Source organism: Sceloporus undulatus, chromosome 1 (genome assembly GCF_019175285.1).
Source record: "Sceloporus undulatus isolate JIND9_A2432 ecotype Alabama chromosome 1, SceUnd_v1.1, whole genome shotgun sequence".
Lineage (NCBI taxonomy): Eukaryota > Metazoa > Chordata > Lepidosauria > Squamata > Phrynosomatidae > Sceloporus > Sceloporus undulatus.
In genome coordinates this window covers 19,811,405-19,936,415 of record NC_056522.1, presented here as the reverse complement: position 1 = coordinate 19,936,415, position 125,011 = coordinate 19,811,405, and the positions used below count along the sequence as shown (strand labels likewise).

The 125,011-nt window shown below is 40.7% G+C and overlaps 1 protein-coding gene across 1 annotated transcript; it reads left to right on the top strand.

The window, feature by feature from the left end:
- The first annotated feature begins 25,291 nt into the window (after positions 1 to 25,291).
- On the top strand, positions 25,292 to 97,636 carry LOC121924165 (stonin-1-like). Its single transcript, XM_042455331.1, is given in 12 exon segments — positions 25,292 to 25,352; positions 27,821 to 29,440; positions 29,442 to 29,793; positions 37,141 to 37,343; positions 74,548 to 74,649; positions 76,171 to 76,294; positions 78,269 to 78,357; positions 83,137 to 83,233; positions 87,972 to 88,543; positions 89,571 to 89,855; positions 95,539 to 95,628; positions 97,389 to 97,636. Coding segments are annotated over 11 exon segments (3,591 nt in total). The 5' UTR covers positions 25,292 to 25,352; positions 27,821 to 27,871; the 3' UTR covers positions 97,497 to 97,636.
- Positions 97,637 to 125,011: the final 27,375 nt, after the last annotated feature.

Sequence of the window (125,011 nt, the reverse complement as noted above, 5' to 3'; positions counted from 1 at the left end):
CTTTTTTGAGAATACTGAGGCAAAAAAAGTGTTGAGTAATTCTGCCTTTTCTCTGTCTTCTGTTAGCATTTTGCCATTTTCTGCACGCAGTGGCCCTACTGTTTCCTTCTTCTGTTTGCTGCGGACATACCCCCAAAAAGCTTTTTTGTTGTTGTTCTTTACCTCTCTAGCAAGCCTGAGTTCATTCTGCGCTTTAGCTTTTCTGACTTTATACGTGCTTGCATTTTGTTTGAATTCCTCTTTGGTGATTTCCCTGTTTTCCAACTAGATAAGGATGGGACATCCCAGAACTTGGGTTGCTCCTCCCAGATCACTCATAGTAGGCAGGACAAAGACTGAAGAGGGTCCCTCCCAGCCATATCTATATCAGCAGAGGGGGAGGACCCTCTTAAATCTTTGTCCTGCCTATTAGGATTGATATGAGAGGAGCAACGTCAAGTTCTGAGAGATTCAATCTTTATCTGCAGGAAATGAATTTCTCACAGATAAGATGTAACATTCCTTTTTCTTTGTCATTTGGGCAAGTTGGGGTTGTACAAGTGTTGAACCAGTAACTTGATTTGGAAATGAGCTAGATGTAGGCCAATAAAATGAGGTGAATTTTGAAAAGGTGAAACCAATGTCTGTGTATCAAGTCTGGTGATGTGATATTTGGCCTGTTTGGATAGAGTTGTACTCCCCCTGAAAGAACAGGTTCACAATTTAGATGTGCTTCTAAATTCAGCTTTATCATTAGAAACCCTGGTAATTTGGATGCCTTGTTGATTGCCTTCAAGTTTGCTTCCAGCTTATGGCAGCCGTATAAATATGAGACCTCCCAGGAGTCCTGGTAATCGATTTGGTAACTTTGATGACCTTTTATTGGCTTTGGGCTTGTTTGTCAGCTGTGTGCATTTCTGGATAGGATTAGTTTAGTCCTGGTGATCATGGTAACCTCCTAGTTGAATAACTATATATAGTTGACCTTCCATAGCCATGGATTCTTTATCCACGGATTCAACCATCCACGGATGGTAAATTATTTTTACAATATAAATTACAAAAAGCAAACCTTGATTTTGACATTTTATATAAGGGACACCATTTTACTATGCCATTGTATTTAATGGCACTTGAGCAGCCACAGATTTTGGTATCCATGGGAGTCCTGGAACCAAGCCCCAGTGGATACTAAGTGCCCACTGTAATATATATTGTTCTTGATGTTGCCTATAAACATTTAATCACTAATCTGCAGTGGTGGCTGGTAACCTCTGTGTTAGTGGGGAGTGAATCTGCTCTGGGATTCAGCGTGAACTTTAAAGAAGCTATCCAAATTACTTAAACTTATGGAGTTCAGCATCCGAAATAGCTCAGTAAAAGTTTAGAATAAAACCCAGAACAAATTAACTATCCCATTGCAATGAACTCACAGGGTTCACAGTGTTGGACTGAGATCTGGGAGATCCAGTTTTAAATTCCCACTGAACCATGAAACTTATTGGGAGATTTCAGTCTTAGCCTGGTCTGTCTCAAAAGGTTGTTGGATAAAGTTGGAAGGAGGAGAGCAACATCATGGTCTTTGAGCTTTTGGGAAGAATAGTAGACTATAAATGTAACTAATAGTAAAAAAGGTTTGTGATTCTAGAGACCAGAGTTTGATTCCTCACTTGCCATGAAACCCACGGGGTCACTTTGGGTAAGTTGCATGCTCTCAGCCTCAGGCCTCCTCTGAACAAACTTAGCCAAGAAAATCCCATGATAGGTTCACCTTAGGGTTGCCATAAGTCATACAACAACAGACAAACAACAATATAATTAAAAAAGAGAGCCATGATATAGTTGGAAGAGACCTGAAGGGCCATCCAATCAAATCACCTATCATGCAGGAATAGACAGTCAAAACATCCCCGGCAGATGGCCATCCAGCCTCTATTTAAAACAATAATCTTTGAGAACTCCTGGAGAACAGAAGTGCCAGCAGATTGTAGGAGGACTGAGAGTTCCTGCATGGCAGAGGGGTTGGACTGGATGGCTATTGCGGTCTCTTCCAACTCTGTGATTCCAAAGGAAACTCCACCACTCTCCAAGGCAGCATGTTCTACTGTCAAAACAGCTCCTACTGTCAGGAAGTTCTTTCTAATGCTTGGGTGCAATCTTTTTTCCTGTAGCTTGAATCCATTGTTCCATGTCCTAGTCTCTAGAGAAGCAGAAAACAAGCTTGCTCCTTCTTCCATATGACATCCTTTCAAATACAGTATTTAAACATAGCTATTATGTCAATTCTTAACCTTCTCTTCTCCAGGCTAAACCTCCCCAGCTCCCTAAATCTCTCCTCATAGGGCATGGTTTCCAGACCTTTTGCCATTTTGGTCGCCCTCCTCTGGATGCACTCCAGCTTGTCAACATCCTTTTTGAATTGTTGAAAGTACTTGGTGATTTTTGAGGTGTACCATTTAGGAACTGAGTCACGAGGCTCATTTTATATCTTTACTTCAAGGCCATGGTAAATGTCATCCTTTATTGTCAATTTATGGAAATGAGAGTGGAAGGATAGTGGACACCAACTTGGCTTGAGTCTCCCTGGGATCTGAATTTTCTGACATTCATTCACATATACATTAATGTGCGCTTGACAGTTGTCAGCACAATCCAGTAAGTTGGCTGTTGTTGCAATCTTCAAAGTACTTAAGCTACCATTTAAAAACTGTTTTAGTGCAGTTGAGATCAAAGGCTCTAAGCTTACTGTAACACCCTTTTTTCTCTCCTCCTCCTGCGTCCTCTGCATGAGACAAAATCTTGGCCCTAAATACTTTCCTAATCCATTTATATTAGCACTGCTGATTCTTTTTACTCTGTTCAAAATGATATTGTCAAATCGACCCTGCAACTGCTCAGAAGTTGCATCTCTCCTGTGTTGGCATCCTTTCACTGGCTCCCCCTCCCTTTCTGCATTCAGTATAAGATCCTGCTGTCCACGTTTAAAGCCCTCCATGGACTGGCCCCTCCCTACTTATCAGACCTTCTTTCTCCTCACCTTCCCACTAGGGCCCTCCGTTCTGGTAGTCAAGGTCTGCTGTCTCAGCCCAGGATTTCCTCTGCCCCATCTCGGATTCGCCCCTTTTCATTCGCTGCCCCTCACTCCTCGAACCTTCTTCCCCCACAAGCAAGAGCCATCACTTCTTTAACCAGCTTCAAAATGGAGTTGAAAACCATCCTGTTCAGAAAAGCCTTCCCAGGCATTGCATAATTGTCGCTTGCTATTTGATGTTCTTTTGGTGCCTGTTTATTGAACCATTTCCTGTATTGCTATATACTGTATATGCATTATCCTACTTGAGAGTATGTATTTTCCTTGGAAAATGATTAACCATTCATTATGAAGCCAAGCCCTCCTTCCAGTCCATCTGCCTTGGTCCAGGCCTTGGAGGTAGAGAGGAACTGCTGGACCTCTTACCCTTTCCCTCCACCACTCCCTTCTCCTTCTGTGTCTTGTCTTTTTAGATTGTAAGCCCGAGGGCAGGGAATCATCTAACTAAAAGATTGTATGTACAGCGCGTGTAAATTTTACAGCGCTTCAGAAATAATAATAATAATAATAATAATGTGTGCTATCCTTATCTGAACCAGAGGAGACAAAGAGTCTAAGAATTCCTGTGTTGAGTTTGGAAAGGTATTTGACAATTGGTCTGCTTAGAACTCAGCTTGGAATTGAGGGCAGGAAATTAAAAATAAAGGAACTGGTCATTTTGTAGATAGCTTTGCTCTTTCCATTTTCTTTCCAGTGTTGTGTAGCTGGGGTGGACACTTCCGACGTTATTCAATTGCATTCCGGACTCCCCCCACCCGTGAATTGGAAAAACCGCCAATATTGGGGCCCCATTGATTTCAGTGGCTGCATGCTCCTGTGTGCAACCCTGCACATGGGCACACGCCATTTTGTTTCCTCCCTGCTTGCCATCTGTGAGTAATAAAGTCCACAGATCCCAAGTCTGTGAATGGGGAGGGACAATTGTATTTCTAAATGCTCGAGTGAAGTTTCAACTAGTTACTGCAATGTGAGAAATTTGAGAACAAGCAAAATTTCATTTGGAAGAAGCAGACTTCTGGAGGGGGGGGGGAATGCTGTTTATCCCATCTCTGTAGCTATATGCCTGCTACCTCAGAAGGTGGTAGAATCATTTTTGTTGAAAGTATCTAAACAGGCTAGAAGGCCACCAGCCAGGGATGCTTTAGTCATGGATACCTGCTTTGGCAGGGGTTTGGACTTTATATCCCTTGGGAACTCACCAATTCTAGGGTTACTGTATCTTGGACTGCAGTCAAGAAATCAGAAGAAGATTAGAAATGGGAAGGGCAGCTATGAAAAAACTAGAAAAGATCCTAGAATCAGAGAGAGAATCAGAGAATCCTAGAGTTGAAAGAGACCACAAGGGTAAAGATATACAATTGAGCACTAAAGTTATAATCGGACAAGCCATTGTAATCCCTATCATCAGAGAAGAGAAGGTTAAGAGGTGATATGATAGCCCTGTTTAAATGTTTGAAGGTATGTCATATTGAGGAGGGAGCAAGCTTGTTTTCTGCTGCTCCAGAGAATAGGATACAAAACAATGGATGTGAAAAGGAAAAGAGATTTCACCTAAACATTAGGAGGAACTTCCTGACAGTAAGGGCTGTTTGACAGTGGAACACATTCCCTTTGGAAATGGTGGGGTCTCCTTCCTTGGAGGTCTTTAAACAGAGGCTGGATGGCCATCTGTCAGGGTTGCTTTGACTGAGAGTTCCTGCATGGTAGGGGGTTGTACAAGATGGCCTTTGTGGTCTCTTCCAACTCTATGATTGTATGGTTTTATGATTCTATGTAGACATGTGAAAGCTGGACAGTGAAGAAAGTGGATAAGAAGAAGATAAACTCATTTGAGAAATGTGGTGTTGGAGAAGAGTATTGAGGATACTGTGAACAGCCAAAGGACAAACAAATATCTGCTTGAACAGATCAAGCCTGAAATCTCCCTGAAATCCAAGATGATCAAACTGAGGCTGTTGTACTTTGGCCACATCATGAGAAGGCAATAATTCTAGGAAAGGTGGAGGGAAGGAGAAAGAGAGGAAGACCACATGCTAGATGGATGGACTCTATTAATGAGCTCATGGCATGAGTTTACAGGAACTAAGCAGAGCAGTGGAGGACAGGGAGTCTTGGAGATGTCTCGTCCACAGGATTGCCATGGATCAGGGTTGACTTGAAGACAGTTAACAACAAAAAACAGTGCCAACAGGATTCTGACCATGGGCATAATTTCAGTTATCTGTGGGTCAACCTTATGTAGGCCAAAGGGACCATGCATTTGGAAGAGAGATGTGTGAACAGGCTTTAGAAGGCCTAGTTTTGCAAAAATCCAATACATTAAGATAAAACCTCAAGAGTTGGGTGGAACCTCCAAAACAATGCAATAAATAGTGTCTCTCCAGTTTTGTTTTCTCCCATCCTCTTCCCCATCCCACCCCTGCCATAGGCAGCCAGTTTTCTATGCTATTGACCACATTCAGTCTTCAAAAACAGGGTTTGTTGTTGTGTGCCTTCAAGTCATTTCCAGGATACGGCAATCCCAAGTTGAACCTATCACAGAGTTTTCTTGGCATGATTTGTTCAGAGGGGGTTTGTCTTTGGCTTCTTCTGAAGCTGAGAGAATGTGACTTGTCCGAGGTCCCCCACTGGATTTCAATGGCTGAGTGGGATTCAAACCTTGGTCTCCAGAATCCTAGTCCAACACTCAGACCATTACACATGTTGGTTCTTGCTGTACTATGAGGCACGTAGGAGGTCTACTGAACAGAGTATACTGAGTCATATTTGATCATAATTTGTTGTTGTTATGTGCCTTCAAGTCATTTCTTTCCTTTGGTGACGCTAAGGTGACCCTGTAATGGGGTTTAGATGGCTGAGCTGGGATTGTAACTTTGGTCTCCAGAGTTGTAGTTCAGTGCTCAAACCACGACACAAATTTACCAAATTGTTGTTCCTTTTATGAAGAACTTGCAGAATCTTTATGGGATAACACATGACTTTTGTTGTTTCCTCGATAATCCAGGCAGCTCCATAGAGTCCATTAGGACCACTTTCAGCTGATACTATAGGCAACATTCTGTATTTATTTAAATGTGTAAGAGGGCTGCATTCTTGAATTTCAAGGCATTTTGTAGAGGATGAAAGACTTGTATCTACAGGAAATGTCACTGAAACTCCTAATGACAAGGAAGCAATGCCAATAAGTGGCAATGGAACTACTAGGTCCTTAGTTATAAGGGACACCTTAATTATAAGGAAACCGCTTTTGCCAGATTGAGAAGGCAACTCCTACCCCAATAAAAACAGAAGAAACCAAGAACATTAGTTAAAAAAAAGAAAAGAAAACTTATTTCCACTATTTCTCCATAGTGTCACCCAGACATAATGCACTGGATCCTATGGCATAAAATTAACTGAGCAAAGAAAACCAAGACCAGGAATTGTAATGATCTGATACTGTACTTATTTGTACTTAAAAAACAACAACTTTTATTTCTATTACAGATATTCCTTAATTTATAACATTGTTTCTTCCTTCCCTTCTTCTCGCTGCACAATCTTAGTTAATAAGCCAAATATATATCACTGTCTATCATTGTATAGCTTCATAGTATTAACAGCTGGACTGTATATTATTCTTAACATTCAAAGTACATTTTTTTCCAAAAGAAAATTTGATCAGTTGGTGGATGAAATCCAGAGTCTGGATGAGTAACCTAAGTAAATAAAGGTAGAATTCAGAGACATAATTTTGTTAGTCTGGAATAAAAGTATGCAACGGGATCTGAAAGCACTTTCTATCTGAGTGAAAGAAATTGTAGCATAAACTTTCATAGATCTGCACCAACTAAGGAAGTAAGCAAAGTCTACAAAAGCTATACTACGATTTTTTTTTGTTCAGTTAGTCTCAAAGCTGCTACAGGAGCCCTTTGCATAAGTAATAAAGGGTTTCCAAATTTCTTCAAGTGTATCTTTTTTAATTTCTCCTCATTCTAATCTCATGTTATATGTTAGTTCCTCTGATAGTACTGTAGAGCATACTTGATTCATCCACATTTGTACTTTTGAAAGATCCTCTGTTTCCCGTGATTTCATTATTTCCAGCCTTGTAGCAGTCAACAGCAGTGCTGCAAGAGCTTAATTTGATAATTTTTCATTTTCATTTACAATGGAAATTAACAGTAGTATCCCTCTATGTGTTCTTTGACCTAACATTTTACTTATCCAACTTAATGCTTGTTCTTACTATTATTATTATTATTATTAACCTTTATTTATGAAGCGCTGTAAATTTACACAGCGCTGTACATGCAATCCTTTTAGTTAGACGGTTCCCTGCCCTCAGGCTTACAAGCTAAAAAGACATGACACAGAAGGAGAAGGGAGTGGTGACGGGAAAGGGTAAGAGGTCCAGCAGTTCCTCTCAACCTCCGAGGCCTGGACCAAGGCAGATGGACTGAAGGGAGGGCTTGGCTTCAAAATGGAAGGTTAATCATTATCCAGGGAAAATACATACTCACAAGTAGGATAATACATATACAGTACATAGCAATACAGGAAATGGATCGATAAACAGCCAACAACAGAACATCAGATAGTAAGCGACAATTATGCGATGCCTGGGAAGGCTTCTCTGAATAGGATGGTCTTACATAAACGTCTTCCTCTTAGATAGTTTTTAAGAAATAATTTTGAGTAGTAAATATGTGAACACCTTGTATTAAACATTTTATTCATTGTTCTTAAAAATTAAACTAAAAAATCTATTGTCCATTTTAAAAATATTTTTTCCAGGCATAAAGGCTGGGGGGGGAAATGGGGAAAAATCACAAAGTCTACCAATTTTTTTCCATTCCCTGGGCCTTCCCATACTTTAGCTATACAGCAGGCCCTCGGTATCTGCTGGGGTTTGTTTCAGAATCCCCTGTGGATACCAAAAATCTGTGGATGCTCAAATCCCATTAAGTACAATGGCTTAGTAAAACTGTGCCCCTTGTTTGTTGTTGTGAGCCTTCAAGTCATTTCTGATTTATGGCAACTCTAAGGTGAACCTATCATGGGGTTTTCTTGGCAGGCTTCTTCAAAAAGGGGGCTTGTGATTGCTATTCTCTGAGGCTGAGAGAGTACAGCTTGCCCCAAAATGGCAAAATCAAGGTTTGCTTTATGGGATTTATTGTTTTTAAAAATATTTTCAAGCCATGGGTGATTGAATCTGTGGATACAGATTCTGTGGGTACAGAGGGCTGACTATACCTGTCTTCTCTCCCTGCCCATCCCTTGCAGGACTAATAATGAGTTGGACTGGAAGCATTGACACTTTCTTCAGCATGGCTTCTCAGACCTAATGAGCACAATAACATGGATCCTCTCTTTTGTATCATGTTTAGTTTGTCCCTCAGCTGCTAATTTGGAGAGAGAGACAAAGGACATATATAAATAGAATAATAGCTTTCCAGTACACCTCAGCTGATCAGCCCTTAAATAAACCAATAGGCAGTGAAAAGGAGATATAAGGGAGCCTTTTATTCACTGTGGTTTTGTTCTAGGACCCCATTGCCCCCATGGATACCAAAATCTTGGATATTCAAGTCTCATTATATACAATGGTATAGAAATATGGTGCACCTTATTTAAAATGGCAAAATTAAGGTCTGTTTTTTGGAATATATATATATATATATATATATATATATATATATATATTCTCAAAATGTGGATCGTTGAGTCTGTGGATGCAGAATCTGTAGATACAGAAGACCGACTGTAGTTGTTGATGTCTGCTCTGCAGAAAAGAACGTAGAAAGTAGCAGGAGTTGGCAAGCCACCAGACATTTTGGAGTTCAACTCCCAGAAGCCCTGGAGCAACTTGGCTAATGGTAAGGGTTATGGGAATTTAAGTACCAAACGTGTGTCCATACCAAGAAAGCATAGAGATGATTTTCCTCATCTATATAATGTTTACTCACTAGCAGAGCCCAGTTAGCACAAAGATAATCAGCCATAAATGGTGGGAAAGTGCTTTGAACATGTAATTGAACTGATTATATACTTTTAAAAAGTGCAGTGCATATTTATATACAAAGCAACAAGAGAGGTGGCAATACTGTTTGAAGAAGAGAATGACATGCAAGGGTTTACCCAGAATAGAACTGCACTTTTGCCCCAAAGACATGTACAAATCCATAAGGCTTTAAGTGATTTGGTGCTCCAGCGCTTTAATGTAAACTGGAGAAAGGACAGGAAATGAAACAAGATTAGGTTGTAATGGCAGATTAATGGCCCCGCAGCTTTTAAATTCAGCAGCCCCATTCTCTGCTTGCTTAAGTCTCAGAACAAGAAGTAATTGTTTGAAAGAATCTCTGGGATGGATGGGGGTGGTGGAAGAGAACACCATTATTATCTTGTACCTACGGAAGACTTGACCTTTCAGGGCAGTGATGAATAGCAGTGGGAGGAAAAAAATTAGATTTGTTTCTAAATCTGCACTTCTCTCTGCTTTGTGTGTGCAGAAAAGGCTCGTGGATGGACACGTGTCCTTTTACTAACAATTGCTCTATCCTTTCTGAAAGAAAGATTCCTATGTATGGGTGTGTGCATGGGTGTCATTAAAGAGAAGACTGAAATGTTTGCAAACTGGAAGACAAGCAAAATTATATGATTGGTTCCATTCTCTATGCTAAACATATCCAGCTCCCTAACCTGCTTCTGGAACGCCTGGGGGAGTTAGGTGTCGGGGGCACTGTGCTCCAGTGGCTCCGTTCCTACCTCTTGGGCAGGTTCCAGATGGTAATGCTGGGAGACAGCTGCTCTTCTAAGAGAGAGCTGATATCTGGCATCCCTCAAGGCGCCATTCTGTCTCCCATGATGTTTAACATTTACATGAAGCCACTGGGAGAGTTCATTCGGAGACATGGGCCACGGTGTTATCAGTATGCTGATGACACCCAAATCTATCTATCTATGTCTCTGACTGTTACAGTGACTAAGGATGGCATCTCTCCTCTGGATCTGCCTAGGGTCAGTAATGGTCTGGATGAGGGAAAACAGGCTCAAGCTGAATCCAGAGAAAACAGAGGTACTTGTGATAGGTACCCCAAGTCCAGGGACGGAGATTTGTCAACCAGTCCTGGACGAGGTCACACTTCCCCTAAAGGACAAAGTCTGCAGTTTGGGAGTACTCCTGGATCTGCCTCTACAATTATCATCTCATGTGGATGCAATGGCCAGGAGCGCTTGGTACCAGCTTCAGTTGATACGCCAACTGCATCCCTACCTGGACCAAAAGGACCTTGAAACTGTAGTACTTGCACTGGTAACCTCTTGTTTAGATTTCTGTAACGCACTCTACATGGGGCTACCTCTGTACCAAATTCGGAAGCTTCAATTGGTTCAAAATGCGGCAGCCAGATTGGTCACTGGAACGTCTAGGTCTGACCATATAACACTGGTATTAAAATCTCTTAATTGGCTGCCAATCAGCTTCCGGGAGCAATACAAAGTGCTGGTTATTACCTTTAAAGCCCTTCATGGCTTGGGCCCGAGTTACTTGAGGGAATGCCTCTGCCTACACAATCCACCCCACACTCTCAGAACATCTGGGAAGAATTTATTAGAATATTCGAAGATCAGGTTAATGACAACTTCCCACAGAGCATTCAATGCCGCAGCCACCAAATTGTGGAACAACTTGCCAGAGGAGATCCGTCTTATCACCACCTTAGTTGCCTTTAAGAAGGCACTTAAGACGGATCTCTTCCAGTGGGAATGCCCACCCAATCTCTTATAAAAGAGTCTAAGAAAAATCCCGCTTCTGGTTGTAACTGTACATTTTAGATGATGATTATACTGTATGGAATATAAGTTATGAGTAATAATATTGTTTTATTGTATGTAATTTATACGGTATCGTTTTCATGATGTAATCCCGCCTCGATCCATAGGGAAAGGTGTGAAATATAATTATTATTATTATTATTATTATTATTATTATTATTATTATTATTATTACAGAATTTGGTTTCCAGGTGTTTTACCAACTGGGCCGCCCTCCTTTGGGCCTATTCCAGCTTGTCAGCATCCTTCTTGAATGGTGGTGACTAGACCGCAATTTGAGTCCAAAACACACTGCAGAAATAATCCAGTTTGAGACCACTTTAACTACCTTTGCCCAGTGCTGGGAATCCTGGGAATTGTAGTTTGTTGTGGAACACTGCAGTGTGTTTTGGACCTTATACTGCAGTCCTGTATTCACTAAATGGTGATGGATGGTAATTATTTCTGATTTCAAAATGTCTACAATCTTGAATGTTTTCAGGATTGTGATAAACGATTATATGGATTCAAGGAAATGATATCCTTCCAAGCAGACAGGCATCCTCTACACAGGTGTTGCAGATCACCAAGGGACAGCACAGCCATCTTCTCTTTTTGTACGTTTTTCCTGGTTTTGGTCCTAGACTATCTGTCCATATCACAGGCATATCACATCTGATTAATGTGGCTTTTTTGCCACTCGAATTGCCATGCTTGCGTAATTCCTCACTCCCATAAGGACTGGCCAAATGTTGGTAGCCATTTCTGGTGCACCATCCCAGACTGCAGAGTACGCTTGCACATACTGGAGCGTACAGCATTTGACTCTCCCCTCATTTTAAAAAAAGTTCTCTTTGGAGTTGAATTCCTCAAGTGCTAGAAAAGGTTGAACATTTTGCCTTGATTTGCTAGTTTACTGCAGTGGTACTGAGGGAATATGTTTTGTGTGAACTAAGTCATTGAAGAAATGTTGAGAGATCTTGTAGCACCTTTGAGACTAACTGAAATAAAGAAGTTGGCAGCATGAGCTTTCATAGGCTTCAGTCTACTTCCTCTATATGCATATAGTCCACTATATATGCATCTGAGGAAGTGAAGTCTACGAAAGCTCATGCTGCCAACTTCTTTATTTCAGTTAGTCTCAAAAATATGTTTCAAGATCTCTCTACATACTGATTCTACAGACTAACATGGCTATATCTGTAAATATAGTCAGTGAGGGAAAGTAGTGAATTTGTAACAAATGAAGTACTGTAATGAGGACCATCCACCAAGAAAGATACAGTCATACATTCTGAATATAAATACAGTTATTTTTGTTCTGCAAGTTCAATAAGGAGTAGCCTGGAGTAATTTTACAGTTAGCAACAAATGCATGAGCAAAAGTAGTATCAACAATTATTCATAAAGACACTCCAGTTAGTGAGTGGGATTGTTGTCACATATATATTTGGTGGCAGCAGTCGGATCCTAAAGACCCATTGTGCCGGCACACGAGAGGGTCAGTGGTGTTGTGATGGCAATGACAAACCCCTTTGGAAGAAACTTGCAAAGAAAACCCATGGATGTTCAAGTCCCATTAAATACAATGGCATAGTGAAATGGTGTCCCTTATATAAAATGGCAAAATCAAGGTTTTCTATTTGGAATGTATACTTTTTTGAAATATTATCAAGCCGTGTATGCTTGAATCTGTACATAACAAATCAGTGGATACAGAGGGCCAACTGTACTACCATTCCACCATACTATTGCTACTATGAAGAGAGTTGTTGTTGTCACTTAATTAATTAATCTTCTTGAGACTAAGGGCCACACACCACCAGAACATGAGGCGGACATGTGCAAGGACAACATTTTCCCTCCTTTCCTTGCCCTCGAAATGACGGCTGTTGAAACTTGACTTAAAGGAAAGTCAGCAAACAAATGGGAACTTGCTTGGGAATCACTGCTAAGATTGTGCTGGGGAAAAAAATGGACTGACCAAGTAAAATGCCAAAATTTTATACACACACACACACACAATATATATATATATATATATATATATTTAAAAATAATACTAAATTTAACAAATATTACGAAGAACAAAGAAGATGGGTATATATAATACATAAAGTATAGAAGAAGAAAAATCAACCCAAAACACGGAATAATAATGCATTATCGACACCACTTGAAAGTGCTGTAGCTCAATCCTATGGAAGCCTGGGATTTGTAGTTTTGTGAGGCACCAGCAGTCTTTGGCAGAGAAGGGCGAAGACTGTGTAAAACTACAAATCCCAGGATTCTATAGGATTGGAGCTAAGGCATAAATAAATAAATAAATAAGGCATTATTGACGCCACTTGAAGTGCCCTAGCTCCAGCCCATGGAAACCTGGGATTTGTAGTTTTACAAGGCCTTCCGCCTCCTGGGACGAAACTACAAATCCCAGGGCCATGTAGGACGGAGCCCAATGGCAGTCCAGAGCGGTGTCACACCACGGCATTATCTCTACAGATAAATAATAATAAATAGATAATAGTAAAAATAAGTGATAAATAAAGCCGCTCTCTGAGAGCCTTTGTTACTCCAAATAAATACATTATCCTCAAGAGGGTCTCCTTAAAGTGCCACAGGAGGGTTTGGGATATAATGAAACATGTTGTTATTGTTTTCTTTTATGCATATTTTTAGTGATAGTTTGAAGAAGCGGGATATAAATAAATTTTATTATTTATTATTATTATTATTATTACTAATAGGCCAGAGCCATTCCCAAACTTTGGTCCTCCAACAATTAACATCCAACATGTTGTTGGATTTGCTATAATAGGGCCAACAAGCGGGATGTGTGTGTTTGGTTTTTGTTGTTGTTGTTTGGTCCTTCAGGTTTTTTGGACTTCAGTTCCCAGAAGCCTCAGCCAGTTTGTCCAAATGTCAAGAACTCTGGGAGCTGAAGTCCAACAACAACAAAAAACAATCCAGACTAGTAACGGGTAACGCCCCTCGCGAGGGCGGGGTGGTTAAAAAAAGGTGTTTCCGAGCCTGCGCATGCGCGATCCTGTTGCCGTCGCGCGCTCATTCGGCAGTAAGGAAAAAGGGGGCGGGGCGAGAGGAGGAAGAAGGGGCGGAGAAAGGGGCGGGGTGACAGGATGAGGCGGGGAAAGGGGGCGGGGCGCCATTGAGGATTTTCTTCCAAGTCCGTCAGTCGCCAAGTGAGAGGCGTCCAGGGAAGACCTCTCTTCTTTATCTCTCCTGAGGCGGCTTCGTTCCTTCTCTTCTTGTCTTTTCTTCTCCCATATTTCTCTCTGTCTCTCTCTCAAGTTTGAAGGACCGCCCAAAGCGCTGGTAAGGAGGAGGGGGACGCAAAGTGAAATAAGGCTGCCTGCGTGCATCCACACTGGGGAAATGACCCGGTTTGGCCCCGCTTTAGCTCTTTTTTCTGGCTCAAGGCTATGGAATTCTGGGAGTTGGAGTTTGTTGTGGGGCCCAGAGCCACAGAACTTCACTGGGCAAACTTGGGCAAGGCATGCTCTGTTGTATTGAACCCCTTTCCTGTATTGTTAAGTATTATATATATGTATTATGCTATTATTTCTTAGGTTGTATGCCATGGGCAGGCTTACTCTTATCTGTTTTATTGTTTATTGCAATATAAATAAAGCATCATCATCATCATAAAACTGATGCAGTGCTCAGGTTGAAAGTGTCCCAAGTCAAGGAAAACCCTTCCTTGGTTTCCTTGTAAACTCCTGGAACATTTACCCTGGAATAAATTTGGCAGAACAGAGCGCAACCTACTTCCAAGTAAACAAGGAAAGTTTGCAGCAACGGTTTGTAAAAACAGCCCTTGCTATTGTTCGACTTTTACCTCTGCACTTTGATCACATCGGCTTCGTTTGAACAGAGCATTAAAATGCCCTCAAATTAAAATGTTCGGATTAATCTGTATCACCTTGTATTACTTTATCCTTCTAATCCCGCCTCGATCTTTGGAGAGGTGGGAAATATAAATAAACTATTATTGTTGTTGTTGTTGTTGTTGTTGTAGTAGTGTTGTGTTCAAACGAAGCAGGTGTTTAATGCATGCCTATTAGTGGTTTTAGGGTTGTAATTTTAAATACGTTTTCCGAGTAGTTTCTTGGCAGTTCAGGAAAGGTGCCATAAATATGTAAATACAGGTTGAATCTCCCATATTCCGAAATCTGAAGTATTCCAAAAACCAAAACTTTTTTCCTTGGTGGAAGGGATGTACACAAACCTTCTCCATGGTTGTGTATTCCTGCATGCCAGGGCATTGGACTTACAAGGTCTCTATGAAACATAAAGGACTTTTGTCTTTTGACTTGGGCCCCATCCCCAAGATTTCTCACCGTACATATATCCAAATGCAAGTATTCCAAAATGCAGATAAACCTGAAATCCAAAACACATCTGTTTCCAAGCATTTTGAATGAGGGAGATGCAACCTGAAATAACAGTGTCATGCCTCCAGAGCATCTTTGATGCTCTTGAGACATATATTTAGTTAAGATTATATTAGGTTTTGTATGTATTAGTTTAGAAGGGAAAATACAGATCTATAGCCTTAAGAAAGACAAGGATTGTGGGAAATCCCAGGGTCTTATGCTGTCTCCCTCTAGCTAAGTTTCAGTGTGTAGTGAGGTTTCATCCAAGTCAGACCTGGAGAGAGTATTTTCCTTTGACAAAAAGATAAGTCCACAAAGGAAGAAAGATAGTCCTGAGAAGAAGAAAGACAGAATCCATCAAGAAGAGAGCAAGGTATTTAGGAAGGACTATTGAAAAAGAAGAAATCAGTTTTGTGTTTTTTGTGTTATAACCAGTAAAGCTTTTGGAAACGTAAGAAATTTGTGGACAAGTCTTTTGTTCTGGCTGTGTTCCCGAGAGCCAGAGGCCTTACTACACCCAAAGTCCATAGTATTGCTCTTGGGACAAAACAAACAGCAATGCACCTTTCTTCCAAGGCTGGGACTCAGGATGGCTGACAACGTTAAAAAAACGCCATAGAGTTAAAACCATACAAAGACAATACATTAAAACAGGATTACATTGCTATAATAATTAAAACAAATTCAATGCTAAAATATCAAGATAAAATACTTAAGATACATTAAAACAATATAGTACCCCAGGCCATTCTTTAAAAGCATTCTGTTTTGAATGCCTGTCTGAAGAGGAAGGTTTTTGCCTGTCGGAGGAAGGCCATCCATCAAAGAAGGAGCCATTCTGGTACTTTAAAATGCAATCCTGTCAGCCCTCAGTCCTCTCTTCGCCAAGCTGAATATACCCAACTTCTTCAATCTCTCCTAATATGTTTATTCTCCATACCTCTTATCATGTTCATCTCCCTTCTCTGAACTCACTCCAACTTGTCTATAGCCTTCTTACAACAAGGTGCTCAGAAGTGAATACAGTACTTCAGAGGAGTCCTGACCAGTGCAGAATATAATGGGATGAAATCCGTCAAGTTGCCAACCTTGAGAGCTTCAAGAAAGCTGTCAAGACGGATCTCCTCTGGCAGACCTTCCTGGAAAGAGCCCGGACGTGTAATGCTCCCCCCACAGACATATATAAGTGAAGACTCTGCCCACCGTTATTCTATTATTCACTATTGTTTTTAGATTTTATTGTCTCTAATTTTAATGGATAGAATTGTTTAATCCTTTTTAAAGGGAGGGGGCAGAAATTGCATATATTATATTTTTTAAAGATTGTACGCCGCTTTGATTGTGGTAGCAAAAAGCAAGATATAAATAAGTTTTATTTTATTTATTTATTTCATTTCCTTATTGATATGGTTGGATGCTTGCTCTGTATTATTCTCTTTTTTTAAGCTGGATTTCTTTCTGGATCCATAGCTCTGAAATCAACTAGCGGAAGGACATCTTAACAGAAGAGTCAGTATGTTCAGAAGCAGCAAATACTTTTTGAGATACGTTATACATTAAATTGATTTAGTCTGGTATAGTAGTACCTTATGCAACATATAATCTTTACTTATAGAATAGGGAAAAACCCTCAAAGGTTATTTAGAATAACTTTCTGCCTCAGTCAGGATCCTTCATACACCTGACAGCATGTAAATTTCTCCCCATAGTAGCCTACATATGAGTATGACTTGTCTACAACTGGAGCAAGGGTTAAATACCCTTAGCAAGGGGCACCTATTTGAAACTTTCGGTCAGACATCTATCTGTTATTAACTTGTGCATGTCCTAAAGTGATGATCATCACAATCTTTGATCAAAAGAGGTAGAAGGGAGATTAGAGAAGTTGTTGGAAAAGGGCAAGGAAAATTTCCTGCTTCCATAGGTAATAACAAGTTATCTTACTTTGCAAGCAGAGCTGAGATGAAAGTGCAATGAGCTAATCGTGGTCAGGAGTGTGGACCCAATATGCTTGATCCCCAGTTAATTTAACTTTAGTGCTTAAACTTCTGATCTGTTATATATTTCTGAATTATAGCTTATTAAATGACTGGTTTCATGCAGCTTTATGACTTTCATGTAAGATGGTGCCAAATGGTGAGCCACAGTACAAACAACTCTGTGGCTACATGAGGTCAGTTTTTGACTGGCAGACTGTAGATCTTGGGGCTAAATTCTCAGCTGGCTCAAAGCCCCAGAGCTTGCTGCAGTTGATGGCATTGGAAAGTTTTGCCTGTAAAGTCTCCAAGACAGCTACAGAAAATGCCAAGGAAGGGAGATCTTGGAACTTCTACAACCACTAACACATTTCGAGGATGGTGGAACATATGACTAAGTTGCTCAAGATCTTGTTCCTTTTTCACAAAATGCACAACTTTTGTCCTACTGATTTGGAAAGAACAGAGATTCTCAGATAGGCTTGTTTGTGGTAGTGGCTATGCTGGAAATCGTTGGAATTTTTTTTTTTTTGCCAGAAAGATTCATGGTGGTTAAAACTGAGGGAAGTGACTGTATATCACTGCTTTCTGATCAACATTCCTAACCAGCTTTCCAGTTACCAAGCTTTTAGCCACCTTTATTTGGATCTATGGAAACTAGCAGTGAATATTCTTATTTCCCCTTTTTACTGTTCATGGCAGTTTTCTATTTAGATTGGCTGTATCAATTATACATGCTGCTTGTCAACTAATAATCCATTGCTTTGTATTTTGATTGAAGGAGAAGTCCTGCTCCCCATGCAAGGTAAAGATAGGAACCAAGAAATGTTCAGAGATGAGCTCTTACAGCTTATATCACTATAATGTGCACGGCCATAGAATGTTTATGTTAAAATGCCATTCACTTGTAGGTATTGGCTTATTAATTGATAAATAGGCAATAATTAACTCAGATATTTTATTTTGAATAATTTAGAGCAGGGTGGAGCAGAAGGTAAATCTGGATCTATGGGGGGAGGTTTAACTGGGTTATTGTAGTGGACCAGCAAGGGTTTCTGACACACAGTTGTTCGATAGCAAGAACAAGCTTACATCTTCCTAAGTTAAACTGCTATAGAAATCTTGGTTTAACCAGGAGTGGAAAAGACTGTTAGTTTGGTTCAGATTCTGAAAACAAAACTATACCCTAGGCTCAGATTGTGTTTGTTGGCGCCCTTTTACTTAATTTTAAGTCCCTGTCTTTTGTACCTTGTTCTGGTTGCTGTTCTAGAAAAAGAAAACAAATGATTGAAGTCTGCTCACTCTTGCTTTAAATTTCAGGCAAGCTGACAAGTCAGCTTTCCTCTGCTGTGAAAGCATTTACATTCCTATCATTTTTGGTCCACTAGGATTCCATGAACTTCGTACTGCTAAATAAATTAAAGTCTTTGTGAAAGGCAATCCAAGCTGTCAGGGCCCAAGCATTGTTTTTGGTGTGTGCAAGTGTGTAAATGGGCCCTCCCCAAATAAACACTTTGTTCCTGGGTTCAGATGTCCCTGGTTAGGATAGTCATTCATCCCTCGCATCAGCTATTTCTCCCATTTGTCTGTGCACTAGAAACTGGGGGGGGGGGGGGGGCAAAGGTCTTGCAAGAGCAAGTCACACCTGGAACAACACACACTTCTGTCACAGAATCATAGAGTTGGAAGGGACCTCAAGGGCCATCCAGTCCAACCCCCTGCCATGTAGGAATACACAGTTAAAGCACTCCTGACAGATGGCATCCAGCCTCTGTTTAAAAACCTACAAAGAGGGAGATTCCATCACACACTGAGTCAGCGTGTTCCACTGTCAAACAGCTTTTACTGTCACAATGTTCTTCCTAATGTTGAGGTGGAATCTCTTTTTCTGTAGTTTGTCCTAGTCTCTGGAGCAGCAGAAAATAAGCTTGCTCCCTTCTCAATATGACATCCCTTCAAATATTTGAACAGGGCTATCCCAGCACCTCTTAATCTTCTCTTCTCCAGACTAAACACACCCTGCTCTCTAAGTCACTCTTCATAGGGCATGGTTTCCAGACCTTTCACCATTTTGGTCTCCCACCTCTGGACATGCTTCAGCTTCTCAGTGTCTTTTTTCAATTGTCATAGAACAGGTCCTTTTGTAATGACACAAACACACTCTGGTCAGAATTAATCTTATTCTGCTCTAACACAGCTTCGGATGCACTCCAGCAAACCTCATGAAATCTTGATGGTGGGGAGGGGGTAGATGTATTCTATGGCCACATGTGCCCCCAAAGCAGTTTTTGAGGCTCTCCATACCTGCCTTTTTGGATTGTTGTTGTTGCTACAAATATTGTGGGGAACACAATTTGCCACATCCCCCCCCCACAGACCCAGTTTAGTTCTTATGAAAAAATATCCAGGATGAATGTGACTAAATAGTTCTACACAACATTTATAGTCATCCCCCTGCTTTCTTTTTTCTTTTGCTTACTGTGGTTTTTTCCCTTTGCTGAGATAAAACTTTCTTCTCATCTGAGCAATTAAGACACTTGGGATTCTTTTTTAAAAATAAAAACTTGAAGGAAAACAATATTTGTGAATAATTCTGGAAAAATAATTTGTTAGCCAAGAAGCCAGTGAACTATTGGGCTGTGATTATTGTTGCATAAAACTTTCAGAAATGTTTTTCTGTGTTAGGAGGATTTGTCTGTTTTATAAGTTGTGATGGGAAAGAAAGGCAATTACTCTTCAGTATAAATAGTTGTGGTTAGGAAAGAGGATAAAAATAGTTTGTTTGCCATTGCAGATTGTAGCGAGAAACTGAACTTAAGTAATACTTGGAATGTAAATCAAACTAGCAGGAAATTCCAAGTGAAGGCTGGCATTTTGTCCTCACTTAACACAGGCATATGAACTCCCTACCCTTTCTGGAATAATAACAGGGATCTGAATTCCTCTGAAGTCTTTTTGAGTACTTTGAATGTTTCAGAAGTTTTGTGAAAGTTGCTTGGTAGCAGCTTTGTCTTTAGAGGGAGCTGGGTTCAGTCTACAGTTGTGTGTGTCATCTGTTGACTTATGGCAACCTATGGATTTCATAGGTTTTCTTAGGCAAGGAATATTCAACAGTTGCAACAGGTAGAAGTAGTGAACTGTTGAAGGGTAACGATATGTCTCCAGTGGGCTTCTGATCTGTGCTGTCCGGCTATACTTCTGTCTCTCCCTTTCAAATTGGCAAGATCATAACAAACCAAAACTACAAGAGAACTGGTAGTGCTGTTATTAACAGTCCTCAATTTATAATAGAACTATAGCAGAGTTTACTAAAAGAAAATAAATCACTAGTACAACCCTTCTGACATTGAGTGGAGTTGAGAAGGAATGATTTAACAAAGAAAGAATGGGAGGGAGTATGGAAATAGTGAGGTGATTTCTGGAGGGCTCTGTAACGGAGGACCTTCAGGTACCAATGGCAAATGGATCATGCAAATTGTAGAAAATAAAATTCTAGCAAGAATATTTATTTGTTTCAAAAGAAGGGAACATAAAGAACTATATTTAGGTTAGCCAAAATACTATCCTAATGTTTACCACATCATTGCGTATTCCTACTCAGATCACAGTATGTACTGATAATAGTAATGGTGAGAGGACTGAATAGCTGGCTAAACTGATAATAGGGACCGTGAAGACCCTTTAAGGTGCAGAATTAGGTAAAATAGAATTTGGAATGGAGAACTTTAGAGCATCGTTTTTCTTTAGTTTTTGACTATTGTAGGGAAAATAACAAGTGTACAGAGAGGGAAGAAAAGAGAAAGTAGATAAATATAGGAACCTGCCTTATATTGACCCTGACCATTGATCCATCTAGTGAAGTCTGACTGGCAGTGACTCTACAGGGTTTAAGGGAGGATTCTTTCCTAGTCCTGCCTGGAAGTATCATGGACAGCTGGGAAGAATCCTCTCTAAAACTCAAGAAGGCCTTGTGGTCTTCCAAGCACTAAGACCCTGCTTAGCCCCTAAAATCAAACAATATCAGGTGTGTTCAGGATGGCTTGGTGTTATATAAGTGGTTCCTACTTTGACCACCAGAGCCCACAACAGCTTTATCACTTGACTGCAAGATTTCCCTGTGGTTTGTTGCTGGAGCATTCCTGGATCTTCATGGGATAAGTCCTGGATGAGTGTGCTGTCATCTGAAAATCTTCAGTGTGATCGCCCGTTTATGCCGGGAGTATGCGTTTTACTCTGGCCTTTCCTCCCTGTTTGAAAATCTCCCGAGACTATGTTTTCTACCCTATTTAATGGACATGGTGCTAAGCAGCTCTATATATAGATTTCAAGAATGGAAGCTATGGAAGCTGTATTTTTGCTTCCCAAGCTTTGGCTCTACTTTGCTCTAACAAAACATGATGGTGAAAGAAGTTGCTATTGTAATGCAGGAGCAGCTGGCAAATGTGAAAATAAAACTGTTTGTGGAATTTAAAGCTGCTCATGAAATCAGAATGAATGAAAACTGTTCTATTTAATGAGGTGGCACAGCATGTGTGTAATCTGTTACCCACTAGTTTTAATGCATAGATGTCTGTCTTGACATATATCAGCACATGTGTTGTCCATAATTATCAACATGTGGAACCAGCTCTTCAGAAAGGCTACAGGAAATAGCTTTGTAAGACAGGACAAACTGTCAAGTATATATCAACATTCAGGTCATAACAATCCAACTTCTAGTGTACTTATATAGTCAATGACAGACATTTATTTTCTACTATGTTCAAACAATCCAGTTGTTTTGACAGAATGATTTAACACCTTTAAATATTTTTCAAACTGTGCACTAGGTTCCTAATTATTATTTTTAAATTTTCTCCAGATAAAATGCCACCAAACGACAATTATTATGGAGTTTAAAAATCTGACGAAAATTGAATTTCGTACTTAAAGAAAGTTTATGTTTGGTATCTCTAGAAGATTTAAATATATGTAATTCCATTAGCATGTACGGTCGTACTCTGTTGTATACCTATGAAACTTGAAAGGATAAATGTTCTTTGTTAGAGAAGCAAAATTTCCAGAAATTTTGATGTCATAGGAGATGAAAACATTGGAAAATCAGAAATTTTCAGAAAATTTTAAAAAAATGCAGTGTTTGCATTTTTATAGACTGAAAATCACTGAGTTAACTCAGAAAGATAAAATGTGTAACTTGTAAGATGGTTTGGTATAAAAGTATGACGTTGGTCCATTACAAGTATAGTTCATTCAGAAAATACAGTGGTTACAAATCAAATTTACTTTTTTGAATTGTATTTTTATTTACAAATAGAGTTAGAAGATCCTGAAAAGCAAAATATGCCTGAATGACAAAGGAACTCTTTGTCTTTGCCAGTTTATGAGAATCAAGGGGAAGAAAACCCAGTAAGAACAGAAGAACCCATCAGCAATAGAAAAACAAGGAAAACTATACTGTCTTCTCTAATCCTAGTGTCAATCCCTCATTCTCATTAAAAGAACTGAGAAAAGTAAACCACAAACAGCAATTACAGTGATCTGACACTTTTTGAACTGTGTGATGCAGGGGAACTGGCACCTTCCCTGACAGCACCAGGAACAACTCCCATATTTCTGCCAACTCGCTACAAATGTTTATTTCTTTCCTGGAAACTCATTGCGCACTGGACTTAGACTCTGGAGACCAGGCTTCAAATCCTTACTTGGCCATGAAAATCCACTGGGTTACTTTGGTCAAGTCACACTTTCACAGCCTTAGAAGAAGGCAAAGGAAAACCACCTCTGAACAAATCATGCCAAGAAAACCCCAGGATAGGTTCATGTTAGGGTTGCCATAAATCAGAAATGATTGTAATAAGTATAAGAAATTTGCAGGGGCACAGTGTCTTTTTGGTTTTATTCATCAGTCCATTATCCAGTGACAGTTTCGCTTGCCATATGATAGTTTTACTCACCAGTTATTATTTATACTTGTGAAGTATGTTTTAAATTTTATTTAAAATATTGTTTGTAGTGTTACAATTAATATTGCAGATGGCATCCGCATGGGGTCAGCATATGAAGTCAGTGCACGCTTATGTGCTACATAGAGTATTTCTTTTTAATGAGATCATGATATTTGACATTTAATTATTAACAAACGTCTCATTAGATTAAATTATAGCTTTAAAATTTCATAGTAAGAATTAATTAGAATTTTAAATTAAACATCAACCATTAAATTTTCCATCAATATACAAATAATTTTTAACGGCTTCATAAAATAGCCTAGTTCATTTTCATCCCCATTTGTAGCATTTGGGCCTGAAAAACTTGATGTCTCTTTTGACTCAGTTACTATCATTCGTTATTACTGTCAGTTATTACTTGGTTGTGAACTGCCCATAATAACTTGGATATTGCATCAAAGCAAACGAAGCTCCTGCCACACCAAGAAGACTCCATTTGGTACCCTCTTCTGGCCTTGGAGCTGCTGCTTGTACCAGTTCAACTGCCAAATCCAAACCATAACCTCCAATATTTCACAGATGAAAATTATGGTATATCTGGCCAAGGAATATCAGAGTGTTGTCAAAAGGATAGGGCAAGGCATTAAGCGGGTAAAAGGCATTACTGAGGAAAACATAAACTATTTTAGGCATAGAAATCCCCCTTTAATATTTGTATTGAGTTTAGGAAAACCTGAAATCCTTGCTCTCACCAAATCAATGCAATACTCTGTGTCTGTGTATGAAAGTTCTTGTAAGAGCAGGTCACACCTGGAACTGGCAGGGATGATGGGAATTGTAGCTCTTCACCTCTGGCTCGAACTCACCACCTTGTTACGCACCGGCGCTGACCAGTTTTGGCCAGTGGATAAAGCTTTGCTGTAAAGCAGCAGAGTTACAGAGAATAGGCTGAAGACCCTGACAAACTCTCCAAGCCTTCTCACTCTTGCTTCCACAGAAGTCTTCACCCTTCTTCAGGATTCAGCTGGCTCTTGTATCTTCACCCAAGACACCAGACAACTCAGTAGTCTTATATAAAAGATCTACTTTATTCTACTATATACAGCTCCAAAACTATCCAATACTCCACAACAACTACCCACAAAATACATTGGGATTTATAGCCATTATTATAGTCATTGCAAAATACCACCCACTGTTGTCTGTTTCCACCCAGTGGGCGTGTACAACCATTTTCATTGGTTCTCTTGGTTCATCCCACAATTAATGATTTCATCATTTCTCCTTGACCACTTTAACAATTCTCAGGTGCTTACAATTATCCACTTTGCATTTCTGTCCTTGGCATTTAGGACTTGTTAATTATATTACCTTTTATACCTGTGTGGCTTCTAATTGCTTCTGCTGAGTCACCCTGACTCTCACATACATGTTTTATTTCAGTCACTGTATATCCCATGTTGCTTTTTCCTTAACAGGAACAACACGCACTTCTGTCAGTCATAGAATAATAACGTTGGAAGAGACCCCTAAGGGTCATCCAGTCCAACCTGCTGCCATGCAGGAATACACAATCAAAGCACCCCCTGACAGATAGCCATCCAGCCTCTGTTTAAAGACCTCCAAAGAAGGAGATTCCACCACTCTCCTAGGAAGTGTGTTCCACTGTCCAACAGCTCTTACTGTCAGGAAGTTCCTCCTAATGTTTAGGTGGAATCTCTTTTCCCGTAGCTTGCATCCATTGTTCCGTGTTCTAATCTCTGGAGCAGCTGAAAACAAGCTGAAAACAAGAAGAAGAGCCCTCCTCCCGACCACCATCTTGAGGGGAGAGAAGCAGAGTCATGATGTGTTTGTTATGTATTGTTAATCTGATATTGGAAACCGCTTTGATCGTCCACGGAAAAGTGGTATACTAATAAAGCTTATTATTATTATTATTATTATTATTATTATTATCCTCAATGTGGCATCCCTTCAATTATTTAAACAGGGCTATAATATCACCTCTTAACCGTCTCTTCTCCAGACTAAACATACCCAGCTCCCTAAGTCTCTCCTCATAGGATATGCTTTCCAGACCTTTCATCATTTTGGTCGCCCTCCTTTGGATATGCTCCAGCTTGTCAACATCCTTTCTGAGTTGTGCCCAGAACTGGACACAGTATTCCAGGTGAGGCCTGACCAAAGCAGAATACAGTAGTGCTATTACTTCCCTTGATTTAGACACTATACTTCTGTGTATGCAGCCTAGAATATCCCATTGGCTGCCGCATTACACTGTTGACTGATGTTCAACTTTTGGTCTGAGTTAGTGAAAACTGCATGATTAGCAATGAATATAACGTTATATAGTATATTATTCTAAAATCAAGATGTTTGGACAGTATGCCAAACCTGAATCTAGTGACATTATGTGAGTACATCAATCAATAAAATGACCCACTGATTTCTGTACACATATTTAATTGAATGCTTAGTCACTAACATATTAAAATTGCAGTTGTATGTATGCAAATTATTGGGGATGGCGCAATACAACTCAGGGGACATAGTCATTTAGTCTTTTTTTTAAAGGTAGACACTAAGTATTACCATATGTCTGTTTTCAATCTGACAAGTAAATGATACCTATAATTTTGTTGACCAGCATAGAAATAAACAACCTATGAAGAGATTTGTTTTTGGAAAATTCTGTTCTGCTGGGTTTGTTGTTTTAAATACAAATGCTTGGCAGCTTGCATCCCCCCCCCCTTCGAATTAGTTACAAAAAGAATAATCCAAGAAGCATTTGCTCTGGAATAATCTAACTACAGATGTTGAGACCTCCTTTTTATTAAAACCCTGAAGTCATTTACTAAACAATTTTGTTCCACTCAATATCCCATTCCTTTCTTGCATTGCATTTTGTAAAATATTGTGATGTACATTATTGCCGTTACCTCAACGAATAGAGTCTGTCTTGAATTTTACCTGAACAATTGGATAAACCAAGGAAAAGGTTGTAATTTTGAACATGTTTCTGTTGTTAATTACAAAATTCAAAACGTTTCAGACTTGTCACACAACAGGTAACTGTATTTTATTTAATGTGAATTGTGATGTTCATGTCTGAAAAGCTGCAGATCTTTAATGTTTAATTGTGCCACTTGGCCTAGACAGAAGGAAAGGAAAAATGCTTGTATTTTGTGTCTTTAATAAAAAAAAAATCGTACCAAAGGCAGAAATAACATGGAAATAATAGGGTTAATCTCCCACACCAAAAAAGAGGGCAGTTCAACATGATTCAGTAAATGTTTTATTCAAAACTAACTGTATACACATGTGAGACGAAACAATAAGATCAAGTAACTCTTGCATAAGTAAACAAAACATTTTGGACCTTCTAGAGATCACTTGAATGCTTCTTCCAAAATGCACCCAGGGATGACTCCCCCCATCATCCTCTACTTTCCTGTGATTTCCATCTTTGTTGTCACACATGTGTCATTTTCTAACAGCTAGAGTAGAATCTTTGCTCTTTCCCAATCCAAGCTTTATTTCATTATTTGTTGTAGACATACTGTTGAAATATGACACCAGAAGTCTGTTTTCACCCCTCCATCATCATCTTCCCAGTACTGATTCTGCTAAAAAAAAACCACCCTTTCAACTAGATGGAGGATGAGGAAGAAATGAATGGTGGTGGGAAGGCCTAAGCTTTTGTAAAAGGGAACTTCGCTGTCAGAGATGTTATTAACCAGGGCATGCTTGTAATGTTGTTATAACATTTTTCTGCATGTGTCTTTCTGCTCAGCTTGTTGTTGTTGTTATGTGCTTTCATGATGGTTCTGACTTATGGCACCCCAAAAGTGCTTTTCATGGGGGGGGGGGGGTTGGCATGTTTTGTTCAAAGGAAGTTTGTCATTGCCTTCCCCTGAGGCTGAGAGAGTGTGACTTGCCCAAGATCACCCATTGGTTTTCATGGCCACTACACCACACTGCTCAGTGTATTCAGACTGCTCACACTGCTATCACTAGAGAAATCCATGGCCTGCAGAAGGTGTTAATGGAAAAACACATGATTCAGTGACAAAAAGGACAACTTATATAATCCGAATAATACAAATAAAGAAGACAAATTAGTTTTGTTTGTATGTCTAGTGAAATAACAAGCTTTGATATTGCATCCCTGGTTATCTGTGTCCATCACTGCTTTAAACAGGTAATTCAGGGAAGAGAGAATACTTGTCTTCTCCTTGTTCAAATCCCAGGTAGTGATTTTTAGAAATATCTGTGTATGAAATAGAGGATATTGTTTGTTTTCAAACAGGACTCCCCACTTTTTTGCTGACACTTTGAAAAATTCCTTTTGTTGTCTGTTTTGTGCATTATGTTGCCAGTGGTAGAATCCAGCTGTCTTGATGTTGAGGGAAATTAGGAACTTGTACATGTGTCTATTCTATATGTTTAAACTTGTTTCATGATTATAACTATAGACCCCTGTGAGTGTTCTAACTTGGAAATTGTCTAGTCTCTTCACAGTCACTTTCTTTAGTTGTTTGATGGCTTGAAATTTTTTTAATGTATAGTGTAGACATGTCCTTATAAAGTTGATAGGCTTTTTTCTAACTATTACTTTTCCTTTTATTTTTTAAATAGATGATTTGCAAGTGAAGCTTCTGCTGAGTTTCTCCAGCTAGCTGCCACAAGATGTTTAGCCCAAGTCATGCAAACTGGGTAACTTTTGAAGATGAACCTCTCTTCCAGTCTCCTCAAAAGGCAGGAGGAGGTCATAATGTGTGCAGAACAAATGGCCTTAACCTCCATCTGCCTAAGATGCATGATTCTTCAAGCCAGTCATCTTCATCTAGCAATATTTCTCTTTCGTCTCCTGTAAATGACTATTACTTTATTCCTGGCCCTCCTAGTAACTCTCCACTCTGTACACCCACCAAAGACTACCCTGCAAGCCCTTGCTTTCCAAAATCAGGATCACACCTTCTTTATCCTATTCCAGAGCTGTCATCCAGCATTAATGTCCTTTTAGCTGGTCCACCGTCTCCTATACTGGATGATGTATCTCAAACTGAGCATCACTCAGAGACCTCTGCACCTAAACCAGCAGATGATACAAATGTTATTCAAGACAACTTGAAGAAATTGGAAGATTGCTCAGAGTCTCAAACATTTTTCCAGTATGTTCACAATGACTGTGCTTTTTCTAGCCCATTTTGGACAGAGAATTTACCTGGTGTGTCTTCATTTAACACTGGTATGTTAAATCCCAGAAAGGATTCAGATCTTGAAAAAGACTGTTGCTCTTTGAAAGAAAAAGAAAGTTTGCCTAATCAGAAAAGCCTCAATCAGGGATCCTTCAACTATATTTGTGAAAGGCTTGAGCACTTGCAAACTGGTTCTTCAGCTAATGAAAGGACTTTGACTACAATACCATGCATTTATACTGGAGATGGAATTTCTTCATTCATTCCGCATACCCTCTTCAGCATCCAGAGAAAAGATGGCTGGCCTTTCATGTTGAGGATTCCTGAAAAGAAAAATATGATGTCATCAAGGCAGTGGGGACCTATATATCTTAGGGTTTTACCTGGAGGAATCCTACAAATGTATTACGAAAAGGGACTTGAGAAACCCTTCAAAGAATTCCAGCTGCAGCCATTTTGCAAACTTTCAGAACCAAAACTAGAGAACTGCAGCATCTCTGGGAGAATCCATACCGTGAAGATTGAATATGTGTCATACACAGAGAAAAAGAAGTACCATCCTAAAGCTGAGGTAATTCACGAACTGGAGATAGAACAGATGCTGAAGCTAGGAACTACTGATTACAATGATCTCACAGACTTCATGATGATAGTCGAGGAGGAGTTAATGAAGCTTCCTGCTCCTTCAAAACCAAAGAGACATTATGAAGAACAAAAGATAATCTTGGAGGTAGTAGACAACTTTTGGGGAAGGATCACTAAAGCAGAAGCAAAGCTGGTTGAAAGTTCTGTCATCACTCATATTTATTGCTTGGCTTTTGTCAATGGAAACTTTGAGTGCTTTTTGACACTAAATGACTTGGAGCTTCAAAGAAGAGATGAGGATTATTTTGAGAAGGACACTGAAAAGAAATGGATTGAAATCCTTGACTATCATTTCCATCAATGTGTAAAAAACCAAGAATTTGATCAGTCAAGGATAATTAAATTTACTCCTACAGATGGTTGTAGGCTAGAATTAATGCGTTTCAGGACGAGATATAATGGACCTGACCTTCCCTTTTTTTGTCAAAGCTTTGGTAGTAGTTCAGGGAGCTTATGTTGAACTGCAGGCTTTCATAAACATGTCTTCTTCTGCTCTTGCTTCAGTACATTCACATTGCATGAAACACTGTGAAAGTATTATGGTACACTTCCCTGTTCCGCCACAGTGGATCAAAACTCTTTGGACCATGAACCTCCAAAGGCAGAAGTCCCTGAAAGCAAAAATGAACAGAAGAGCATGTCTTGGCTCCTTAACTGAAATTGAATCTGACTCAGTAATACAGGTTTCCATCGGAACAGCCAAATATGAAAGTGCATATAGAGCCATTGTGTGGAAGATTGACAGACTCCCAGATAAATACACAAGTAAATATTTGAATATTTCTTTGAAATAGTATAACATTGTACTGTACTGGAAGGGGATTGCATTTTCTCATAGAAGCTTAGTAGTACAAAACCAGTAGGTTATAAATAAAAGATTCAGTGATCAGATAAATTAAAAATATATGACACAGTGCCTGTAAATTTGAATATCCTTTGATCTTACTGCATTTAATTGAGAAATGTGTGTCAATGCAACATCAGCCTAACAAATCAGATTTTAGAGATGTCATTAAGCCTGCTTTGCACATTCAATTTCCTTAAGAGGCACCATCATATTTAAAAACATTGATTCTTGCATAAATTACGCTTTTGCTTTTTAAAAATACCCCTCCCCCCCGAACACCCTTCAGTCTACAGATAAGAGATTTTTAATTAATGCCTAAGTATAATATATATTGGTCACAATATTAAAAACAATTTTTCTAGGGCCAACATTATGAAATATTTTGGAAACATACTCTCTTTTCATTTGGGACATCCATATAAATGTGACATTACCTTCCTGTAATAACATGTGCCTCTCAATCCTCAAAAGTACTGTATATACTCGTCTATAAGTCTAAAAATTTATACCCCAAAATTGACTCCAAAATTCCAGGTCAACTTATTTACGGGTCAGTACGGTTAATGTGATAGCAGCTCTTTCAGATTTCCCCATGTGGTGGAAGATAGTTTCTTTTTGTTTTGAGTCAAACAGAAAGAATCCTGAGTCATTAATTGCTGTTAGACAAACGGAGTCCTCTCTTGCCTCTACTGGCCATCACTATCTGGGTGAAGGCTGAAAGGTGAAACAAATGCTGAATCAAAAAAACCTCAATTAGAGTCTCTCTTGATGTGCACACACATACACACACTGAAGGAGCCTCCAAGTTTTACCCTTGATTTATCCATGGGTCATAGCAAAATCCATAATTTTGGCCCTAAAACCTGCCCTTGACTTATACTTGAGGTTGAGTTATAGTCGAGGATATACATGGTACATAAAAGATGTTTAATGTAAGATCATGGAAAAATGTTATGAAATTGTAGGAAGCACTTCTGTTGTTCTTGGAAGTGAAAATGCAGAGAAGGGCTTCTTTAACTCATCTTTTCCACTAATGTGAGGCATGGGGAAACATATCTAACCATATAACAATTCTTCTTTGTTCTTATGTTACATATTTGGATATACAACCCCTCCTGGGGAGTAGAAATTATATTCTGTGAGGATATGCAAACCTGTGCTATGTTTACTTATGCTCCATAATTATGCTTTTGTTAGTCATTGGGAAGGGATAAAGATGTATGTGTGGCAGTTAAAATTGTATACCTTGCTTTGTATTAGGAGCCTTTCATTCAGTAATCTGGGACTAATCTGGTTGCAATGATAAAGCTCAATGTGGACCTAATTAGTGCCTGCCTCTGGCCTAAGAACAGGAACTATAAGAGTAATTTGTTTTATTGAAAAACAAAATTTAGATGGAATATCTGGGTTGTGGTTCAGAACTGAGAAGTGGTTTGGGCTGCAGCATATAGCTGAGACTTTTTCCACCTTAACTACTGGCATAGCATCTGTCTACCAAAAGAGAGCAGCATTGCTATATAGTTAGATAGCTGTGTTGCCAGACTTCCTTGTGGTTCTGGGATTCTGCTAAGTCTGTTGCAGTTGACATGCTAGCTTTGCTCAGAAAAGAATTGTCCTCTAGTACTCTGCTAGTTGGACTAGCTAATATGTGCCAGTACTGGAATATCCTCAGTGACAAGAGAAGGCCTCCAGTTATACTTCTGTTCACTGATGTTTCATTAAAGGTATGTCCAGTGTAGCGGAAGCACTTAAACTTGTTCTCATAGACAAATTTGTGATTACTTTTTTACTTGACTGATGGGGGAAGTTGCATAGTTTAGTAGTTGAACTTGGAGTGAGCATTGTTTGTGGTCCTGTCTAATCTTGTCTGCTTCAGCATACATTTTGTCAAGACCTTAGCAATGGGAAAAAGCCTTCATTTGGTAGTCTCTGTAGCCGATCACAGCATGCTGTCAAGAAACTGACCGTCACATTTTTCATGTAGCAATCAGGGGCAGTTTGGTTACGTGGTGTACATTGTTGTAGCCAAGTATTTCAGCCTATGAAGGAATAAACTTGTCGCAAGCTGATGCTCTGCAGATATTTAAGACTACAACTCCTGTTATCTTTGACTGTTGACTATGCTGGTTATGACTATTAGGTTATGCTGGTTATGCGTCTCAGCATCGACAGGGGTAGTGTGACCCAGTTGGTGCTCTTAGACCTCTCAGCGGCTTTCGATACGATAGATCACGGCATCCTCCTGGACCACTTGGGGGGATTAGGTATCGGAGACACTGCATTGCAGTGGTTCCGGTCCTTCCTCTCAGGCAGGTCCCAGAGGGTGCTGCTCGGGGACAGTAACTCCAGAAAGAGGGAGCTCCTTTGTGGGGTCCCTCAGGGAGCTATTTTTGTCCCCAATGTTATTTAACATCTATATGAAGCCGCTGGGTGAGATCATACGGAGTTATGGTGCTGGGTGTTATCAGTACGCTGACGACACCCAAATCTATTTCTCCATGTCTTGTTTGTCGGCCTCGAATTCTAATGGCATCTCTTCTCTCAATGAATGTCTTTGGGCGGTAATGGGCTGGATGAGGAAAAACAGATTGAAGCTGAATCCAAACAAGATGGAGGTGCTCATGGTAGCGGCCCCGAAACCAAGAATTGGGTTGCATCCACCAGTCCTGGATGGGATCACACTCTCCTCCAGTGACTGTGTTCGCAGTCTGGGGGTGCTCCTTGACTCGTCGCTCCTGATGACAAATCAGGTGAATGCGACGGTCAGGAGCGCCTGTTATCAGCTTCGGCTGATACGCCAGCTGTGCCCTTTTCTGGAAGTAAGGGATCTTGAGACTGTTGTGCACGTGCTGTTAACCTCACGCCTTGATTTCTGTAATGTGCTCTACATGGGGCTACCCTTGTGCCTGGTTCGGAAATTACAGCTGGTTCAAAACATGGCAGCCAGGCTTGTGTCAGGAACATCTAGAAGGGACCACATCACTCCGGTTCTGAGGTCCCTCCACTGGCTGCCTATTGGTTTCTGGGCCCAGTACAAGGTGTTGGTTATTACCTTTAAAGCCCTAAATGGCTTGGGTCCAAGCTATCTCAGAGACCACCTTTTCCCATACAATCCTCCACGCGCCCTCCCGTCCTCTGGGAGGAACTTGTTGCAGCCTCAAAAATCGAGGTTTGTGGCGACCTCCCGGAGGGCTTTTTCTGCTGTCGCCCCCAGGCTCTGGAACGACCTGCCGGACGAGATCCGTCAATATCTTTGGACAGCTTCAAAATGGCTGTCAAGATGGATCTCTTCAGGCAGGCCTTCCCAGGCTAAAATATCCCGGCCTCAGGATCTCCCTCCTCCTCAGTAATTTTTCTTTTTCTTTTCTTTAGAACTGAAGTTGCAGTGGTTTATTGGTTGGTATTATTTTGTTTAATTTATTGTTGTTCTAACTAGTTATTGTGGTTTTAATTTAGATATGCGGTTTAATAACTTTTTAAGGGGGAGGGAATATATTGTTTTTATGCTGTATGTTATTTTAATGTTGTAAACCGCCCAGATTGGTTCGCCACAGGGCAGTATATAAATAAAAATTTATTATTATATTATTATTAATAGTCAAAAACATCTAGAGGTTAGGGAAGGCTTGCAGAAAGAGCTACACAATGTGATACAGTTCCATCCTCGTTTCTGATTAGCGTCCCCATTTTAAAAGAAGATATTCATTGTATTGCTTATATATCTCATTACTTCAAAAGAAAAAAAGATAACAAAATGGCATAAAACTTGAAAAATTATTCTCAGATTAGCTCAAAAGACCCTTATCAAATAAGAACAAGAACATGACTTGTTGAAAATATGACTATTATACTCCTGAAAAGTAACTTCTCATTTGTTATTTCTAAAATGTATTTTTATCATGCACTGATTAAAGAATAGCACCTTGTTGCAGGTGCTTGTTATATTCCAGCTCTGATTTGAAGGGATGTTTTAAAGAATGTTAGGTAGTAGTGCTCATGAATATTTATTTTCTGGGATTTCTTGGTGGTGGTTCTCCATATCAGTTCTTGGAACCCCACTGACTGCCAGAGCAGCTAGAACCATTGTTTAAAGAAATAAATGTGGGATTTGTCTAGCGTTTTCCTATATGCTCACAGATTCTTACTTGTATTATCTTAGTTTTTAATAGATATTTGCATTACCCTGTTCCAAATTAAAGAAGCTAAGACTAAAGAGTGTTTATGAAATGGAACAGTGATTTATATATAATTATATAAAACAGAATTAGGAAGTTGGTAGCACTTGTGTGTTGTGCTTCGCTCCCACCAAACCCAGGCATTGAACAAGCTTTATGAGAGTTTTAGTCCAGCAACAAATGGAGGACCAGAGGTTCTTCACTCCTGATATGAAGTAATAAGAGTTTGGTTGTGTTGTGTTTGTTGTTGTGTGCTTCCAAGTCATTTTCAGCTTAAGATGACCCTAAGGAGAACCTACCATGGTTTAGTTTGTCTTTTGCCAAGTTTTGTTCAGAAGGGGTTTGCCATTGTTGTGTACACAGGGCTATTGTCCAAGTAACTGACTGATCGTGCAACCACTTATAGATTAGCATATATCCTCTACTATAAGTTGACCTCATGTATAAGTGGAGGGCAAGATTGGGTGCCAAAATTATGGATTTTATTATAGCCCATGGATAAGTCAAGGGCAAAAGTTAGGGGCATGTAACAATGGATCTAAAGGATGAAGCAAAGGAAAACAATGCCAGAATTCCAGCAGGCATAACTGTGCTCACACTAAAGGATGAGAGAGTAGAGGTGGCTCCGTACACTTGCTTTTCACCAGGTGATAGTTCCTTTTTTTTTTTTAAGAGTTAAAGTACAGTACTTACTTTGACCCATCGACTCTGAGTCGACTCAGAGTTTTGGAGTCAATTTTTTCCCACCAAACCCATATAAGTAAAGCTTTACGCAGGTAATTTAGGAGGTTATCACATTATCTTTGCTCCCAGCAAAGGAGACATGGGATGTCTCTTTTTTCCCCTCCCAGTGTGGTGATCCCCTACCTTTCTTATACCCAAATATATTGCCCTTCTTGCTCAAAGCCATTGCTTCAGGTCCTAGTCTCTGGAGCAGCAGAAAAAAAAGCTTGCTCCCTCCTCAATATGACATCCCTTCAAATATTTGAACAGGGCTATCATATCACCTCTTAATCTTCTCTTCTCCAGGATAAACATCCCCAGCTCCATGCCCTACGAGGAACGACTTAGGGAGCTGGGGATGTTTAGCCTGGAGAAGAGAAGATTAAGAGGTGATATGATAGCCCTGTTGAAATAATTGAAGGGATGTCATATTGAGGAGGGAGCAAGCTTGTTTTCTGCTGCTCCAGAGACTAGGATCCGAAGCAATGGATGCAAACTGCAGGAAAAGAGATTCCACCTCAACATTAGGAGGAATTTCCTGACAGTAAGGGCTGTTTGACAGTGGAACAAACTCCCTCGGAGTGTAGTGGAGTCTCCTTCCTTGGAGGTCTTCAAGCAGAGGCTGGATGGTCATCTGTCGGGGATGCTTTGATTGTGATTTCCTGCATGGCAGGGGGTTGGACTGGATGGCCCATGTGGTCTCTTCCAACTCTATGATTCTAAGTTTTAATTTCATTCTGGTTTTAGATTTTGGGGGATTCCACAAATACTTGATATAATCCTTAACCCACAGTTTTAAATAAACCCCACCAGATTCAGTTGAATACATGAGTGTCTTCACTGAATCTCTGCAACAAAATATCTTCTTCTTGGTGACTATTGATATCAAATCCTATTTTTGGTTTCAGATTTTCAGACATCCTGGCCAAAATTTATATACATTGGCAAAGAGCTGGGATGAAGGTCCTTCAAATAATTTTCAGTAAAGTTGTTCCTCAGGGCTGCCTTTTATTTATTTGTGTTTATTACACACTAAAGGAGTAATTGCTTTGAAAGCTTTCTTGTTGCTTTTTTGCTAGGTCCCTTCTTGCCATAGAGCAGAATAATAAAATTTGTTTCACAGAATAAATGAGTTTCATATGTTTTAATCATTGTAATGATTACAATTGCTCTCACTTTTAAATGGTATGGCTGTTAGATGCCTGAAAGTCAGTTATATTGATGAAAGGCCAATACACCTGCTTCTCAGCTAACCTTATTTGTAGGCAACAAACTTTTAAAAAACATGGAAAATCAGGAAGGAAGAGGTATGTTGACTATATAAACTCAGTGTTATATGTAAACTGACTAATTGTTGCAAAGTGGAGACAAGGGCCTCTCTATTTATCCCTAGCCTATTTTTTTTAAGCAGTAAGGAAATTAAGGCCCTGTACAGATGGGCCAAAAGCAGCGTGGTGCTGCTGAAACTAGGGTTCGGGAGCATGCAGCAACCACACGCTTCCAAACCCTAGTATGTACAGGTGCCACCATGACTGCGCGGCCCCCGCCCACACATGATGCAAGCACAGTACAGCGTCCATACATTGCTGCGCTTGTGTCACTGATGTGCCACAGTGTGCTAATGGTGCACTTGTGGGGTCGTGTGCGCACTCCTAAAAGAACCCGATTTTTCCAGGTTCTTTTAGGTGCAGAGGGATGTTACGTGGTTTGGCTGTTCCTCAGGAACAGAACGGGGTGGTTACAGACCGCCCTTTGAGGGCTGTCTGTACATCCCCTAATTCTGCAGCAGAATAAAGATACAAACTGATCAGTGCATACTCCACTTAGCTGTATTTCTGAATGTATAGATATGTACTCATTCCGTGGTGTAGTGGTTTGAGTGTTGGACTATGACCCATGGGACAAGGTTTAGAATCACCACTCAGCCATGGAAACTGACTGGGTGACCTTGGGTAAGTCACACTCTCTCAGCCTCAGAGGAAGGCAATGACAAAACTTTTCCGAACAAATCTTGCCAAGAAACCCCTGTGCTAGGTTCACCTTAAGGTAGCCATAAGTTGGGAACAAGTTGAAGGCACAGAACAAGAACAACAACAACAACCTCATTGATTGCTTCCATTTCTGACAAGTAGATCAGTTCTGTGTCAGAGTGAAGGGATTTGGTAGGAATTACTGTTGGAGAAGGAATAGTAAATGTTTTCATGTAGTATACAATTGTATATAGATCAGACATGGACTGCTTTCCTCTCTTACTCTTACTTTCCTTTCTTATGATGATTGTCATTGTTAAATTCAGAGCTCCTGTGAACTGATTGTGTTTGTAAAGCTTACATTTTCTCTCCCCTGCTCCTGCTGTTTCTTCCCCAGGTCCAGATCATCCACACAGTTTGTCTTACAAACTGGAACTTGGGTCAGATCAGGAAATTCCCTCTGATTGGTATCCCTATGCCACAGTACAGTTTGTTGTGCTTGATGCATGCCCCTCTGGAACAGAAGTAAAATCACTGGGCATTGAGAATGATGTGCAGCCTCAAAAACATGTGATCCAGAAAGCATATTATAATTGCCAGGTAATATTATTGTTTTCCTGATTTTTTTTACCTAATGAAGTGTTTCAACCAATCATATTTAACTCATTTCCTTATTTTTTTCTTAATCAAGGCAAATATATGATAAAGAAAACTGGCACATGTGGAGGGTACCAGGCTAGGCAAGGCAAAAGTAGACTGATGCAGTAGAGTATGTAATTTTTTTTCTTGAAAGTAATATGGAATTTGTTGTGTTTTTGAACTACAAGCAGACATGGCTCCTCTTCTGCTATTGTTTCGAAGCAGATAGTTACTGGTTCTGCAGTTCTGGGAACATGACATTGGCATATAAAATAATAAAACTGGCATATAATATAGCAGTAGCAATAGTACTTTACATTTATATACTGCTTCATAATGAACTAATCACACTTTAAGCAGCTTACAATGTGTTAGCCAGTTGCCTCCAACAAGCTATGTGTTCATTTTACTGACCTACGAAAGGATGGAAAGCTGAGCCAACCTGGAGCCCTGCGGGTTCAAACTCACAACGTTCTGGCTGCAGTACTGGCATTTAACCACTGCACCACCAGGTCTCAGTGTAATTTATGCTTAGAATCATAGAATCATAGAATCGTAGAGTTGGAAGAGACCACAAGGGCCATCCAGTCCAACCCCCTGCTATGCAGGAAATCCCAATCAAAGCATCCCTGACAGATGGCCATCCAGCCTCTGTTTGAACCCGGTGGCATCACTCTGCTAGCATAAAGTTTCTACTGGTTTTGGAATCACTGTCTTTTCAGCAGTCAGATCTAGTACTGCATACTGTTTGTGCTTTTGCGGGTCACAGTACTTCATTAGCTTCTCTCAATCTTGGGGACTCTGCTGACTCAGCTATGTCTTTACTGAACTCTACTCTCTCCTCAACTCTTGACAGCTTTGCCCCAGTATCTATGTGCGTGTCTTCCTCTTCTTCTACGACTAGGCCTCAGCCCTGGATCACTCCCACTGTTAGATTTCTCCGGTCCTGCTCCCGAGCAGCCGAACGTCTCTGGAGAAAGTCCAGGGAGTGGGCCGACTTTATCCATTTTAAGTTTGCTCTTTTATCCTTTTCATGCGCCCTGTCGATGGCAAAACAAGACTACTTCAAATCATTGATCTGCGCCAACGAGAGGCGCCCGCAGCGCTTGTTCTCCTGTTTCAACACACTGTTAAAACCCTCTCCTCCCTCCGTCTCTCCATTATTTTCTCCCTCCGACTTCGCCAATTACTTCATTACAAAGATCACTACCATTCGTTCTGAGTTAACTCCTCATGATTTGGCTCCCGCCATTAATCTCCTCACCCCTCCTACTAATAAACTCTCTGTGTTTCCTCCTGTTTCTTTGGAAGAGCTCTCTTTGCTGTTGAACTCATCAAAACCCACCACCTGCTCTCTTGACCCACTTCCTTCTCGTCTTCTAATCTCTATAGCCCCCTCTTTGTTACCCTCCCTCCTCTATATCTTTAATCTCTCTCTCTCTTCGAGTTCCTTCCCCTCAGTCTTCAAACATGCCTTAGTTTCCCCTATCCTGAAAAAACCCTCTCTTGACCCCTCTTCCTTGGCTAGCTATCGTCCAATCTCTCTTCTTCCTTTTCTCTCTAAGGTGTTGGAACAAGTTGTCTATTCATGCTGTCTTGAGTTTCTTGAAACCAACTCCATTCTGGATCCCTTCCAGTCTGGTTTTCGCCCACGGCACTCCACAGAGACGGCCCTTACTAAGGTCTCAAATGATCTTTTGCGGGCCAAGGTGAATGGCCTTTATTCTATCCTTGTCCTACTCGATCTGTCTGCGGCCTTCGACACCGTGGACCACTGTCTTCTAATAGATGTACTCTCTGACCTTGGTTTCTCGGGCCTTGTTCTCGATTGGTTCACATCTTATTTGTCAGGTCGATCTTTTTTCAGTGGTCTCGGGTGGTCAGACCTTGTCTTCTGTCCCCTTATCTGTTGGAGTTCCTCAGGGCTCTGTTTTGGGTCCCCTTCTGTTCTCTTTATACACACTCTCCCTTGGCAAACTTATCAGTTCTTTTGGTTTCTCCTACCATCTGTACGCCGATGATACCCAGCTGTACCTTTCCACCCCTAATCTTTCACCAGAGTTAGAGCAGCAAGTGTCATCCTGTTTAACAGCTGTCTCCCACTGGATGCACCATCGGCGTCTGAAGCTCAATATGTCCAAGACCGAGCTTCTTGTTTTCCCTCCTAAGCCCACCCTTCACTATTCCTTTTCTATCTCCGTCAATAACATCTCGATCCAGCCGGTCCAGGAAGCCCGCAGTCTTGGTTTCATCTTTGACTCCTCTTTGTCATTTATCCCTCAGATCCAGACTACAGCCAAAGTCTGTAGATTTTTTCTCTATAATATCGCCAAAATCCATCCATATCTCTCAGCTTCTACCGCAAAAAACACTGGTCCATGCCCTAGTGGTCTCACGACTAGACTACTGTAACCTCCTCTTGGCAGGGCTTCCCCTCTCTCATCTCCACCCATTAATTTCTGTTCAGCATTCAGCTGCACGCATTATTTCACTCGCTCGCCGTTATGATCATGTCTCCCCTCTGTTGTCTTCCCTTCACTGGCTCCCTTTTCCTTTCCACATCAGGTACAAACTTCTGCTACTCACTTTTAAAGCCCTGCATGGGCTGGCCCCTCTTTATTTAACTGATCTTCTCTCTCCCTACATCCCTACTCGCACTCTCCGCTCTGGTAGCCAAAGTCTCCTCTCTCAACCCAGGATCTTCTCTGCCCCATCCCGGATCCGTCCCTTCTCTCTTGCTGCCCCTCATTCCTGGAACCTTCTTCCTCTGCATGCATGGCTCATCACTTCCCTAACCAGCTTTAAGGCTGAGCTGAAAACCATATTGTTCAGGGAAGCGTTCTCAGGGAATTTGTGATTGTCATCTGGCTGTCTGACAATATTTGATGTGATGTGATTTGTTTGATATTTGATGTTTTTAATCTGTTTTTTCTTTTCTATATGGTAATTTTATCTATTCCTCTTTTAAATGTTATTATCTTAGAATGTACGCCTTGGGCAGGCTTTTATTTACTCCTAATTTTACCGACTTTGTACAGCGCTGTGTATAATTACAGCGCTATAGAAATAAAGTTTAATAATAATAATAATAATAATAATAATTATACTGTAACTAGGCATATCTTGCGCTGGTGGTACAAGTTGTTCTGCTAGATCATGAGAAGAGGAGTGGCCTGGTGGCTGCATGTTTTTCCCAATTCCAGCGGATGCTGTTTTCCCCCATCCCTCCAGCATCTTCCTAGTTTTTCCCAATTCCAGACTGTTTTGGGACCAGAAGATGAAAAACAGAAAATGCTTTTTTGCCTTCCTTTTTTTTTAAAATGGTGTCCCCATGGCTGAGGGCACATGGGAGCCATTTGGGTCAAAGTACAAGCCCTTCAAATTCCCATGGGTGGGCAATGTGGCCTTTCTCTCTGGCAGTTGCCTAACTTGTTCTAGAGTATGAACAAACATTAAGGGAACATCACATCCCTAATGGAACAACAATATCTCAGTACATTTTCTGCTGGTAAGATGTTGGATTCATCCATTCTTTATAATACATTTGGGATGATGGCTAATGGTTTCAGTGGGTGTAATGACAGTCTTCACTAATAACATAACTATTTTTTAATTGCACTCCTTTTGCTTTATTGAAGGTTGAAATTGAGAAGAAATGGATTAGGCTTGATGGAGAAGATCCCAACAAGTGTGGGAGTTGTCAAATGCAGTAAAAGAAAGAAGAGAGAAATAATCTGTTGTGCTTTATGATTGTGAGAAATACATACTGTATATTTGTTACAAACAAGAGAACAGCAGGGCAGTGAATTTCAGCATATACAGCATCCTCCAGTTTGTCAGGTTGAAATATGGTGTGAACAGTTGGGGGTTTGTTCCTTTAATGTTTACCATATTAATTGTGATGTCCACTAAAAGGCTAATATTTTCAGTTTTGGGGGGCTTTCTTTTTGTACCTTCTTGAAAAACATTGCACTATGAAAGGCTTTTAGGAATCACATCAAAATATATTGATTTTGATATTGTCTAGAAGTATAAATTATAGATGACTAATTAAGTTTTTTATGTAATATGTATGTATGTCTATGTAGTTACTTTATATATCCTGTATGTTCCTTCTACTGGCTTTAGTAAAGTATGCAAGCTTCAAATGTCCTTAAAAGGATTGTGTCTCTTGGAAGCATGTTTAACACTTTTAATGGCTCTTGAATAAACTATAGCAGCTTTTGGGTGTTTCTCATGTATTCTTCCCCTATGGAGGAATAGACATGTGGAAAACATTACATTAGAATGTAAAATCTAAATGACTTTTTTAGACCAGTTCAGTTGTCAAGAGGTGTTAGGAATGTAGTCTATTATTTGGCAGATGATTCCTGCAAAATCCACACCAATTCTGAATCCTATTGAACTGTCGATATACTATTGAATCCTATCAGAACTGTCGAATTGTTTATAGAAAGGTTTGTCACAGAGGAACCAGCACATATACCTGAAGTTTTCTTCCTTTGGCTTTCTTTATTGAAAAATTTAGTTTGCCCTCTCCTTTCTGAAAGAATGATCTGCCTGGGAGGAATCTGCAATCTGCCTGGGAGGAATTGCAGAAATTTTTGAGCTCCCCCAAAAGGCAGAGTTTTTGTTTTTGTATTTTCGATGGAACAGAATTCTTTTAAATACTTTGCCAGCTATTACAAATTATTTTGAATTGCCAACAATAGCAGATGTCTGTATAGTTGGGAGCTTGGAATAAAAACAGGTCCTGAATTGTCAGAGAAGCTTGTGAGATCCAGGGAAGTCCAGATGAACGAGGAAAGTGAGATGTTCCTTTATCCTGCCAGCTAAGCAAGACTTTGCTTATGAGGCATTTAGCAGAAGGGAAAGTGTTACTAGAAGTGCTTTGACAATTGCAATCAGCATAAACTTTTGTAATTTGATTTTGAAGCTTATTGATAAAATGAGTTTGTCCAGTTGGGGGAAGTTATCTTCTTCATTTTTTCATCTTGTGGCTTATGCTTATACACTGGAGGCCAAAGAAGTGTCTGTGTATGGTTTAATTTGTATTGATGGCTTTCTGTTTTATAGAAACAGCTCTAGATGTTATCTTTGTTGCATGTAAGTCCTTTGGAATAAAGCTATAATAGCACACTTCATCTCACTTTAATATTTTTATCCCTGCCACAGATATTAAACATGGACCTTAACACTTCAGTTAATTTGCCCCAAAGGGAAAATGATTTATAATAAATTGAGTTTTATTAATCTGGGAAAACATATTTTATATTATAATTCCAGTTCAGCATGTAATGAAAGTGGATATTCACTTTCTAAATTCCCTGTGTAGTTTTGTCCCAACAGTTAATTCTGAAGATGCCTCAGCATCTCTGATCTCATTTTACTAGTAAATTGTCTTGAAATGTCAAAAGAGCCTTTCAGTGATCATAGCTCTGCTGTATACTATTTTCTAAATGAACCTTTTCTTTCTCCTGAAGTGTGGATCAAGGATAGAAGAATGTTGTTTCTTGCCTTAGGTAATATTAGAGTTTAAATATTAACCAATTTGTCTTTCACATTTAGACTGCATCTGATGGCACACAGGCTTTTAATTTCAACAGGATTCTCTTGTGCTCTGGTATGGAAAGCACAATCATTTCTAGATTATTATGCCTTAACAGATATATAGCTTTAAAAAGTACAGTTCAACTTGAAATATGGTGCATTTTTTGGGTGTGTGTGGGTGTGTGTGCATGGGATAGGAAGCAAAAAAAGGATTTAGGCTGCAATGCAGTGTTCCAGACCTCCTCACTGTTATATTGTTGATAACAGAAAAGTGTGTATTTTTTTTTCCTATCCCAAGGATGAAAACCCATGTAATAGCAACAATTATATGGTTTCACTTTATGCTTGAAGATGTATAGGCATGAATATAACTCAGTAAGAGTTACCACCTCAAAAGATTTCTAGATTTAGGCATTCTTCATGACACGTTCCCACATGGTGTAACCTTCATAAAGGCAAAAGTATGCACATCACCCTTTTGAAGTATGATGCAAGTATATTAGATAGTTTTGTTGTTTCAGTTTCTCTGTAGATGTGTGAGCATTTAAAGCAGGCTATCCTGATGGTTATAATCAGATAACTACTCAAAGAACTGTTAAAGGTATGCAATCTGTCCTCCTTAAAGTTTGGTAGCTACCACAACTCATCACTGATCATTGCCCTGTCTTTTTAAATGCTTTAAAACTACAAAAGAATGTTGGCAGCAATGTTCAGATACCAATTGAAGTGTGACTTGATGAGCAGAAGAAAAAAAAATCTTAAAATCCATCCAGCAATTGAACAAATGCCTAAAATTCTTGCAGTGTCAAGAAAGAGCTAAGCCATACATTTGTTTTGGCTCACTGTTCATAGGAAAGCATGAGGCAGTAAGGGAACTGAACTTGGAACTTAGCTGTCATCTCCTTTTGCCCATCCAGCCCCACCACAATCTTTGTTTTGAGATTTTACCTCTTAATGGATATGTTTTAAATTGTTTTTCATTCTAATGATAATGTAATCATATTAACTTTGGTTAATGTTAGCTGATATATATTTTTATCTTTATCAGTTTTAATGTTTGAGCCCTGTGAAAAATAATATCATACTAGGCATGCTATAGTCCAAGCTTTCAAGCCTATCTTTAAGTCCTGAAAAGTTGAAAGTTGAGTTCTCAGGCTGCTATAGTGTGTAACAAATCCCAAACTCTACTTTGGCTGGTGAGTTAGTGTTTTATTTATATTTAATATCATCATTCAGATAGCGTTCCACCTGGCTCTGGACAGTTAAAATACAATAATGAAGGCAGACACTGTGCATAAGTATAATCAACATGGCCCTTGTCTTTTGCCACAGAAGGTACAGTACAAGAAAGAGACGGGCTGGAATGCATCAAGTGCAAAGAAAGAAAATAGGATACCTCCAGGGGCACAATGATGTGTATTATTAAATCTAATATGTTTCTCACTGAATTGTAGGAACATGAGAATCTGTCTTTTACAGAGGCTTTCCATCTAGCTCAATATCCCATTATTGAGCCTTCAAATGTTGTTAGACTATACCTTCTATCTTTTTCAGCATACATGACCAGTTGCCAAAGATTATGAGGGAGTTATCTTAACAGCATTCGGGGATCTGAGTCTGAGAACAGCCAGCGTCTGTTATTACTAATTCTACCTGGAGATGCCAGGTATTGAACCTGAGGTCTTTAGCATGCAAAACACATCTTGCCATGTGTAGCCCTTATTCTTCACCCTAAGGAAAACCACTTTCATTTTAGGAATCTTACACATTGCAACAAGGTTTTGTACTCTGAAACTGGCTGTGCCCTAAATATAAAGTATAAGGAAGAATAAAATCTGAAGCCTATAAAAGATCCTTTTATGCAGTTGTAAGACATTTTCCTTTTTTCATAAGATAGGATACAGCAAATGCAAGGAAAGGGTTCTATATTATATTAAGGTAAGGCATAGTGGAACAATTGGATTATAAGGGATGTCAATAAAAAAATTAGCCCGGAGGAGGATAGTTATTCCTAATTTGTAATTCTTTGACCTCTGTCCCAAATCAAACATGTTCTTCCTGTGACAGTGCAAATGACAGTTGGAATAGGTCACTTCCAATTTTGAAGCTCTTTTTATGAAAGTGAACTGCACCAAAAGAGAGATTAGAGCCTCTGATATTTCATGTTGTACAAAGTAATGATAGGACCAGGGATTTATCATGTGTATAAAAAAGGGAGATGCTCAGAAGTAATGGCTGGATTGGGAGGAGAGGTGAGAGAGAGGACAAGGATCGTGTTTGGTGGTTAGGAATGCAAGGGAGGATACAGTGATCAGCTGCCTTGTAATTCATGTAAACCTGTTTACTACTTTGGTGGTGATACTGGCATTCATTTATTATGTAGTCTTAATCAAAGATTAGTGTGATTTCTTTGCCCTTCAGAATGAAACTACTATGTGATGCTATTCCCATGTACCCATGAGAAGCGTACAAGGAAATGATGAAATCATATCTGAAAATCTGCATGTATTTTCTTCCCAAAGATCTAAAATTTTGACGAGGAATTTCTCTTGCTTGCTGACCTTGTACCAGTGTGGTGAAAGACAGGATGATCATAAGGAAAGGGAACACTATTCATCCATTTATGTACAGTAAATTTAATTAAATGTATTAGCAAGTACTGTAGCTTATTTTTTAGCTATCATGTCTGTATATTTCTAAATGCTGTTGGGTTGGATCATGACTAAAGTCCCATTGATTTTAGTGGGTTTACTCTATGTATGATTAAATCTGGTCATTGTTTGGTATAATCCAAAGATGATAATTGTTGGAAGCGTTAACTCTTCAAGTGTTACTTGGACAGTTTGCGAAATGTCAGTGCTGAAACAGTATATTGCCACCATTACACTCCTTACACTAGTCTCCTTACACTATTTTTAATAGAAGTATATTTTAGTGGATTTAAAGTGTGTAACGCAGTTTGCTACTGAAATCAGTAGTAGGCAGATGTAACTTTGGTACCTGTATGAATTCAAGAGGTTTTTTTAAAAAGTAAATTATGCTTAATATAAGAAATCTTCTGTATAATTGCTAAAAGAAATTAAAGCTTTATCCTTGTAACAGTCTTTTATAGATATTGTTTTGAAACATTAAAATTATATATTTTGAAGAAAAATAATTGCTTTGGTATCCTCCCCCCCATAGGAACCTTGTAGGGGAAAATAACTGTAAATAGTAAAACTTAGCAGCAGCGAAGACCCTATTACTCTGCACATTATACACACATTACAATACCTACTTCTTGCTTTTATATACATTATTGGTATCTTTGCACCAAATGTGTGAAGAGAAACATCTCCCCCCACTCTTCACACAGATTGAGAGAGCACACACTTCATTGCAGAAGTAACATTGATGTGCTCTTAGCTGGCATCTTCTCTCATCCTATTTTTTTTCTCACCCTGTGAAACCTGAATATGAGCTCAACATGGGTAGAAATGGAGGCTGGTCCGTTAGGGCAAGTGGGGCACCACTGCTCAGATTCTGGCTCCCAATAGCCATCCTGTTCCTTCCTACCTCCTCATTTGTCAGTCCATGGGGTGGTAGTGAGACATACGTTTCCCACAGAATTGAATCAAGTATGAAAAGAGACCACAGTATTGTTTGGTACTGTTGGACAGATATTAAGGAATTATTTCCCTCCAAGGAAAAGGACAAACCAGAATTAGTTGGTTTCACCTTCCATTGACCACTCTGTCCTACTAGCCTTGATGGGCACCAGTGATCTCTCTGATATCTGACGTTAACCTTTCCTGACATCACACCACTCCCTCATACTCGGGCAAAAAAGCATTGTGTCCTGTCAAATGTGTTGAGCCACTACACACCGAGACAGTCCCATTTCCTCCATGGAGGCTACAAAGTCCTGAACCACACTTGAGACCATCTCAACCAGTTTGTACAGGGAAGCTGTTCGGAAGCTTGATGGATGATAAATGAACAGCAGTCCTCATTTGCCTCTGGCCCAACACCAGGTACAGACAGTCAAAGCCTGCCCTGTAGTGGAAAGGTTTCCCAGTGAGCAAAATAAAGCTTTTATGAACCACCACAACTCTCCCTGACTCTTTGCCTTAGGATACTGTTCCATAGAGGAATCTCTTTTCCTGTAGCTTGCATCCATTGTTCCGGGTCCTATTCTCTGGAGCAGCAGAAAACAAGCTTGTGCCATCCTCAATATGACACCCCTTCAAATATTTAAACAAGGCTATCATATCACCTCTTAACCTCTTCTCCAGGCCAAACATATCCAGCTCCCTAAGTCTCCTCATAAAGCATGGTTTCCAGACCTTTCACCATTTTGATTCCCCTCTGGACACGCTCCAGCTTCTAGACATCCTTTTTGAATTGTACCAAGAACTGTACACAGATGAAGGCTAATATATGGCAGTCCACAAGGGATGCAGTTGCTGTTGCAGAAAGATCAAACAATTGTCGACTCTTTCCCTCAAGGCTCAGATAAGCCCAGTGATCATCGTTTCATTGTGAATTTCTGTTTGAATACTGTGTACTTAAAAAAAACAACTCAGTTGGCCCTCCTTATCCACAGATTCAGCCAACGAGAGCTTGAAAAATATTCAACCACAAAAGGTTCAAAAAATTCCAAACCTTGATTGTGTCATTTTATATGAGATACAATTTTACTACATTATTGTATACAGTAGTCCTTCAATTCACGGGTTAGGGTTGAAGGACCCCCATGTATGTAGAAAAGCCACACATAAAAAAATCACTATTTTTACCTAAGAGAACACCTCTCAGAACCTCCAGGTCCTCCAGTGCAACTCTGTGGTCAACATCTGTTAGAAGTTGATCATAAAATAATGCTGGAGGACCTACAAATGCCTAGAGTAGTGGTTTCTCTAGGAACCTCTAGGTACTCCAGCACAACTCTATGGTCAGCTTCCAGCATAATTGCACTGGAGGACTTAAGAGATTTCTAGAGAGAACGTAATAAACAAAACAGCAAATAATTAAATCTGCAAAAGTCAAAGCCATAAATGTGGAGGGTCTACTGTATAATGGGATCAAGGGTGTCTCTAAGGGGATGCGGACTGCACCAGGTGACATCCTAAGCAGTGTGTGACACTATTGCTCCCCAAACATCTGCCTTTTGCAGAAACAGGCTGTGGCATTCGCCTGCATCCCTTTAAAATGCTGAAGCCCAGTGGAAGAGATGGTGTGGCAGAAACGAGGCTCAGTGGGAGGAGAAAGGAGAGGCCTCAGGTTTTTAATTTGTTTTAAAAAATTAAGTTAAAAATTTTAATTTTAAATCTTTATTCTTTTAAAATTTCCTTTAAAAACATCACATCACAAATTTTCACTCTAATCAATGAAAGTATATACATGTAAATACATTTAGGCTGTGCATATGATAGTGTAATTTAAAGGAATAATTTTAATTTTGCTTATTATTTATGTCACAACTATTGCCATTACATTCAGTGATCTACGGGAATTAAGATTCATGAGTAACTTTAGTACAAAAAAGTTAGTAAGGATTGTGTATTTTGTGGTAGGGGGCCAATGGGGATGACTCCATGAGTTACTGCACTGAGTTATGCCAAATCTAGTGACACTACTTGAGCATCCTCAGATTTTGGTAACAACAGGGGTCCTGGAACCGAACCCCAGCAGAGGTCCAGCATCTACTGTGGTATAATTTCATTTTAAACTGCCCTGAAAGGTTATTTTATAAGTTCTGATTTTTTTTGAATTGTCTAATGCTGTTTTATTGTTTGTGACCTACCCTAAAATCTTTGGATACGGGGCAGGATCCATTTATTTTCATAAATTGTAAGTAGAAACTCCCATCCTCCACTCCCCATGCAGCACTGGTGATGGGACCTATAGTTCCACCCATCTGGAGGAAACTAGGGGTGTATCCATGCTAGTAGATTATAGTAATTCCATACCACTTTAATTGCTATAGTTCTGTCTCATGGAATCCTGGGTTTTGTAGTTCAGTGAGGTATGTAGAATTCTTTGTCAGGAAGCTCTAGTGCAGATGTTCAGCAGGTCCCTAGCAGAAAATCTAAAGGACCTCACCAAACTACAGGTCCCCAGGATTCTGTCAGATGGAGCCATGGCAGTTAGAGTGGTATCAAAGCGTTATAACTATAGTGTACCCATACCCTAAGGCACATAAACCAACTCACGGCTTCTGGCTTTATGACTCCCGGGAAGCAGACAGATCTGGTGTGAGTCCTTTGGTTGTGGGACAAGAAATTACAAATTAAACTTCCTCCTGTATCTTCACCTTTGGCCCAAACAAGGAACTAGGAACGTCTTCAGCTTTCATGGGAAACTGAAATATTTCTGTTCCCTGAAGCTAGCTTTCCTGGAGTCTGAGTTTATCAAAACCTAATCCACCATTACTCGTTGATGCAGTGATTGCTCAACACTTGCTGTCTGCTGATTGACAAAACTGGCACAATGAATGCCTGTCATTGACATCTGTGATTGCATGATTGCATGTTTTCCTTCAGTCCTATTTAAAGACTATAATCTTTCTGTTCCGGTTTATTGTTGCACAGCACACTGTATGATATTGACAGGCATCAGTATGTAAATTCAGGAGTGCGAGAAGACAAAATCAGCTCCAAGAACTTTCCACCTGCAGAAGCATGTGAGTGTGGGTCTGAGGCACTCCAGATCTGCCTATTACACGGACACAGTGACAATCTTTGTGGTGATTCCAGGTGGTCCAAAGGACTAGCAGAGATCAGTGTGAGCATAAGCAGTGTATGAGATGTGAGAGGCAGTGACCTAAGGCCTGGCCACTGTCATTCATGCCTGACTAGCATCTAGATAGGGTTGCTGTAATGTTACTGTTCAAAGATAAGACTCAGTGATTTCCAACCTGTGCGGGCCGAGCTTGCAGTATTCCAGCTCGCAGAAACCCTGTCAATTCCCAGTCTACAGTCTACAGCTGCCCCTTCATATCTGTGGGGCATTCATTAAAGGCCCCCCCCCCCCATGGATAAGAAAGAATGTAGGACCTGAGGTCCCATTGCCATCTATGGTAGTGCACTGTGTGCACAGCCCTTAGTGCGGCCATGTGCATGCACCTCCATTAAAAACAACAGGGCTTACCGTCCATGCAAGGGCAAATCCATGGATGGCAAGCCCATGGATGACGAGAGCCCATTGTACCACTGGCTATTCAAGGGAAGTAATAGTGCCACTATATTCTGCTCTGGTCAGGCCCCACCTGGAATATTGTGTCCAGTTCTGGGCGCCACAATTAAAAAAGGACATTGAGAAACTGGAGCGTGTCCAAAGGAGGGCGACTAAAATGGTGAAGGGTCTGGAAATCTTGCCCTATGAGGAACGCCTTAGGGAGCTGGGGATGTTTAGCCTGGAGAAAAGAAGGTTAAGAGGTGATATGATAGTTCTGTTTAAATATTTGAAAAGATGTCATATTGAGGAGGGGGCAAGCTTGTTTTCTGCTGCTCCAGAGACTAGGACCCGGAGCAATGGATGCAAGCTGCAGGAAAAGAGAGTCCACCTCAACATTAGGAGGAACTTCCTGACAGTAAGGGCTGTTCAACAGTGGAACACACTCCCTCGGAGTGTAGTGGAGTCTCCCTCCTTGGAGGTCTTCAAACGGAGGCTGGATGGCCATCTGTCGGGGATGCTTTGATTTGGATTTCCTGCATGGCAGGGGGTTGGACTGGATGGCCCTTGTGGTCTCTTCCAACTCTGATTCTATGATTCTATGATTCTATGCTGACTAGGGGTTATGAGAGTTAAAAGTCCTACATCTAAGAACCAAAGTGTGGGAAGTACTGCTCTAGAAGTAGAGTTCAAAGATATAGCTGTGTTAGTCTGTAGAATCAGTACATAGAGAGATCTTGTAGCACCTTTGAGACTAACTGAAAGAAAGAAGCTGGCAGCATGAGCTTTTGTAGACTTAAATCTACTTTCTCAGGAGCATTTGAGGAAATGCATCTGAGGAAGTAGATGTAAGTCTATGAAAGCCCATGCTGCCAATTTCTTTCTTTCAAAGGTGCTACATGATCTCTCTACATACTGATTCTACAGACTAATACAGCTATATCTTTGAACTCTACTAGAGCAGTACTTCTAGAGTTAGTCTCAAAGGTGCTACAAGATCTCTTTACATATTTCTGTAATGTAGTAGGGGTACCTCCCCGCCTTGTTTTCAGTAACAGTAAATCAATGTCCTATATAGCCCAAATGGGATTCTTGTTCCTCTAATAACATCCTTTGCCAGATCTTTGCTCCTCTTAACTGTTTTTATTCTAGAGACATCCTAGGATCTACATTAGGTTGCTTTGTAAAATATCCAGATATTTCAACTAGTTTGGTACACGAACTATATAAACCCACTGGGTGATCTTGGGTAAGTCAAACTCTTATTTGAGAACACTGCACTACACTGTTATAGTACTTTCATTCCACTTTTACTGCTATGGTTACCTCCTGTGGAATCCTGGGATTTGTAATCTAGGGAGGGTAGGGTTGCCATAATTTTCTACTAAAAACAGGGACAAAATTTAGCCCAAAATGTAGGACATTTAAGGTCCTCCATTTTTCTTAAGTGCCCTACATTTTGGGCTATTGTCCTATATGTTGGTCTAAATTTTGTCCTACATTTTGTCCCAGTTTTTAGTAGAGAATTATGGCAACTCTAAGGAAGGGGCACAGCTCTTAGGCCTCACTAAGCTACAAACCCTTGAATGCCACAGGTGGCAGCCATAGCAGTAAAAGTGGACTAATAGCATTAAAACAGGGTGGTGCAGTATTCTCCTTAGTCTCAGAGGAAGGCAGTGGCAAATCTCTGAACCAATCTTGCCAAGAAAACCCATGTTCTAGGGTTTGGCTTACAGTTTCAGTCATTCCGAAATGACATAAAGGGCATAAAACACACACATAGCGGGGGTGGTGGGTGATGGTGGGGACAGTGGGGAAGAGAAAATGAAGGCACTGCTCCCCCAAATCCTGCCCCTTTACATGAAATTTGCTACCAGTCCACAATTTCTAGCATTGCAGAGAGTGAGAAATTGAAAATCGTTCATACCTTATATTTGCTGTGCTCGTATTCTCATTTTGCCCGACCCTTTGCTTTAGATACCTAAACTGTATTTAAAAATTCACAAATAAAGTTTAAAGTTATTGCAATGCTAGACATTTGTGGGAACTCAAAGAAAATTTCATTTGGAGGGCGAAATGTCCGGAATAAACTCTTCCAGAACCAGTCACATAGCCGGAAAACCCCACAGAAAACTTGGGACCATTTTGAATAAAGTGGATAAACCTGCAAAGGCAGTTTTACAGTTGGACATGAAGAAAACAAAAATAACAATCGCAGATGATTCACATAAATGTAAAGTAAATGATCTACTTGATCTGCATCTGAGGAAGTAGACCAAGGTGTGTTACAGACCGCCCAAAATGGGTGGTCTCGCGCCGCTGCCGGTTGCTGCATCCGGGAACTGCAGCAGCCAAACCGCGTGGTTCCCGGGAGCAGCAACAAAGAAGCGCCAAAATGGCGCTTCTTCCTGGGCCCCGGAAGAAGCACCGCAAGGCACGAGGCGTGCACTCGCAGCGCCACTTCCTGTGCGTGACGTCCGGACGCTATGCGTCCGATACATCAACATGGCAGCCCCCATCTATATAGGGCACCACCATTTTGTACGCGCGGAGAAGTCACGCCGCTTCCTAACCCTAGTACGCACTCTGCGCGTACTATATGCCCATCTGTGACGGGCCCAAATCTACAAAAGCTTATGCTACAACTTCTTTCTTTCAGTCTCAAAGTTGCTACAAGATCCCTTTGCATAATGATAGGGAGGTATAACATTTCACACATTCCATACCAGAGCCTTATAATATGGTTTTCTAGGTCACGTCCGATCATTCCCTCCTCCCTGCAGAATCCATTACTTTGCAACAGAGAAGCAGCATCTGTGGTTCCCAGATTCCCGGGTGCTTAGCAAAAATGAAAATCTCCTCTAGAAACATTGGGGGGGAAAGACTGGGTAGTTTGCAAGGTTTTCATTTCAGGCAGATGTTGATAAAATTAGCTTTTGCCAGTATTCCACTTTTCTAAAGCAATACTTGCTTAAAACAGAAGAGGGCATTAGGTATCTATCGTGAACAATTTAAAAAAAAAAGGATTATAGCTCTCAAGAACAGTCTATATTATTTCAGTAAAAACCCAACATGAAATATATACCATCATTAACTATTAGGCAGAGTAAAAAATATTCATATGTTTAAGAGAGCAACTCATTGCTCTCATAATTTATCTAAAGTATCACCATTGTCTAAAGCAGTGGTGGGATTCATGTCACCTTCCAGTTGTTGTCAGATTCCAAGTCCCATCAGCTCTAGCCAACATAACCAGTGCGAGGAATGTTGGGAATTACACTCCCACAATTTCCAGAGGCCTGCATGATACCATCCTTGGTTTAAACCTCCCCTGCCCCACTGGTAAGTTAAACCCATGAATAAGGAAAGGTTGATTAAAGACATTATTTGTTGTTAAATGAGTTAGCACAAGCCAATGAGCAACAGCAAATCACTATAATGACTGGTAAAAGTAATTCTTCTTGTCTGTCTGAGTCACTGACCTACAACCCTCTTGAATGGTGGTGGCATCCCATTTGCTCACTACTTATGACTCTTCCCAGAATCAGTTACTTTAAAGCCTGAGCATCATGCCAATTCAAAAGTTGGTTGTTGTTCTTGCTGCTGCACCAGTTGTTTCTGACTAACGAAGGCTCTATCACTGGGTTGCCTTGTGAGATTTCTTCAGAAGGAGATTGCCATTGCCTTTTGAGGTTGTGAAAATGTCACTTGCCCAAGGTTACCCAATGGGTTTCCATGACCAAGTGGGGATTCAAACCTCAGGGCAGCCGCTAGGGGTCCTGGGGAATGGAAAACTGGCCCCACTTCATTTTATGCTCCTCAAGGTGCAGATTTTTTTGGGGAAAGTTTACTTTTACTAATTCATTTTGTTACTTGTTCAAAAGCCCCTAAAATAATTCATTGCAGTCAACATTACAAAAATGTGTTAGCTACTTGTTATGTTACTCATTGTGTTGTTACTATTTTATCAACCAAGGGACAGGAGGGGATTTAAGACTGATAAAGGGATAACACAGACCTTGAAAAATTCTGCTGCAAATCCCTCTAAAAATATTGTTTAAAATGTTGTCTTTGGACACTTAATGACATCACTGAGGTTGTCTCAGGTTTTGGCCTGGAAACTTTTGAGGATTGGAACAATTCTGAATCAGCAACCCTACAGACCAACCATATTTTATCTAGATTTTTTTGGGCAAAACACTGCTGGTTGCATCTGGGTTAGGAACCCCAGATCTCAGGACCCAAATCCCCTTTGATAGTCCTCAGGGCAAAGGAAGGGAATCTCAGGGCAAGAGTGCGTTTATGTTTCCTTTTTTAGACTTCAGAGTTTTTTATTTTTATTTTTTTTTTAAATAAATTTTATTGATTAAGAAAATACACACATAACATAAAACATACAAAAATCCACAATACCTAATACTACAAAAACTACAAAACATGTAATAAATTAAAAAGTATAAACATGATAATAGTTGACTTCCTTATGCACTGCTTCTCCCCGGTTTTATGTTCTTTCTTATTCACTAAGCTCTTATTTATATATACAGTTAAATTGCCATTAACCTTATCTATTTTCACTACTTTCTAACCCTTTATTACTTCTTAGTTACTTTCTATCTTTCCTCTAATATTTCTATCTATCACTATTCTAAATCTTTAAAGCTTAATTACCTATGTTTCTTATTCTTATTCTGGTTCCCCAAAAGAAAGAGGAGATAATTATAATATATATAAAAACATGAGTAAAGAGAAAAAAGAGAGAGTAGGACAAAGGAGAAAATTACTATCGCTCTTACCTATAATCAGTATTACTCTTATTTATCTAGTACAAAATACATTTACTTTATATCATCCTCTGCATATAATTTCTCCAGCTTTCCCATGTCTCATAAAACTCATCCAAAGACTTATTATTCACTAAATAAGTTAACTTATCCATTTCATATAGGTCTATCATTTTTAACTTCCATTCATCTATCGTAGGATATTCTTTTTTCTTCCAATATTTAGCATAACTCATTCTAGCCGCTATAATAGCATATTGCAATACCTTTTGATTTTTTCTTTTTATCTTCATATTTTCCGTCATATTCAGGAGATACATTTTACTCTTCATCTCTTCTTTAACCCCAAATATTTTCTTTATTTCTGAATGAATATTAGTCCAAAATGTTTTAGCTTTAACACAGTTCCACCACATATGCATATAATTACCTACTTCTTTCCCACATTTCCAACATATATTTTTCGTCTGTTTGAACATTTTTGCCAATTTATACGGGGTTAAGTACCATCTGTACATACTTTTATAAATATTTTCCCTCATTTGAATATTTATTATTTGTCTAATTTTTCTCTTCCAAAGATTCTCCCATTCTTCTAGTTGAATATTTTGATTCATATCAATTGCCCATTTAACCATAAATTCTTTAATTGTCTCATCTTCTAATTCAAAATTCCTGATTAATTGGTATAATCTAGATATTTGTTTTTTTGGCTGTTTTATTATTACCTCTATTTCCCCAATTCCTTCACCAATTCCCATTTCCTTCTTATCTACCCGGAACCTCTCTTTAATTTGTCTATATGCAAACCAATTCACAGATAATCCTTCCTCTACTAATTCTCCCTGTGTTTTCATTGTTATCTCACCGTTTTCTATTTTAGTAATATCCTTATATGTCACCCATCTATCTTTCTTAATTTCTTCTCTTTTAAAAAACGCTTCATTAGATGAGGTCCATAACGGGAGTCTAGGGAACCACCTTTTTTTATATTTTAACCAAATTTTCAACATTACTTTTCTTATCCAATGGTTATTAAAGTTACTATCTTGTTTGCTTTTATTATACCATAGGTATCCATGTAATCCAAATCTCAGATCTATTTTTTCTAAATTGATCTTTCTTCTATTATCCAATTTAATCCAATCCAATATCCATTCCAGTACGCATGCGTAATAATACCATCTCAAATTCATTAATGCTAAGCCTCCTTTATCAATCGAATCATATAATATTTTCATTTTAACCCTCGGTTTTTTATTATTCCAAATAAATTTTGACAGTTCCCTCTCCCAGTTCTTAAAGGGTGTATCGTTACATATAATTGGTAAACTTTGGAAGAGAAAGATCAATCTCGGAAGTACTGACATTTTCAACACTGCCACTTTACCCAGCCAAGATAAATTCAATTTTTCCCATCTCTTAAGATCTACTTTGATATTATTCCAAGTTTTTTCATAATTGTTTCTAAAGAGATCCAAATTTTTCGTTGTAATATTTATACCCAGATATTTAACCATTTTATTAATTTGAAATCCCGATTTCTTTTTAAATTCTGCTATCTCTTCCCTATTCATATTCATTGTCAATACCGCTGTTTTCTCTCTATTGATCTTATAGCCGGCCGTCTTGCCAAATTTTTCTAATATACTTACTAAATTTCCAATACTTTCCAATGGGTTTGCTATTGTTAAGACTAGGTCGTCCGCGTACGCTCTCAGCTTATACTCTTCACCATTTAGTTTATATCCCTTTATCTCCTGATTTTCTCTAATATTATTTAATAGAATTTCAAGAATCAATATAAACAGGAGAGGCGATAGCGGACAACCTTGCCTTACTCCCCTATATACTTTGCATAATTCCGTTCTTTCTCCGTTTATCCAAATTCTCATTTCTTGCTTATTATATATTGTTTCTATCCAATCTTGAAATTTATCTCCGAATTCTAATTTTTTCATTAATTCAAACAAGAATTGCCAATAAACATTATCAAAGGCTTTTTCTGCGTCTAAAAAGATTAATGCCAATTTTTTATCTATCTTTTTTTCATGAATTTCAATTAAGTTTGTCAAATTTCTTATATTATCTTTAATTTTCCTATTTGGCAGAAAGCCGGCTTGATCATCGTTGATCCATGTTTTCAATACTTTCTTTAATCTTGTTGCCAATATTGAAACAAATAATTTATAATCAGTATTCAGTAAAGCTATTGGTCTATAGTTCTTTACCAGAGTTGGATCTTTCTCTTCCTTAGGTATCAGCGTAACATCCGATTGTGTCCAAGTCTGTGGGATATTTCCATTTTGTATTTCAGTCATTACTCGTAAAAGTGGATCTCTTATATGATTCTGACACTTTTTATAATATTCATTCAGAAAGCCATCCGGACCAGGAGATTTCCCAAGTTTACTTTTATTTATTGCCTCAATCAGCTCTGCCATTGTTATTGGTTGGTTCAGTATTTGTCTTTGTTCTTCCGTTAATTTTTTTAATTTTTGGGATTCCAGATAGGATGTAATTTTATTCTTATTCACTATGGGGTCTTTAAACAGATCTTTAAAATATTGGACAAATATTTTTTTTATACTACTTTGGTTTGTATATGATTTCCCCCCTTCCTTTATTACCGTGATTTGTCTTTTGGCTTTTTCTTTTCTAATTTGGTATGCTAATAACTTACCTGTTTTATTAGCTGATTCAAAATGTCTTTGTTTTAGGAATTTCAATTTTTTTTCCATCTCCTCAATTAATAATATTGATATCTGCTTTTGTAAATATTTAATCTCTATTAGTACATTCTTGTTTTTTGGTTGTTTCTTTAAAATTTCTTCTTTTTTCTTTAATTCTCCATTCAATTTATTAAGTTTATCTTCCCTTCTTTTCTTAATTTCGGCTGCCTTTTGAATCAACCAACCTCCAATCACCGCCTTATGGGCATCCCATACCATCTGTATCGAGGTCTCTTTATCCAAATTATCTGCAAAATAATTATCTATGACTATATTTAATTCTTTAATCAGTTCCTCATTCAACAATAAATTTGAGTTTAGTCTCCAATTATATTCCGTTTTCGGTCCAAAATTTAGTTTCAATTGCACTGGGTTATGATCCGACAATATTCTGGGCAAAATCTTAACTTCTTGTATTTTAGAATTTAGATGAGTCGAGATCAAAATCATATCTATCCTGGACCAGGTTTTATGTGGGTTGGAAAAAAAAGTATAATCTCTGCTATTTCCATATTTTGTTCGCCATACATCTTCCACTACTAATAACTCTTTCAAATCAAAAAATTCTCTAGGTAGTTTCCCTTGCTGTTTTCTGTTTTTCTTTTCCGAAAACCTATCTATATTTGGGTTTATTACTCCATTCCAGTCCCCCATTAACATTAACGACTCACAGTCTTGTTGCAGAAGTATACTTTTTAGCTTTTTATAAAAGTTACCTTTATTTTCCAGCGGTCCATATACACCAGCTATCAGTATTTTTTTCCCTTTATTTAATATTTCAATCAATTCAAAATTCCCCTCCTTATCTTTATATATTTCCTTTGCCTCATATTTATCCTTAACATATATCACTACTCCTTTCTTTTTATATTTAGAATTTGCCGAAAACATTTGACCTAATTTCACACATTTTAGATGTTTTTTATCCTTTTCTTTTATTCTTGTTTCTTGTAAACAAACTATATCCAATTTTAATTTTTGTAAATAATGAAAGATTTTCTTCCTTTTTTGGGGTGTGTTCATCCCCTGGACATTCCAGGTTAAACCTTTTAAATATTGTGCCATGTCTAAGAAAATGTATCTCCTGAATCAATCTCCACCAAATAATTTCAAAAAATTGCTTTATTTATTATCTAAATACACAATACACAAGAGTTTTTTATTTAAATGCCTTGGCCTGTGCAGTGGTGGTCAGTATTTAAGGTCTCATGCTTGATGAAATCAGAGGGGCTTCCCCTTATAACATCACCATATCCTGTCCTCTGTGACATCATAAGGGGGACATCCCTTGCTCTCAGGTTTTGGTCCCACAATTTCAGAGTGTGGGAGAGTCCTGAGCTGGCAATCCTAGCGTGGGGCCTTGTGTGAGTCCTACACATTGTGGCTCTTTACAGTGAGAGCCACTGTGGGGCAGTGGTTTGAGTGCTGGATTGCAACTCTGGAAACCAGGATTTGATTCCTAGCTTGGCCATGTAACCTCACTGGGTGACCTTGGGAAAGTCACACACTCTCAGCCTCAGGAGAAGCAATGGCAAACTTCCTCTGAGCAAATTTTGCCATGAATACTCCATGATATGTGCACCTTACGGTCTCCATAAGTTGGAAATGACTTGAAGGCACACAGCACACATTGTATTACATTTTCTAAGTGCACAGAATGATCAGTTTGGAAGGAAATGTTGGTGTCTTTCTTGTTCACCCCAGTTGTCTCCCAAAGCATAGATCCTAATGATTCCCAAGTATTTCAGATGAGTTTCATCTACTGGTGGAAAATACGCATAAATGAACAAGTCAATGTCATCGAATCCAGCATGTCGACAGTGTCATTAAGTAAATCTGGTTGCCATGTGGAATTGCTTTAGGAGAAAATTACCTTTCCTCTTTGTCTCATTTGTGAGGTTTCAGCTTACTATCTTATTATGAATGCTGCTGCCTTGCAGTATGTGAAGGTGTTAGCCTGACTATATAATTATGGGACTGTCAGGAGGTTTGGGTTTCTTTTTTCTTTTCTTTTTTAAAACCTCAATTAAAATCCCTTCTTTTTAAAGGTGGTGTAATTCATCTTAAAATCAACAACTGAACTCAAGTTTTATGCAGGAGATGAGCAGATCGTATTGTGGCAGGCAGATGGTGCTGTGGTACTGACAGTTGCCACAACTAGCGTCACACAACCCCAGTGTGAGAGAAACACTATGGTGAGATGCCAGATGAAGTAATGGTTGCATTCTTTAAAAATAATAATAAAAAAGCTTGATTGCTTCTTGCTAATGAGCCCCGGTAGTGCAGGAGTTTAGTGCAAACATTTCCATTCCTGCTAGAAGTATAACAACAGTCCTGCTGGTACAGATCAAAATGCTGCCTAGTTCACCAGAATCAGAGAATTACAGTCGGAAGGGATACCTAGAGTCATCTAATCCAAACTGCGACTGATGCAGGAAGTCAACTGCTTAAGGAACCCTGACAGATGGTGGACCTTATCACACGTGGGGGGGTTTGCAGCTCAGATCCGCAGTCACTCCTGTTCTAGCAATGCAAAGCGTGATGTTTTTTCACACCAGATCCAGAGTCACTCCTGTCTAGCAATGCAAATTAAGGTTAAAACGTGATGTTTTACCACACCTGGTTGCCTTTCTGTTGCCCTTCCAAATTGAGAGGGAAGCAAAGTACTGTAAGTTCTATTCCAAGCAAGTCACGTGATGCGGATTCAAGCAAAGTGGAGTGAGTGCACATTGTATTACCACACCAGAGGGTTCAACTATTCGAATCGGCACCCTTGTACATGCTCAGTGGCGCTCTGGACGCTGCCCTCCTTCCCTGCCCCCTCCTTAGCTGTCATCCTTCATGGGATGAAGAAGCAGTCAGGGGATGATGGGATAGGTTGCTGGGGGTTTCTGGGGCCAGGAGTGGGATGCAGGAGAAGGCAGAGGATGATGGGATAGCTCGCTGGGGGTCCCTGGGGCCAGGATCGGGATACAGGAGAAGGCAAGGGATGATGGGATAGCTCACTGGGGGTCGCTGGGGCCAGGATCGGGAGGCAGGAGAAGGCAGGGGATGATGGGATAGCTCGCTGGGGGTCTCTGGGGCCAGGATCGGGATGCAGGAGAAGGCAGGAGATGATGGGAATGATGAGATGGGTTGCAGGGTGGCAGAGGGGGCAAGATGGCATGAAGGAGGAGGAGGGGAATGACGGAGCAGGATGCAGGGGGCCAAGGGGGGTGACATCGGAGTCATTTTCCACACCAGACCAATTAGCAGTGCAACTGAAGTGAGCCTGGAAGCGAATTCTGTGAAGTCACCTTTTTTCGGTTTTACCAAAATGAGGGGTCACTTTGGAATCACTGCGGAAGCACCTTGCAAGGAGCTCCCATAGAAAGGAATGGCGTCTGATATCACATTCACGTTACGACGTGAATGTGCATCGTTGGAAGTGCAGTCACGTCGGAACTGAGCCGGAAAATCTCCAAAAAGCTCTGTGTGATTTACTCCGGTGACACAACCTCTGTTTAGAAACCTCCGACAAAGGAGAGTCCACCACCTTTGGCTGGTAATGTCTGGAAGTTTAGTTGCAATCTTCTTCCTTGCAATTTGAATCTACTGACTTGGGTTCTATCTAGGGTTGCCAGTAAGACAGGATTCTTCTTGCTTTCATATTGAGCTACTTTTTTATCAGGAAGGATTACCTAATACCTGATTGCCAGGAATGATAGATCAGGAAGGTCTATCCAGGAGGAATTATGTCACATCTCCCATCCTTCCTCCCCCTCCAAACCCACCTTTAACCCAACATCTCCCCTCCAAAACAGCCATTGATTGGTCCAAACCCTCCAACATTTCACAAATAAAAACCACAACCTGTGCAGCATGGCATGATACGGTGGAAGCCACAGTACAACAGCATTTGGAGAGTTGCACGATCCCCATCCCTGAGCTATGCAGATCAAATTTCTGCTGGCCCTATTTTTGTAGGCTAGCCAATTACACCAGCAACTCCTATCTCCAGGTTATTCAACCTTAGTCAAACTTGTTCATTGACATCTTCAGGACTGTGGATTCAACATCAGCCACACCTGATGCTTCCAATTTATGAAACAATTCCCAATCCTGGTCTGCAGCAATTAATGTGTAATCTTTTCTTTGGAACTAGATGAAGACTTTAAAACAAATGTTCCCAGGCTTTTACCTTTTGTTTTGTAGATTTCTGCACTTTTCAGACCTTTTAAGCCACTGTGAATTTTTAGCTTTCTCCCTTATTTATTTAGTATTGATTGAGTTGGCTTTATATCTCCACTGTTTATTACTTTTTTTTAAAATGGATGAATGCTATCAATTTTTTATGTCTTAGTAGCTGCAGGAACATTTCATGCCCAAGGTGTAAAACAGACATTTTGGGAAGGGCTGGACATCTTTGGAGAGTCCCAGGATCCAGTTGCTGGAATCTCTATGTTGGCTTGGGAAACAGCCTTGCCTAAAATGCTAGTAAGCTGTTGTCACAGTGTAGGTAAAACCAACTGAGGCCTCATCTACATTGCACTTTAAGTGTCATGGCTCAGTGCTATGGTATTCTGGGATTTGTAGTTTTGTGCGCTATTTACCCTTCTCTTTCAGAGAGCTCTGGTGCCACAACAAACTGCAAACCTCAAGATTCTATAGGATGGAGCCTTGAGAGTTAAAGCGGTGTCAAACAGCATTAATTCTGCAGTGCAGATGCAGTCCTAGATAGATCAGTGTTCTACCTTGGTTTTAGGCCATATTTATTTATTTATTTATTTATTTATTTAAAGGTTCCATGCCTGCTAACGTTTTCAGATCAATCCTGGTTGAAACTTGTATAACTTATATGTTCCAACTGCTCAATTTGCCAGGGACAGTCCCAATTAACCTTCTGTCGACCCACTTCTTCATTGCTTTAAAAATAGCCCAGTCTCTCTCTCTTCCTCTCAATTTCCCCCATTGTCCTCAGCTTACTTCAGTTGCTGCAAAGTGAATTCAAAATGCAAAAGTAGTCAATTAATCAGAAGTTGGGAGAGGAGAAGTTAGCATCTTGCCTTTCGCAGTAGGATCAGGCAAAAGCAAACTTTAGCAGCCTCTCCTAGCTTGCATGCACCTCCCTGTTAATACAGTACCTTCTACCATCTTGACTACACTCTGAGGATGTGTGGCCACACAACTGTGAAATGTTGAATATATGATAGCTGCAGCAAGCTCAGTAGTGTATATGTGCGTATTGTAATAGGGAATCTGTTATGAATTTAAAAGACCCTTTTTATATAAAAGACAGGGCAATATAATAGTTTTAAAGTTATTTAATTGTTTTTTAAATTAAACATTTTAATGATGTACTATTTTTAAATTGTATTGCTTTTTAATTTTCTGTTAGCTGCTTTGAGTCCCTATATTGGGAGAAAGGCAGGATATAAAATAATAATAACAACAACAACAATAAGTGCAGGATTGACATCCTTCCCCAAAGGTTTATTGTCATGGTTTGTTGTTTACAAGAAATATTCTTATGGAAAAAAAAACCCAAACACAGAACAATAAAAATAGAGCAGCAGAAAGAAGATAGGGTGACCAGATTTCAAAGGGTAGCCTTGATTCTCAGGGTCTGGACCTTCTTCTCCAGTCCTCAGGGCAAAGGGGAAGAATCTCAGGGCAAGAGCACTGTCTTGCAAGGTATGTGAACATACATTTCCCTCATTTGCTAGACATGGTGTTTTCTGTTTGAATGGCATCCTCTGTGCGACTGTGGTTGATGCTTAGGGTCTCATCCTTAATGGCATCAGCAGGGCAGACTCTTGCAATATCAACAGTGCCTCTCTTCTGCGATATCACAAGGGGTCATCCCTAGGTCTCAGGATCTGAGCCTGAAATTTCAAGGCCTGATAACCCTGACCTGGCAACCTTGAAATAAAGAAGAAAGTGCAATGATGTCTGGCAACTTTCATGTCCATGGGGTGGCAAAACTGCTCTGAACTTTAAATAAGGTACAAGATGGTAAGAACTGTTCAACAGTGGAACACACTCCCTTTGAGTGTGGTAGTCTCAAGGGCCTGAGGGTCGAGGAGGAAGGGTTGGTATCTTGCTATTTAACTCCTGCCAGTATCAAGTTCTATCTTCCCCCCCCCAGCTATCATTTCTCTTCTTTTGAGTTTCATCCTATTAGACTCTTTTCTCCTCTACAGCTCCGGGTTGCAGTTATCTATCGCCCTCCTGGCTCTGCCACCCAGTTCCTCTCAGACTTTGAATCATGGCTGACATTCTTCCTTTCAGATTCAGTCCCCGCTTTGATCCTAGGTGACTTTAATATCCACGTTGACGATTCCAATAACCCTACAACATCTCGCTTTAACTCTCTCCTGGCTTCTTTTGGCCTCCAGCCACATTCCAACTCAACTCCTTCTCTCGGTCACTGTCTTGACCTAGTTCTTGCTGCAAACTGCGCCATTTCTGACTACCTGGCACTTGACTTTCCACTGTCTGACCATCATTTAATCTCCTTTGCTTTTACTTATACTCCTCCTCCTCATCATACTGTTCAACGCCATTTTCGTGATCTTCAATCTGTTGACTCTAACCATCTTGGTGAGACCCTGGATTAATCTCTCTCTTCCCTAAATCTCGGGGATTCTGCTGATTCAGCAATGTCTTTATTTAACTCCACTCTCTCCTTGACTCTTGACCATTTTGCTCCTGTCTCTGTACGCACTTCTTCCTCTAAGACTAGGCCTCAGCCTTGGCTTGCCCCCATCATTAAATTTCTCCGGTCTTGCTCTAGAACGGCTGAACGTCTTTGGAGAAAGTCCAAACAGTGGGCTGATTTTATCCACTTCAAATTTGTTCTTTCGTCCTTCTCATGTGCCCTCTCTATGGCAAAACAAAATTATTACAAATCATTGATCTCCACCAATGAGAGGCATCCACAGCGCTTCTTCTCCACCTTCAACACTTTGCTTAAACCTCCCTCTCCTCCTGTCTCTTCATCATTCTCTCCTAATGACTTTGCTAATTATTTCATCTCTAAGATTACCACTATTCGCTCTGAGATAGTCCCTCCTGATTCTTCTTCTGCTCTTAATCTTCTATTTCCCTCACCTAACAAATTTTCTGTGTTTCCTCCTGCCTCTTTGGATGAACTCTCTACACTTCTGAACTCTTCCAAACCTGCAACCTGCTCTCTTGACCCAATTCCTACTCCTCTTCTAATCTCTATAGCTCCCTCCCTTCTGCCCTCGATTCTCCATATCTTCAATCTCTCTCTCTCTACAGGCTCCTTCCCGTCGGACTTCAAACATGCTCTCATTTCCCCTATTCTGAAAAAACCTTCTCTTGACCCCTCCTCTTTGTCTAGCTATTGTCCGATTTCTCTTCTTCCCTTTCTTCATAAGGTCTTGGAATGGGTTGTTTATTCTCACTCTCTTGAGTTTCTTGAAGCCAACTCCATCCTCGATCCCTTTCAGTCTGGTTTCCGCCCAAGGCATTCTACAGAGACAGTTCTCACTAAGATCTCCGATGACCTTTTACTGGCCAAGGCTAATGGCCTTTACTCTGTTCTCATCCTTCTTGATTTGTCTGCAGCCTTTGACACCGTTGATCACTGTCTCCTAGTTGACATACTCTCTGACCTTGGGTTCTCAGACTCTGTTCTCGACTGGTTTGGATCTTATTTGTCAGGACGATCTTTTGCAGTGGTCACTGGTGGTCAGACTTCATCTCCTGTTCCCTTATCTGTTGGAGTTCCCCAGGGCTCTGTTCTGGGTCCCCTTCTGTTTTCTCTCTACACACTGTCCTTAGGTAAACTCATTAGCTCCTTTGGTTTTTCCTACCATCTGTACGCCGATGACACCCAGTTGTATCTTTCCACCCCTGACCTTTCTCCAAGGCTTGAACAGCAAGTTTCGTCTTGTCTCACAGCTGTCTTGCAGTGGATGCGCCATTGGTGTTTGAAGCTCAACATGTCCAAGACAGAGCTTCTTGTCTTTCCTCCTAAGCCCACCCTTCAACACTCCTTTTCTGTCTCTGTGGACAACACTTCTATTCAACCAGTCCAGCAAGCCCGCAGTCTTGGTTTTATCTTTGATTCCTCTCTGTCGTGTATCCCTCAGATCCAGACCACAGCTAAGGCTTGTAGATTCTTTTTATACAACATTGCCAAAATTCGACCATATCTCTCCACCTCTACTGCCAAGATCCTAGTCCAAGTCTCACAACTTGATTTCTGTAACATCCTCCTGGCTGGGCTTCCTCTTTATCACTTCCGTCCTTTAATCTCTGTCCAGCATTCAGCTGCACACATTATCACTACTGCCCAGCGCTCTGACCATCTCTCTCCTGTCTTGGCATCCCTTCACTGGCTCCCCTTCCCTTTCCATATTCAGTATAAGCTCCTGCTGTCGACATTTAAAGGCCTCCATGGGCTGGCCCCTCCTTACTTATCAGACCTTCTTTCTCCTCACCTTCCCACTCGGGCCCTCCGTTCTGGTAGTCAAGGTCTGCTGTCTCAGCCCAGGATTTCCTCTGCCCCATCCCGGATTCGCCCCTTTTCACTTGCTGCCCCTCACTCCTGGAACCCTTTCCCCCCACAAGCAAGAGCCATCACTTCTTTAACCAGCTTCAAAATGGAGTTGAAAACCATCCTGTTCAGAGAAGCCTTCCCAGGCATTGCATAACTGTCGCTTACTATTTGATGTTCTTTTGGTGCCTGTTTATCGAACCATTTCCTGTATTGCTATGTTCTGTATATGTATTATCCTACTTGAGAGTATGTATTTTCCCTGGAAGAAGATTAACCATCCATTATGAAGCCAAGCCCTCCCTCCAGTCCATCTGCCTTGGTCCAGGCCTCGGAGGTAGAGAGGAACTGCTGGACCTCATCCCCTTTCCCTCCACCACTCCCTTCTCCTTTTGTGTCATGTCTTTTTAGATTGTAAGCCCGAGGGCAGGGAACCGTCTAATTAAAAAGATTGTATGTACAGCGCTGTGTAAATTTACAGTGCTTCATAAATAAAGGTTAATAATAATAATAATAATAATAATAATAGTCTCCTTCTTTGGAGGTTTTTAAACAGAGGCTGGATGGCCATCTGTCACTGTCAGGGATACTTTGACTGTGAGTTCCTGCATGGCAGGGGGGTTGGACTGGATGGCCCTTGTGGGGTCTTCCAACTCTATGATTCTAGGTATCTTCTGATAGATCCAGCACCTTGGATAGCTTACCAGGAGTTGTTTCAGTGCCCCACTGACATAAGACTTCTTAGATACACTGTTGAACCACTCATTTTTAACTTTTGCTGCATCCACACTGCAGAAATAATCTGGTTGGACAGTGCTTTAACTGCCTTGGCTCAATGCTATGGAATTCTGGGAATTGTAGTTTGTTGTGGTCCCAGAGTGGAGAAGAGCCTGGATGGAGAAAATATCCCCTTACTGAAGGAGACCAGCTGAGATTTATTATTGTTGTTATTATATTTATTTGTATCCCATTTTACAGTCTAAAAACACAGTACAATTAAAAACCCACAAAAGGTCCAAAACACACTGCAGAAATAATCCAGTTCGAGACTCATTTATCTGCCCTGGCTCAGTGCTAGGGAATCCTGGGAATGGTAGTTTATTGTGTCACCAGAGCTCTCTGACAGAGAAGATGAAATGTCTGACAAAACTACAGTTCCCAGAATTCCCTAGCATTGAACCAGGGCAGTTAAAGAAGGTCTCAAACTGGATTATTTTTGCAATGTGTTTTTGGCCAAAATGAGAATTAAAAAGGAAATAAACTACTGCATTATTAAAACAGATCATTTGTTTAAAAATAGAATGCAATTAAAACAAAGATAAAAGCACTTAAAACCACTGAAAAACCCCCCAGGATGTATTTTTTAAAAACTTTATGTTTTAAACACCTGTCTGAACAGGAAAGTCTTAGCCTGCCAGTGGAAGATAAGGATGCTGAGGGCAAGAGGAGTTACACTTGCAAAGGCAGAGGTCCATTTGCAATTAATCTTTTATTGTTTTAATGCATTTTTGTATTTTTAATTGTTTCAATATATGCTTGTTTAATTGTACATTTTATTCTTTCAATCAACTTTTGTAGCGTGTTTAACCTATATGGTTTAAAACATTGTTAGCCACCTTGGCAGCTTCCACCCTGCAGAATTAATACAACTTGACATTGTTTTAACTGCCATGGCTCCATGATATGGGATTTTAGGATTTGTTGTTTTGTGAGCTATTTAGCCTTCTCTGTCAGAGAGCTTGGGTGCCATAACAAACTACAAATCCCAGGATTCCATAGTATGGAGCCACGGCAGTTCAAGAAATGTCAAACTTTTCCCTCGGGGAAAAGGCGGAATAATAATAATAATAATAATAATAATAATAATAATAATAAACTACATTAATTTTGTGTGTGGCTGCAGCCTGTGAGTCCCACTATTGGGGAAAAGGCAGGATATAAATGATAAAGATGATAATAATGATGATAATAGCAGTACCCTTTCCTTAGATCAACATTTGGGCAACGAACATCTTTCAGTCCCCTTTCCTTTTAAAATATTATGTCTCCCGTCTTTAAGATTTCATGCCCCTGGAGGTGAGACATATATTTTGCTGGTTTTATTCATATGGTAGTAGTAGTGGACCCTTTACTGGCCCTCCCTCTGGGCCTTTAATACTACCAAGACATGGTTGAATTTTTGCAGGTGATGCTTGGATTGGAACACAGATCCACCTGTGCAGCTCCTGGGTCAGGCTGTGTTAAAAGGGTAGGCACTATAACTGTGTTAAAGGGACAAGAAAAGAAAGCTAGAAAGAAGCCATGCTTTCACTGCCCACCTCAGTTATTGCCTATCCTCCCTACCCACGCTGGTATCCTAAACAAGGCTGTTCTCCCTCTGCATTTATTAGGGAGTAAACCCAGCAAGGTGTAGTGCTTTGAGTGCTGGACTATGACTCTGGAGACCAGGGTTCAAATCTTGGGTCAGCCATGTAAACCCACTGGCTGACCTTGGGCAAGACACACTCTCTCAGCCTCAGGGGAAGGCCATGGCAAATGTCCTCTGAACTCATCTTGACAAGAAAATCCCATGGTAAGGTTTTTAAAAAAACATGATAGAGTCAATTTGGCCTTAGGGTCCAAAATGTCAAAGGTGACTTGACAACAACAACAACAACAAAGGTGAACCTATCCTGGAGTTTTCTTGGCCAATTTGCTCAAAGGAGGTTTGCCATTGCCTTCTTCCCTTGACGCTGAGAGCATGTGACTTGCCCAAGCTCATATATTAAAACAATTTAAAAACCTCAAATGTATTAAAAGCAATTAAAAAAAATACTATTCCCCCCCCCTTTTGGGAAACATTTTTAATGAGACTATAATACAAAACAACCCACATTTCCACATCTGTATCTGCACATAGTACACTAAACACTACCTAGACAGCCATACTACATATAATAACAAACATAATCTAACAGCATATTACAAACATCATACACTGTAACTTTCAACAAAACAAACTTCAACATACAATGCTAAAAGAGTCAATTAAAAATACTCAAATGCATGAAAAGCAATTAAAAAAAATACTATATACCTCCTTTTTTTGGAAACATTTTTATTGAGACTAAATAACATAAAACAACCTGCCACATTTCCACATCTCCATCTGCACATTGCACACTAAACACTCCCTAGACTACATATAATAAGAAACATAACCTAACACCATATAATAAACATCATAGAATATCATATATGATGTTGCACGGTATTTATTATTATATGTAGTATGATACTCTAGGTAGTGTGTAGTGTGCAGTGTGCAGAGATGTAGGTGCGTAAAAGTTGTGGGTTGTTTCATATCATTTATTTATTTCAACAAAACAAACTTCAACATCTAATAATAAAAAAGCAATTAAAAAAATACTCAAATGCATTGAAAGCAATAAAAAATTACTATAAATCCCCCCCTTTTTTTACTATATACCCATTAAAAAACTTCCAGTATTCCTCCCATTGGCTTGCTCTACTGGGGCTGCTGGGAAGTGCAATCCACCTGCATCTCCTTAAGGGCCAGGTGAGAACGAAGGTGATGGAAGCCAAAGAGAGGACCGTTCGGTAATTGCGTGAGAAACCGCCAGGGGGCGTGCGCGAGCAAAGGAGAGAGCAGGCGTTGAGCTCTTCTTCTTCTTCAGTGGCTGAAGCCCTTATGATGGAGGTCGCCTCAGAGTCCAGCCTAGTAGCCACAGGAGAGAAAGAGGGGGAGAGGAGGCAGCGAGAAGCCATGGCTCATGCCAACCCAGTGGTGAGGCTGAAAGGGGAGATCTTGGAGCAGCAGGAGGAAGAGGTTTAAAGCCCAGCTTTTGGGAGGTTATTAAGGGATGCTGGCAAACTTCCCTGGAAGAGAGCTCTTGTAGGGTACCTCCTAAAACAAATGACAGTACTTGCCCATTGAGAAGCCATGCTTTGCCCATAGGGAATCACTGGGGAATACTTACCCAATGATTCCCCAATGTGTACCCCAATGATTCTCTATGGGTATGTATGGTTTCTCTATACTTGAGCAAGTATTACTCTATGATTTCCTATGGAGAAGTATTCCCTTATGTTTCTCTATGAGCAAGTATGGTTCCTCTATGGGCAAGTATTCCTCTATGTTTTCCCTAAGGGCAAGTGTTCCCCTATGATTCCCTATGGGCAAGTATTCCATTATGATTCTCTGTGGGCAAGTATGGTTTCTCTATGGGCAAATATTCCTCTATGTTTGCCTAAGGGCAAGTGTTCCCCTATGATTCCCTATGGGTAAGTATTCCCCAATGATACTCTGTGGGCAAGTATGATTTCTCTGAGTTGATTTTCTTTCTGTTGGCTTTCCATACATGGTGATTGTTCAGTGGTTGAACAATCCTCTGGGAGGTTAGTCCACCAAAAGGAACTTTTCCAAACCTTGCCTCTCTCATATCCTTAGAACAATGTAATTGTTTTTGTGTGCCTTTAAGTTTTTTCTGACCTACAGTGACCCTAAGGTGATCCTATCATGAGGTTTTCTTGGCAAGATTTGTTCAGAGGAGGTTTGCAATTGCCTTCCCCTGAGGCTGAGAGAGTGTAACTTTCCCAAGGTCACCTATTGGTTTTCATGGCTGAGCTGGGAATCAAAACCTGGTCTCCAAGTTGTAGTCCAATGTTCAAACCACTACACCATAGTAGTGGTAGGAGTAATCTAGAGATAAATGTAGTCATTACACCTGGCTGTATGTACTGAGGAGCTGCTCCTGGACTGGGACGTGGGATAGAGGCGGGATATGTACTCTTTAATCGCAACTAAATTGCTGCCGAATTGCTGGCTGCCATCAGCCCATGTCCCAGCCGGGCCCAAGTTGTGCTCCACCAGCACTTTTTAGAAATCGGAAAGCTTTCCAATTTCTAAAAAGTGCTGGCAGAATGCGGCTTGGACCTGAGGTGATGGAGGCTGGCGATTCAGCGGCTATTTAGTTGCGATTAAAGAGTACATATCCTGGGAATAACCAGGTAATAACCAGCAACAAATCACTCACAGGATTTGTTGTTGGTTAATCCTGGGATAAATCCTCTTTAATTGCAACGTCATGTGAAAATATTCACCATGATCTCACCATTTTCCCAGGATAATGGGACTGGAGCGTGGCTTTGGCATGGCTTCCGGACTCTTAGGACACATACATCATTTAAACAGCATACCTCCAAAGTGACCCAAAGCAGCTTTATTTTGGCCTGTCTGTACAGGGCTAAAGTCAGGTTTACCTGCAGGTAATCAGAAACAGACACAATTGGTTGTACTGGCTCAGCAGATGGACTGGTGAGCCACTACAGCAGATGGGATGGGGCATTTAATTTGCCTTGCATTGATACAGGTGGGAGAGGTCTCTACTGACTATGTTGAATTAACGAAATAACATTTGATTAAGACGTGGTGTGAGGTGGGAAAGAGGATTTCTCTCTCTCTCTCTCTGAATTAGTAGGCCACGTGGCCAATTTTATTCTTTTACTAATTTAGATCAACTGTCAAATTGCATAGGCACCTTTTTTAAAACCCATGTGCATCCCAACAAAAGCCAACACTGAGGAACAATACTAAGTTGGAATGTTTAAAAGCTCTTTGCATTTAACATGTTATTTTATTCATTGTTAATAAAAATCCTGTAAGGTGGGACTGGGAGCTACAAGCTGACAGAAAATGGCTTGCATTAGGGCAGCTACTGGTTATAGGGCCCAGACCATGAGGAATTTTTTTGAGGGGCGGGGGACTATACTTTCCAGACCTCCCTTTGCTGACTGTGGGTTTTGTGAGTTCACCATGACCAGATGTCCTCCTTTTCCAGGACACATCCTACATTTGAACTTTCTGTCCAGTAGGAATTTCAAAATGCCCTCAATTTTGGCCAGGACTAAGAAGCACTGATTTGCATTTATATTAATATTTTTACCTTTTATTTGGTAATGTCGTACATTTTTCTTGAATTCCCTAATTTTGCGATGCATTGTCTTCCTTCGCGGTTATGACATCTGTCACCCTGTGTGAGTTGTAGCCCAAAAAGTAACATTTCCTAGCTCTGGCCTGGCTGAATCTGGTGTTTGGCCCTTAAGACTAAGGATGGGCAAACTGCAGCTTTCCAGATACATACTCTCCAACTGTCTGGATTTCGCAGAGATAGTCCCAATTAATCTTCTGCAATCCCAATTTTCCAACTGTTTTTAAAATGTCCCAGTGTTTCTCTCCTCCTCCCACCATTGTCCTCAGTGTACTTCAGTTGGTGCAAACTGAGTTCAAAGTGCAAAACTAGTTTGCACTGAAGCTGCATCTGCACTGCTGATATAATCCAGTTTACCACCACTTTAACTGCTATGGCTCAGTGCTATGGAAATTGTAGTTTTGTGAGGCATTTATCCTTCTTTTTCAGAGAGCTCTGGTGCCACAACAAACTACAGTTCTTACAATTCCATAGCATTGAACCATGGTAGTTAAAATCGTGTCAAACTGAATTATTTCTGTGGTATGGCAAAGGAAGCTGCTGAAGCTTCTCCCAACTGGTCCGTTCTTCCTCATCAATAACATTTACCATCTTGACCACACTCTGTATTTGCTTGGCTATGTGTGATATCTGGAAGGGTATGCAGATGCTGTTATACTTCAATTCCCAACATTCCACACTGTTGGCTATGCTGTGTGGTGCTGATGGGAGTTGCAAACTGACAACATTCCAGATAGCAAATTAGAAAGTGACACTTGAAATGAATTCCACCTCCCCCTTCAAAAACAACAACAACAACAACACCTAAAAAGAAACCGCACAAAGCTCATTCATGCAAGAGGTCATCCTGCTTCAGTCGGCTAGCTTTGTGTGTCTCTCTCATTTAATTTAGTGCCTCCTTTTAATTAGTCAGTGTTTCCAAATATGCAAATAGGCTTTTCTTAAAATTCAGATCTGGAGATTAGCTGGAAAGTTGCCATTATTAGATTGTTTTGTGGACAGCTGATGTCATGGTGAAATTAATTTTCAGTGCAATCTAACTCACAGTCTACTCCGAAGCAAGTTCCAACTGACTGCAATGGGGCTTACTTCTTGGTTAAGTGGGTATAGCACTACAGTGAGTCTTAAGGTCATTCTCTGAAAATATGGCCTAGTTTATGTTAATTTTATATTTTAAAAAACAACATGTGTGCTTAGAAGATTTTGAAGCTTTAAATTTACAAGCATTTTATTCATATATGGACTTGTCACTGAAATGTGAAAGCATGGAAAAGAATGAACTCTATTGAAATGAATGACTTCTGGTGGATGTTGACCATAGGGTCATGCTGAAGGACCTTGCAGTTCCTAGAGAGAACACCTCTAGACATTTCAAGGTCTTCCAGTGTGATTCTATGTTCAACCTCTTCTGGAAGAATACTATGGAATTGCTTGGGTGGGAAGACCTAGAAAATGCCAAGAGAGAGCATACTTTTTTTGGATATAAGTGAAACCGTAGGTATCGGCTCCATGGATATGGGGATTGTACTGCATTTGCAAATCTAGTGACTTGAGGTGTCATCAAGGCTTTGTTGTTGTTGTGCCTTCATGTTGTTTCTGAATTTGGCGACCCTAAGGCGATCCTATCACAGAGTTTTCTTGGAAAGATTTGTGTAGAGGAGGTTTGCTGTTGCTTTGAGGCTGAGAGTGTGACTTGCCCAAGGTTCATTTGGTAGGTTTTCAGGGCTGAGCAAGGATTTGAATCCTGGTCTCCCTGGATTGGTATTCAGTACCCAGGGTTGAACAAGGGTGGTAACTCCAACTGAATTGGGCATTTTGTTTCTACAGTATTGGGAGTGAACTCTGCTTACTTACTTGGAAAGAAAACAACTGAACACAGTGGAACATACTTCTGAGTCATATATAGGATTGTGGTTGAATTTCTTAACTAAATACAGGTTAGGTCTCGCTTATCTGGATTCCAAAATATTCCAAAAACCAAAACTTTTTTCATAGGTGGCTGAGATAGTGATTTGCTTTCTGATGGTTCAGTGTACACAAACTTGGTTTTATGCACAAAGTTACTTAAAATATTGGTTATAAAATTACCTTCAAGGTATATGTGCAAAGTGTGTATGAAACATAAAGTGAATTTTGTGTTTAGACTTGGGTCCCATCTCCAAGATATCTCACTATGTATTGTGACATAAAAATAAATAAATAAATAAATAAATAAATAAATCCGAAATCCAAAACAGTCCTGTTCCCAAGCATTTTGGGTAAGAGACATTCAACCTGTAGTGGAGTTGCTAGGTCTCAGGGCAGAGTTACTGAACTCCATGAGATTCCTAGGACATGCCACCCTTTGCCCAGTATTCTTTCTGTTCCCTCCTGGAATCGCAGCACAAAGAGGCAGCACAATGGTCTTAACTCTTTCTTCTCAATTGATATGTCACACCTATATAGTCCAAATTCTACAAATCGGTTATGGATGATGTGATCGAAGGAGTTCGGGAGGTCTTCATGGAAGAAGGGGTCGATGAACAGGTCCTGAAAGAGCTGAAGCGGGTTTGTTGACTGGCTCTTATTTTTAGAGGTCTTTTCTGCTTCCTCTTTCTCTCAATCTCTCTCTCTTTCTTTGCTCCACTGTCACTATTCTGGAGTTGGTAATTTCTAGAACCATCTTCAGTTGATGATCCGGTATGCTTACTCCACTGCCACTTATTAAAAGGCTCAGTCCTTCATGTAGTCTACTATTCTGTATCACAGAGTGGGGTTTGAGTTGGAAACACTGTAGAAATTATTCTGCCAAAGGAATTCATTACAAAAATCTGAGAAACGATTCTATCAGTGTTGCTGTGTGCCTTCAAGTTGTTTCTGATGTAGCGACCTTAAGGTGAACTGATCAGGGGTTTTCTTGACCAGATTTCTTCAGAGAGGGATTTACCTTTGCCTCCTTCTGAGGTTAAGAGAGTGTGACTTGATTAAGGTCACTCAGTGACTTTTCATAGCTGAGCAGGGATTTGAACCCTGGTTTCCATAGTTGGATTGTAGCACTCAAATCACTACAACACATTGGTTCTCTATTCTATTAATAGCGGGTGAGAAAAATACCCCAATGTATATTTATATTATCTAATTTTGCACAAACATTTTATTCTACATTGTGAATATGTTTCTGTGTCATTGCTCTTCCTTCCTTCCTTCCTTCCTTCCTTCCTTCCTTCCTTTATATCTAAAGTCTCATCTCAACTGTCCACATGGCTCAATTATCCATATGGCTGGCTGAGATAGTGATACTTTTGCTTTCTTAAGGTTCAGTATACACAAACTTTGTTTCATGCACAAAGTGTGTGTGTATAAAATTACCTTCAGGCTATGTGTCTAAGGTGCATATGAAACGTAAATGAATTTAATTTTCAGACTTGGGTCTCATTTCCAAGATTTGCACATACATTATGTATATGCAAATATTCCAAAATCTAACAATCCAAAATCCAATGATAGTCCCAATCTTCCAGAAGGAGATGGTTATTACTACATTGCTGGTGTTTCCCATTTGCCTAAACTGTAGGAAGTCCAGAAGGTATAAGAAATCCTGTTAGTTTCCTACAGATAATGAAAGGATAGAATATTTATAGAGAACATGATCCTTGTGGTTTCTTCATTTTATTTGTGCACAAATATACTGTTAAAGAATAATGGAAGCGAGTAGAATGCTGTACGCAGATAGTGCAGCCACTAGTTCTGCTACAGTTTTCCCTAAAGCACCTATTACAAACCCTTAAGGCTGTCTTCTAGTTATCTGATCTCCTTTTAAAACTATCCTTACCTTTTTGCCTCTGTGTTATTTGTGGAGGACTGTTGTGAAGTCTCTCCATTCATGTATACTTCCTAATAAACTTTAAGACCTTCTCCTTATTCCCTGAATAACAATGACTCTTCTTTCATGGTTGCCCTCCTTACTATTACAGTGACAGCCCATGTTAATGGTATTTAAAACCAGGAAGGTCTGTAAGCTATTGCTGGAAAGTGGATTGGTTTAGAATGAGTACTCATCTTTTTATGTCTTTCATCTTTTTCTTGCAGCGCTGGGAAAGTAAGGTGATGCAGTCGAAGGCGACAGAAGGCTTCTTCCGACACAGTCACATTACACCACAGTTCACTTTGCATCTGCCCCCCAATTTCCACCAAACCTTGCAGACGTCAACAGGTTGATGGCTGGTTTCTCTTGGGGTGGTTGCATTAAGGGGAGGGACCACAGCCCAGAGACAGAGAACATAATTTACTTTCAGAAGCTCACACATTTAGTTCCTGGCATCTCCCAGGAGGAACTTATAGGGATGAAGCATCTTGGCTTTGAGATCTAGGACACGTACTGCCAGGAAAGACAGTGCTAGGCTAAATGGTCAAACATGGATGTGCTATAAAGCAGCTTCCTATGTTTCTCGTGGAACTATGGTGACAAATGCAATACCTGATGTATGATAGGAAGGGAAGAAAATTGCTTTCTTTTATGAATTTTTCAAAACTGGAGCAGTTCTGTCTGTCCTTTTTGTTGTTACTGTGTACCTTCAAGTCATTTCTGACTTATGGCAATACTGTCATGGGATTTTCTTGGCAAGATTTGTTCAGAGGCAATTTGCTATTGTCTTTTCCTGACACCAAGAGAGTGTGATTTGCCCAAGGGCATCCCGTGGGCTTCATGGTCGAACAGGGAATTGAATTCTGGTCTCCAGAGTCGTAGTCCAATACTGAATTCACTACACCATGCTGGTTCTCTGTCCTCTTTGTGTCTCTATAAAATCTTCAGTCCAGGGATGGCACTAGGTTTAAGGCAGGGATGGGCTAAACATGGCTCCCAAGTTTATTTTTGCAGCTTTTGACCACTCCAGACTCTGCCCCTTTTCTATTGCTGCAGCTTTAGCATTGAATTAACTTGTAACAAAGAACAAAAGTTCTGAGTGCGATTTGGGCTCTCTAATTGCTTCTCATGGAAGCCCCAGGGAATAGAGATTCACCTTTGTAAAAGGTTGCAATACTTCCCCTTCTGCACTGCCTAACATTAAAAAACATCATTTTTTCAAAACCAGAAGGAGACTTTCAGCCATTTCTGCTTTGTTTTTGGTTTTTTTGCAATCATTTTTAAGCATTTCATGTGGCCCTTAGAAGGTCCTAAGATCAGAAAATTGCCACACACACCCTGGCTTTTTAGTAACTGAAGTATACATAGGTCATGCTATAGATTCTGTACTGGACTGATAATTTTCAGTGAACAGGAGGTACGGATTTTGGCTTGGGCTAAAATCACCTGTTTGGTCTTGGAAGCTAAGCAGGGTCTGTCCTGGATAGTATATGGATGGAGGACTGCCAACAAATATCAGGTGCTGTAGGCTATATTTCAGAGGAAGGAACTAGCAAAACCATCTTTGAGTATTCCTAAGAAAACCCTATGAATTCACAGGGTCCCCATAAGTCAACAGCCGACTTGAAGGACACACATTCACACACATCTAATAAACTTGTCAGTATCCTCACCTAACCACAGATGGGCAATGAAACCTGAGTAAAATCTAGTATAATTCTGTTGGGTAGACAGAATTGTGCTCATTAATGAGTAATAATGTAGCTAGATTCAGCAATGTTCAAGGAGTGTTTAAAATTTGGTGATTCCCAAATTTTCATTATTTTTTCTCCCTCAGTAAATATGAAGGAAGAATCTCTTCTTCTTACTGTTTTTCTCCCAGGGAACAGCCTTAATTTCCAAAGAAATATGTTCCCTCTGTATATGTTTGAATAAGAAGCTGTGAGCATTTGTGGTTGGTACTTAACGGATAATGGTTAATGACATCACCAAGGGCCATCCCTAAGTCTCAGGTTTTGGTCTGGAAGCCCTAGGTGTGCAAGCTGGACGAAAGATTAAACAAGCTGAAAAGTAAGAAGAGGGGATTCTTCCTTCATATTTACTTAGGGAGCAAAAATAATGAACATTTATCCTTACTTAATGCAACCTGTTATCCTTACTTAGTGCAAAGCACATGCCTGTGATATGAGCCCATCTTGCTTATGGATGTGTGTCTGTGCCAAATTGTATGCACATGTGTACAATAGCAGAATCTATACCCAAGAGAATTTAAAATTCTTAAAAGATTTCCTTTGACCTTCTCTTTGACCAACATCTCTTCAGGTGCTGTGGCTGGTAGAGGAATTCAACAGTTTACTATCTCAACAGCAACGACAACATCATCATCCGCTGTGGAGCCTGCAGCTGAACTGGTGGGTAGCTTTGATCTAATCTTACAATTTTGAGTGTTGTTTAAATGGCCAAAATCTAGATTCTCCCTTGCTATGTAATGTCACCTGTTCAAGAGTCTTCAGCAATTAAAAATACCTTGGCAAAACACTAATTATAATCAAGGAGTCTATATTCATAACAGCAAAACCAATAATTATAGAGATGGCTGGTCAGGTTAGAACATTTGCTTACTGATTTGGAATTTGGAGACCTATTTCATTACCTTGGCTGCAATCCTAGGTACTGTGGCTGAGGTCTACATTGTGGTTGTGTTGTATTAATCTATACTTAACACAGCTCCGTGATCTACCCTTTTGCTGAATACTGACATTGTCCAACTTACTGTATGTGTGTTAATATGCCAGTTTTTTGCCCAGCTGTGTGATAGGGAAAGCACAGTGTCTGTTTTTGCAATCTCAGTGAATCCAGGGGTGCATTGAAAGTATTGTTGAGCAGTTGCTTCAACTAAAGATGTGTATTTGCATGTAAAAAAGTATGTAATGGGATCTTGTAGCACCTCTGAGATTAACTGAATGAAAGAAGAGGAAACATAAGCTTTTGTAGACTTGGGCCTGTTACAGACTGCCAAAATAAAGCTGCTTCGGGTCTCTTTGGAGGTATGCTGGTTTAAAAATGATGCATGCGTCCTAAGAATGCGGAAGCTGCACCAAAGCTGCCCTCCAGTGCTTAGGAATGGAGTGTGGCTTTGGTGCGACCTCTGAACTCTTAGGACCCCATGCATCATTTAAATAGCATACCTCCAAAGAGACCCGAAGCAGCTTTATTTTGGCAGTCTGTAACTGGCCTTGGTCTACTTCTTTTGGTGCAACCAAGGAAGTGGCCCAAATCCATGAAAGTCTACGAAACCTTATGCTACATTTTCTTATTTATTTATTTAAAGTATTTATACCCTGCTCAGTCTCAGGGATGCTACAAGATCTCTTTGCATACTGCTGGTCCAGTATTACACCGCTATGTCTCTGAATTCTACCTGCATGTGAAATGTTTATGGAACTCAGCTTAAACAGTAATGAATTGAATACATCCATTGCTCCGTGGTCACAAAAGTACCATTTTGTTTGTAAGGGAATTTACACCTGTGTACGAGTAGGGACTAGGAAGTGAAATTAATCAAACTCAGGTGTAATCTGCACCACAGAAATAATGCAGTTTGACATTACTTTAACTGCCATGGCTCCATGCTATGGAATTCTGGGATTTGTAGTTTGTTGCGACACCAGAGTTTTCTGACAGGGAAGGTTAAATATCTCACAAAACTACAAATCTCAGTAGCATGGAGCTATGGCAGTTAAAGTGGATATTGAACTGCATTATTTTTTCCAATGCAGATTAAATCTCGGTTGAAATTGCTCTTGTGAAAACCTTTGTGTAAGTAAAAAGTCTTAAATCTCATACGACATGGAGATTTACCTCTCTTATTTCACTTATGTATGAATTTATTTGCTTATGTACTAAGGTTGCAACCCACTAACCTAGGAGCAATCCCCACTGAACTCTGTGGGGTTTATTTCTGACAAGTCCATTTAAGCAGGATGAGCCAACTCCATTATGGACAGGTATTGGGCAGGGCTGATCCCTTACTATGTTCATCCTAAGCATCCTGCCCTGTGCCCTCTTTAGGAGAACCAAGCTATATGTCCCTTTCAGCCTGTTCTGGACCCTGTAAATGGATTCATTCCCCCCCCCCCCCTTTTCAAACTACACTATCAAAGAATGTTTTTAATCAGTCCAATCTGTTTATGTATGTGGGATGGAATGGGTCTTCCTCTTGTCCTTTGCCTAGCGTAGCAATTTCAATGCAGGACAATCCAAGAGAAAGTGCTTTTGAAAGCTACAGTTCTTTTGGGGTTTCTTCCAGGTGTGGTCCAAGACATTCTAGGGGCAGTTGCTGGCTTTGTGTTCCTTTAGCCTGTTGTTGTTGTTGTTGTTGTTGTTGTTGTTGTTGTTGTGTGCCTTCAAGTCATTTCCAACTTATGGCAGTCCCAAGGCAACCCTATCATGGGGGTTTCTTGACAAATTTCTTCAGAGAGGGTTTGCCATTGCCATCTTCTGAGGCTGAGAGATGTGACTTGTCCAAGGTCACCCGTGGGTTTACATGGCCCAGCTGAGATTCGAACCCTGGTCTTCAGAATCTTAGTCCAGTGCTTAAACCATTATGCTTCATTGGCTCTTCTTTAGCCTAGATAAGGACAATTGTGGCCCAACTTGAAGAAGGTATTAAAAATGGGGTGGCAATCACGAGGTTCACAGATTAAATTGTACGTGTTCATTTCTCTGCTGTGGGTATTCAAAAACTATGACTGGATGTCCATTCAGACAAACAACTGTTACAGAAAAAGACCTTTGGCAACTCGTCTCATGTGAAATTTTTATATTTGTAGTGGAGCAGCAAGATGGAATCTTTACTCTGTTCAAATAACCAAGGGATTCCTTCAAGAGCTTGTATATAGATGCAAACTGGGTGGTGTGTTGTCCATAATTTTCTGACCAAGCTGTGGAAGTGCAGTTTGATTTTTAGTATGGATTTCACAATCGTAGAATCTTGGTCTGCATTTTAAGATCCTAATCCTTAATGAAATCTTGATCTGCATTTTAAAACCCTAGTCCTTATGGGGTTGTGAGACAGGCTTGAATATAATGTAGGGACCCAGTGTGGCATAGTAGGTTTTTTCCTCCTTATTTTATTTGACCCTTTCTATGTAAAGTGCTGTGCAAACTTTACAGTACTCTATAAATAGATGATGATGATGATGATGATGATGATGATGATGATGATGGGCGTGGAGGACTCTGGGGCTTTAAAACTTGCCCTCCCTCCTTGCCAATACACCCCAATGGAGAGGAGATGCTGGAGGACATTTGGGCAGCATTTTTCTAGATGGCTATAGACTGGATTTGCCTCCCTCCTCAGTAACATCAGGACTAGGGAGACTCAGAGGGAGAGTGGCCTGTTCTAGTCCTAGTATGCTATTTGTAATGGGTTGTTATTTTTGCTGCCATTGGAGAGCTGGTGATTGTTTAATTGATTGTTATGTTATGCTTTGACTATCTTGCTATGTTATGTATTTGTAAAATGTTTTGTATAATTATTCAAACTGTTATTGTGCTTCATTATTCTGTAATGGTGAGGGTTATGATCAGGAGGAGGTGGGGTTAGGGAGTCGTTTCTGTTTTGTAATCCGCCTTGATTTCTTCTGGAAAAGGCGGAATATAAATAAATTATTATTATTATTATTATTATTATTATTATTATTATTATTATTATTATTATTATTATTATTATAGTTTAAATGTTGGACTACAACTCTGGAGACCAGGGCTCAATTCCCAGCTTTGCTATGAAACTCACTGGGTGGCCTTGGGAGAGTCACAAGCTCTCAGCCTCAGGGGAAGACAATGGTAAACCTCCTCTGAACAAATCTTGCCAAGGAGACCCCATGATACGTTTGCCTTCGGGTCACCATAAGTAAAAAATGACTTGAAGGCACACAACAGCAACAAAAATCTGTAGAGAACCAAATTAAGAACTGATTCATATGAAATGTTGCTTACATGGGAAATGTTTCAATTCCCTTGATAGCTCATAATATGCATCTTCTTCATCATCATCATCATCATGAGTAGCATTCACAGTTGCAGATGTGTAAAATAGAGTTATGAATTCATAAGTGCTTTGCAGTTAGGAAGACTGTGTGGTCTTAGTGTAAAACAGTATAAATGGCATCCCAGTCTCGCTCAACAACCAGCAGCCAGATTGGGTGAAGGACATCTATTCAGTTTCCAGTTGGGGTGCAAGGATGATGACATTTCCACCCACTTTCTGTAAGCATGCATGGCTTCAGGAATCAGCAGCAAGAGCCTTGTTGCAAGTTTTTGTCACAGCCTCACTTACTGATGTGAAGAAAGTGGAAATGACATCCATGTTTCACCCTGATTTGAACTGAACAGACTTCCTTTGGCTGATCCAGCTGCTGGCTTTTAAGATACACCAAAGGTGAGGAGGTTGCTTCAGACCAGGGGATATCACTTAGTTATACAGAAGTAAATACGCAGCTGATGTAGAATATCAGTGCATAAAAACAACAGCAAATCGTTATTTATTTCTTTGTTTTGTATGCCACCTTTCATAAGTTTAACCATTTTTTACTGTCATGATTGGTTAAAACTAATAACCAATGTTGGGAGCTGGCTTAGAGGTCTCATATTGGATGAAAGATGGGGTATTAAATAAAGAGCTCAGTCTGCTAACATTTCTGCATAAAAACATATTGTTAAAAGCATAAGTAATGTGTAAAATCACAAATCTAAAAAGGACCGAATTTCTCATCTCAGATTACAAATAAATGCTAGAGATATTTTAAAAATATCATAAAAATGATACACATGGCAGCTGCCAAATGTAATCGCTCACATCATTCCCTCAAAGATTATACCATTAGCTCTGTTTTTAACTGGTGCCCGAAAGAAAGAAGAATCAGGGATAGGAGATTATGAATGAAAGAAGATTCTACAATCAGGATGATACCACTGAGAAAGGCCTGCTATTGTACCAGGTGCACTGCTCTAAAAATAAGATAAATGGGATCTGTCAAATTAATCAGTTACATTCTTCTCTTCTCTCTCTCTCCCCCCCTCTCTCTGTGTCTGCTGCAGAATCCTAGTTTTAATGTTGCAGAACTTGGGATTCTCTGTACAAAGTAAATATATATATTTTCCTGATGAGCTTCCTTTTATTCTAGGGCTCTTCTAGGGCTGGCGGTACAATCCTTACTCTGCCTTCAGGCCTTACCTATCCTATTCAAATACCTGCTGGGGTGACTCTGCAGACTGCTTCAGGTAAGTCTTTACAGGTAGAGCCTTAAGTGTGAATTATGCAAGAAATTTGGATGGGGGAAAATGATGCATGTACAGTATATGCACGTATATGTATAGGGTCACAGGAATCACCCTATGGTAAAAATCATGCTGGCACTGTGCTATCAGTCTCTTCAGTTTTTGGAAGCTAAGCAGAGTTGGGCCTGGGTAATACTTGGATGAGAGGCCATCAGGTAATAGATCTGATCCTTCCGAATTGTGGGGATTTGGTTGCATCCCCTGTAGGTGGGAAAAATTGCAGGACTTCAAGCTCATATTTGTCAGAGGGTGGTGACCTGTGTGCATAGGTATGAGTGTGCCTTCAGGGGCACACCAGCATTGACTGATATGGGGCAGGGCAAGTTTTGGGATTAATGCCCTGCCTCTGTCTAACTCAGTGGACATGCTTCATGGATGAAACTGGAAAGAGTTTATAGAAAAAGATTAGCATAGTAGCACATCCTTTGCAAAAACTGTGTTAATAGGCTAAAATTCTATATCTATTCCAGGTTCACCTCCCTGCTCCCTTCACATTCCATTACCATGGAAAGCCAGGCACTATGTGACCTTGGTTTACATGCAGCAATTCCCCACAACTACTTACCTCCATCCCCTTGCACCCAAGCTCCCAACACACAGGATGACCAGATGCCCTTCTTTTCCAGGACATGTCCTATATTTCAGCCTTCTGTCTGAGAGGAATTTCAAAATGTCCTCCATTCTGAGCGTGACTAAGAATCAGGAATTTACATGAATTTACCTTTATATTAGTTTTGTCTTTTATATTGTGACGTCTTACATTTTTCTTGAATTTCCTACATTTTTGGTGCCTTGTCTTCCTTTGCTGTTATGACATCTGGTCATCCTGCCAACATGGCTACAGCATGGCTAAGCAGGCTTAATTTTAACATGAGAGAGGGAGCCCATGAAGGGGGACTCTTGACACAGGGACCCCAGTCCAAAGATTGCTAGTCTGCCAGTATGGCATGTTCATTGTATTTGGGATCTGCAGATAGAGCTACAAAAGAATCTGCCCCAAAACCCTGGAGAATCACTGCCAGCAGCCAAAGAGGACAGAGAGCTAGATGACACCAGTGGATTGACTCAGCATAAGCCAGTTTCTTATGGTTCTGTGTTTGAGATGCCCTTCAAAGTCTCTTCCTAAACTATCGTCTGCATCTGCACTGCAGAAATCAATCCAGGTTGACACCACTTTAACTGCCATGGCTCAATGCTAGGAATTCTGAGAATTGTAGTTTTGTAAGACATTTAGCCTTCTGTGTTAGAGAGCACTTGTGCTGCAGCAAACTACAATTCCCAGAATTCCATAGCATTGAGCCATGGCAATTAAAGTGGTATCAACTTGGATTAATTTCTGAAGTGCAGATGCAGCGTATATGATAGACATTGGTTGCCCACTAGGTTATAACATGATCACTTCAGTTGCATAGTTTCCATGTGTCTAGTCCAATGAACAGAGAAATCTGAGACTTAGGTCCTCCATGTTCCAGCTCCAAGGTAATGGGAGATGCTGGGACTAATCACAGTATAGGATACCATATCATATCTGTATTGCCTGGAGTTAATAGAGTAGTGGGACTTTGCTGGTGACTACCAAAAGGCAGATCTACACAACCAATTTATATCCGCTTTATACAAAATCAGCTATCACAATTCCACTTAAAAGAGTTCTGGGAAATGCAATTTGTTGAGTACGTTCCAGCAGATCCTCCCTCCTGCGTCTTGGGAAGCACAGTTCCCATGGCTCTCTCTGAGTGTTGTGGGATGACAATTCAAGCTGTATTTTTGTTGTGTAGGGAAATGCAGCAAGGGGAGAGAAGAAATTGGAAGCAGGGAAAATTAATAATGATGGCAATGTAGCATTATGAGGCTCCTGGGATTTTAATTAAAGAAGCATGCATGCTATAAGACAACTCTGACCTCATCAAGTTGAATAGTTTCAAACTGTCAGCTTCCAAATTCTCCTGGGGCCGTAGATCCAGCAGTAGAATACAAGGTAATAGATAAAGAGACGACATCCAGGGAAGGCAAAGCATCCTCTCTGCAGCTGTCGGTGCCCTTCAAGGGCCTTTAAGAACACAGTGAAATCATGTAAAATATAAAGAAGTCTATGCTGAAGGGGGAAAACGTTTGAGGGAGTGACAGGTGACTCTCATGGGCTCACAGCAGGCTTTGTAAGTTCCTTGCTACTTTAACAGGGCCAGCCCTACCATTAGGCAGAGTGAGATGGCTACAATAGGCAATACATTTTAAGTGCTGTGAAAGAATAACAATTGGGTTGTTATTTAATTTACTAATATAATATTTTTACTGCCAGGGGTGGGGATATCCTTCCTGCAGAATATTCTGCCTAATGGACCAAAATGACTAGCCTGGCTTTAGGTCTAATACATATTAAACTCAGTGAAGGGTGGGAGAGAGTGCTTTTTGCTCTGCTCCAGTCAGCAAAATGCTTTGAGTATTTCATGAAGGATGTTGAAATGTTTCAGGATTGCAGGAAAGGGCAAGTGCAGTATTCTACCTATCTACAATTAGGCCCTTCATACTGTCAGTCAATAAAATACATGCCAGTAGGTATTATACAATATTTTAAATAGTTTCATATATATCCTTTATATGCAGTCTCCTTGAGTCTTCCTTATTTGGAATTTCAACATCTGAAATATTCCAGAATTGTCCACATGGATGGCTGAGATAGTGACACCTTTGCTTTCTGATGGTTCAGTGTACACTTTATTTCATGCACAAAACTATTAAAATATTGTATATAAAATTACCTTCAGGCTATGTATATAAGGTGTATACAAAACATAAATGTATTTCATGTTTAGACTTCACTCACATCTCCAAAATATCTCATTATATATATGCAATATTCCAAAATCCAAAACATTTCTGGTCCCAAGTATTTTTGTTACATGAAACTCAACCTGTAGTTTCTGTATGGTATTTTATGTAATACTGTTTATAGTTTTATAATTAATAGCTTTTCAGCACACTTCTTGAGGGCAACTCCTTGTTTACTCTCGCTGAGGTTTTGTCCCATGGTCTTTGCTTTTCCTACATGTAAGACTGAACTGGCCTGTTACTGGGAGTCTTCCTGCTTAGAATCAAAGCATTCTAGAATCGTTGGTCCAAAAACACACTGCAGAAATAATCCAGTTTGACAGCCCTGGCTCAGTTATAGGAAATCTTGGGAATTATAGTTTGTTGTACCACCAGAACTCTGACAGAGAAGGCTAGATGTATCATAAAACTACAGTTCCCAGAATTCCTTAGCACTGAGCCAGGGCAGTTAAAGCAGTCTCAAACTGGATTATGTCTGCAGTGTGTTTTGGACTATAGAGCTGGAAAGGATGACAAGAATTCAACTCCCCATGTTGGGTATACACAATGGAGTAATATGCAACTAAGGTTGTTAAAGCACTCTAGGTATATAGGCATCCAACTACTGTTTAAACATCCTCAGTAAAGGAGGGTCCATTACTCTCCCAGACAATTTATTCTACTTTTAAACCAAATCATCAGGAAGTTCTTCCTAACATTTCGATGGATTCTCTTTTTTTGTAATTTGAACAGAAAACATCTTGCTCTCTTGCTCCTAACAGAGGGATGGCGGGTCTGGGAGCTGTACTTGCTTCATTCTTTATCCCCCATGGGCTGCACTGATCCATTTTTTTTTTTGACAACCAGAATTTACCAGAATAGAAAAATCAGTTTCTCTGCATGTTTGCTTGAGCAACTGAGGAAGGCAGTCAGGTTGCTATTACAGTGGAACCCTGCCTTATATGGGGGATCCGTTCTGGACCCACCCGTGTAAGGCGAATTCTGCCTATGCTTGATCCCTATTATAGTGAATGGGGCTCGTCCACGCGGCAGTATGGTGCGAGTGCGCGGCAGCTGTGCACACCATTGAGAGTATTGCAGTGTGGCTTCCATATAAACTGGAAGCTGCGTATGGCGTGCACATGTATGGAGCGGGCGCGCTGTAATTGCTGTTAAGTCAACTTCAACTTATGGCACCCCTGTGAATGCGAGACCTCCAGGTCACCCTGTTATTAACAGCCCTACTCAGGTCATGCAAACTCAGGACCATGGCTTCCTTGATTGAATCTATTTGTAATGGGATCTTTCTCTTTTTCTATTGCCTTTCACTTTTACTGAGCATTATTGCCTTTTCTAAGGAGTCCTACCTTTTCACGATATGTCCAAAGTATGACAGTCTCGGTTTAGTTATCTTGGCTTTCAGGGACAGTTCAGTATTGATTTGTTTTAGAACCCATTTATTTGTCTTTTGGCACCACATTTCTTCCAATCAGCTATCTTCGATAACCACAATTTCACAATTATACATAAAAATTGGAAATACAATGGCACCGATAAACCTGACTTTGGTATTCAGTAATGTATCTTTATAGGAAGGCAGGCATATTCACAGAGATCCAGCATGGTGTAGTGATGAGCATTGGACTATGACACTGGAGACCAGTGTTTGAATCCTTGCATGGCCATGGAAACCCACTGGGTGACCTAGGCATGTCACACTCTCTGTTTTAGAGGGAAGCAATGGCAAATAAACATATTTTGCAAAGAAAACCCCATGATGGTTCACCTTAGGGTCACCATATGTCAGAAACAACTTGAAGGCACACAACAATAAGAAAGGCATGTTCACAGTTTTTCACTTTCCCTTTTTTAGGACACTTATATAAAGTCAACATGCCTGTGGTGGTCACTCAGGCCCCAGGAAATGGCAGTGGTGTCCAGAGTCCAGTCCCACAAATATTCCAGCAGCCTGGGAAGGAGCCCTCCATATCCCAGTCTACCACAGAGGGTCCAGGGCAAGGAAACAGCTCTTCTGTTCAAGCAGCCAGCAATGAAAACTCACAGGCCCTGAAGTCTGCTGTACCCCAGCATGTAGGAATGGAGGAGAAAGCGTTGCCAGCAGTTGATGTCATGCAGGAGGGTCTTGGAAGTCAGGAGAAAACTACAGTGGGGGTACTGGTAAGCTCCCAATTATGTAGCTCCCACGAGACTCCAAGGAACCCTGAAGTCTCAAGAGCTACTCCTGTCCCGAAGCTGCCAGAATCAGACAGCACCGCAGCAACCACAGAAGCGATGAGAGGCAGCCCTTCTGTTGGGGGTGAATTGTCTGCAAACCTTGACCAGTCCCTGGATCCAGATGATATCATTGAGTTGATCATCATGGGCAATGAGTTGGATGACAGGACCTTCTTGCCCAGTGAAGCCAACCTGTCTTTTTCGGAAGAGGTAATTCCCAATGCCACATGTAGTTGTCACATTTAAAATACAGTGGACCCTTGTTATACTTGGGGCTTGGTTCCAAGATCCCCTGAGGATAACAAAATCCGTGGATGCTCAAGTCCCATTAAATATAATGGCATAGCAAAATGGTGTCCCTTATAAAAAATGGAAAATCAAGGTTTGATAGTTGAAATTTATACTTTTTTTGAATATTTTCAAACTGTGGATGCTTGAATTCATGTATAAAAAATCCATGTATAAGAAGGGCTGACTGTAGTTTATTTCCACACCTCTTTTGCTTTTGTAAACAATTTTAAAAAACCGTGCAATTTTTGTGAATTTTTGTGAACCTTGTAAATGTATTTTAAAATATGCATTGAAATATATTACATGGGTTGAATTAGACTTGGGGTTTGGAACCCTTCCATCCTATTTAAGATCAATAGTTGGATGCTGTTGGTTTTCATTGGCCTAGATTGCATTGTGCTTTTTTGGGGAGTGGGTTGGAACAATTTCTTTGTGGTGGTGGTGATGATGATATTTATTTATATCCCATTCCCCCCCCCCCCCCCAACATTGGGACTCAGAGTGGCTTACAATTTAAAAGAATAATACATTTTTAAATGCAATAGTGAGCATTAAAATAGCATTAAAATAGAATTAAACTGTTACATTATTAGAACCAGAGTAGCATAGTGGTTTGAGTCTTGGGCTACAACTCTGGAGTCAGAGTTCGAATTCCTGCTTGGCCATGAAAACCCAGTGGGTGACCTTGGGCAAATCAGTTTCTCAGCATCAGAGGGTGGCAAAGCCCGTTCTGACCAAATCTTGTCAAGAAAACCCTGTAATAGGTTCACCTTAGGCCACCATAAAAGGGAGGATTCAAATCAATGGGTGGTGGTGCAAGCAAATTCAGTAGATATGAAAGATGTTCTCAAGGGGTCCCGCTTAGCTCAGGCAAAAGCAGTAGGGGGACCCAGAGATCCCTAACAGAAACCCACCTACTTATCCACGTTTTTTCTTTTTTTTCCAGCTCGATACCAGTGTCCAGATGGAACCTGATTTGCAGGCTCCAAAGGATATAGCCAGTGACCTCAAAACTATTATTCAGCTGGATGGAACAGGCGATGCTTCTCCCAGGGCAGAAATAGAAAGCCCACCAGATGGGGAAGATGAGGAGCTTGTTGGCATCATTGACACTGAAGATCTGAAAGTCCTGGATGAGGAAGAGGAAGAAGGTGAAAATAGCACTTCAGACAATCAGTCTCTCAGCAGCACCAGTGACACCGATGACCCCTCTGTTGACATCACCGAAGAGGTAAAAGCTTTTGAGCCCTCTGAAAAAGAATGTTGTGCTCCTGTGTCTATGGTAGGGTCAAATTAGACACAGAATCACAGAACTGGAAGAAACATCAAGGTCACCTTGTCCAGCACCACTCAAAGTGATGGTCCAATCTGCAAGCTGCCGGTCTGCAGTGAGTTTACAGGAAACGGTGTGAATACAGTAATATGCACAAATGTGTCCTTTAGAAGCAACAATCTAGTCCCTGCAGCAATACTGAAAATCTGTTACATCCCTGAGGTTTGGCCAAATGTCCTCTGTCTGCTCTTGTTGCCTCAGCAAGGGGAAGTGGTTGACTTTCTTTTGCTTGAGGTGATTAAGCAGAGACTCAACAGCTGTCTGACATAGATGCTGGAGGTGCATTCTACATAGTAGATCATGCATTGAGGAAGTGGTTCTGACTAGATGAAGACCAAGATCCATCTCAACTCTGTGACTTTGTTTTGTGGATTTTTCTACCTATGTTGAAACTGAAGAACCAGGAGACATATCATGTCCTCTATGTTCAAGGTCCAAGACTGGAGGAAAAAAAGAAAATTACTTTCTTTTATCCCTGACAAGGAGAACCTTCCTGAAGCCTTTATTTTTTCCTCTTTGGGTGCCTCTACAATGTAGAAATAATGCAGTTTGACACCACTTTAACTGTCATGGCTCCTTCCTACAGAATCCTGGGATGTGTAGTTTTGTGAGGCACCAGTCCTCTTTGACAGAGAAGGCTAAAGACCTTGTAAAACTGCAAATCTCATTATTCCATAAGTTGGAGCTACAGCACTTAAAGTGATGCCAAACTGCATTGTAGATGCAACCTTTAAAGCCTTCTTCAGATAGGCTCTAGGGTTACTTCTACCCATCCCAGCCCCAGACTTGCCTTTTCCTGCCCTCCAAACATGACCATATAGTGTCCAGTGAGAGGGTCCTCTGAGTGATGAGAATGATTGCCATCATCCTCTGGACCTCTGGGTGGCCCCCTGGAAGATCATAGAATCATAGAATTGTAGAGTTGGAAGAGACCACTAGGGCCATCCAGTCCAACCCCCTGCCATGCAGGAAATCCAAATCAAAGAATCCCCGACAGATGGCCATCCAGCCTCTGTTTAAAGACCTCGAAGGAAGGAGACTCCACCACACTCCGATGGAGTGTGTTCCACTGTTGGACAGCCCTTACTGTCAGGAAGTTCTTCCTAATGTTGAGCTGGAATCTCTTTTCCTGGAGCTTTCATCCATTGCTCCGGGTCCTAGTCTCTGGAGCAGCAGAAAACAAGCTTGCTCTCTCCTCAATATGACATCCCTTCAAATATTTAAACAGGGCTATCATATCACCTCTTAACCTTCTTTTCTCCAGGCTAAACATCCCCAGCTCCCTAAGTTGTTCCTCATAGGGCATGGTTTCCAGACCTTTTACCATTTTAGTCACCCTCCTTTGGACACGCTCCAGTTTCTCAACATCCTTTTTAAATTGTGCCCAGAACTGGACACAATATTCCAGGTGGGGTCTGACCAAAGTAGAATACAATGGCACTATTACTTCCCTTGATCTAGACACTATACTTGTTAGCTGCCGCATCGCACTGTTGACTCATATTCAACTTATGGTCTACTTGGATTCCTAGATCCCTTTAACATGTAGTTTCATTCAGCCAGGTGTCCCCCATCCTGTATCTGTGCATTTCATTTTTCCGCCCTAAGTTCAGTACCTTACATTTCTCCATGTTGAATTTCATTTTGTTAGCTTTGGCCCAGCTTTCTAGTCTATTCAGGTTATCTTGAATTTTGATCCTGTCCTCTGGAGTATTAGCTACTCCTCCTAATTTGGTTTCATCTGCAAATTTGATAAGTATGCACCCAATTTTGTCCTCCAAGTCATTAATAAAGATGTTGAATAGCACTGGGCCCAGGACAGAGCCCTGTGGGACCCCACTGGTCACTTCTCTCCAGGATGAAAAGGAGCCATTGTTGAGCACCCTTTGGGTTCGGCCAGTCAACCAATTACAGATCCATATAACAGTTACTTTGTCAAGCCCACATTTTACAAGCTTGTTTGCAAGAATATCATGGGGAGCTTTGTCAAAGGCCTTAGTGAAATCAAGATATACTATATACACAGCATTTCCTTCATCTACCAAGCTGGTAATTTTATCCAAGAAAGAGATTAGATTTGTCTGGCATGACTTCGTTCTCTGAAACCTGTGTTGACTTTTTGTGATTATGGCATTGCTTTCTAGATGTTCACAGACTCTCTTTTTAATGATCTACTCTATAATCTTTCCTGGTATAGATGTCAGACTAACTGGACGATAATTGTTGGGATCCTCTTTTTTCCCCTTTTTGAAGATGGGGACATTTGCCCTCCTCCAGTCTGCTGGGACTTCTCCTGTTCTCCAGGAGTTCTCAAAGATTATTGCCAATGGCTCCAATATTACATTTGCCAGTTCTTTTAATACCCTTGGATGTAGTTCATCTGGTCCCGGAGACTTAAATTCATTTAGATTAATAAGGTGTTCCTCTACTATCTCTTTACTTATTCTGTGCTGAAATCCCCCTATTCTGTCCTCTGCTCCATTATCCTCAGGTTGAGCACCCTTTTCCTTTTCTGAGATGACTGAGGCAAAGAAGGTGTTGAGTAACTCTGCCTTTTCTCTGTCCCCTTTTAGCATTTTGCCATCTTCTGCATGCAGTGGCTCTACCGTGTCCTTCTTCTTCCTTTTGCTGCGGACATATACAAAAAAGCCCTTTTTGTTGTTCTTAACCACTCTAGCAAACCTGAGTTCATTCTGTGCTTTGGCTTTCCTGACTTTACCCCTACATAGGCTCGCTATTTCTTTGAATTCCTCTTTGGTGATTTCCCCATTTTTTCATTTCTTATACATGTCCCGTTTTAGACTTAGCTCAGTTGAAAGTTCTTTAGTCATCCATCCTGGTTTCTTGAGACATCTCCCATTTTTCTTCTTCACTGGAACTGTTTGAAATTGTGCCTTCAGTATCTCCCTTTTAAGAAACTCACATCCATCTTGAACTTCCTTCTCTTTTAATATTGCTGACCATGGGATCACACCCAGTATTTCTTTAAGTTTACTAAAGTCAGCTTTCCTAAAGTCTAGAATGTGTGTCTGACTATGCCTGGCTTCTCCTTTCCATTGTATAACAAACTCCAGGAGAGCATGGTCACTCCCGCCTAAGGATCCCACCACTTGCACTCCATTGACTAGGTCATCCCTGTTGGTTAGGATCAGATCCAAAATAGCTGATCCCCTTGTTGCCTCTTCCACCTTTTGGACAAAGAAGTTGTCTCCAAGGCAAGTGAGGAATTTGCTAGACCTTGAGGATTTTGCTGAGTTTGACTTCCAGCAAATATCAGGATAGTTGAAGTCACCCATCACTACTACATCTCTCCTTTCTGAGTGTATGGTTATCTGTTCTAGAAAGACATCATCCAATTCCTCAGTCTGACTTGGGGGTCTGTAGTAGACTCCCACAATGACATCCTTGTTGTTACCCTGCCCTTTAATTTTTTATCCAGATGCTCTCCACCTGGCTTCCAGGATTGATGTCCTGGATCTCTTCACTGGTGTAAATGTCCCTGACATATAAGGCTATTCCTCCTCCTTTGGCTTATTTCTCTGGAGGATGTCTGCCTCATGTGCCAGCAATCAGTATATAGCCAGCATTAATCCATTCAGCAGTCCTGTATCCTCTTACCTACATGGCAGTGCCAGAGAGACAGGGTGCAGCAGAGCAAGGATTGGGTTGCAGAGGCAGCTAAGTAAGGATTGCCACTGCTGTCTGTGTCAGAAGAACAGAGGCATTAGCAGCAGTGATCCTCTCTTCATGGCTGTCCCTTCCCATTAGCCAATGTCCATAGAGGGGGTGGAGATGGAGATAGGATTGACACCACCTTTGCTTACATTCTTCTTTTGTTTGATAGCTGTAATCCTCCTTGCTCAGTTGACTCACTCCCCTGCCATTGGGAACTACAATAGCCATGCCAGGGGGAGGGGGGAGGGAGAGCAATAGCCAAGCAAGGATCACAGGTGTTGCCTGCGTCAGAAGAGCACAAGTAGTGATAGTGGAGATCCTTCTTGCTCAGCAGCCCCCTTGGCCATCCATACAGGGATCAGGGGGACAGCAAGAGAGGATTGCTGCCACCAGGATGGAAAGATTTGTCACTGTCTGAGTTTGTCTTTAGCTACTGCACAGTAGTTGAAAGCATGCCTGCAGTGAGGAAAAAATGGATTACAATTATTTGCCATCTCCCATGGGAATGCATAATAGGAAGAAGCAATCCCTTACATAAGTTACATTTTTGGATTAGAGTTTCCCTGAAGAGAGCATTGACAGGTAACATGATGTGTTTGTAGTTAACTGTCCTCGAGTAGATCTCAACCCATGGTGACCCTGTGGATGAGGCATCTCCAAGACTCCCTGTCCTCCACTGCACTGCTTAATTTCTACAAATCCATACGCACGGTCTCCCTAATAAGAGTCCATCCATCTAGCATGTGGCCTTCCCCTCTTTCTACTCCCCTCATTTCCTAGCATTATTGTTTTTTCCAATGAGTCGTGCCTTCTCATGGTGTGTCCGGAGTACGACTCATTGGAAAAAACAATTTTGTCATCTTGGCTTCCAGGGAGATTTCTGGCTTGATTTGCTCTAGGACCCATTTGTTTGTCTTCTTAGCTGTCCAGGGTATCCTCAGCACTTCTCTCCAGCATCACATGTTGAATGGATTGATTTTCCTCCTATCTTCTTTCTTCTCTCTCAGCCATATATGGTAATAGGGAATACAATGCTTTGTATAATTCTGACTTTTGTGTTCAGTTGTATATTTTCACATTTTAGAATCTTTTCTAGTTCTTTCATTGCTGCCCTCCCCATTCTTAATCTTCTGATTTTCTGACTGCAGTTCCTGTTTCTATCTATGTTTGCTCCCAGGTATGAGAACTCTTTTACTACTTCTATTTCTTCATTGTCTAGGTTAAATTTGAGGTGACATGATAGCCACCTCTAAATATCTGAACAGATCTCTCCATCTTGTTTTCTGCTGCTCCAGGGACTAGAACATGAACCAATGACAAGAAAAGAGATTCTATCTAAACATTAGGAAGAACTTTACTGCAAGAGCTATTTGACAATGAAATAGACCGCCCCAGAGGGTGGTACACCCCCATTTTCTGGTCTTTAAACAGAGGTTGGATGGACATCTTTCAAGATGGGCATGAGGTTGAACCAGATGACCCTTGCGGTCTCTTTTCATTTCTATGATTTTATGGACCTTATCACATGGGGAAAATTGGGGAGAAATCAAGGGCGATTATCCCATGCAAAACACAATATCACAATTACATACCACTATTAAACAGGAAATAAACAGCAACAAATCATTTTTGGGATTTCCCTGTGAATGATTTGTTGCTGTTTATTGCCTGTTTAATAGCACTGTCATGTGAAAATCTTAATTGTGACCTCAAGTTTTGCATGGGATAATCGCTGTTTAAACCCCCGATTTTGCCCAATTCCCCCCATGTGGTAAGGTCCACTGACCATCCTTGTTAGAGGATTTGCGGAGTTGTTAATCTAAACCACCTTTCCTTCCAATTTTGATTGACACATACGTACACATTTTTCAAATTCTTTTAAATTTTGTGATTCTTTTTTTTTCAGGACCCATTAAATTCTGGTGATGATGTTAGTGAGCAGGAAACACCGGATGTGTTTGACACTGATAATATAATCGTGTGTCAGTATGATAAGGTACAGTATAGAACACTATCTCTTCAACTTATTTATTTAAAATATGTTTAGATCATCTCCAACACTGCATAGGATTCTAGGGTGGTTTATTAAACTGGCAAATGAAAATACAACAATAAAAAACACCATTAGACCTCTTAATTCTTTACAACATGCACAAGTTAAAATGCCTTGGGTGAACAAAACCAGTTTAGCCAGACGCTGAAAAGACGCTGCAGACCATGCCATTGCTCCTAGTGGAATCAGAAGTAACATCACATTGCTTCTGGTTCCAATATTCATCTGAAATATCACGTTTTTAAAGGTTTTCCACGGCTGTGGGGGACAGTGTGGGTGAAGGAGAAATAAAGCACCATGTTTTTGTGGGAGTTTGGGTGTTTTTTTGTGTGTGTATTTTGGCTAATGATTTGGCTGACACCCCCACCCCCCCCCCCCAGATTGAAGGCGTCAGGAAGTCAGCATTGTGTTGTGATTTGAGCTCTGGGAGACCAGAGTTCGAATCCCCGCTCATCCATGGAAACCCATGGGGTGACCTTGAGCAAACCATACTCTCTCAGCCTCAGAGGATGGCAATGACAAACCTTCTCTGAAGAAATGTGCCACGGAAACACCATAATAGGTTGACCTTAAGGTCACCATAAATTGGAGAAGACTGGAAGGTACACAACAACAAAAACAAGAGGGCATCAGGATGACAAACAAAGGTCCTGAGGATCACATGCAATCTATTGGCCACACTCCCCCCCTGCCCCCCCCCTGCATTATGAGGAGCAAGCTCCATACCAATGGTGCCACTGGCAAAAAAGCAGTCCTCTTTGCTGGCATATATGATCTCTCTGGTAAAGGCACCTATATCAGAACAAGTGCTTCTGGTATCTGGGTACCAAGGCAAGCTCTAGATCTAGAATCTTTTATTGGGCATGGAAGCAAATGGGGGAAGTTGTCATAAAATTGGAATAATACACAGTACGTACAACTGGCTCTACCAGTCAGAGATGTGCAACTCACACTGTGCACCATTAGAAACTTTTGAGTTCCCTTTGTTTTGTAAAACATTGTAGAAAACAATGTACCAATCTTTGGCATTGCTATTTTTCTGGTGTAGCAAATAAAGTGTACTCATTACTTCTAAAGAGGTAGCGTGATGTTATAGATTGGGTGCTGGACTCTGGGGACCAGGTTTCAAATCCTAATCCATCCATGGAAATCCTCTGGGTGACCTTGGGCAAGTCACACACTCAGAGCCCAGAGAAGGGAAGTAGGAAACCTGCTCTGAACAAATCTTGCCCAGAAAATTCTGTGATAGGTTCACCTTAGGGTTGCCATAAGCTGGAAACAATTTGATAGCACACAACAATAAGAACATTACTTCTATTTTTTTTTTAATGGAGAGGGATCATTTGTGGAGATTTTTGGCCCCCTTTCCATTTTTTAAAAGTATACCTTTGAAAACAGCAATGGTGGTAATAAGGGTGATGATAGAAAGGAATGAGCCACTAAGGTAATACTATTGCATTACTCTTAAAATAAATAACACTGTATTATTTTAAAATACAATTGAATGTTCTTGTATGTGTGATGTAGGGAAGCCTTAGTGCTTTTGGTTTTGGTGTTTAAATTCTCCTTCGAGCAGCTCTTTATTTTCCATCAGTTCTAAAGAAAATCAGGTTTGCTTTTAGTAGATTTTCTAATCAGCAGGATTTAAAGGTTCTCGTAAGCTATTTCTGAGAGACCCTGCCGTTTGCTTTTTTTAAACCCAGGTTCAGCGAAGCAAGAACAGATGGAAGTTCTATCTGAAAGATGGTGTGATGTGCTTTGGGGGAAAGGACTATGTTTTTTCCAAAGCTATTGGAGACGCAGAATGGTGAGAGGTTCTGCAAAAATACTGCAGTGCTATTATTATTATTATCTTAATTAAACAATGTACTGTAATGTTCAGTGAGAGGAAACTGAAAATTTTTTGTTCCGAAATGCTGAATGTGAAAAGAAATTTCACATATGATGTATGACTGTGTAAAAATAAATAAATAAATATATCCTGCATTAACAGTGACTGCATATTGATCAATATTGTCTCTGGAGCCATATTATATATATATATGCATAGGTGTTGCACTTAGCTTTTGTTAACAAGCACATTAGTTTATGGAGAGTTCCGGGGTACAAACAGCCTGGAGAAAAGTTTCCACACTTGGCAGAGATTCTTGGCTTCCCAGAAGGGAGGGCAAATCTCTGGACCTGTACACAGGAGCCAAAGGCCCGTGTTCCTCTGTCCTTACATTGTCATAAATGGGCACCACAGGTCAATAGCCCTAGGCCTGGATTGGCCAGTCTGGATAACAGTCTGGAGGTCCCAGACCAATCCCTGCTCAAAGGGTCCTTAATGTGGGACAAAAAGACTGACTATTTGCCTCAGAGTTTCTCCAAAAGTTTGCGGCACCAGCTGGCAGACCACATGCCCTGCACACTCCTTACCCTCTGGTGTTGTTGCATCATCCCTGAAGGTCCCCACCACAGCCTGTGACATTGGATGGGGGCACCTGGCCACATTGGTGTAGCCCAGCATCCCATTTCCATCCTTATGGGCTGTGAAGGGAGCTTTCAGGGAAGATGCTACAGCAGAGGCAGGTAAACAGCAGAAGGTGACAGCAGCACTATGGTACAGCAGCAGATGAGCATGTGAACACCACTGTGCTGGTCTGGGGACTGACCTGGATCAAAACCAGGGGCAGGATACCATGGGTTTGGCCTGTGGTATCCTGGCTGTCTTCTCAGGCCCTCTGTGAGTAGAGTAATCCACCCACCAGATGATCTATCCATTTTACCTTTAGGCCAAAAGTCTCCCCAGAAATTACTATTAGTAGAACTTAGCCCAAAGGGGCTGCAGGTAAGAAGTTAGAAGAACATTAGAACAGCTCTGCTGGTTTCAAATAAAGACCTATCTAGTCCATGGAGATCACCTACATTTTACATTAACATCAGTTTGATAGTACTTTAACTGCCATGACCCCATCCTACAAAATCATGGCGCGTGTAGTTTTGTGCAGTACTTAGAGTTCTCTAGAGCACTCTTTTGAACTATATTAAAGCACTCTGGTAGAAAATTCTAAATATTGCATAAAACTACTACCGGTAATATAAATCTCAGGATTCCATAGAACATGGAATTTTATGATGGAAGACTTTTAAAAACCCCCAAACCATTTCCCCCATGTCTTCACCTGAAAAGGCTCTGTGCATCTCTTGAAGAAGTACCTTTATAACCAAGTTGAGCTCCCCTGTACTCTTTAACTGTATAAAAAGGCAATTTTTTTAGAGCAAGAAATACATTTCCAGCCATCTCCAACTCTGTATTTTGGGGGACGGGGGTGGTATTTTTAGCAGTCCAAGTGCCACCTGAAGAGTACTAAGGGCAGAATATTATTTCCTGAAACCATCACATTTGCCTACCTTATCTTAGGCCCGGTACATACCTTGCAGAATGTCTGGAGCGGCAGCGGTCCTTTTTTCCCCGGAGGGAAGCCGCAGCTGCCAAATCGTGTGGCTTCTCTTCGGTGGAAAACGAACCTGCGGGTTCTTTTAAAGCTGCAGCGGCGGTGTAACAAGTGTGCCACTGGCACACTGGTTATGTAAGCGCCGCACGGTAATGTGCGGATGCCATGCGGCGCTTACGTAACAGTGTCGGCACCTGTTAACACAGGGTGCCACCATTGTTATGGCCCTGGAATGTACTAGGGTTGGGGACTGTGCGATTGCTATGCAGTCTCCTTACCCTAGTACGGTGCCAGCACAGCGCCCTTCAGTTATATTGGGCAGAGCAAAATAGGATGCATTTAAAATGCAGTTGTGTATTTCAGACATACTTGGAAAGCAAACGTTCTCCCCTCTGCCTTCATTTTAATGACTAGCAGAAATGTATACTCAGAAACGGAGTCAGGTTGGTCCCAGTAGATGCATGACACTGAATATCTTCAAATCCCTTTTCATGCTATTTTACTGAAGGGCATTATGTGTAAGGGAGAAACTAACCTCTCTCTACTTATTACAATGCAGATCTCTGCTTTCAAGGCCAGATTCACTACAACAATTAAGAATATGCTCCAGAATTAATGGATTTGTCTTTTGCATTAGATATTTTGTGCATAATTGCTTCTGGAGTTTTGCACATTTTAAATCTGACCCAGTTTCAATTTTCCTCTAATCATATTTATGCTTTGCTGTTTGGAGTAGAAATTGGTAATGAATTACGTTCTTTGCTAGTTTGCCATTTAAAATAAAATAAAATAAAATAAAAATCCAGCAGCATTATGAACTATGAATTTTGTATGGTTTTTTTTACTCACCAGGAGTGCTTGCTGAAGAGTTGAAATCTTAAAGTTTAATCAGCATATAGTGCAGAAGCAAGTAGGAAAGGCGTAATCTACAAATAGCTGTATATTCTGTGTTGCTTTCCATTCTTTACATAACTGTGTTAATTTGGAGCAGTATGCAAAGTGATATTGTTGCACCTTTGAGTCTAAATGCGAGAAATTTGTAGGATAAGCTTTTATAGATTGAGTCTGCATCCTCTGATGCATGGAATGATGTACTTATAGAAATCTATTTATTATTGTCTATAGATAAAGGTATCCCTGTTTGGTGGATTTTTGATGTTACTGGTACTTATAGACAGACATTTGGCCCATTAAATGGCAAGTGTGCGTGTAACAGAAATGCAAAGCATGTGGGTAAGATGGTGAGATGACAAGTTCAGTTTTAATGATGGTTGTTGGGGGACAAGGTCATCACAGGACCTAATCACATTGTCCATGACATGAGAGGTGCTTCAACTTGCTCATCCTCTAATATGACTTATCTCACCCTCTACCAATAATGCCCTACAGCACTCTGCATTGGGCAAACAAGCCAGTCTCTGCATCAGAGGATAAGTTGACATATGTCAGACATTAGCAATGGGAATACACAAAAACCAAGACAAAAAATCAGTTGCAAAGCATTTCAGTCTTCCTGGACATTCCAGCTCAGACCTCAGAACAACAGTCCTTGAACTAAAAACCTTCAAAGGAAGGTTAGAAACAAAAAACAGCAAAATTGGGACATATCCATAAATTCCACTCCATCAACCGTGAGTTGAATAGAGACAATGGTTTCCTGGCAAACTACACATATTACAAAGCTAGTTAACACTGCCACCTCATGAAGGCTGTCTTGCCCATTTTATCACAACTCCTTTCTGGTTTCCAGCCAGCATCATACTATATTCCAAGAATTCCTTCTACCATTCATACTGTTATTTACACATCTTGGCTTTAAGCAATATCTTCTCCCCAACTTTGTCTCACAACAACCATTCTTAAAACTGAACTTGTCATCTTATCACTATACCCACAAATTTTAAATTTCTATTACCATTCACACAGACAATTCATAAATGTCTGTCTATAAGCACTTCATGCCATCCATCTGATAAAGCAGATTCAGTCTACGAAAGTTTATGCTGCAAACATCTTTCTTTCAGTTAGTCTCAAGGATGCTACTCGGCTACTGCTCTTTGGAAAAAAGAACTTTAGAAGCATCCATTCTCTCCCCTAATTTGCAGTGAGGACAGGCTGCCAAGTAGACACATTTTTCAAAGGAGAACAGCAAATGTGATGCTACTCAATGTACTTCTTAGCCATGCTCAAAATGGAAGACCATTTTGGAATTCCTCTTGGACAGAAGGTTGAAATGTAGGACATGTCCTAGAAAAGGAGGATGTCTGATCCCCCTAACTCTGGCCATGTTGACCCTTGATACCAGTCCTGTTCACATTTGTGCTTCAAATGTAGAGTTAGCTGTGATTAAAGTTTCAGGTTCAGTCCCTGACATCTCTGTCAGTCATTGGAAGTGTGGACAGCATGGAGCTCAATGAACCAATGTTTTGTGAACTGGGGTCCTTTCCCAATACACCATTCTAGCACTATGAATCTACTTTATCTGCTATGGTTCCATCTTACGGAATCCTGGGATTTGTAGTTTAGGGAGGGTTACTTTGACTTCTCTGCCAGATAGCTGTTGTACCTCACCAAATTACAGATCCTATGATTCCATAAGAAGCAGCTGTAGCAATTAAAGTGGAATCATAGTTCTTTAATTTTGTAGTGTAAAATCTTCTTGGTGCAAAGCAACCTCTGATGAGTTTCTGGTAGTCTCATTGCAGAATTTGTGTTCTCTTGCTGCAGAATTTGGATATGCTAATCACACAGTCAGTGGCCCAGTGTTGTGTGTTCTGCAGATGTAAAGCACTCCATAGGATCGTTTTCTGGCATTATGGCAGGTTTATCACAAAAAGCAGAGAGATCTTATCAACAGTTTCTTAACAGTGGCACTGAAACTTTTTTAAGTTCCCAGTTGAGAAATCAATGTCGGCATAATTAACTCTGATTTACGTTCCAGAGGCATTTGTATTCCTGCATTAAGGACATGTTCTGTTCTGTTATCTACAGAAGTGTCGATTCATTCTTCGGCGAGCCCTGGAATGCATCTCGCTAATTTCCCCCTTTTCTATAGTCATAAATGGCGAGCGTATCAATGTTATGCATCATCATGGATTTGAACAAAATTGCTCACTAATTTCTCCTGCCAGCATGCTTGCAGGCTTCCAGGCTGATTAAACTGGGAAATTATAATCAAAACTGAAAGTGTAATAACATTGTAATGAGATTATAGGTGTATTTTGCAAATAAAGGCTGGAGGCTCAGAAATGAGGATGGGTGAGAAATAAAATCCACATTTGGTTTTAAATGACAGAATGAAATCTATATTTTCATTAGGGCTGCAATGAGAAGCAGAATTGATATCTTGTTACACGCTCCTTCCACTTGACAAGTGATTCGGCGGTTTCATTTCCTTAGTATCAGAAAGTACTGGAGACTTATTTATATCAATTTATTTTAGGGTTTATGCCTGGAACGTGCAACAATGTGATGTAGGATGAAAATTCTGGATTCCAATGCACACTCCATACAAATCAGCATTCTTTAGCTACTGACTGACCTCATTCAGGATTTTATCACACCAGGCTGTTAAAGCACCAGAGCTGCATTAGTGTAGAAAATGCAAACATATTGGTTTGGGGACAGTCATTTTTCCACAGCTCTTCAAAAGTGCCATGGTGCTGCTAGAGACCCAAGCTCTATCTTGTGCATGCTGGCCTTCATAACTCAGCCTTCCTGTTCTATGCCCTTCCAAGTATGCCTTTTGGTCTATATTTTATTTCAAAATATTTTCAGTTGGCAATCACAGTAATTAAGTAAAAAAGAAAAAAAAAACATGACTGCCTGCATATTGGAACTGCAGCGGGAGGAACTTATCATACATGAATTAATAGTGGAAAAGCAGCACGATTGGGAGGCGTTGACAGGTTTTGGCCATCAATAAAGAGGAGCACTCCAAGAATGGATGAAAGATGAAGCAGCGACAGGACAGACATGGAAAAATGTGATAAGGTATGGCCACAGTTACTATCCTGGTGTAATTCTGCTTTGGGAGCTTTGTGTGATAAAAGTTCTTAATCTTCATTGAGCTATTTTGGAAGGGTCCTCTTTAGGATGTTGAGGATCTCCCTCCCCAGTATACATCCAAATCATTTTAATGTCATACACATGTGTATATTCTTTTACACATATGACATTACCCACGCTTTTGGTTATTGCAGAAGATGAATTTTTCTACTGACTGCACCCTGGCCAATATCTCCTGAAACCCACCTTTTAAGCAACACAGCCAGATATGTATTTCCCAATGAAGGATCTCAAAGGCATGGTTGCAAAATTTTGACCTCTGAGCAATCCCTCAACCCCAGCCTTGTCAAGTAGACTTGGGGGATAACCCTTTGCTCCAAAGCTAGTTTCTTTGAACTGCATAACCGGCATGTGGGGTCATTAATGCTAAGAAGGGGAAGATGCAGCCAAGAACTGAAGTTTCTTTAGTCCAGATGTGGCCACAGGTCATGGATAAGGTATTCTTGAGCTAGAAGAATCATTATAAGGCAGCTTTCTGTATAGCTCTGCCCAGGGTTGCAAGGCCAGGACTATCCTAGGCCCTGTGATTTCAGGGCCAAAATCTGAGACTTAAAGATGTTTTTGTTGCTAAGTCAACATTGGGCACATCTACTCTGTGTAGTTTGTAGTTTGGTGAAGTACCAGCACTCTTTGGCAGCGAAGGCTAAGGACTTTGTAAAATTGCAGTTCCTAGAATGGAGCTACAGCACTTAAAGTGATGTAAAGTGATGTCAAACTGGACTATTTCTACAGTTAAGATGCACCCTTTGACTTATGGTGACCCTATGAATGAGAAACCTTCAAGTCATCATGTTATCAACAGCCCTGCTCAGCCCTGTAAACTCAGGGCCGTGGCCTTCTCAGTTGAGACTATCCACCTGTAATGCTGCCTTCCTCTTTCCCTACCGTCTTCTACTTTACCAAGCATTACAGTTTTTTCTAGTGAGTCACGTCTTCTCACGTTATGTCCAAGGGGTGACAGTCTCCGACTCAAGACTTATGGATGACCCCTTGTGATATGATTGTGATGTGATTAAACATGAGTCATTAAGCTGCACAGAGTACAGCATTTATAAAAAAAGCCACCAAGTCTTATAAATGAGGAAAATATATATGCACACATTTTTTTTTGTCCAGTGCCCTTTTGCCCCGGGATTCTTCCCCCTTGCCACAAGAACTGGAGAAGAGGAGCCAGTCTTGAGGTTTGGTTTGACTCAGTAGTTCTGACTAAGTATAGGACAACTTTGAAAATATGAAAGCACTTGGTAGCTATAGTTATAATTTTTGAGAGAGAAAAATAAAACCTCCTCTTTCAACTATAGAGGTTGATTTGCCATTATAAAGGTCACCCAACAAGATTGTGATGGGGCGGTATTTACAAAATACAATTAGCTTCTTGAGGACAAGATTTTATTCTATTTTTTCCTTTGCAGTAATGTCTGGAAATTCTCTTAAAACCCATGTTACAAATGCTCCTGGTGGAAAGAAATGTCACTAAGAGGAAACAAAGGAGATTAAGACAAAGAGCACTCTTTGTACTGAGTCGAGGGATAATTTTTAAGCTTTAAATTTTAAGGCAAGCTAAATTAAGGACATACATTTGGCTGCTGCTTATTGCATTGACAGATATTTTTAAGCCAAGGCAGAGAACTGAATGGTGTGGCTCCCCTCCCCTCCAGTAGATGGGTTACAATTACACCCACTGTCAGCTTAGATCATGGACAACACACAGCCTGTGGATTGCATATCCCACTCCCAAACATTTTGGTTGTCTCTCTCTCGTTGGCTACTGTCATTGAAGTTAGCTGCAGCTGCCAAAGTATCCCATGAACATCTGGAATTGCCATCCTTCTTCCTCTTCCAGGGACATAGCCAAGGGGGTCCAGACCCCTCCTTCCATTAATTAATGTTAAAAATAATATCAACCAAACCTAATCTAATCACAAAATATGTTTTCCCCAGTGGCTCTAGTTATCATAAAAAACATTAAAAGTAAATCATGTAGTATAGATTTATGGTTTAAGATTCATTACAGTCGTTTATTACAGTACAGTGCACTTAGTCTGAACTCCCCCTTCCCAAAATCCTGGCTACGTCCCTGACTCTTCTTTTTGGAATTAAAGAAGATGCTCTGCCCTACCAGCCTGCAGGGCTCTGTGGTATTGGCTTCCTCCTGAACAATGGAGAGCTGCCATAGATCATGGAATCAGTGGCACCACTAGGATTGGCATCCCTCTGTGCAGCAACTCATGGTTTCACCACCCATTGACCTCCACCTCTACTACACCATACAAAATCCTTAGTAATGTTTTTTGGTACAAATGTACTCATAAATCATAATTTCCGTACATCATTGAAGGCAATGGTAATAGCTGTGATATAAATAACTAGCAAAATTAATATTTGACTTTTAAATTACAAGATCATGTGCTCAGCTTAAATGTACTTACACATTCATGTAGTTAAAGTGAAAATTTGGTAAGATGTGATGTTTTTAAATTTTAAAAATACATTAAAAAAATTAAAATATATATATTTTAAAAACCTGGGGTGTCTTCTTTCTCCTCTCACTGAGCCTCGCCCCACCCACACCATCTCTTCAGTGTTTTAAAGGGATGCAGGTGAATGTCACAGCTTGTTTCTCTCAAAAAGCAGACGTTTCAGGAGCAGTGATGTCACCCCCCTTAGCTTGTCACCTGGTGTACCCCCCTTACCCCCTAGTGATGTGCCTGCATGGAACCATAAGAGTTAGAAGGGACTGCAAGGGGCATCTACTCCAACCCACTGCCATGCAAGAAAACACCATCAAAGCACCCCTGAAAGATGCCCATTTAACTTGTGTTTAAAAACCTCAACTGAAAGAGAATTCACTTGCTTCTGAGTTTCCATTTGTGGCTGAGATTTCAGCAACACTTGAGGCTGACATATGAGTGGGTGCCCCGAAAGGGTTACAGAGCAGGGGCCTTACGTCCCCAGCCTGCCTCCTGCCACTCAGAGGGACTGTTGCTGAGAGGGATAGCACCGTGGCCTTTGGAGGACCCGTGCAGTGTCCAGCGTGGCTGCTTGCATAGCAGCCATACCAGACTCTGAATGGTGTTTCTGTTCTCCAGCAACAGATGCTGCTGAGTGGGGGCCTGTGCTGTGGCCTTTGGAGGGCCAATTCAGGGTCCGACATGGCTGCTTGACCAGCACCTTCACCATACTCTGAATGGAAGTCACTGCTGTCCCCAGGAGCAGCTGCTGCTAAAGGGGACAGTATTATTACCTCTGGAATACCCATTCAGTGTCTGGCATGGCTGCTGGGTGAGCAAGAAAGGCAGGAGACACCCTGTTTCACTTGCCCAGTAGCCGTACCAGTCCCACCAGGTATACTGCCCCATTGGGTGTAATTGTATACCCTCCTCTGGGGTTTCACCTGATGGGAGATGCACCCCCCCCCCCAATGATGCCTTTGATTCCAGCTAGGGAAGACTCATTGAATTACTTGTGGGATGGTGAATCAACACAGACCTCAATTCACTAAATTCAATGGTTCTACTCCAGTCAGGGCAAACATTGGGATTTAGGCCCGTGTGAAAAGATTACACTTCAGGAACTCCACTTATGCAACCATGAACTGAATTACATCCAACTCATGGTCTGTTTGGCCATGGGGAATCAGGCAGAGGTCACCCAAAAAGGTCAAGTGCATGTCCTGAAGAGTTTTCACGCCAAAAGAAAAGTAGAGGCTAGTACTATTTACTTTACATGCAAAATGCCCCTTCAACTTTTGCAAAAAACACAAAATTCAGAAGAGTTATTTTGAGTTTTTTTAAAAAAAAAACCTCTGATCTGTTCATTCCATGTTCAAGAGGCAGATTATTTTAATTATGTGAAGAATAAAAACAATTACAAATTTAATCAGCACATGGTATCCAACAGTTTGATTAGATTTCTACAGTTTCAATAGAGGCATAATAACAGTATGTGATAACAAGATTAATGGTGTTTTCATGAGTTCTTCTATTAGAAGCCATGACACTTAACCACACTTATAATTATTACAAGATATATATAATTTAAAAAATATTATGGCATTTTTACACTGATGCTAAATTTGGAAAATGTCATCTGAATACCATTTATACCATGAATACTCATAGAGACGAATCTTGGTGCTGTGCCAAAGATATCACTGCTCTTAAAAATGACTTTCTTGTATTTAATTAACATTGAGGCAGATCCCTTCCTTCATCCAGGTCAGGTTTGTGAGGAAGTTTTTGGGTAAATATAAAAAATTCACTGAAGGTTTTCTATATGGATCTGGGAAGGGAAGGAAACAAGAAAGGAACCAAGGGAGAATAAAACTTGCATCTTCTAAAATCTTTATCTGAATCTGGCTTTTTTACTCAAAGGTTTCTAGGCCACTAAATGCACGAGCCTCAGAGCATACCCACTTCATAGATAAAAACTGGGGCGCATGTGATCAAGCAACATGAGACTGTGGTCAAAGTGGCAAAAATTATTGATGAGGAAGAACAGGCAATCTAGGAGAAGCTGCAGCAGTTTTCCTTTGCCTGAGTCTACAGGGAAAGGAAGATTCTGCCCCCTGCTCTCCTGTCCCCCCCTGCTGAGTACTTGATTGCAAACTAGGGAGCTTAGTGCTTGGCATTTTAAATTGGTTCCAGCGTCTTGGGCTGCAACTGGAATGTGGGATGGAGGTGGGGATTATCGCACACTACATTGCCACCAGATCACTGGCCACTATCAGCCCAGGTCCCAGTCAGGTCTAAGCTGCACTCCGCTAGCACTTTTTACAAGTTGGAAAGCTTTCAGACTTCTAAAAAGTGCTGGCGGAGCATGGCTTGGACCTGGGTTGATGGCGGCTGGTGATTCAGCGGCAATTTAGTGTGCGATAATCCCCACCTCCATCCCGTGTCCCAGCTACAGCACAGGAGGCTGGAGCCAATTTAAAAGGCCAAGCAATAAGCTCTGGCATTGTACTTTTAACTCAGGTTGTTATCACATGACAGTAATTGGAAGTATAATCCGAATGCATTCACGGGTATTCACGTTATTGCATGAAAGGCTATCACACACATTCTCTGGGAATGGGAACGCACTCCGAACACAATTCCACAGCAATCCAAAATTAAGTACATTCGGTGAACTAGTGAATTCAGAAATCCTATTCCCAGGCTACTTTGCATTCAATTTGGTGTAGTTTGGTGTGATATGCATGTCTGCTGTGGCCCTGGTATTCCCCCACATCAATTCCCATGATCCTCTATTTGTTTTGGCTTCTGGAGTAAGCTTCAGCGTCATGAGCCAGTGTGGTATAGTGGTTTGAGCATTAGACCAGGACTCTGGAGACTAGGGTTTGAATCCCTGCTTGGTCATGTAAATCCACTGGGTGACCTTGGGCAAGTTATACTCTTTCAGTCTCAGAGGATGGCAATGGCAAACCCCTCTAAAGAAACTTGCCAAGAAAACCCCATGATAGTGACATGGATCACCCTAAGTAGGAATCGTTTTGAAGGCACACAACAACAAGTTTGAGCAAGACCCAATGATTTACAAGTAACAGAGGGTTGTACTATACCAGAGAGTGTTGGAGTTAGCAAACTTTGCATACCCATAATCACTGTCAGCTAGATTTCATGTCACTCTAGCGGTTCAGGCACAGCATATTTCTGGCAACTTCCTTTGTATTTTGTGTCTTTGTCCATACTTACTCTCTTTCTCCATCACTTAGCCTTCCCTTGTTTGTTCTGAGTTCTCATCGGCCCTCATCTTTCTGTCCTTCTCCTTGTTTCTTCTTCACGAAGCATATCCAATAAAAGCCTCTCTAGGGAGACATCTGCACTGCAGAAATAACGCAGTTTGACATTGCTTTAACTGACATGGCTCAATGCTATGGAATTCTGGGGTTTGTAGTTTGTTGTGCCACCATAGCTCTCTGACCGAGAACACTAAATATCTCACAGAATTCCAAATCTCAGAATTCTACAGCATTGAGCGATGACAGTTAAAGTGGTATCAAACTGCATTTAATGCAGTGCAGATTAGACTAAGGTGAGATACTCCATATTTCCTTTTTTCTTTCCTTTTCTTTCTTAGTACTTTTTCTTTTTCTTTCTTTCTTCAGATGAACCTGTGTTGATTATTCGTAAGCATTTGCGAGTAAACGTATTTTTAACTACCTTAGCAAGATGACTAAATTTAATTTCTTTCTCAACTAGAGAAAGTGTGAGAATTGGACTGGATTCATGAACTGTCCAACCTCTGCCTAGAGCATGAATTATTTTTCCTGAAAGATCCACTTCTGTCTTTCACATTTCCCAGCAGAGGGCCCCTTTGCAAAGTTTCCCATTAAGCCTGAATTAGGCACCTGGTATCTAGTTCCACCACCTCGTGGTAACAGGTGGTTTCCATGTTAGTGGGATGATGAATCCAGGCTGTGTTTTAGAGCAAATTCTAATAGAGCTATCTAATGGCACTAAAACAGTTCTGGAGATAGGGTTCTGTGGCTTTGACAATTCTTTTAAAATTCCAATGAAAACTCTAAGTGGATGAACCACCTCACTAACGTGGAGATAACAAGCCACCATTGCCATCATCTTTAGAATATCTAGAGGAATTCTTAATCTGTGGCCTATGGATCACTGGGGGTCTGTGCATGCATAAACTTCAACAGGTATGTAGGGACACTTATTAATTGGATGCCAAAGCTGAGATGGTGGTGGTGGTGATGATGATGAAGATGACACTGATTTATTATGTTTATTTCTATCCTGCCTTTTTCCCAGATTGGGACTCAAAGTGGCTTATAACGATGGGCGTTGCCATAACAAAGACCATGCCAACATTTCTCAGCTGTTTATTCCTGGCAAATAACATCAGCCTTCTCAGTGACATTTACTTTTGTGCAGAAATAAACTTTACTTTTTGTGCTATTTACACAATATGGATTTGTTTCATCCCCACTGGAAATGACCACTAATTTCTGCACGTTAAAGAGAAAAAAAGGTCTGGAACGATATAACTCTTTGTAAAGATTGTTTTGCTGTGTTCTGTTTGTATGATGAAAATTGATTTCCAAGATACTAAAATAAACCATATGCAACATTTTGCCTGAGATCCTACATTGGCCAGCATGGCATAAAAGTTCCCCAGGCAGAACTCCACTACAGCTCCTCTCTGAACAATAGCAGTAGCAATAGCAAGTCCATTTCTATACCACTTATCAGTGCACTTCAGCACCTCCTAAGCAGTTTACAATGTGTACTGTATATACTCATGTATAAGTCTAGAAATTTTAGTCAAAAAATTGACTCCAAAAACCTGGATCAATGTTAAGTCCATCCCCTGGTGAAAGGCAAGAGCATAATCTGTCCTGGAAGCACAGACCCTCTTCTATTCTGTCATCCATCCAGCCTTTAGTGTGAGTACAAACAGTTATGTCTGCTGGAATTTTGCAAGCTCTTTAGCATTGTTTTCCTTTGCTTCATCCTTTAGATCGTTTGTTACATACCCCTAAGTTTTATCCTCGACTTATCCATGGGTCATATCAAAATCCATAATTTCGGTCCCAAAACTTGCCCTCAACTTATACATGAGGTCGACTTACAGTTGAGTATATACAGTAAGCTAATTGCCTCCAACAAGCTGGGTACTAATTTTAGTGCCCTCAGGAGGATGCCAGGGTGAGTTGACAAGGAGCAGGTGGGGTTTTTAGTTTTTTTAAAACTATATTTTATGTGATATTATATTATATTTTATTGTATATATTTTATGTGATTTTATATATAGATGTTTTAATTGTTTGAATTTTATAATAATTTTAAAGGTTTTATCTGTGAGCCGCCATGAGTCCCTCTGGGCAGAAAGGTGGGATATAAATGAAATGAAATTAAAATAAATAAATAAATAAATAAATATTTTCTGGGTTTTCCCGGAAAAACAACAACCAGAGCATATTACACTGACAACTGCTGGCTCCCTTTTCACCTAGTCCTTTCGAGTGTCCCTGCTGAGTTACTCTGTGGGTGTGAGTCTCTCTAAGGTCAGACAAAGTGACTCTGAGGTCAGACAAAGCACTTGCAGTGATGGCATTTCCTGGCTCACGTGGACCTTGGGAGAAGGTAGCCACTCATTGTTTGCAGAAAACCCGCAGCCCTTTGAGATTGGGGAGGACAAGCGATCATAGCTTCCAACTGCTTCTCCAAGCTGGCTGCTGTGCAAATGTGCAGACATCAGCCCGTTTTGGGAAGGTGTTGCTGTGATTGCTGTAAGGGGATGTGAGGGAGAGAAGGAGAGGAACAGGATCATACCACTCACACTATGGGAATGCCTGAGAAGTGGAACTGCAGAAAAAGGGACCTGTTACATGAAGGCAGTAATGGAATAGCAGTGAGATTGAGAGCATATTGACAGGTTTTATCCATCAGATCCACTACAGTTATGAATGGAATGCAAGGTAGAAGCAGTACGGACAGGACATAATGTGGTAAGTACCAGCTCAATATGCTTTTATCCTGTTAAAATTTCACTTTTATAGCCTCGTGTGATAGTATCCAGAGAAAGCCCTTTCCTACATCTTCACAAAATGTATGAGAGCCAGTGTGGCACAGTGGTCGTAGTGTTGGGCTACGATTCAGAAGGCCAGGGTTTGATTCCCTGCTTGGCCATGAAACCCACTGGGTGACCTTGGTCAAATCACACTCTCTCAGCCGCAGGGAAAGGCAATGACAAACCTCCTCTGAACAAATCTTGCCAAGAAAACCCCATGATAGGTTCACCTTAGGGTCACCATACATTGGAAATAACTGGAAGGCACACAACAACATTAACCTTTCTAGTGGGAAACAGCAGCGAGTTCTGCTAAAGACCTCAATCTTCAGACAGGGAGAAGCACTCCGTCAAGTTCTGAGACCCCCAAGCCATTTAAGGCTAAATGCCATCACAAGCACCTTGAATTCAGCCGAGAAGCACACTGGTATCTAATTCAGTCCTTTCATGACTGGCATTATTATATTCCAGTCAGTACTCAAGTTGCTGATTTTTGCACCAGCTGGTGCTTTCGTGTCATCTTCAAGGGCAAATCCATGTAGAGTGCTTCACAGTAGTCTGATGTGAAGGTCAGGTCATATAATCCTCACCTTGGCTAAAGGCTTCGCTGCAAGCTCATACAACATTTATACCTGTTTAATTGTTATAACTTTCCCCAAAGAATCCTGGGTATTGTAGTTTGATGAGGGAGCTGAGAATGGTCAGGTTGAGTTCTTCATCTGAAAAACAGAAATTCAGTTTCACTGAGGACAATTATCATTATGCCAATTTAAATCAGCATAGACAATGTATATGAGCCTTCAAGTTGCTTGTCAATTATGGTGATCCTATGAATGTGATAGAGTTTTCTTAGGCAAGGAATACTCAGAGGTGGTTTTGTCTGTTCTTTCTTCTGAAATATAGCACACAGCACCTGGTATTCATTGGCAGTCTCCCATGCAAATACTAACCAGATCTGGCCCTGCTTAGCTTCCAAGAGCAGAAATTATCTGGCTCCTTTAAGGCAGGGGTTCCCAACATGGGGGTCACAACCCCTTTGGGGGTCGCTCAGCTCTTACTCGGGGGTCACTAGGTTGGGATTCCCCCCTGCCTCCCCCTCCTTCCCTTTTCCCTGCGGGTGCCGGTGCTGGCACAAGCACCCGCGAGAAGGGGCCGGAGCCGCCTCCTCCTCTTCCCCTTCTCCCCGTGGGTTCCAGCGAAGTCACCCGTGAGGAGACAGGATGGGGCCACCTCCTCCTCCTCTGCTTCTGCCCGCGGGTGCCAGGTACTCGCTGGTAGAAGGGAACGGGGATGGGGCTGCAAGCCCCAGTGGCCTTTGCGGCCGGAAGTCCCGTCCCTGTTTCGCTGGTGGCCTCCCTGATTGGTTGGGAGGCTGTGGGTGGGACTTTCGCCCGCAATAGGGGTTGCGGCCCAACAAAGGTTGAGAACTGCTGCTTTAGGGTGTTTAGGCTCAACACACCCTTTCTAAATATGTGGAATTAACTGGAAGCTTGCAGAGGTTTGCATAAAGTATTCTACTTCCTGGTGTGCATTCACATTAGTAAAGTTATGAATTGAAACAATTAGTCTCATACTTTGATCTTGCACTATGTAAACTCCTGTGAACTTTTAACTGGATGCTCCAGCTATGACCTTATTTTTTAAAAAAAGTTCAGTTGTGTTTTAAAATGACAACTTTTTGTATTTTCATCCATACCAGTTTTAAATCCTGCTGCTTGTCATCTTGAGAAAAGTGGGTCAAAAATCAGTTAAAGAAATATTGATATTTTTGTTTTTAATTACATTTCTGTCCTGCTTTTCCTTCCTTCAGTGAGTTCTAACTGGCATATGTGTTTCCACTTTATCTGCACAACAACTCTGAAAGGCAGGTCAGGTTGACAGACAGTGTAACTGATCCAAGCTCATCCAGTGAGTTTCCTGGCACAGTGGGGATTTAAACCTGGCTAGCCTGAGTCCCATTTCAATACTCTTAAATCTAAATGCATGGAGAGACCGATCATGGATTTAGTTAAATAACACTTAAATTTCCACAAAGTGGCAATCACAAATCATCTGTATCCTGTCCCCCAGGAAGTATCCACTTCTCTTTGGATGCCATGTCCTTTTGCACAAGATAACAAGGATTCGGAGACGCTGGCATTTCTGACAAATCGAGAAGATGCTAAAATACATTTTCTAGAGATTTACTTTGGCAGATTTCACTGCGACAAACAGAGGGAGAGAAAAAATTTCCCCATATGCTTTCTGCATGGTTAGCATGTTATTATTTTCTGCTGAACATCACCAGTGTTATCACTTATGATAATTAATGACACTTAATGGGAGGAAAAAGATGCTGTCTACTTATATTATCAACGTCTCTAAAAAAACACGTGGTTGGAATTACTGTGTGAGGTGTATGTGTGCAGAACAGGAAATAAATGAGAGAAAGATGCTGTTGCACATATAGGACATTCTTGCAACCATCTTTTTGTTAACCCATCCCAACAAAGAAAATCCAGCAAAAATGCTTAAAATGAAAATAGTGATGTAGTCATGGCAGGTGGTAGGAGATGGGGACTCCTAACCTATATGAGAATGGCTGAAAGATATTAGCCAGCATCTCCTGGATGTCTTACATATGCATATGTTTCCATACACAGAAGGTTGTAGTTTGTTGGCTGATGTTTAACATCAATTCCGTGGAAGCTTACCAATTGGGAATTACACATGTGGTGCCATTCCATGCTATGATTTGTTGCACACTGTACCCTGATTACATATTCATACATAGTTGTGGAATGTACATTTGGCAGTTCTGCAATGAAGTGACATAGCACAGCTGAGCACAAAATGGAAAGTTACACCATATCTCTGTAATGTAGGATCTTGGCTGTCATTATGAATAGATAGCTTGACATGTTCCCTTACCCTCCCTGTTCAGGGCTTCTAGATCTCTGGCCATGTGGGCCTTTGGCTTCCTTCCCTTCTGTGTTTAGGTCACATAGAGTGCAATTAACTTGAAATATACAGTCAGCCCTTTCTATCCACAGATTCAAATATCCACTGCTTGAAAACATTTTTTATAAATTAGAAATCATAGAATCATAGAGTTGGAAGAGACTGCAGGCGCCCCATTCTGCCATGCAGAAACTCTCTATCAGAACATCCCCGACAGATGGCTATCCAGCCTCTGTTTAAATACCTCCAATGAAGGAGACCCCACTACACTCCAAGGAAGTGTGTTCCACTGTTGAACAGCCCTTACTGTCAGGAAGTTCCTCCTAATGTTGAGGTGGAATCTCTTTTCCTGGAGCTTGCATCCATTGTTCCGAGTCCTAGTCTCTGGAGCAGCAGAAAACAAGCTTGCTCCCTACTCAATATGACATCGCTTCAAGTATTTAAACAGGGCTATCATATCACATCTTAACCTTCTCCTCTCCAGGCTAAACATCCCCAGCTCCTTAAGTTGTTCCTCATAGGGCATGGTTTCCAGACCCTTCACCATTTTAGTCGCCCTCCTTTGGACATGCTCCAGTTTCTTCACATCCTTTTTGAATTGTAGTGCCCAGAACTGAACACAGCATTCCAGGTGAGGCCTGACCAGAGCAGAATAGAGTGGCACTATTACTTCCCTTGATATAGACACTATACTTCTATTGATGCAGCCTAAAATCGCATTGGCCTTGTTAGCTGCCCCATCGCACTGTTGGCTCATGTTCAACTTGTGGTCTACTTGGACTCCTAGATCCCTTTCACACATAGTCTCCTTCAGCCAGGTGTCATCCCTCCTATATAGTAGGATGCGACGGTCAGATGTGCTTGCTATCAACTTCAGTTGATACGCTAACTGCGACCCTACCTGGGCCAAAGGGGCCTTGAAACTGTGGTACATGCTCGGGTAACCTCTCGCTTAGATTTCTGTAATGCGCTCTACATGGGGCAACCCTTGTACCAAACGCGGAAGCTTCAGTTAGTACAAAATATGGCAGCCAGATTGGTCACTGGTGTTTCCAGGTTTGACCACATAACACCTATTCTGAAAGATCTGCACTGGCTGCCTATTCGCTTCTGAGCACAATACAAGGTGTTGGTTATTACCTATAAAGCCCTACATGACTTGGGCCCGAGTTACTTGAGGGACTGCATCTTTCCATATAATCTGCCCCGCACACTCAGAATAACCGGGAAGAATTTGCTAGAAATTCCATCATCTAAATATGCTACTACATCCCAGAGGGCCTTCTCAGTAGCAGCCCCAAAAATCTGGAACAGTCATCCCGATGAACTCTGCCTGATCACCCCTCTAGAAACATTCAAAAAGAGGCTAAAAACTTTCCTCTTCTGTCAAGCCTTCCCCTCTGGAAAATGAACTAGTGTACTTTGATCCCATCAACTTCCTGGCTCACCCTTTTGAATGATTGTTTTAGATTTGTATATTGTATTGTGTTGTTGGTTTTATCTATTTTATGATGTGTTTTGTTTTAAATTTTGTGTACACCGCTTTGATCTTTTGGAAAAGCGGTATAATAATAATAATAATAATAATAATAATAATAATTATTATTATTATTATTATTATTATTATTATATCTGTGCATTTCATTTTTCCGGCCTGAGTGCAGTACCTTACATTTCTCTGTGTTGAAATTCATTTTGTTAGCTTTGGCCCAGCTTTCTAGTCTATTCAGGTTCTTTTGAATTTTGATCCTGTCCTCTGAGGTATTAGCTACTCCTCCTAGTTTGGTGTCATCTGCAAATTTGATAAGTATGCCCCCAATTCTTTCACCCACGTCATTGATAAAGATGTTGAACAGCACTGGTCCCAGTAGAGAGCCCTTTGGGACCCCACTGGTCACTTCTCTCCAGGATGAAAAGGAGCCATTATTGAGCACCCTTTGGGTTCGGCTGGTCAACCAATTACAAATCCATGTAACAGTTGCCTTGTCAAGCCCATATTTTACAAGCTTGTTTGCAAGAATGTCATGGGAAACCTTGTCAAAGGCCTTACTGAAATCAAGATAAACTATATCCACAGCATTCCCTTCATCTACCAAGCTGGTAATTTTATCAAAGAAAGAGATCAGATTTGTCTGGCATGACTTGTTTCTCTGAAACCCATGTTGACTTTTTGTGATTATGGCATTGCTTTCTAGATGTTCACAGACTCTCTTTTTAATGATCTACTCTATAATCTTTCCTGGTATAGATGTCAGACTAATTGGACGATAATTGTTGGGATCCTCTTTTTCCCCCTTTTTGAAGATGGGGACATTTGCCCTCCTCCAGTCTGCTGGGACTTCTCCTGTTCTCCAGGAGTTCTCAAATATTATTGCCAATGGCTCCATTATTATTATTATTATTATTATTATTATTATTATTAAATTTTATTTATATTTCCCGCCTCTCCCAATAGATCGAGGTGGGATTACAACCATAAAACAGCAGTTACATCTAGATTACATACAATAAAACAATACATCACCCAAAAATGCAATTTAAAACAATAAAACATCATTTAAAATGCACAATTACAGCCAGAAGTGGGATTTTTCTTAAGTTCTTTATAAAAGATTGGGTGGGATATTACATTAGCCAGTTCTTTTAATATTCCTGGATGTAGTTCATCTGGTCCTGGAGACTTATTTTCATATCTTTTTTTACTATACACTCCATTAAATGGGATTTGAGCATCCATGGATTTTGGTATACTTGGGGAAGCAAACCCCAGTGGATACCGAGGGCCCATTGTAGTAGTTGCTGGTTCAACAAGATAGCTGCCACTAATAAGGTGTAGATGGTCTATGAAAGTTTTCATAAACACTGATAAGAGTGAGGGCTGGGCTTTCAAAATAGGTACAATTTAGATGTTTGTGCAGCCACATGTAGACCAACCACAATCACACCCACAAGCCTTACTTAAGTCAATATGTCTTTAATTTGTTTGTTTTTTAGACGCCTTTCTGGTCCATATAGGAACATGCCTAGACTCTTGAGACACAAGGGAGGACAAGAAAAAATAGACTGATATAGCTTCCTATTGATTAAGTGGCATTTCTTTTCTTGCAATTTGAATCCATTGATTCATGTTGTAGTACATGGAGCAGTAGAAAACAAGCTTGTTCCACCTTCTGCATGACAACTATAACAAAGATGACCCAAACACATTAATTTAGGATTCAAATCACTGGTGTGGCCAAATTCTACACACTTGGACATATTTAATGTGCTAAAATATTTTTTCTCCAAGATTGTCTAAAATGCTGTTACTACTCACAACTGAAAACACTATGTAAGGCTTTCACAGCAATGGAGTTTCTAAATTACTTGTGTGACATCTAAATTAAAATCCTGGGTTGAAGACAAGGAGAGGAAAGCCATGATCAATTTTGGTCTGTAGAGAAGGGATTGTTCTTGATGCATCTGAAATCTAATCTTTTTGAAAACTCTTCTAGCAATAATATAACACAACAAGAATAACTTCAGTAAATAAAAATTGTGGGAATTTCCCTAGGGGAAACACTTCAGCAGCAAGAAGTTCTAGAAAATATGCTGTTGGAATGAGTGTGAATGGATTTGAGTTTACGAGATGGCAGGCATTATTTCTTTTCATTAAAAATAGAAAATACTACTAGTACACTGGAAGCTACCTTATTCTGAACCAGATGAGGTTCATTCAGGGTTGCCAGCTAGCCAGAAACAAAGCAAAGCAAAGCAAAATCTAAACAAGAAAACCAACCCAGTCTATTTTCCCCTGTTTAGGAGAAGGATTAGGGATCTGTGACTTTTCAGATGCTGTTGGTGCCACCTCTCATCCAGCCAGGATGGTCTGTGGTCAGCCAAGACTCTGCCCACCGTTATTTTATTATCGTATTACTGTTTTTAGATTTTATTGTTTGTAATTTTAATGGATAGAATTGTTTAATCATTTTTAAGGGAGGGGGAGGAATTGTATATATTGTATTTTTTAAAGGTTGTACACCGCTTTGATTGTGGTAACAAAAAGCGGGATATAAATTAAAGTTTTATTTATTTTTTATTTATAAACTGCAGACCAGTGATATTCAGATACCATAAATTCCCCATCCCTGGTTTAAGAGGCACATGATATGCAGAAATCAACAAAGTTTCTCAGATTATAGATTTGTGTTTTTTTTAAAAAGAAAAAGGTGCTTTATACCAAGTCTGTTCCTGTCTGAGTATTGTCTACACTAAATGTGGGGAAAGGGTGGCTGTTCCCAGGCCCTCGATAAATATTTTTGGTGGAAGGGATTGGCTTGTAAAAATGGCCTCACTTGGGCCTAAAATAATAATATAGTTTATTTGTATCCCACTTTTCCAAAACATGATCAAAGCGGCGAACAACAGCATATAAAAACTTTCCAATAAAATCAGTTAAAAACAGTATTAAAAACAATACAACAACACTACAACAACAATACAACAAAATGCCCCAGAAAGGACTAAAACTAGGATGAAATTCCTTCTGGTCTTTCCTAGGGAATATGTAGGGGAAAAACCATCCCTCCCCAGAGAGGTGGCTGTCCTGGAAGAATCAGTATGGTCTCCTAGAACTTTATCACACACTGCTTTTAAACTGCCATTAAAAAAATGGAAATAGTCCCTTTGGCAATACTTATTATAGAATGTCATCTCCGTCTCATTGCTGCTTTGCCCTCTAAGCATTGTTAGAGCACACCTTGTCCCTGCTAGGGAAAACATGTTAATAAGCTCCCAAACACACTGCTGTGGTATTACTCTTCAGGTGCAATAGGTTCCTTGTGTGGCAGTTGTAATATTGGGCAGTCACACTGAGTCAGCATCTCCTCCTCTCCACTGTCCTTCCTCTCCCTCACTATTCCAGAGTGGACTATTTATCTTTTTTAAAAACTTTCTTTTTTCTGGAATAATAATAATAATGATGATGATGATGATATAACCCCCCAAAAGGCATGGTGGGTAGGGCATAGGACAGGAAGATGGGATTAGGGAGAAGGGTACGAGGGCCCAGTCGTGCTACTGTAGAAACGTGCGAGATAGAATGATCCCAAACCATTGTATATCCAATTCTCTTTCCTAGCACAATTGCAGCTAGGCAGCTGAATACATTGCCCAAATTTAAAACAGCATGGAAGACTAGTCTCTTCCAGCAGGCTTATCCAGATGATTTTTAAATTATGAATTTTAAATGATGAATTTTAAATGTGGATTGTTTTGGAATGCGTATGTCATATTTATCCTTTTAAACTGATGCATGTTTTAATTAATGTGTTTCAACTGATGTTGTGTATTGTTTATTTGCTGTTGCTGCCTACCTCGATCCATGAGGAGAGGCAGGTAAGAAATACTACTACTACTACTACTACTACTACTACAACTGCTGCTAATAAGAAAACAAATGGGTGAGAATAGGACCAGTTGATAAACTTCCTAATCTTCCACAGTTGCACATCACTGGTCTACACCAAAGGTGGGCAGTGCCCTGGGGATGGGGCTACACTGGTACCTTAGGTACTCACCAGAGTTGCCCTTTCCCATTGCCATTATCATGGCTCCACTGCCATTTACATTGGTGCTAGAGTCCCAGCAATTCCAACATCACCTTCTTTATCAGAAAAACTGTACTCCCAGTAGCCTCTCTGGTAATACTTTATATTCAACAAAAGGGGGACAACAATAGTTGTAAATTAACATAAAATGATCTGACCGAGACCTCTGGATGACCCAGATGGATCTCAATGAATGAGGTAATCACTTTGCATCTGGCTACAGATTATCTGGACCTATTTCAAACCCGCTTCAGGTGGGATACGGAGTTGAGACTGCCATTGTCGCCTTGGTTGATGATCTCCGTCTGGGCATCGACAGGGGAAGTGTGACCCTGTTGGTACTCTTGGATATCTCTGTGGCCTTCGATACCATTGACCATGGTATCCTTCTGGAGCGCCTGAGGAAGTTAGGTATCGGAAGCACTGCATTGCAGTGGTTCCGGTCCTACCTCTCGGGTAGATACCAGATGGTGATGCTGGGGGACAGCTGCTCATGTAAAAGAGAGCTGACAATGGGCGTCCCTCAGGGCGCCATTCTGTCTCCCATGCTGTTTAACATTTACATGAAGCTGCTGGGAGAGATCATCCAAAGACATGGGGCACGGTGTTATCAGTACGCTGATGACACCCAAATCCATTTCTCTATGTCTCCGACTGTTGCAGTGACTAAGGAAGGCATCTCTCCTCTGAATGCCTATCTTGAATCGGTAATGGGCTGGATGAGGGAAAACAAACTCATGTTGAATCCAGAGAAAACGGAGGTACTTGTGATAGGTACCCCTGGCCCAGGGAAGGAGATTTGTCAACCAGTCCTGGACGGGGTCACACTTCCCCTAAGGGACGAAGTTCGCAGTCTGGAAGTGCTCCTGGACTCGTCTCTACAGTTGACATCTCATGTGGAGGCAATGGCCAGGAGCGCCTGGTATCAACTTCGGTTGATACGTCAGCTGCGCCCCTACCTGGCCTAGAAGGACATTGAAACAGTGGTACATGCACTGGTAACCTCTCGCTTAGATTTCTGTAATGCGCTCTACACGGGGCTACCTTTGTACCAAGTTCGGAAGGTTCAATTAATCCAAAATGCAGCAGCCAGACTGATCACAAGAACACCCAGATCAGATCATATTACGCCGGTACTAAGATCTTTACATTGGTTGCCTATCAGCTTCTGGGTACAATACAAAGTGTTGGTCATTACCTTTAAAGCCCTACATGGCTTGGGCCTGAGTTACTTAAGGGAATGCCTCTACACATCCGCCCCGCACTCTCAGAACATCAGGGAAGAGATTACTAGAATACTCAAAAACAAGGTTAATAACAACTTCTCATAAGGCATTCATGGCTGCGGCCCCCAGTTTATGAGATCTGTCTTAATACCACCTTAGATGCTTTCAAGAAAGCACTTAAGACGGATCTCTTCTGGTGGGCCTACCCACCCAATCTCCTATGAATAATTTTAGAACGATCCCTACTCTTGATGAAAATAAAACGGTAAACAGGTGGCAAATCAGTTTTTTATTAATAATGTAATAATTGTCGTAATTTTATTGAATGATTGTATTTGTATTGTTTTTTTAACTGTTGTAAGCCCGCCTCGATCCGAAGGGAGAGGCTGGAAATATAAATAAATAAATAATAATAATAATAATTATTATTATTATTACTATTACTATTATTATTACTACTATTATTATTATTATTATTATTACAGAGATGTAGCCAGGCACTCTTTTGATTCCCCACTCTGCATGGAATGATCTGCTGTACAGTACTGAACAGTAGCAATGCTACAGTAAGTTTGAGGGCCAGTGAATGGCCAGCTGTAGCATTGTCCTGCATACGAAACGACTATGCTATACTGAGCCATATGAGATGCCGTGTATAATGGCCTAAATCTTATCATTAATCTTGAATAGAGTAGATCCATCGAATCGATTGGTTTTTCCTGTGTGTTGGCTCACCTTCCAACAATTACTATAGTTGGGATTAACCAACAATATTCTAACATATATCAACTACTCCCAGCTTTTCCTATCACTTATCCAGCATCTCATCAGAAATGAATATGAGCTTGCTGAGTCCTGAGCAAACTGAGCAACATCAGCATCTGATGGGACAGACACAGTCTGCAAAGCACACTGGGTTTGCAAGCTAAAACTATCCACATTATATTATTGTGTTTCCCTGTGGATCTTTGTAAAAAGTAAAAGAGATGTAAGTAGTCCAGCTTTTAAGTCTGACCAGCATTTCTGCTGCTGGCACTTTACCCTCTGGATTTCTCTCTTTTTGTCTTTTCTCTTCAGCGCTACTCTGTCCATCTGCTCTTCTATGCTCCTAGACTTTTCAAATTACAAGAAAAGATATTTCAGCTAAACATTAGGAAGAACTGCTTGAATATCAGAAGAGTCCAGGATTAAAATAGGCTGCTTCAGAGGGTGGTGGACTCTCCTTTTGAGGATTTTAAGCAAAGATTGGATGGTCATCTCTTTGGAGTACTTTAGTTGTGTATTCCTGCATAGCAGAGGGTTTGACTGGATGACCCTTGTGGTCTTTTCCAGTTCTAAGAGTCTATGACTTTCTTGTATGCCTTAAAGTTACATCTAACTGTTGACATAGTTCCTCAAAGATTTATTTCTAGCGCTGGCTAGATGCCCAGGCATCAGGTCAGTGGAATAAGCATAAGCTACATACTCTGCTTTACAAACCTCAAATTAACATCCCTCAATATTGGCAAATATTAGCAAAATTAATATTACTTCCCTAGCCTGCAACATGTTCCTTAGCAACTGATATATAGAGGTACATGGCCTTTGAATCCGATGATGATGTATAGTACCAGCGAAATTTTCTAATTCTTTTTCAAAGCCACGTTGGCAGCCATCACAAGATCTGGTGAAAGCGAATGGGTTGTGTGAAAAGCTACTTCCTTTTATCATTCTTGAATTTCCCATCATGTGGTTTAGCAGATGGCTTTCTAGTGTTACCTTGTCTACTTTCTTCATACCATGTCCAACTTTATAATAAATAATAATAATAAATAAAATCTTTATTTATATCCCGCCCTTCCAAAAAGATCAGGGCGGCTTACAGCAATGCAACAAGTGCAAACAGATACAGGTTAAAAACATCAAACATTAACAATATACAATATACAGTCTAAAAACAATAACAAAAGCCCCGTTAGCCCATCCTCATGGCCACGGAAGAGGAGGGAGGCCCATAGGATATTTAGTCGGGGAATGCCTGCTTGAATAGGAAGGTTTTAAGGTCCTTCCTAAATTGGGCCAGGGTGGTAGATGAGCGGAGCTCCGTGGGCAGCGTATTCCAAAGGGCTGGGGCAGCTGTGGAAAAGGCCCTTCTAGAAGTAGAAGCTAACCTAGCCCCAGGCACCTTCAGCAGTTGCTGCCCAGATGTTCTGAGGGTGCGAGGCGGATTGTACGGGGAGAGGCGGTCCTTTAGGAATCCTGGGCCCAAGCCATTTAGGGCTTTATAGGTGATAACCAACGCCTTATATTGAGCTCGGAAGCGAATGGGCAGCCAGTGAAGATCTTTAAGCACAGGTGTTATGTGGCTGGTCCTGGATACGCCAGTGACCAGCCGGGCTGCCATGTTCTGTACCATTTGAAGCTTCCGAGTTTGGTATAAGGGTTGCCCCATGTAGAGTACATTGCAGAAGTCCAATCTCGAAGTTACCAGAGCATGTACAACAGTTTCTAGGTCCCTCCGGTCCAGGTATGGGCGCAGTTGGCGAATCAGCCGAAGCTGATAACAAGTGCTCTTGACCGTCGCATTCACCTGAGCAGTCAGGTGAAGCGACGAGTCAAGAAGCACCCCCAGACTGCGCACGGAGTCCTTCACAGGGAGCGTGACCCCGTTCAGGACAGGTGGAACCACCGCCATTCCTGGACCGGGGGAACCTATCACTAGTACCTCCGTTTTCTCTGGATTTAGTTTGAGTCGGTTTTTCCTCATCCAGCCCATTACTGACTCCAGACAGGCCACAAGAGGAGAGACGCCATCCCCAGTCACTGCATCAGTCGGAGACATAGAGAAAATAATTTGGGTGTCATCAGCGTACTGATAACCCCGCGCCCCATGTCTCCGGATGATCTCTCCCAGCGGTTTCATGTAAATGTTAAATAGCATGGGAGACAGAATGGCTCCTTGAGGGACCCCAGTTTTAAGGGCCCGCTCGTCGGAGCACACGTCTCCCAGCTGCACCATCTGGGACCTCCCAGAGAGGTAGGATCGGAACCACTGGAGCGCAGTGCCCCCGATTCCCACCTCAGCCAGGCGCCCCAGAAGGATACCATGGTCTATGGTATCGAAAGCCGCTGAGATGTCCAAGAGCACCAACAGGGACACGCTTCCCCTGTCGACGCTCAGACGGAGATCATCGACCAAGGCGACCATGGCCGTCTCAACCCCGTGACCCGCCCGGAAGCCAGTTTGAAATGGGTCCAGATAATCCGTTTCATCCAAGACCGTCTGAAGTTGGATCGCAACCGCCCTCTCGATCACCTTCCCCAAGAATGGAAGCAGCGAAACAGGCCGATAATTGTTATGTACCAGGGGGTCGAGGGAGGGCTTCTTTAGGATCGGTTTTACAATGGCCAATTTTAGATCCGATGGAAATTGCCCGTCCCTCAAGGAGGTGTTAATTATCCGGTGTAACAAAGACGTTACCACCGGTCCCCCCTGGAAACATGATAGACTTCTATCATGTTTTCAGAAAGCCAGCATGGTATAGTGCTTTGAGATTTA